General features: G+C 30.9%; 1 protein-coding gene across 1 annotated transcript; it reads right to left on the bottom strand.

Annotated features, from left to right (window-relative positions):
* Nucleotides 1-29,553: 29,553 nt before the first annotated feature.
* LOC130895276 (growth/differentiation factor 8) lies at nt 29,554-102,466 on the bottom strand. The gene is made up of 3 exons (XM_057802499.1): nt 101,624-102,466; nt 48,016-48,383; nt 29,554-41,868 (listed from the first exon to the last, which is right to left on the bottom strand). Exons 1-3 carry the CDS (start codon nt 102,075-102,077, stop codon nt 41,491-41,493), a joined length of 1,200 nt encoding a protein of 399 aa, XP_057658482.1. The 5' UTR covers nt 102,078-102,466; the 3' UTR covers nt 29,554-41,490.
* Between the last annotated feature and the right edge of the window lie 3,590 nt (nt 102,467-106,056).

Genomic DNA, 106,056 nt, shown 5'->3' with positions numbered 1-106,056 from the left:
GTTCATCTGGTTCATTGGTTTGTCACGGTGTTCTAACTTTATCAGCTCTATTATTCTCAAGTGATCTGTTAGATTTCCTGGCTTTAGCTCAATCGCCTGGGCGTCGGTAAATGCCTCTTCCTACACTTTAAGGTGAAGAAGAGGCAGTAGCGCCTCCAAGGCTACACAAACTAGCCTTTCAATCTGAGTAGGTGTTTGTTTAGTTTTCGACCACAAAACAATCGCTGCGCATATGTTCATGGGTTTTGGTATATCCAGAATACCATTTTTGGTTTTAGTCCTCATGTCTTGCCAATAAGCCGCAGAAGCTTTTGCAATTACCTTGTCGAAATGATTTTTTTCAAGTAAGTGTTTTATCCTAGATTTGTTGCTTCATTGGAAACCGTTCATTTAGTTCCATTGATGATAGGTGCGCTTATATTTGCCTTCCTTCCCTTCGTTAAGGGACTATTAATATTTTACTGAGGTTGATCAAGAGTTGCTCTGCATCACCTCAGTTTTTGATTGAGTTTAGAGCCGTTTGTATCCAGGCAAAGATTATATCCTCATGTTTGACCCTTACTAGCACTACTAGATCATCCGCGTAGCGTAGAACTGTAAATTCGGCGCTGCTAAGTCTAGTGACGACTTTGTTTACTACCAATGATCATAGTGGGAATTTGACTTGCGGAAAGTGTTTCCGGTTATTTCTGCTATTACTATACGATTTTGTAGGTCCATTTTCAAATTGGAATTTCCACTTCCCATTCTTCTTACGCCCTTTCAATGGACTTGATAAGCGAATTATTGGATGTGAAGTGGGTTTCTTGCGAGTAACGTACTTCTGAGGGATTGTTCTACGGCTTTTTTCATAGTGCTTAAGAAGTGGAAATATATGCATTCAAAATTAAATATTATTCACTGCGTTAATCACGTTATTTAATAACCACACCTCGTATGCTACATTATTTAGCTATTTCTAAATGTTCATTAATTTTCTTTTCGAAAGAGTTCAACATTTTAAATTGCTTCGAACAGAATTCAATTAGGAGTACTTCATTACCTTTATACCGTCCAAATATTTCTTCTAATCACTGGGTATCAGATTACTCTGAGAAAGAACGTTTATAGGTGCACAATCAGTTAGGGTAATTAATCCTTTTAACATTTTCTCACGCACCGCCAGTGCTATTTATATTCAAGAATCATGTAGTGATGCTAAAAATGGAAATAGTACTTTAGAGTCATATCAGTTTTTTTATTTGTAAAATGGATATTGTTCTGTTATAGGATTAGGTGCAGTTGACCATGGAAGTGTCATAACGGGAACTCGATTGGCACTTGTTCCACTTTACTGGTAAAAAAGTACATCAGATGAAACTATTTTTAATTAGTCGCTTATCGTACCACTTATATTAGCTTCATTTTTCTCTTTACAATTCTTTTTATATATTGATTAGAGGCAAAAAGAAAACTGAACCATTAGTAACTTTTTGGTTTTGATTTGAATAAAAAGTTTGAGTAAAATTAGGACTTCTCATGTGACTTTTCTTGTATTATTTTCGACACTAATATCCCTCAACACTGAAGATCAATAAAGTCATGAAATAAAAAGACATGATGGACAGAAAAATGAAAGGTAAAGTAAACCTCTTTCTCTCATTTACTGATTTTTTGTATTTCAACAAAAAAACGGAGCAATTTGTTTATAAAAATTAGATAAGACTAAATTCAAAACCACGTGAACCATCCGGAGGGGAATGAAAAAATCTATTGTTTCATGATACCACTTGTAACAAAATTAAGCACGAAGGGAGTGTAACCATTAACTGGTAGCTGCGAATTCATTAGTAGGATTTATACAGAAATAGAAAAATTGATTGTTTTCCATTAGGACGATGGATACTGGTAGGCAATGGAAGTGAAATCCAACCAGTTCACGATTGTACCTTTATCCTCATTCAATACGATCTCGCTTTAAAAAGAAACAAGCATGATAAGATTCTGCGTAAATCTCGCATCACACCTTATAACTTCAACGTATGTGATCATTACATAAGAACATTAACAAAAAAAGAAGATCTTATTCAGGGGTTGATTACATGACACATCCGAAAACCATGCCAGAAATTCTTAACGACAAAGTAGTAGAACTACCATCATGTCATAAAAGACGAATAACTGATTGTTCAATAAGTTTTGTAGTTCAATATTTTTAGCATTTAAAATACTTGCTGAAGTTTATGGAGGCGTTCATTGGTTTGTTTTCCACCTATAGATTGTTTGAGATCGTCTTACACTTGTGTAAATGAGGGAGATGAACCCTGAAACTACAAGGGCACTATTGATATCAGGATTCTAGAGGTATATAATTGGGAGGAGTAAATATATGTTTGCATAAGATTGGTAATGACTTACACGATTGAAAATAGAGTTGAGATCACAATCAAAACAGAAACGCGAACACTTAAATCAGTTCTATGACATACTTAATATGAATAAAAAAGAAGAGAAATAAATTTGGAACACAGGACAGTGAGGTGAGTTAGATACAAGAGGGATTACGTAGACAGATTAACAAATGAGCGGTGAGTGAAAATTGTTTAAGAGAAATGACTAAAAGTTCTTCAACCACCTAAAAGAGAAGAACAAGCCAACAACAGTAATAAGCACACCAAAGACCAGATAATTTGAAATTAATAAAAAAGTCAGACTCAAAGTTTCTCATCGCCAACGGAGAAAGACAAGAGTGGTAGAAAAGCCTGAAGGTCTACCAAGACCAATCTTACATAAAAACTTGGGTCATTTGCACAAGATACAAGTAGACATTACCAGAAACAGAGTTCCTGATATACAGATGAACCAGAAGTTGAAGAGATTCCAGCACAAGAACGTTCACCAGCTGTTTCTAATTCACTCTCGTCACCAAACACTTCTAATCATTTGTAGAACTCAACTTGGCTCGGCCAGCGATAGCACTGGGATCATCAATATTTGTTATAACAATTAAACCAATGCAATTAATCTTTAACAATAAATTAGTAATTACAATACAATTCATAAGTTATGCTGTACAATTTATGATTATGATTGTAGGTATAATTAGTTAACCATTAACGTCGATCGTATGTTTTGCAGGAAAAAAATATATAATTTAATATTATGTTCATGGTAATTAGAAATTAGTATGATGATTCAAAATGTACATTTAGAAAATAATGTTTTTAGTATACAAATAAAAGAACATTACAACATTACAATATGTTTTCTTCTCAATAATTCACAAGAGATAATATGATTGTATGAAATCACTTAATAAATTTTTTTTTAGAATTATTATATTTTATTACTAGAGATGTTTGTCGATACTATAGGAGAAAGATGAGAGATGAGATCGAGACTAAAATGAGATAAGACCGAGATGGGGTTTTTGAAACTCATGCATGTTTCATGTTGTGTGAAGCTCAGAAAATAATTGCAATTACCCAATTATGTTGTATATGTTTTATGTTATATTTTTAGTTGTGTTAGTTCATATAAACATTTCCACATAAATCTTCAACACCAGAAGAGAGTAACGTGTATTCTATTTTTTATTGAAATTTAAAGGTACATGGTTGGAATTTAGTTTCAACTCAATGTAATAATTCTAGAGAGCATGGATAAAGATAGTAATTATGTATTGTCTTCAACAATAATATGATATTCGGATATATTCGTAGTATATTAATTTAACTGTTGTCTCCTTCTTTTACAGTGTGGGAAAGTATTTAATGAACTTTCTTGCGCCCTGGTGCAAGCAAGGAGTGCATTTTATTATCCAATTGCGTATATGTAATTATTCAATTCGAAATATAGGTCATACGTCTGGAGTCCAAATAAAAAATTCAGTTATGAAATTAACACTCCCAAATTTTCATTACACCACTCTAAAGCGGTTCACTTCCAATTAGATCATATTAATATAGTCATAACGGTATAATCTTGAACATAGTAATCACATCTGCGTGTTGGGTTAATTCCTACTCATAAAATGTAAAAAAATTAATATTTTTGCTATACTTTAATACTGCTGAAAATCACATGCAGTAACTTCGTTAGTTCATTTGGTTTAGTATACGATCATATTATCCCTTTTAAAGATAAGAGCAAATCATTATTCCTCTTAAAATAGTTAAGTGATAATAATTTCTAAAATTTGGCGGAGTCTAGGCACGTTTGATATACTTTTTATAAACAGCGTAATCTGTTTGAGGTTTGTTTTTATATATGTTTTTATCATAGCAGCCGGTTTGTTTACATAGTGTTTTTACAACTAATTTCTAGGAAGGTTTTATTATTTATTTATATTTGTTTGTTTACTTCCTAGAATTCTAGAAATGTCGTTTCTGCTATATATATCGAGCAAGTAACCGAAGAATTTAAATAAATTATATTAGTTAATTAAGTATTAGTGCTCACTTAGGTTAGTTATTATATAAGTTAGTTGTAGTGTAGTGTTGTCTTTAAATATATTAAATGAGGAAGCGACAGTGTTTATAAATTCATCCCACCCGAGATAAAAAGTATAAATAAATCAGAAAATCATTACGCTAATATCAGGCGAGGGGTATTGTACATAAATAGTGACACAAACATTGCTAAAAGAAATGATCTGAAAGTGATGGAACTGAAAGCTGAACTGGATAATCGCGAGCTGGAAATATCTGGTAAAAAAAGTGATTTAGTAAGAAGATTCAAAGTGGCACTGGTAAGTGACGTATTTGATCCAGAAACTCATCTATTCAAAGACAAGTCTTCCATCTCCATCTCCTCAATTTCTACTTTAATAGACGAGAAGATTTAGACCTTGAAAAACGATATTTGTGTCAATATATATGACAAGATTTCTACCATGAAAGACGATATTGATGATCATGAACAACGGTATGTTGAATATCAGAAACGATATTTCTGCCGATATGTTGTCATTGAAAACTGACATAGCCGTTGACATGGAAAATAGAATTTCATCCCTTAAATCTGACATCGAGAACAAGATGACAACGTTGAATGAGAAAATATAATCTGCAGAATAAAATGATAACGAAGACAATGGCAGTTTCACACGACTCAAGAAATTCTGTAACCGCTTTATAAGAGGCACTTCCTTTTCATCCAACAGTAATGGAAAATAAGTAACAAAAACTCTTAGAAGAAAATAGTATTTATGAAAAGATCAACAATTAGTTACATCAACTGTGGCGTAATATGTTTTTTGAAAATGATGTTGAGTCTATGTGATCTCATTTTAAAAATATTGCTTGATATCACTCTAAAGTCATAGTTTCCAATGAGACCCTTCTACCTTATTTATGTTTCAATATATCCCATTTTAATTAATTCTTCATTCACTTTTGATATTTTTGTACCGATAGAAACTTATATATAATTTATTAAATTTTTATTAAAATTTATTAAATATTAAAAAATCATTTTCTAAGAGTTTTTTATATTATACTTGAGTTATTTTTGAAACCAGAACAATCAAGTATAAGATGAAATTTGGATCAATATTTTTTATTTCCAATATACTTTGTTTCATCGAATTTGATCAAGATAGGTGCATTTAAACTGCACATTTGAGTAAAATCTGTGTTATTAATTTGCCGCAGCCTGTTTGGTTCCTTTGAAATTTGAATGCCATTTCTCAAATAGTTTGAGTTTGTCAGCTGTTTCTTAACGGTGCCAAAAAAATTTCGCTTATGTTACTGCAGTAACATAAAAAAATTGAGAAAATGGTGCTCGAAAACTGTCGGCATCTGAGAGACTAGCAGCATCTTCTATGAATCGATATTTTAAATAATATTGTGGGTATGGAGTATGTCAATCTGAATCTTTTGTGAAAACAATGTCAAGTAGAAGTCTCAAAAAAGATACTCAACTACGTAGCTGAGGATATTCAGCAAATGCATCATTACTGGTGAGGAGGTACACTGCCGGTCAAAATTTCTTTCATATTGTCAAGCGAAATGGTGTCTAATAAACCAACAATAATAGTGTTCGTTATTTGTTTACTTTATACGAATACATGCTATATTTTTTAGGTGAGTGCAACAAACTAAAACTTGCAAGTACCGGCTGATTCGTTTATTATTTTCTAAGTGTTAATTATAAGAGCGAAAACTATCGATTGAAACTCGTGCTTCAATCGCCAGTCTTCATAGACAAGATAAAATTAACCATACCATTGCCGCCGAAATAAAAATTCTTCAATGTTCCACCAGGAACTTAGGCGATAGAAAACGTTCAGAGTGGCATCGAAAAACCACTATCGCTGAAGATGAACGTATTATATTGATCAGTTAAAGTTTTTCGACGACTCATGGGCCCAGAGATAGCGTTTCAGATAAGAAAAGTCTCTGAGTACTTCTACAGTGAAAAGGAGATTCAGAGAAGCTGGTCTTCAGAGAAGCTGGTGTTGAATCAGAGTTTGAGGTTTTTGGCTTTAAGTAAAGAAGGTTTGTGTGCAGAACATGTGTTAGATTCATGTGTAATCCCGAGTATATAACAAGGCGGAGGCTCGGTGATGTTTTGGGGAAGGGCGACTAGTCAGCTGGTGAAAATTGAAGGGATTTCGCGTAAAAAAGGCTTCAAAAAATATTAAAGAAAAATGTAGTACGTTGTGAACAGCACCTGATGGCAGAAAATTTATCTTATAGCATGGTTCCATGGTAATAAGCATTTACTCCTTTCCATTTGACATCTTTAGAATATCCTGAAAAAATAAAGGAACCAAATAAACGACGATTATTCGTCCAAATTGTTGGAACGAATGTTTTCTTCGATAAACATAATGTTGTTTACCGTGATCCCATTCCAGAAGGTCAAACGGTCGATGCGAAATAATACTTGACCGTTTTGAGATATATATGTCAAGCAATTAAAAGGATCGGATTTGTGGGTATAATGAATTTTTCTCTACGATAATGTGTTACTGATTGGCCAAACATGAATTAAAGTCATTACTCATCCACCATAGGTGCCATAATTGGTTCTCTGTGACTTCTTCCTCTTCCAAAAATGCACAAATTCGCTACGGGGACGTGAAACTGCAGCTATAAAAAAGTAATTTGAGCAAGGTAGTGAAGGCCATCCTAGCCGATATTAAGAGTTGGCATGCTCGTACCTATTGGTTTAAAATTAAACTCTCATGAAGGCGATAATACAGATTTATATTAAAATACGTGAAAATGTTTTTTTTTGTTAATCCCGATGAAATTTGATCATATTGTATTGAACTCTGTAGTTCATTTTTATAGGGTACTGGAACACGTTGAGTTTTGTTCTAATGAAGACCCATTTCTACGATACATGAATTGATACTAAACTATCAACATCTAGAACTATTTTCCCCAAAAAATAATATAATCTAATATTTTTAGAGGTAAGTCATCACAAACTGCAGCAATGAATATTTTTATTTATAATCACCATAAACTGCGATTCCAATTAACATGCGACTTATATGTGTATAAAACTGATACGAGAAGTTAAACTCTAATATTTTGATAACCTATATGTAAAATGTCCTCCTCAAAGTATTGTCTTTTTTAAATATTTTGTTTACAGTAGATGATAAAAAATGATATAATAATTTCAAAGACCTTGACATTGCTACCATGACCGTCTTAACAATACCCAAATAAAAAAAAATATAATGACAATCGAGCTGGGAATGCCTTTAATGCATTGTTCCAGCGTTAAAAATGAATAAAGTCCAATTCAACGATAGTTTCATTTCATTTTCATATCATTTACTGATGTTGATAAAACATGAAAAGTTCGATTTAAATACAGTAATATTTATTTATTAATATTGTACATATATTGTGCTTCAGAGATGTGCTCCCAGCATTTTTCAAAAATAGGAACTTTAAAATTTTCCATTCTCCATATACATATAAAAATTGATTCCCGAACAAAAAATGATCATACAAGAATATCAACACATTATTAATCGATCTGCTATAGATTAATAAAATAATGGATTTATATTTTTGATCGGACCATAACACTTTTTCAATGATCTGTTTAAAATATTTTCTCATTTATCATAAATCGGACTTTTTATCAATAAATAACCAAATACCTCGTGTTTTTCTCATATTATCATAATAAAGCTTAGAATTCCTTTTTGTATAAAATTTTATATAAGCTTAAAACTGAACCGTCAATCTTATATTATACTAGTTCTATTTGCATAACTTTATTTTTCTATGATTTGAAAAATTTTATTTTCCTGTGCAGATGTTTTTTAATAGTATTTATTCTATATGGCAAATGGATATGTCTGAGGTGTTGCCTTTCATCGAATATACTTTACGAGGATTGCTACTTAAGTTTTGAGAGGCAAATAATGACAAATATTTATAATTGGAAATGGTTTTATTATTTTTTAAAATATTCACTATTAAAATAAATATACTTTTGCATGCATTTGAACCAATTGTCGAAGCATTTTTCCCATTCCGATTGAGGTATCTCCAAAACATGTGATTTGAACGCATAAACATCTTCTTCAGGTGTAGAAAAACATTGACCTCGCAATTTATTTCTGATCTGCAGAGATGAGAAGAAATTATTGGGTGCCAAACAAGAACTGTACGGTGGATGACCATATTTTGACCGCTTAAAACGTTTTTGTTTGAATTGCAGTGTGAGAGCTCGCACTTTCGTGGTGGAGAATAATTCGTCTTCTGCGATTGGTTTCCCTGTTTTTCAACATTCCTAGCAAGAAAATGTTACAATTCAGAGTTGACCGTTCTCCGTTGCTTTAATGGAACGGTAGCGATATGTCCAGTTATTCCGAAAAGACTATTTGTTTCGAAGTGCTTCGTGCGCGAACAACTTTTGTTGGTTTTGGCTCATCTTGAAAGACCCGTATAGACGATTGTTTGTAGTTTCGGATTCATATGCATAGATCCATGATTAGTCGCCTGTAGCACCGGGATCGAATTTTTTCACCATTATGTACAGGTATGCCTCAATCTCACGGTATGTCACATGATAATTTTACAATATAAGTTTATGCGAAATCTGTAACGAAGTGCGACCACTTGAATAAATTTGGGAAATCAGCGAAGCACCGTGGTCCGGATGGTACTTTATCACCAAAAGTCGAAGCGAGTTGGTCGACACATTGCTGTTAGCTTAATCAACGGCGAAAACCATTGCACAAAATTTTGGCAATCAAATTTCATTAGTTGATCAAGATGAATGTTCAAGTATCTGTAAACAAAATACTCTCGTATTAAAATGCGTTCTGAGATCGTTACCATTAAATATATCAAACATTGCGATGGAAATGTAAGATTTGATATGTTGAGTGTTGCCATATTTCAAAACTTCGGTAGCATCACACGTATTATGAGAAATCATACAGAGCTATTTGCTATTTAATTTTTCAATATGGTAAAATTTTCCCATTAACAGTTTCAATACACAGAAAAAATCAATTAGAATATTTTTTACGTCAATCAATCAATCTCTTAATAACTAGATGGTGTGGTAATCCTATCTTTTATTTATGTAATATTCCTGCGCTATCTCTTGTAAATGACACTAGTTTAATGGATTCACATTAGTTTATATCGTAGGCAGTACGATAAACTCACAGATTACAGTTCATCTTCTGAAAAACACCGCAGTCGAATTGTTTCTCACCTTTCGCTTTTAATAAGAACTAATTGAACCAAATCAGATATTAAGCTGTTTCAAATACATTTAAGACCATTAAGACCACACATAAAAAGCAGCTTGTATGCATAATAAGGGGATCAAGTATGAACACTACTTTAATATGTGAACATCTATCAGAAATTATTAGTTTTCTGTATAAATGGAGGCTGATTAGATTTTCATGAAACCATCTTCCGTTACGAAGCGTTCGAGATATTGACACCAATGGGAAAATTTTCTACAAAACGCCATTCTTTCGTCGGTCAAAGTTTCTTCTGATAGAAAAGTTATGCTGTTAATACCTCTTCTAGGAACTGAAGAAATCGGGCAAGCTCTATTTTTTATTAAATCGTAAATGATAAACTACTCCACAATTTCTGTCAATTATTGTAATAACGCCATTTTTAATATAGTAACGGCAGTTGAAAAACGTCAAACGACTACAAGACGACTATTACGGATCTGAAAGGTTCTATCATAGAATTACTTTATTGTAAGGCCAACAAATGTTGGTACATTATTTGTTTACTTATTATAGGAGGACATGCTATATTTTTCGGTTAGTACAACAAGTTAAAACTTGAAAGTACCGGCTGATTTGTTTGTTATTATTTAACTGTTAATTGTTTCTTCGGTATTTGTGATTGAGCGTAGTCCCAGTTAGAATGTACCGTGATTAATACTAATTGGACCAAAACATCTTTTTGGGTAGTTCGTATACGAATTTTTTTAAAATGAGTAAAGCCAAGGAACTATCGATTGAAACTCGTGCTTTAATCGAAAGATTTCATAGACTTCAGGAACTTTTTTTACAGTAAAAATGAGATTCAGAGGTCTTTTTGGCAGGGTCGCAGGAAAGAAACCTTTTCTAAAACGTCAAAATAAAATTGAGAGGTTGCAGTGGGTTGAGGAGCATAGATATTGGACACATGAAGGGTGGGAGAGAGTTTTATGGAGGGATGAGTCGGAGTTTCAGGCCATTTTTAATATAGTAGCAGCAGCAGAAAAATGTTTGTTGGTTCTCCTTAAAACCTTGTTGATGTCGTTATATGATAGTGTAGGTTTTTTTCTTTCTCCTATTTCGCATGTGTTCAAAATCAGACATAGTTTTTATGTATTATTATTTTTTTCTTGTGAATCGAAATGTTATGGGGAATTGTTCGCAAAATATTTTATAGATAACGTTTTGAGATTTCATTGTGAGTATTCAATAATTCCATATTTTTTCAATTATTCTTTGGTACGTTATATTCAAGCCCCAAATAGTTGTGCCAATTGTTAATTTCAAAATAGTTTATTCCATTTTCATTTTCTCAAAAAATCAGAAAAGATATATTACATTTTATTGAAAAGTGTCTTATATTATTATTAAACAACTTAAGGCTTCTCAACGCTGTACATAATGCAATTGTACATAATATATACTAAGGAGTGTCAGGTCAGTAGCTTAAGATACGAGCCAAATGTGCCTTCTTTTTGCACAGGACTACTCCTCTTTTCCATTGTTACATAAAATTTGCAAATTTTCTCAATCCACCTTATACACAAGAGAAACTTTAACCTCAATACAATTATTCCAGCTAGTTATTCAGGATCTCCAGTTACAATTTTCGAATATAGACAAATCCTTGTTTATTAACACCTTTATTTAATAACGAGCCCTCAAGGAAAATATTATCCGTAACTCACAATTTTACGAGGTATTATATACAGACGCCTTTAAAAACTGTAACCACACGTCACACTGTCTCATTATCCTACAACATTGACATTGAGAGGAGCTATGTGCTATAATTCACGGTTGAGAAATCTTCCCAGAAGATTATAAAAAAATTACAAATAGAGTCCTAAATCAAAGCATTTATAGTGTTTAACTTTTAGTAAAATCAACAAACAACTGATTTTTGCAACTTTCATCTGTAAGAGTAAGGCCCTCTACACACCGGTCGAATCATTTGGAATTTGAGTTTGCAGCTTGACTGCGCAACGCGCAATCGGAATCGTGCAATCGGAGATGTGCAACCTGATTGCAACTGGTGTCCGCACACAGTTGAGCCATGTAAGCAACTTCAGTCCGCGACTCTCTGCTGATAGTCGGTTTCAGTTGGCAACAGAGTTCGAACGAGTGAAATTATATTTCTATAATTCTACTTTATGTAGTGCTAGTTTTTGAAAATGCATTTCAGAAGTAGGGAGTCTGAGGAAGAAATGATAGATTACTATCAGTACAGACGGTATTGTAGAGGAACAAGAAGGAAATATTGGTGTCATCCCTATATTAAAAAAAATTTAAGCTGCAGGTTGTTTGTTGCTGCCGAAGAACTGAAAGAAACAAATGCAAAGTTTGTAGCATTCTATAAGATTACAAAAGAAAACTTTGAAGAATTGGTGAGATTGGTTGCTCCCACAATACAGAGGCAGAATACCATTATGAGGGAATCTGTACTATCACATCTTTTTTTGAATAACCAGGAAGGTGGTAGTTGTACAACACTTCATGCTTCTCCACCTCTTCAACAAAAGAAATATTGATTGATTGAGATTGATCACTCATTTTAAATAATATAAGGCCCTCCGCACCCGGGGTCTTCTATTGTACGGCACACAACTACGCTACTGAGATTGCTGGCGACCGGGAGTCAGCGTTGCGTGCAACTCATGCGATTCACGTTGCCAACTGGATTTGAGTTGACGACTGGCAGTTGGCCCGTGTGAGGACAAGATTTTGCATTACTCCCGTTGACAACTCGAATTGCAAATGAGTCGACCCGTGTGCGTGGGGCCTAATCGTACCTTTGCACTAGCTTCCATTACCTATTGCCATTAGTATTAACAAATTAGATTTCATTAGATTTCATTTGGTTTCAGTTATAAAATATAATATCAGCAATTGGAAACTTTGGATAAAAACGAACTATATAATACTCACGTGGTTTGTAAGGAACATTCTTATGCCCAACGTTAAAAATTATGTACATCGATGATACACAATCTGCTAATGTGTATATAAGTTATAGTACATACCCATTTTAAGGAAGAAGTTTTATAACCATAATTTATTAAAGAAATTGTGTTTCTAATCTAACAATCTTTTTATTTTTGTGTCGATAAAAGATAATTTCAACAGATGTGCTTTCCTATTTATGATAGGAACTTCTAGCTCTTGATATTTAGTGTTTCTGTATAAAACTAACGTATATTAAAAGAATATTTCAATTTGATATACGACCATTTCGTTTTTTATCATATAATATTCACATCGTCAAAAATGGTATACTAATTAGATTGAATTATATCCATAAGATATTTCTAATTTCATAAGTTTCGCCTATAATCAGACAGATGTCACCAAAATCGAAAAAATTTTAATATTTTAAGGAATATTTATCTCCGTTTTTAAAGGTTATCTATGGGTCCGATATACTGCCGTATCTATAAATTTGTTACGATATCGCGTCCGTGGTAGCAGCAGTTCCAAGTTGGTGTAGGTAATCCTTAACCCTTGATAATTAATACACGCTAAACAAATATAACATTCATTTATCAGAAATGGTTCATTAGCTAGATATTTAACTGAATTTTCAATATCTCTTTTGTGTTCAAATGGGTAAAATTTTCATTCGCGTTGTCAAAAGTTTTAAGTAATATGTTTAATCAAGAGAGAGGAATCTAATTGTATATAATAGAATTACAAATTACAAGCCACTATTAAGATCAACAATAACTTATGAAGTTAATGTGATGAGCTTAATACAGAAAGATGAAGAGTAGAAAGAAAGAAAAAGAGTCTTAGGACCAAGAAAATGAATATTGGATACTTACGAACCACGAAAAATAGAATCAGATGGAGAAAGACGACATACTGAAGAACACACAATAAGATGGTGCAGACTCTCTGTTGAAAAGTATTATAAAGTGGAGACCAATCGAAAATATAATAATATCAAATGGGGAGACTAAATATACGAAGACTTTAGAGTACTGGGGCCATGAATTGGAACGAAATAATAAGAGTGGAGAAAGATTTTATACAAAGTAAAAAACCAAGTAAACATAATAAACATAAATAAAAAAAATGGATTGATTCAAGATCCTAAGGAGCTTACAGCTATATAAATATCTTCTATTAATTGGCTATTTGGAAGAATTTGTTAACGAATATAATTCTCTTCTCAGATTATTATTTGCCAAACCAACTTTCCCCGTACTTCATAATAAATGTAGAAACGGTTATGGTTGCATAATAACTATTCCATCTCTGGAGTTTAGAATAAATAAATATTAGACCACTTATCTATTTTGGTTGTTTGAACCGCGAATAGACTTAATCATACATAGGATAGGCCATGGTTAGTTAAAAAAGCTCACATCCTGGATGAAATTGGAACAGGTTATTTTTGCTTTCATGGTTTGCTATTAACGTAAATGGTACTAATTTATCGGTATTATGCCCTGACCTAACACAAACAAAATTTTAATCGAACTATTTTTTTATATCCGAAGATGGATTGTTATGATTGTTATTAAAAAAACAGCAATGAAGTTGATTTTATAATACTTCGTAAACATTCAGAATAAATTTGCTTGCTTAAATTTTTCGCCAATGTTCGGCATATTTGTTTGTTAATAGATCTATATTATTAAGGCATTTTTAATAAATGAAATGAAAAATGAAATATTGATGAAAGTATATTTTATAACAAAGTATGAGTAGATACTTACGAAAACTTCACTGAAAAGACATGAATGAAGGCAAGGCTGACGGAAATATTTTTCAAAATTGCTGATTAGTACAGGAAGCAAGGGCAAAAATAGCCAGAAGTGTGAGAAGCGTAACATAATTGATATACACATTTAGTTATTTTACAAACTCTACCATAAAACTGGTTACGTATTAGTTTGAACAAGGAGTGAGAGACCAAGAATTAGGTCCGAAAGAATTGCATTCATCTTGTGTTCCATTATCTTTTGAGATAATCCTCACAAGACAAACAAAAAAATGCATGTACTTTGGAATAATGTTTGGTTAATTTAAAAGAAACGCCTCGGATTAAGGGATTAAGAAAATTTTTAATTACGTAACAAAAACTTATTTTTGGAGATATAAACACTCAGCTTTCAAACCATATTTTGATTATCTTGCCAATCTAAAGTCACCGTCGGTACTGTTAAGTCTATATTTTGAGGGACAAATTGCAAATTTGGATATTGTTTATATATATATATATATATATATATATATATATATATATATATATATATTTCAATAATAGCAGCTATAGAAATGGTTGGTTGACATATCATTGGCATTACAAACACATACTTTTCATTCTTTTCATCCACTGGGCTAATGACACGCTACAACGTAGCACATAATTTTTCTTAATCTTTGATTACACCAAAATAAATGATATACGCCATTTTCAGAAAAGGTCCAGATAAATTCTCCATAAATATAACTCATCAGGACAAATTTTGAAAATGTTATGCGTATGATTTATCATTTTTGTCGTTAAAAATTTTCAAGTACACAGAATCATTCACTTTGAAACTGAATCGTGAACAAAATACGAGAATAAATAATCCATTTTATGAAATACTTCTGATAATAAATAAAGGCAAACTTTCATATTATTTATTACTGTGGAACAAATTTTTTTACAATTATGCTTTGTGTATATTATGTTTTTTTTTATTTTGTGGATATTATCATATAATTGTTTTCTGGTTGAAATTGAAAGTTTTAATGTCTTTATCAATCCCGTTATGGAATATCAGTTTATTAATATGTTTCGAAAACATGTTCAAGAATGTAGTAGAAAGTATCTTATAGTATATGATCCAATGTCCTTTGAACTGATTAAGCAACTGAATATATCATTTTCAATTATTTATTTAAATTCTTTTGGAGGTAATTGGATATTTCCAAATAATTTCTAAAAAATATCAACAACATACCTCAAAATAAATGATGTTTACTTACTGATTGTTGCATCGAGTTATTTACAATTCGAGATAATTTATTGCATTCGATAAGTTGATGAAGATAATTTGTTCTACAAAAATGTGGGGTCACTTCGAAAATAGAATAAGTATTCACATAACAATGTATATCTTTGAGTCAAGTTTAAGTTTGTTTTTTCTCAAATAGTTTTTCACCAATTCCGATTTAAATCTAGATCTATTAAAAAATACAGCAAAGACCTTGTATCTATTCCGACTTCAGACTTCGCAGCTTTACACTGTTCACTTTTCCAACAAATTGTGCACAATCTATTTTGCAAAGCTAAAATACATTCAAACTGCCAAAATATGCAATGAGCATTTTGATTACATTTCGTATTGTTTAAAGTGAAAGATGTAATGAATATTATCGAATAGAGATTTCAACAATAATGTAGAAAGTAGAAATTTGTATGAAGCAATCATGAATATCGTGATTGGAAGTAATCTTCACTGCAACTATAGATTTCACTCGAATTTCACCCGTGAGCAGAAATATTTCTGTATATTTGAGAAAAAATGTGACCACTGAGAAAAATGATGCATATTCACAATTGGACATTGTTTGGAGTGAATTGAGAATCATCTTAGAAATATTCAGGAGGTAAAAGTTGAAGAAACTAATAGACAAAGAAAACAAATTTGAATGTCGGAAGATATACTTCCTCTTAGGAGAGATGAGAGAAGAAAAGTAACAGGTACTAAGATAGTATACCGAACAATTCAGAGAATAGGAAGACAAATAAGGGACGCCAGAGCAGCGTGGCATTTACAAGAGAGTATAGAAGAGAGTACTTATTCAATAAGCTTTAATAAGCTTGTTGCTGGTTCGGATGAACCACGAACACCAAATGAAGATAAAAACGGGCATAAAATATACTATCCCGCAAAGGGACATTGGCAAAAATATACTGGTCCCAGTATCATCAGAGACAAAATATCCAGAGTACATAAACTGCGAAACAAACGTAATTGTAGAAGTACTTACGATGTTGTTCAATAATATTCAAGAAAATGGTATTATTCCACCAGAGTGGTTGAACTACAGTTATGTGGTCATTACGAAAAGAGCATAAGGAAACAAAAACCGTTATTTTGGAACTATAAGCCTCAATAACCACGCACTTGTAATAATTTGTAATTGGTAATAATAATATATGACAAAGTAAATGATAAACTTGTAAAAAGAATTAATAACACCAAATTTGGTTTCAAAAATGGATTGGATAAGCTTAAAGCATTGTTTACAACTTTTCAAGTGCTGGTTCAAAGATGTAGGGATAAGAACCGCGTCGTGCTGTCGATTTTGAAAAAGTTAGAGATGATAAGATGCTACAAATTTTAGAAGCATAAAGATATAAACCTTATATAACACAGTTCAATAATATAATAAAGTCAAAATAGTGGGTAGGAGAAGCATAGGTCAGCTTTTCCCTGCATTAATAAATAAAGCAATTATAGTAAATATGGGAGCCAACGATAGATAGCGGTAAAGGCGAGTGAAGAAGAAGGTTTATATCATAAAAATTATCAGTGATCAAGAGGCCAATATTCTCCCAGAAGAATAAAGGTGATAACATAGTATTCATTTGTTTATATTTATTTGAAAAATTTGCTGCAATTTATTAGTGTATGTAGGCGTACACAACTTTCTTAAATTAGTGTTTCGTTTCAGTTGGAGGAATATTGCTCAAAACCCAATTATTGATCAAAATCAGAATACATAAATTTTGTTTGTATATATTTGTACAATTGTTTATTTGACTTGTTTTTATAATGTTCTTCTATATTTAAAATTGTGTGATAATCATTACAAGGTAAAAAGTAAACAAACAAATATTGTTTTTTACTCAAAATTGAATAAAACAAAAAATCTTAAACCAATTTACAATAAAAAAAAGTTCCGATTAAATGTGATGTGAATGTTTGAGTCGATGTTTACATATTTTGTACATTTTATTGGGTATAATTCAGAAGTATGCTTTATTTGAAGACCCAGCTAACAGCTTATAGTTGTTTTGACATTTAATTATGGATAGACGCCTGCAAATTGTTCAATTTTTGTATGAAAATAATCGTCATTCAGAATGGCCAGTTCGAATAACAATGGATCCTTTTCGAGTCACTTTTATTTTTATTGATAATGTCCATTCAATAAGACTTCGAATAGTGAGCACTTATGAAGCTATAACTAATGTACATGGAAGCATGAAGCAATGCATTCGTCACCGTTCTCAGCAGCCAGTCGACAAATAAACTGAAGTATCACAAAATTCTAATCAAAATTTTGTTCTACGATGGAGACCATTTTGGTTTGAATGGGTACGTGATTACACAGAATTGTCGCATTTGGAGTTTTGTCTAAACACCATCACATTTACAGAAAATTAGTTTTTAATGTGCAGATGGAGTTACTGGTCCATATATCATTAAAAACAAAGATGATCAGAATGTTAATTTCGATGGTGAATGGTGTATAAGAACATGATTATAAATGTAAATGTGCTCGTACTTCAATTGCTAACATGTGGTTCCCACAGGATGAAGCGTACAGTAACACACTATTGATTAATTCAAAGAGATTCTGAATGATAGTATAATTTCACGCTATACCCCAATTAACTGGCCACCAAGATTCAGCCCCAGTCTTTATGGTATTCTTTTCGATAAATTATACATATTGAACAACTACGTATAAATGTATGAGAGTTATTGAAAACATAGGGCCATTTACGCCGTAAAATGTTTGTGAAACGCTATCCTTGATGGCTAATTGGGCGAAATTATATTCAAACATTGATGTTATGAAATTTTTTATACTATGAAGCCCGTTTTATTGATATTAATTTGTTTTATTGTAATACCAATTTGTGTAGCTGTAAAAAACACCTACAGTACTACTTTCCTCACTACTATAACTAGGAATGTATGTGGATTCCATTTATTATATGTGAATTTCTAGAAGACATATGACAGTGTACCTCTTAGCGAATTATGGACAACATCAAACATCACAAACTGGTTAATAAAAGCAGTCCAACGAACATACAAAAATAGAATAACAAAAAATACGCCAACCGGAAATATCTGATGAGTTTACAGCCATGAAAGTTTTCAAACAAGGGTAATGCCAACGATATTCAAGATCTACTTGGAGCAAGCACTAAATATGTGAAAGCGAGAATATATGATGATGGGAAGACCTTTCAGTAATAAGAGTACATTACACACGCTTTGCTTCGCATATGATCAAATATTAATAGCGCAGCATCATGACTATTTAAGCTACATGAGTCTAAAATTCATGGAAAACTACTGGAAATGGATTCTCGAAGTAAATGTGTAAAAACTGAATTTATGTGGATCGGACCAACAGTACAAGACATTAATCAGAACAGAAATTTAACTTTGCAATGAATACAAATACTTCTTCTTCTTCCTTCTTGTTTAGTAGGTTTAAAACCTGTTTCTCCTTCTGTTTCAGCCTTCTGGATCCAGATTTTCACACCATCTCTTTCTCGGTCGATCAATACTTCTTCTGCCTATTGGCGATTTATCCCTTGCCATACGCACTAGTCTTTCGCTTGTCGTTCTACTAATGTTACTATTACATTCTTGTTTTCTATTTAGTACCCAGTTAATTACATTTTCTACCTTGCACGTATTTTTCATTTTTTCACTTCTTTTTCTGTCTAAAAGTGTTTTCCCTGTTATTTTTCTAAGTAATTTCATTTCTGTTGTCTCTAATAGTCTTTTTGTCTTAGTTGTATCGGGTCTTGTCTCTGCTGTGTATGTAATTGTAGGTCTAATTGTTGTTATATATTCTGCTTTTTGTTTCTTTTATAAGATGTTTATTTTTCCAAATAGTGCTGTTGAGGCATCCTGCTACTTTATTTGTTTTGACGACCTGCTATCGCACCTCATTCTCGAAATCTCCATAGGTCGTTATGTATATTACTAAATATCTAAATTTAGTACCTGTTTTATTACATGACCATCAATTTCTATTTTGCAGCGTATAAGTTCATTAGACTTTGTGATGCATTTTGTTTTCGCAACTGAAATTATCATATTGTACTGTTTACCTACTGTGTTGAAGATGTGTACTAATCTCTGGAGATAGTCTTCGGATTCAGCGGACAGTACGGCATCATCCGCGTAGCAAAATATTTTAAGTTGTTTGTTACCCATCTGGTACCCTTTGCCCTGTCGTACTTTTATTATAACTTCGTCCATTATTATATTGAATAAAAGGCGGCTTAATAAGTCGCCAAGTCTGATGCCGCTGTGTACAGGTATAGCATTTGTCAACTTGGTATTAATTCTGGCTTAGACTTGGTTATGGGAATAGATGCACTCGATGGTCTGAACTATATTTATCGGGATGTCTCTATTATTTAGCAGATGTATAACATCTTTGAATGCAGTCAAACGCTTTCTGAAGGTCTATGAAAGACAGATATGAAGGTTTGTTATATTCTATGGATTTTTCAACTACTTGTTTCAATATGAATACAGCGTGCACGCATGACCTTCTGGATCTAAAGCCTTGTTGGTCTTCCGACAAAGATGTAATACTTAGGAATGAAAATAACACAATATGGTACATTCGATACAGCAATGAACGAGATAAAGCAATATTTATGACGAATGAAATATTATGAGACAAAACATAATTAAAAGCCAACAAGCAACGAATATTAACACGATCCTTAAAAGAAGTACAGCACATGGCAGCCTAGCGTGGCAGATAAAACAATAAACGAAAAAATACTAATTATGACTGAAATAGACTTCTGGAGAAAAGTAGTGAAATCATTACAGTATAAGGAATAATAGGGGAGGTAATGGAATTCAGAGACACATTAATTGATAACCTCAAAACCAAACAAATGATCATGTATCTACAAAAAAATATTAGAGTAGAGAATGCCTGAACAGGATCTAAAGTGGATATAAGGAAAAAGAGAAGATGAAGACTACGAAGTAGTTGGAGAGAGAGCATTGATAAGGAAATGCTGAAGAGAGAACTAACAGAAGACCTCTGGGAGAATAGAGACATATCACGGTTAGAGATCGGAAGAAGTTGGAGAACGTTCTAACCGATATGGTAGGTTAGGTAAGAGTTATAGAAGCCCCATTAAAAATTATTTTAATTCAGTATTATTGGACATAAGTAGCAGGTAGTTAGCTTCATAAATATGTTAAAGTTTCACAATTTCTTACACATTTCCTAATACATTTAGGCGCACTCAATCAGGTGACCAATATTCTAACAATGTGGGTGTAAATTTCCCCATTTTTTACCAGTTATATTCCATGCATCTTTAAATTATAATACCGGGAATCGTGGAGGTCAAAGAGGAGAGAGAGAGAAATGCTTTATTGTCAAAAAATTGTTACAAAGTGTAGTGTAGTATTTTTTCGTTTGTAAAAACTAAAAAACAAACATAAAAATAACTAAATAAAGATACAAACATAGAGAAGAAAACCACAAAGAGTAACAAAATTATTATAATAGGTAATAATTAGGGGTCTATCCTTATCTTGTTGAACAGATAGTTTTGGAAGTGTTCTGAGCTGAGAAACTATATTTCTTGGATATATCTTCTCTAGTTACTGTTGGAATTATTCAGAGAGTGAGATGTATGTTTGAAAGTGATTTAAGATACACTTATTCGGGTAACTTTTGTTATTGGATGCGCAAAATTAAATTTACATATTCATCTTATTATGAAAATAAAAATGCTTTTCGTTGAGTACCGCAGGATCTGTATTAAAGTTATATATGCAGTTTTCTTTCATAGTAGAGTAAAGTCCCAAGATCAACTTATAGTTACAGCAAAAATCGTCTTCGATTCTTCAATCTTTGTTATTGAACATTCATCTTATTTTGAAGACACGTCGTAGTGTTTGACCATTCACTATGAATAAGATAGATGAAGCGTTTATCAATTTTTTAACCATTCCGAAAGATAACTTGAAGCGTCTTTCTGTCACAAAAGTATGTTGATCTAAGTGTTGATTATTTCGAACACAAATAAAATCACTTTTCCGAAAAGCCTTCTTACAAATATATAGCGTTCCCCATGTAACTTCTTGCATAAAGTATTAACATTTTTATGGATTCAATTATAGATTAAATTTACGGTATGCTTGGAAGATCTTTTTGAGATTATCTAATTGATGATTTTCTAAGATTCCGCTGACTACTATAGCATCTATGTATATAATTGCCTTATTTGGTAGAGAAACCTGGTAGAGCTGATATTTATCCAAAGGGTATTTTGAAATGAGGAAAATTTTTCTCAGTATCAAATGAAATATATTTTCTAGACTTATAGTATGAAAAAATGAAAATTTGGTATATTCAATGTACCTACTCAACAAAAAGTTCAGGTTCGGTTCCTTTTTTATCATCAATCGACCGACATGAGTATTTACGCAGAACTGGTAATCACTGGAGATGACTATTTTTGATTCCTAACGTTAGTCGTAATTAGTACAAGTGATGTAGATTTCTTCTATATCGCATGACGGTAGTATGAAAAAAATTCACATTTCCTCAGCCGTCTAGGATTCTTTCATGCTCTCCAAACTACTGAATTGCTAGTGCCGTTATCAAGGAGAAAGAATATCTTAGAAATAATAAGCTAAGGCTGCTCCGATACCTCGTCTTGTACCAGTATGTTAGTCTTCTTGATGACATAGGTCAGGGGTATCCAAACTTTCCAGTCTTAGGGCGATACTGATTAATCCAGTAAGTTCCGAGGGCTAAAACCACTTTAACATTGTTGCCGGTGGTGAAAAGTGAAATAGTCCACTAATGAAAAAAAAAGTCCGAAAAAGTACGCAACGTTTAATAAAGGCTGCAATTGGACTAAAGTTCGCAAAACGGCAACACTGCATATCATTAATTTTCCTGTCAGTATCTGTAATTTCTAGATTAGTCGTACAGTACGAGCCATGAGGAGTAACGTGACACGACATCTGGCGGACACAAGCGGAAATAGGTAGTACCTTCTATCGCTAACAGATGGCGCTAATAGCAGGTACAGAATAATCTCGTTGGTACGAGAAAGTTCTGGTGTCTTCCACTCACTTCTAGACGGCAGTAATTGGAATATATAAGGAGGTTAGTGGCGCAACCACAAGTCAGTTCCTATGACACTGTTGCGAAATAAAATAGTGCGTAGCTCCTTAAAACGTGTTTGTGCGTATTTAAGTTCAAGACATCTTTGTAACAGTATTTTGATTTGAATTGTTGCTTTTGTGTGTGATTTAGTAGTGTGGAAAAGAAGCGAAAAATTGATAGTGAATGCAGAAAATTCAAAGATCAGTGGACCATTCAGTATTTCGTAATTGAGTCCAATAACAAGGCGCTATGTTTGATTTGCAATGAAAGCATAGCTGTTCTCAAAGAATATAACATTAAACGTGATTATGAAATAAAACATTTTCAAAATTACTCAAAATATAAAGGAATTTTACGGACAGAAAAATTCGAAGCTATGAAGAGTAGATAAAAGCTATGAAGTGCATGAAGAATTTCTTGATATGTATAGTATTCATGGCACAACTACCGGTACAGATATTTTTGAAGGAGTTAAAATGGTCATTAATCAAAGGAACCTCGATGGAAAAACTTGAAATGTATTACAACTGATGAAGCATTAGTGGGAAAGATAAAGGAGTAGTCGCTCTTGTGTCAAAGGCTGTAGAAAATGACGGTGGTTCAAAACCATTAGTCTTACTTTGTATCATTCATCAACAGTCTTTGTGCGGAAAATGTTTGGATATGTCTGAAGTTCTGAAACCAGTCATATCAACTGTTAATTTTATCAGATTTTTTGGGCTGAAACACCGACAATTCCGACAATTTATTGAAGAGAATGGAGAAAATGACTTACTTTATCATGCTGCCGTACGTTGGCTTAGTTGTGGAAAAATCCTTCAGCGCTTTCTTGAACTTCGAGCAGTGATCGAAATTTTTTTGAATAAAAAGCATCGCCCTCTTATTGAATTACAAAACAACGCATTCTATGTTGATTTTAAAAAATATGTAAACGAACTGAATTTGAGATTGCAAGGAGGAAACCAGCATCTTCCTGATTTATACACTAATATCAAATCATTCCGGAAGAAATTGATCTATTTCAATCACAACTACGAAGTAAATGTTTTTCACATTTTAAAACACGTGAAATATTCAGTCACACTACTGAGACTGAGTTTCCTATCGATTTTGCAATCGAAACTTTGAGTGCTTTGAAAATAAATTTTGATACTCGTTTCTCGGACTTTGATGCCATTGCGAATCAAATTAAGATTTTTTAGAATCCTTTTGATACTGACATTGAAACCCTAGCCCCGGAACTTCAAATGGAAATGATTGATCTACAGTGCAGTGATATAATTAAGAACAAATATTAAAACTCATCTTTATTGGAATTTTATAAGAGTCTTCCACTGACACAATCTGATAATTTGCATAAATTTGCTCGTGGGCTGTTCTCAGTTTTTGGTACTACTTATTTGTGTGAGAAGACCTTCTCCAAAAAATGTTTTAATAATTGGTGAAATTAGTCCACAACTACAAACTATTATCAGTGGAAAATCTCAATTACATAAATCTCATTAGTATTTCATATGTCATTATGCTTGTTAAGATATGTTTTTATTTAAAATGTATAAAATGTTGGTTGGATTCATTTCAATAATTTGTTTGTTATTATATACTGAAGTTAAATTTTCTGCATATTATACATATATTTATTCATTACAATTCTGTATTTCTTTATCCAACTTATCACAAAAACAATAACAATAAGCCTACAATAATGTTATGAGTAGTTAGCCCATGACCATATCAATGTAGATGTCATATTAATAATTATTCAACATAAAATTAGAATACTTCAGTAAACTAAATTTAATTTGCTATAAAAAATATGTTTTCTAAAAGGAGTTTCCAAGTATGCTAGCTATCCGCGGACCGGACATCTGTCCGCGGGCCGGATGTGGCCCTCGGGCCGTAGTTTGGAGACCCCTGACATAACTAATAATCTCTCACTGCAGTATATACACTCCTGTGTATTGTATCAGCAATGTTTCAGAATAGAAGCAAAGATCAATAATTCGACTTCTTTTCCACTCAGTTGGTTGCTGATATATTTTCTCATTCAGTGTACAATAGATAATTATGAATTCTTGTGATGACACTACTGAAATTCAATAATTTCTGGAACCCTAGGTGAAATTCATAGTGAACAAACACATGGTTTACTTTACCACTAAACCACACTCATAATTACACTGACTGACTGACGCTTGTTTCGATAAACAAGTTATTGTCTTCAGAGACTGATGGAGAACATTATACTTCAGTTTTTATTATACTGTAGACTCACGTTTCGATTACCAAGTTATCGTCTTCAAAATCTAAAGAAATTGACCTTCAGTCAAACAGTTTAATTATGCGCGCTGGTGTAGTGGTGATGTAAATAATGTGTTCATTGCTGTACTATTTTTTGATATCGGAAGGAGTAAATATATTTGGTAGAACCAGCAATAACATAATCAGAAAAGTTCAACTGATAGCGCTCAAATTCTTATCTGGTGTTAAGAATGTTGCCTGAAGTTAAAAATATTTGGTGCAATATTTAAATTCAATTTACTGTACTTTTTCAAACCTATAAATATCATGTTTTGTAGAAGGACATTGTTTCTTTTTTCAATAAAACTGTGAACCGACTTTTTGTTTCCAGTATTATTTCTAAGTCAACACGTTCTATTTTCTTTGTTTATGCCTGATTGAACGATAAGACATGTTCCTAAGATTAAGTTGTTCTTAGTTAATGATGAAGAAATAAACATTCAAAAGGTTAGAATAGTTTTGAAGTAATGATTCCAAACTATTTGATACAAATAGTTAAGAATTTTTAGTGAAATTGATTCTAGTTTGTTATCTACATAGTATTTAAATAGCTAGTAGTGTTGAATTGTACATGATACAGAGTGAATTTTATGTATCGATCGCCTCAATTATCTCAGAAACAGCTGGTACGATTTTTAAAAATTTTTATAAATCTTTCACTGAAACTTTTTTATTAATTTACTGACAGTAGATTTCGATTGGGGTATGAATTATTAAAGATATTACACGTTTCTTGTTGACTTCTACGTCTATCACCAAATCCTAATGTCATTAAAATATCAATTCCTTCTTTTCCAGATAAACGATTCATTGTGACTTTCACTAAACTCAGACAATAATAATTTATTAAAACGTCAAATTTGTAATTTTAACAGTCATGACCACCTAAATGTAAGTATTATTTTAACTTTGTCGGACATGACGCAAAGGTATAGATGAGCTATAACTCGGATTTCGGAAAGCGAAAAATACACAGGGTTATTCATTTGAAATAATGAAGTTTATTATATTTCTGTAAAAAGGAAAGGTCTTACAACAAGTTAATACCATCAGAATACCGGCCGTAATACAAGACCCTTGTGCACAGAAATTTATAAAAATTGGACAAATCGTTTTCGAGATAATTGAGGCATACATAAATTTCACTCTGTATAATAGATCTCAAACTATTTTGAGGTGATATAATTGCACAAGATATCAATATCATTGAATAAATAAGGACAGAAATACAATGATCCAGGATAAGATGGGGGAATGGGGATCACTTAAGCATTTATTTTAGGGACTTACGGCATAGGTAATCATTTATTTACAAAGCCTATACAGTGGACTGAAGATACACAAGCACATTATCCATCTATCACGGTTTCATATTTTTCAATCATTTTGTAAAACTATTCATCCACCGCTCTTACCCTATGGTTTGGGAAAAGGCGGTCTACGGTTGGAGTATTACCGGTGATTCAAAAATAAGACAGGTTTGCTTTTAACATGTACTAGAAGAAAATAAAACGACGTTTAATTTAAATCATATTTATTTTTTATAATGCAATCATAATTATCCAAAATTTTTTTTCATTTTCACCAGAATGAACTCTTTTGTTAAAAGCATTAACTAGAAGATGTCAGTTATAATATATGATTGGGAAAAATCGGGTTACAATTTTTTTCTCATTCGTTGATTTAAATAGCCTCATTAATTCTGTGGCAAAAACAATCAAATCAACATATAAACTGCTGTCGAGATATTTATATTTTACTATTTCATGTTTGGCCCTCAATTGGAAATAATATTAACATGAAATAATATAAAAATTGAGTAATGAACCACATGTATACTTATACAATACTATAGATCGTTTAATAAAAAGAAAAACATTAGCGCAGACTTAAACTAGAAACATTTTCCAACTAATATTTACGTAAAATACTAAATAGCAGTGAATTTTGGCTAGTTTTGAACACAATCTAAGTACGATTTTTCAATTTAACAAAGGCATATCTCCAAGGGAGATGAGGTTAATTGAAACTTGAGTTCACTCACTTGTATTTTTATTACCAATGATTACTTACTAATTTGCACACCAATTAAGAGCTTATAGGAAGTAAATATTTATTTACGTATTAAGAGCCGAAATTGATACTAGTTTGAGAGTCACAGTTACCTCATAGCACGGTAATTATTTGTCACTTTTTCTTTGCAATATGAACGTCATTTTTCTCTATTCTCTATATCTTCACTCTAAATATTTTAAACAAACCGTAAGTAGGAATTCAAGTTGTGATATGAATCTTTGATATTCAAATATGTGGAATGTGTTATGTATGATCTTTGAGTTTGGCGCCTTATTATAAAATGGAGCTTAATTTAATTCGTTAACTTTATTATAACTATTTGATAAATATCTATTATATAAATAACAATATACTTTGTCATTTGGAAATTTAAAATGCACTGTGTATAGAAGGAATATATTTTTTTTATTTCAGTTTAACTGCGCTGATAATTAGAACACAAAACAATGGGACCTAGATGACTGTTCAAAATCTTTTAAAAAATATAAACTGTATGGACCAAAACTTTTTCGATTTCTTTGAGATGAGTGACCCCTCAAGATAGGTTTTAGATTAGTTGATGGCTTGCGGTAGAGTATTGTCTGTAGTCGGTGAGGATATGCGTGATGAACATAGGAACTTTGGCAGACAGGATGACTCTCTAATATATTACTGAACTAGAATTTCTGAAGGGTTGTTGGAAGTTTCTTTGGCATGGTGAACTGCAGATTTGTTTCCAATGATGATTTGTTTCCAGTATGCGATTGGATCCAGATGAGGAAGACTGTTATGTTTTGAGCAATGAGAGTTTGGTATATGTTTTGGAGTATTGATTGGTCGGTGAATAAGGTTTTAATTGAGTGTGTGGACGAAAGAGGTTCATTTCATATAGAGATATGTTTGGAAGCTTGAAGGACGCTTTGTAGTTCGCTAGTTAAGTGACTGATACCACCAAGATGCTATCGTTAACTAAGGCGAATGAGAGTCATTGTTATGGATGATGAGAAATACTTGCCAATTCGAAAATAAAATGAAACAATGGTTTTCCAACGGACAATATAAAATAGTGCCACAAGAACGTGAAACATCAAGTCAAAGCAAAAGTCGAGTGGTCGAGTGAGTACCAAAACAAGTTAACCCACAATTAATTCCAGGATTGTCCAATTGAAGGTTTTGGGGTACTTTAATCTCGCAAAATCATTGATGGAGGGCGGCAAGCCGGAAATGCTGAACAATAAAGGCTTTGCGTTTTTAGTAAAATAAGCGACATAGATGTTCAAGTCCTGATATGAAATGCTCGCAAAAAATTCGCCTGGATGAGAAGCAGAGGCCCCTAACTTCGTTAGCTACTAAGCCGACAATTGTGGCAAATAAGAAAAGTACGATTGAAGATATTTATTACAAAAATGTATGGTGAAATATTGTTTGCCAAAACTATTGAGACATACGTTGGAGGAACTATTGTTTGAATCTCAAGCAACTCTGATTTTTTAAATATCCAAATTTGATTGTATTGTTTGAAATCACTGGTCTGAAGTTGCGCATTGATCAAATTTAAATGTGCTAGAGTAATGAAATGACGGTACTCAATAAACTTGAGAAACCTTGAGAAGATTTTTTATAAGAGAAAGATATGCCTGAAGATTGGGGGTAGAGAAAGCGAAGCACGTTTTCAATTGTAGATTGAAGAATGTGGCACGATTATTCCGTATTAAGTTGGTATATGTAATTCTATTCCCTAGCATTAGTTAACTCACGTATTGGTTTAATATAAACTATTGATTTCATAAAGCTAGACACAAGAACATCAAACGAATTAAGTTGAGACTAAGAAGTGTCCATTGAAATTTACTGTTACCTATAATCCAATGGCACCGCACACATTGTTGGTGTAGTAGATTTCTCATTTGAGTATGTGATATTGTTTGAAAGAATTTCAAAATGAGGTATGATTGAAACACGTTATTCTTCACTTAGTTTTATGGCCTCTACCTCGACGTGCTAGCTTTGGTTTTCGCTTTGCATTTACCATTACCAAGTTTATTCGTATTAACTTTTTTACTCTTACTTAACTCTTTCAAGGGTAACGGCTAAGCATTTCATTCACCCAAAAACTCAAGGAAAACTGAAAAATATTATAAAATTTATTCAAATCCAGGAAATTTTAATGAACATTATGAGTAGCTTAATTTCGATAAATTTTTTTGGCTTTTCATGCATTTACAAGGGTTAATTTTAATGTAGTTGAAAAACTACAAAAATAAGTGTGACTTAGTATCGCATATTCTTGATTTGATCTTTAATGTCGAAATATGATACGTTTTCAAATCTACACCTTATAGATAAAATAAAACTCTAGATACCTTGAAGAATTTTATTTAGCAAAATCTAATTCAGATACAAAAAGCAAAACACATAGAAAAATTGACAATATTCTCCAGGAGGAAACAATTATAAATGGAACTAAATATTAGTTAAATCAATTTCATGATCATTGCCATTTGTATTTACAACAGCTAACTGTACAGATATTGGAAACTACACAACTTACAAAGTACTACTTCTATTCTAAGAAACCAGTCGACATTACAACAATTAAACCAGTGGAAGTAACGATAACATAAATAATTTCATTATTGATAACTGTAATCGTTGTTTCATTATTTAAACACGTGTACCCAGCATTTATATTATTATTCAAGAAAACTTCAGCAATAAATTAAGCGTTTGGTATATTATAGATATTTATAAATATTAGTGAAATATTCATGGTCCTCCCCAGAAAAGAAAATGACACCACCGTAAATAATTTGATTTCATGCATAATAAAAGAAACATATTCATGATTTGTATGAGTGTTTTCTTTAGGTCCCATGCCCCACGTCTCTTGGATCAAGAATTAGCTCTTACTCGAATATCAAATTTTTCCAATATATGAATATAGAATAGGGAAAGAGATAATATATAACATACTTTCATAAAACCAGAACAATGATAAAAAAGCTGATGATGACAGTAAAAGAAGATAGCAGAGAAAAAAAAAGTAAAAAGGAAAAAACCGCATTCATATAAATACAGAAAAAAAAATATACCGAAAGTTACTGAAAAGTACAAGTATGAAGGATCTTCTGACTATGATATCATTAAAGAATTATTTCCGAAAACTCTCGACCGAAGATACAACAGCTGTAAAAAAAATTATGAGCGAACGATGTATATAGATTTTCTTAAAAGGATATAGAAATGATATTATACGGGAGTAGATACCTGCTAAGTTGCTTCAAATCTGTGTCAGTAAACAGAAAATACCCAAGGATTGGAAAAGTTACCTAAACGTTATCTTCAGTACAATTCATAAAGATCTATGTGATAAATATCATGTACTACATATTATAAATTTGAAAAATGCAAAAAAGAGTATACAAGTGAATAAATTATAACGTGATATCACTGAAAAATCGATAAAGTGAACTATGGGTTTACCGCTCGACTCTGAGCTTTGCTGACGATCAAGAAGTAATATCGAAATATTATGAAAATATGAATTATATGACCCGGGTACTCATATAAAAATATAAAAAATAGTGCTGGATGTTAATGGGAATAAAACCATGTACATGTATACTAGAAGAAAAGAAAGAAGCATTTTGCTGATCGGTGGGCAAATGATCATATAGAGTGGTAGTGATAAATATCTAGGTATAAGACTATCAAACAATAAATCGTTGAGAGAAGCGACACTTTGAGATAATAACATGTAAAAGGACAATTAAAAAAAGAATTTTTGACACAATTTTGAAAAATTTTATATCATACAGTTCATACGTGTGACTTTGGAAAGTTAGAATAGAGAAAATAATGGGGTTTACGAATGTTTGGCAGAGAGTAGCGGAAATATCTGGGATCGAGATTATCACAAATGAGAGGAACATCAGAAATAGATTCATAAATACATTTATCAGTATAAACAACTTCAGGTTAAGAGAGAATTTTTTATAAACATTGAAATTTCATCTAATCAATCTTATTGAAGAAAATATAATGCATTCTCTATTTCATTCGAGGATAATAAATAATCCAATTCCTCATGAGCTACAGTAGTGATGAGTCCAAAAATATTTTTACCGTGATTGGAGCTCCAATTAACATGAATAGTCTGAAAACCAAATAATGTAACAAGTAAGTCGTGTTTTGAGCGCTTACAAAGGAAATGGGATCCGGATCTGGGTGAGGAAAGTCGGAGCTTTTTCAGTGGTGGCACATCCAAACTTGCTAAATGAATACACAACATATTATTAACGCAACTTAGATCACTAGCGCATAAATAATTATTGTTTCGCAGACACATGTGTGCCAGCTCTTATCGAATGAATGACATATAATCGACTAGATCATTTAGACCATTGAGAATTGAATACACGCTAGAAAACTTTCCAGAATGGAGAAATCTCTGAATGAAAAATTTCGACAAATTTGTTTATTAGTTACATTCATCAGATTCAGTTCATTATTTGTTTTCAAAGTAAGTCAGAAAAATTGAATCTCAAGGGTTCAAAGTTCAAAGTCTTTTATTATCGAATACTCACTTTGTAAAGCACTTTAAACTAGTTATGTCTTTTACATCAGTCATGTAAGATTGTGAAGTTTATTTTGAATTGAACAAAAAAATTCCCAAATAGCACGATATATTCCAGCCTGCTCAGATCATTTAATAAAATGTTGAAAAAAATGGCGTATTGATTATTTTGTCAAATAAACGATATCAGGCATAAAAAAGTAATTTTAAAATATATGTGTGACGAAATCGGAACTTGTTCAACTTATCTCTAAAAACAAATACGGTTTTCAATCGAATCATATGAGGAATTTAAAATTTCATGATTCAAAAAAAAAAACTTAAGGAGCTAATCTACGTACCGGATTTACTATATTTCCTTATATTTTTTTGCTTCACGATCAGATTCCTATCATATTCATTGCCTCTGAGTAGAATTAATAAGAATTATTAAAAATAATGAAATGAAAGGCACCAAATGAAGTGAGAGTATAATGTCAAAAATATTAAAGTGGTAGCAATCAAGGTCATGTGATCTTAATCAAATAGTTGATGAATCCTATCGAACCTCTACACTGCCATGTAGATAAGATCTTCAGCAAAGTACGCTATGTGCGATAGAACCATAGTTTTATTACAGAACAAAAGGCTCGAAAAGTGGAAACGTAATTTCAATACGATATCGAAATTGATTGATTGATTACTCGTCTACATATTATATTTATGAAAATAGATTCACCACAAAAAGATCAGTGCTAGACCGCACTATGTCCAATAGCCTTATGTATGAGATGAGGATTGAAATAACAATATAAACAAAAGGTGTCACCTTTCTCAGTTTTTTTCCATTCAAAAAAGTTCAAGATCCGGGGCTGTTAAAGCCTGATAAGGAAATGGAGTTTACTCAATACTTAATCACATTATACATTTCAAATAGACACTTAATAATAAGAAACGTGAATAAATTATTACAGTATATAAACTTTCAAAATTTTAAATACAGTTCTTTATATTGTCTTGACTGGTTTTTTAGATATATAAAAATAGTACTATAATGGTTACGTGAATTCGGAAATTTTTGTACAGTTTTTTAACAATATTTACTATTGAAAAGTGAATGATATTAGTAAATTTCATTCAAATATGTAGTTCTTCACTGACATCGAGAAAACAGAACAGAAACGAGATGTTACCAGGTTAAATAATGTGAGTAAACAATGGTATGTATATCTTCTTATTGATTTTACTATTATGTTTAGAAAACTTTTAGAAAACGAAGGAAACATTCGTAACAAGAAGAAGAAGCCTTTATGCCCATAAAAACCCTAATAGAACTAAAAAACCAGTTTATCGTCCGCTTCTCCTCCATGCACCTGACGAGGATGACTTCGATCGTATATTGGAATTTTGCGAAAAGTACCTCGGATACAATCAGGATGATTCGTAGCATTCCATTTTTGGTGGTTGGAAGAAGCAACATTCCAGCTGGACGGTACGGTCAATAGGCATAACTGCGTGTAATGGTACGGCCATAATTTTCACGTCTTCATTGAAGAAGGAGAATTAAATCTGCCTGAGATGTATGTGTGGGCAGGAATACATGCGGGAGTTCTTGTGCCTCGTATTTTCTTTAGGGTTACGGGACGGGCCAAAGTTATCTGGAAATGCTTGAAGATTTACGTGAGCAAATGGACAACGAAACAACACACGAGTACATCCGTCTTTTCGTGAAGGATGGAGCTTCGCCACACAACGCGTTTTGTGTGCAGGAGTACGTTCAAGCTCATTTTGGAGTATGGGTAAGCCGACGAGGATTCGTTGAGTGGCCCGCATGGTCATGTAAACTGACTTGTGATTTTTCCCCACCTCCGAACTGCAATTGAAGTAAGTATAATAGCTGTTGTTTCCTACTTTCAATAACTTTTTTTTTCATTGATCCAAACACTTATACTCATTTTCTAACACGCTTATATTAGATTCACCTGTATGTGGATTTGTTTATTATTATTTAACTCTCCTTTGGACTAAGAGCAAGTGGATAATTTGATAAAAATTTCGTTCAACAGAGGATTCGAACCTCCAACTTCCCTATTGGGACATTAAGCGCTTCGACAACAGAAATATAACACCGTACAGATATACCCTAAACATATTTAGGGAACTAATGGCAATAAACTGATCATCAGAAATTCTTCTTATAAAATACCCTTATTTCTACACAAATTTAAAGCTCCAGCCATCCCTTATAAAACTACTTTTCCTGAATTGCCTGAAAAACTAGGTCATGATACATTTCTCAAAAGACGAGAGCATGTTAGATTTTTGGGGAACAAACTCAAACGCCAAACTATATGGTGCTAACGATATCTAAAATTATATTAGGAGGACTATTTCCTTTTTTGGTTCCAATGATTTTCATACGTCCTGTCGTGAAACAGATTTGATGGAATATTAGAAAATTGTCGGAATGATGGTCATTTTATTAAAGCCGACTTTACTTGCTTTGACTTTATTTTGTCTTCATTTCTAAAAACTCATAAGTCATATAAACAACTAGACATCGATTAAACAAAGAGCCATAAAGCCGATTCTAATGATGTTATTGCCGTCCTTTATTAAAAGATGGCACATATGGCGTCTTATGCGCGTCAGATATGTCACAAATAAAGTCGATTTTATTAAACTTGGTGTTCCGAAAATTCGTTATTGAATATTCGAATTTTAACTGTAAACTTTATTTTATTCTCGAAAAAATTATTCCAAATTCACGTATTCAATTATGCTAACGAGATCTATATTTTTTAATATTTAAAACATTTACACAGTCTATATACACATCTACTATTTAAAAAGTGATCATTTGAAAAATATTTAACTATCCGATTTTTAACAAATCATCCAAAAATATTTTTAAGGCAGTTTATCACAAAGAAGCAATTCGTTTTTGTAGAAATAATTTACGAATTTGTGCAAAATTTTCCTAAAATATATTTTTTACTAGTTTTTTTTTTTATTCAACTTACTAGAAAAATAAATATAAGGCTTTCTAAAACTAAACATATCACATATATTTATACAAGATATTCACAATAAGTCATAAAAAGTTATTAAGACTTTCAAAATGACCGTAAAAATAAATTACGAAATAATTTTTCAAAATTTCCTCTCCATTTTTTGGATCTACGGATCACAATCCGCATCTTAAAAATAAATTTTTTGTGTATAAACATGGTGTTTTAATTTACGAAAATATATACACATTTTCAGTTGCCAGAGTTTGTATATATTCGACAAAAAAATCATTCTGTTATGTAATATTCATTGGAATTTAGTTTTTCAATGTATCACTTTTCATTCATTTTTGATAATTAGATCTCATACTTGCATCTTCCGAGAGCTTTTTGTAAATGTGATTCTATGAAGCGGGCTATATACTTCAATAAGCACAACTAACTATGGATAGATTTTCCAACAATAATTTCTTTTCTATAATCCAATTATTTTACATATGTAGCATAGCGTCCTTTTTTACACCTTTATTTATTTCACCGTTGCTACCTTACTAAAAATGTGCACAAAGACAATTTTAAACACCAATGTATGTACAAATCAATCCATAACAGTCTCAGCTGCCAGAACTTATTTTAGAAAAACGTATAGTCGATTCAGACGGGGGAAAACTTGTTGAAACCAATTTACGAACTACGAAATCATTAAGAGCTTGTCTACAGTGGGTACAGGCACACAGAGATAGGATTTTATCTCAATTATCTCAATGTTACCTTAGTAACTTCTGTTAATTTTTATTTTTTAAATAATAAGAGACTAATCAAAGGATAATTTTGTTTTTTATTTCAAACAAAAAAAAGTATGAAAATAAAACAAATTACGATATACGTCCGTGAAGTTATTCGTTACTCGTTTAGATATTCTTGACTCGGCTCCTTAGTCGCCTCGTCCATAAACAACTATCTCGTACCGTACTAAATCACTTCCCTACTTCAATATTAAAATTATACCATTTTATTTGATTGTGTTAAACTATTAAAATAAATTGACTATGCTCCTTAAATTATAATTACAAAAGGATTTTGCTTTCTCTTCTATGTTTATGGAGCTCTAATAAAAATTTAGTCTATAGTTAAGTATAGATATTCAACTTTTCTAAAAAATACAAGCTATAGTACAACTTGTTTTCCTCCATCGTCTTCTGCTTATTGACAGTCTAACATTCTAATAAGTCAAGCTCAGACAGGGCAAAGCAATCAATTTAATTCCGAAAACTGACAATATTTTGTACCAGATTCGTACTATCTTTGCACTTTCTTCGGCAAAACTCCTAAGCAATATTTTCTGCAATTGTAAGAAAGTAGGGTTGTCCTGGCCATACTAATTGCCATAGCACGACTCGCTTGAATGTTCAGACAAATCTTATAAAGGAAGATTCGTGTGATAACAATGAAGAGATTTTTCTAGTAAGGGGAAAGGGAAACAGAAGACATCTAAGAAGAAATGGTTGATAAAGTTGAGTTTGAAGGATTTGAATCATATCAAGATATTAACATATATTAAAACTCTATCATAACAAAACGTGGGTGACGATATTTTGAAATTGATGATTCTTGAGAAAAAAATATGAGAAATAGTTAGTAGATAGTTCTCTTTCAACAATTTTGGTCCAGTATAGATTTATAATAAAAGTAATCGTTTTCGAAACTAGAAAATGTTGTCTTTATTTTTTTTGACCCACATGGGATCAATGGGGTTTTTTGGAACTATATTTCTATGAGAATTATTATGATTCGAAATTTTAATCGGACTAATATAAATGCAAGAATTAACTGTTTTTCGGTTTTCTTCATAAAACAACAGTTATTTGTATTTGCCAAGAAGATCATTTGAGAAGAATGAGAACGATAACAGAAAGTATAAAAGAGTTTAGGTTTAATGAATCTTCCAAAAATGAGCTTGACATTACAAAAAATTGATAATTTGTTATAAGCTATATATATAAATTCCAATAATTCATCTAATAATAAACCGTTTTCAATAATACTGTGAAAAGTTCATCTGCAAACTCTGACATCTGACATCAATTATAATTACAAAATTTTAATAATAAAATTTTGCTGAATCTATTTACATTCTTTTAACAATTTTCACTAAAAGCTGAAATTATACACGCAATTATTGTAATTCCTATGCCCATGATATGAAAATAAATTACTGATCAATCTTTTTGCATGAAAGGGCGGATGGCACAACAGTTTTCATGAAAAATGTACATGTTTTCTTCATAAATATTTTTTTGTCAATATAATACAAAAAAGCTGATTCCTTGTCAAAAAGGTATCGAAATAGTATTAATAATACCTTACCAATATTACATTAGTTAAGAAATATTAGTACTGATTCCACTTTATTTTACCAATATACAAAGTATATCAAAAAAATATTTCAATTTGTTAAGGTAACTCCTAGAATGCATTGGATTGAGAAAACGCGAGATGTATACCAACAGCAGAGTTGTCATTTGAGCAATATTTTTAGTAACTAAATTGTAAAAAAATGTAAGAGATCCGTAACCGTAACATGACAGATGAATAATCAATAATTATTCTGCAACCCGGTCGCTATTCATGAAAGAAATTAAAAATGAAATACTTTTTTTCAGTAGAAATATCCATGTTCATATCACTACATGATAAAAAGAACTAGTAGATAAGATAACGAAAAAAATACGTTTCAAACTAACAAAAATGGGAAAACCGTAGCAGACTCGTTATTAACGTAACAAAGCGGTAATGCTGACTAGTAGCATGGCTCTTGTGAATTTAGTTGTTATAGATCATTTCTCTAAAGCACATTACGGTTTGGAAATTAGAGAGTGAGTAGTTTTTGGTTTTCGACACTTGGATAATATACCCCTCGTAAAATTAAGGCAGCCGAGAACAGATAAATTTTTGAGAGTACTGTATAGTAAAGACCCCTAGCTCCGAAAGTGCGTGTGAATCAAAAGCCTAAGAAGTTTTCGGGTAAAGCTCCTTCACACCTCAACAATACGTACGTAAGCGAAACTGTTGCTATTGGGGTGTAACGTCTTCATAACACACGCATGTGATATCACATCATTCACTGAAAATGAAGTGTTGCGATGTTGCTGGTGGATAAATTTTGTGGCTATAATCAATAAAACATTCAAAAGAAGCGAAAGCGAGATAAGTTATACAGTCTTGTCTGATGAGTTATCATAAATATAAAGCTTACATAAAGATTACAATTCACGAAGGTGACAGTTTACATTTGGATGATATTATTTTCAAGATACTTTGGTAATTACTAAATTAAAATTTTCATAGGGAAAAACCCTACTGGACAGGGAAAGACGTGAGAACATAATAACATAACAAAATATTGTGCAAAATAGATGACGTCAACGAATGGGTTCTATCAAGAAAGGGAGAATGGAATGAGCACATAAGTCGTGGATATGGATAACAACAGACTGGCCAAGATACCGCGCGATGAATCCCCATTGGTCCGAAGGAGTATCGGCCGACCCAGAAAAAGATGGAGCGGTAACCTTGAAGCAGGATAGGAAGCAAGGATGTCGAAGTTAAAACAGGCGACTACGCCTAATACACGGAAGAGAAAGAAGAAAACATTTCATGGATTCACAAATTAGAAATTTTCAAGAATCATAAAAAATCAAATGGGATTTGATTGGATGGGATCAAGTTGAACAAGCTTTATACAAGATCAAGCAAAATTTTGATCATTGATGCAATCTACGAAAGTAATCTAGAACTATACATCATGTTTAGAGGTTCAAAATAGGTTTATGATAAAACACAATTTATAATACTTTGAACTCCTAAATATATGATTTGCTGTCCGACATATAAAATCATTACCAAAAAAGAAATTTTTATGAAATTTTTACGCACATATAAACTAACATTTTGTTGAATGTCTCACTTTGCATACCGTGATTGGATCATTTGTCTTATTTGGAAATATGTTGATTGAAATCGATACGTAAGACTCTGTACATTGAAACGTACATTGCAAAAATTGAAGCGAAATATTGTATCATTTTAAATATTAGATAGCAATTCATTATTTCCAAATGAACGAACAATTTCATACTAAGTATACATAATTAAATTCAATAATCCATCTAGCGCCAATTCGAAATCTACAAGGTTATTGAAAACTCGTGACAGATTCTGTTGAAAAGAATGCATCATTTGAATTTTGTGTCGTCACACCAATGTTACAAATCTAATTTATTCCAAGGAAAAAAATGTCATGTCCATTCCATTAAAATTTCCATTTGATATTGAAATATTCATGATAACTAAGGGTCATTTGTCAACAATTAGCAAATATGTTGCAGTAGCATTTTCTGTATTAAGTTGTATTTAAGTAATTTATTGTTAATTTCTCGATATTTAAATTAGAATTACTGGGAATTCGGTATACTACCATCTCAAATGTGGAATTGATTTAATTCTATTATAGTTTTGGTAGAAAAATTTTTAATTTGGAACTACGATATTAGATCGAATAATCAATGCCTATTTTAGCAAATGTTGCGTGGTTGCCATATTTTTAAATTAAAACAAGCCATATAGAGTGGTCTAGAAAAGCGCAGTAAGTGCAATGGTGGATTTTTTAAATGTATTACAATTTGAAACCTCATAATCAAAATACTGATAATCATATACAAGATATGAAAGTGTAAATCTTTTACGATTTGACGAAGTCTTTAAAACAAAATTGTTCAATTGAATCAGAATAACGAATATTTGATGCCAAACACTTCGGAAAATGGCAGATCCCAGCGATATACAATGCATTTTGTCACTGGCTCGAAGAACGTAAGTAATAATTATTGACAACGTATCAAATGTCCTTGACGACGGGTTGTAAGTCAATTTAACGAAGGGTTGTAAGTCAACGTAAGGCAACTTAAGGTCGCTTAACATGATACAAAACACCGTGCAATGCAATGCAAGGCGCAATATTTCTTGATAAAAAGCATGCGTAGATGAAGTTCAGCTAATTGTTTCGTGAAATATCTCGCACTTGCAACTTCATCGGTTTGGTGCTAATTTGCGTGCAAGCTGCAATTCTAATTACTTTTCGCTTTACAACAAACCTGTCCATCAGGCTTCAAAACCAAGGCAGTAGTAGATATAATTGTTGACAGTGATCCATTGAACACTTTTTCACTTCGTTACTTAGATTTGTTATCATTATTTTTAAATCGTTTACAAAATACTGATGCAAATTTTAGAGACTTGCATAATGTCAAGCGACGTGCAATATTCGTCTATGCAATATTTTAACCTCACAAGAAAGTGAATGTAATTTCTTGTACCATGTCAAGCGGCCTTTAGATGGTAATAGTTTACGCCATAAAAAACGTGTATCTCATTTACTCACACTATATTAATAGAAATTACAATGTTTCATTCTTTTTATCTATAAAATACTCGTTTAGGATTTTTGAATATATCTATGTTTTTCTCTATGAGAATGAATGGAATATTCATAGTTTAATACAGTGGATTTTTATTGAAAGTACACTAAAAGCACGGTCTTTGAAATTACTCTAGCAGTCTTTGACACTGTTTTTTGAAGTAGAGATACGTTGCTTCATATGTCTTCCTCGATTTTTCTGATAAAATCGACAGACAACTAATATTTGGTAATTCTTCTATCCATTTGGCTGTTATAGAAAGTCAATACTACTTACATACCTCGTAATATGAATAACTATTTCGAGGCTTTTATTAATAGACCAACAGTTTTTCGAGAGCTGTTAAGAGATGTAGAGAGAATGAAAATGTTGAAGGCTAATTCAAGTTGAGTAAAAAATGAGATCTACAATGTAGAATTTCAAGAACTCAAAACGAAGATGTAGAGACCCACGTAGAGTTCGCAGAAAATAAAAAAATGATTAGGGATTATTAATAGTTGAATAATGTTTTCTCATAGAAGGTAATTTGAATGGTGAGAGATATTCAATATTATGCCAGCAATATTATTCACAAACGAATAACAACCCCATGTTATTTTTTAATGACTTGGTATTAACAAGATGTTTTTTCTCTTACATAAAGTATTCGCACATATGTGGAGAGCAATGTGATAAGCAATAGAATGGTTTGATTCAGTTTTTTTAGAGCTACATAGAAATGGTCTAATAGATTTAGAAACTATAGAGGATCGTATTTTACTAAAAATGAAGTTGTTATCTCCAACATATCTGAGTCCATTATATTAAACAATTTTGGAAAATATTTTGTATCACTGTCGAAAGAATATAACAAAATTTGGCTGAAAAACCTGTTCAATGTTCACGAGACCAACAGCTCATAGATGGAAGTTTTCTTTCGAAATCAAAACATAATTATGTGAAGTTTTGACTAAACGAATAACTCACAGCAAAAGGATGGAATTTATGAGCTTTTTCTATCAGACTGAACCATATATTTTTCTATTATTTGCAATCACTTTCCGATTTAATAGATACGAAAACAAAAAGTTCTATGAACATAAATATCGGAAATAAGTAAAATTATATAAATTTTCCACGAACTGTAATATTTAGATATATTTATTATATTTCATAGCTTAACTGAAATTTTCTTTGAATCATCCAAATTGTAATACCTTTCTGGTTTAAAGGAATCAGCTTTTTCGATAATGACCGTAATATTTCACAGCACAATTACATACACCCACACCTTTCCACTACCATGCCGGGTAATGATCCGTACATCACGTTTAAATGTTGGTCGAAGTACAACATGGAGATACTTCCTAATTTTCGAGGGGTGCAACAAGGAGGCGTACTCACTGGTTTCGTTATTTGCTTCAAGTGGGTATGAGGAAACTTCTGTAAGGTAACATACGGACACTCTCCGGAACACATATAAGCGTCATAGCGTTTCGGTGCTATAATAAAGTCCAAGCCGATGGCCTCGAAGTCAACCATAAGTGGGTAACGGCAGCATATGGTTTCGTTGGAGTCATCGTCGCAATTTAGACCCATACTTCGACGAACTCTATGTTTTGCTTCTACAGTAGAGATTTCTATAAATGGAACCTGCAACAAAAGAGAGTGATCTCACTAAAGTATTAATTATTATTATAAAAATCAATGTTCCATCCAACTACGAAAACGCTCTTATATATTTATAATTTTACAGAAAATGTAATCAATTTAATTGAAAATAGTTTTATGTAGTAACAATAATGTAAAATAGAATATTATGTTTTGAATAGAAATCAAATAAATTAAATCAGTCTATATCATTAAAGATTTCACCAATTTTTCATTGAATCATATATTGTTTAATTCAATATTTAATCGGATCCGACAAATAAACAAACTAACTGACAGAATAAATTCAATAAAATGTGGCAACATAAAAATACTGTGACAGAGATGATTGATTTGTCAGCAATTTATCATTCAAAGAACATTCTTGAAAAAATTGTTGAAAATATTTGTTACTATGTCAACTGTCCTCTACTCGCTTACTCTCGCGGAGTTTGATAATCTTGCGTTTAGTTTCTTCACAGTGTTAACTTTTGGTATATTCTGCTTGTGTTCGGATGTTATCTGTTTAGTTCGTTTACATTGCTCCCTTTTTAATCCGTTATATTAAATTCATTTTCCAATTTAGTTTTTTAAGTGTCCATTAATAGAACTGTCCTAAGTGAATAAACGCCCAGTAATACTAATTCCAAGAATATCAGCTCTAATGTTTACTTTCTCTTCGTCTCTTGCGTCTTTTGATTTTTAATATGCCAAGGTGAAACGTATCCTCATTAGTGAAGTAAATGTCATACAGAATATTTTGGTCTTCATTTACAAGAGTCGTCATAAAAAATTGATTTATACTGTAGAAAAGCTATTGAAGAAATTGTATTTGATACTACATTCAAAGTAGATTCTTTACTGTTACGTGTGATATTCCAATAAGGAAAGTACTTGAAACTTCTATTTGTGTTTTCTCATCCAAAACATGTTCATTTTTTTATGTTGGTAATGAAAACTTGAACAACCTGAATTTAGTTGGAAAACCAGCTCACATACTAACTCAAAAATAATTGTGATTACTTATTTTACAATAGGGATGTATGTTGCCAAATTGGCACCTTGTATAATGTTTAAATAATTGTTTGAATAAATGATATTGATTATGATATAATCAATTCATTCCAATAATATTGATAAATGTAAATCAAGCGTTTTGTGTAGAAAATTTTTAGATTTACAAGGAATCAAAAACAAATCTAAACGACTTATATTGAAAAGAATTTTTTTTAACCATTATAATCTGTAACTATGCAGGGTAGATGTAAGCAAGAGCATCTCATAATAATATGGAAGAAAATTTGAAAAGGTGTGCAGCTGTGTGTAAATAACAATTCAAAAACCTTCCAGAATGGGGCTGGTGTATATAAATGGCAAGGTATGAATGTAACAATTGTAGATAAATTGAAGTGTGCCGCATTAAAAAATTTAATATCATAGTGAAATCGGTGTCCAATCTCTGTGGAGATATATTCAAGTATACAGTAGCCTTGTAAAGCGAAGTAGTGTGGACTGAAGCATTATAATGAAACTAATTTTGCCGTGCCAAACTATTGTAACCATAACTTTTCTGGTGTTTTTCGTGGTCTTGGCTATTTTGGCACCGGTTTTCCTTCCCGATAACACTCCATGGATGTCGGATCATAGTGAATAATCATAATTTCATCACTCCTTACAATTGTACGATACATTTTCTTGGTTTTCTCGAAAAAGCTCTAAAAATCGCTCAAAACATTCAACTAAACTCTGCTTTTGCATTGCGATTAAAATTCGAGGCACCCACTTTGCTCTAAATTTGGTAAAATTCAAATGTAGGATCCTTAGAACGCTTCCCAGCTCCCAGACTGGGTAACCCGACCTCGGCCATCCTATAGTCAGCCAGACTTGAGAGAACTCTGGGTTTCCCGACCTCATCCATCTTATAGTCAGCCAGGCTTGGCAGAACTCTGAATAACTATATAAAGTGTTGTTCTAATATCTTATCCATAATAGATGTCTTAGCATTAATAGTGATAATTTTTTATTAATAGAATTTTTTATGCATAAAAGACAATAAAAAATAAAATGGTAAAAAATAATATCATTTCTTTATATGTGTAAATATCTAACCAATATTTTTATGTACATTGATTAGTAGAATGCATTAATAGAAATTTGTCATAAAACTATAATTTTATTAACAATATATTAAAAATCCTTGTTATAAGCAACCAGCCTGACCCTGAATTGCAGAGAAGTCTTGGGTTCATCTAGGCAAACAGGCCTGGTCCAGGCTTGCAAACCAAACGAGGGACATTGTTATCATTCCAGAGTTCCACCAAGTCTGGGCCAATAATAGCTTCCAAGCTAGGGCCAGAGCTGTAGATACTTGGCCCAAGCCTGGGCTTATACTGGGCCCATCGTAAAATCCTATAAGGGTTGTTTTGGAAATGCCGTTCTGTTTTACATTTTTTTTGTGTTTTCAGGCATCGGCATTTTTTCCACGAGTTCAATATTTACTCGAGTAGTTATGGTCACAGATGTTCCCGCACGTAATCTTTAATGATTTTCATCTCCGGCGAAAAAATTTTTTAAAATATTTATAAATTGACCATAATGGACACAAGTTACCGTAAACAGTCTTCATTATTTTTTTATTTGTGTTGGTGTTAATTCTCCTTTGGTCGGAAATTTTATAGCTCACTGAAACTAGATTTAAGACATTTTCCAAAAAACTTTACTTGAGGTAGTTCGAAGTCTACTATAATAAAGCTTGGTCAGATTTTTCACTACGTACATTGGTAAGTAAAGAGTAGTTTTACTGGAAGAATATTTGATTCATATAATTTTTCAGTTGAGAATAACATTGTGTCGTTTCTAGTATTATTGATGCTTGTATTAAATGGTCCTCGCTATATCATTATACATTTTAAGCATTAGTAGATATTTTTGTGAAAAAATATCCTTGAGAACGTAAAACTTAGAGCTAATATATATTGAGAGATTTTTAGACATATCAAGGTACATTTTTAAATTTTATAAGAAGGAAATAAAATTCACAAACAAAAGAGGTATGCTAATTATGGCCAGTTGTGTATACTACGGAGTGAAGTTGTGCGAAGACGTGTTTTAAATATCACATGTTAAGAAACTTAAATTTGGATTTTAGTAGTTGACACAATACAATTTTTTTCAAATATCGTTTTTCTCTAGGTTAAAGAAAAATCTTCATTGATCTCAATGTAATAGAAAAATACCATGAGGATTCGGAACAATGGATTAAAATACATAGCAGTCCGACAATCAGTTCGTGAATCAAATAAGTCATAAAAATTAAACCATTCTTAACATAGTTTTTTACTCACGATGCAAGAAATGCTGATTTCGGGGGGTATTTATTATTAATATTTATGATCATACGTCAGTATCAAAATGATTTGAGGACAACAATATTCCATTAGTAAAATTGGTATTAAGCAGCTCTGACTCATCGCTAAGACTATGGCATAAAATGAAAAAGAATGTTGCCCGCAATTCCTGCTAAAGCAATGGAAGAGTTGAAAGGCGCGCATCGACAAGTACGGTATGGATTCATGGTACACTACTGCCAAAAACTGTTAAATATAATTTCCAAAAGAATCGTTGCCGTTCTCAAAGCTAAAAGTAATGGTGAAGTTTCGTTAATACTATGTAAGGCTGTTTATTTCTATTATATTTTATTGATATTGTTTTTTTTTTAATAAGTTGTGAACTCTTTTGTAATATATAATATAATAATAGCAAAAATCTTGATCAAAAATAAAAAAAATTATGAGCACAATTACTTCTCCTAAAACTTCAGTATCTGCATTTTGAAATGAGTAATTTGACCAAGATATAGCTAGTATTCGTCGATGTCAAGGAGCAGACAAACTATTTTTTAAGCTACAAAATGAATGAATAGTTGGAGAAAATGGTGACCTCTATTAGTCAAACACGCGCTGTCAAAACTTGTGTATAACTTCCTACTATACCATTCACTGTTCTTTTAATGCAATTATTGATTAATTCAATTAATGATATTACTTAGTTTGCACTTTGGAAAAGTAACCTTAAATTGGTGAATATTTATGCAGATCTAAGTGTATGGTGAAGATCTGATTTTTTCCATGATATTTGCACAATAATACGAATTAATGTGAGGTATTAGTTATCTAAATATATTTGTCAAGTTATAAATAAATACACGATCTAAAATTACCTTCAGTCTCTGAAGACGATAACTTGTTAATTGAAACACGAGTCAAAGAGTGTAATTGTGAGTGTTGCTGTAGTGGTAGTGTAAACAGTGTGTTCAGTATAAATATCACTAAAGGTTCCAGAAATTCAAATTCAAATAGACGACCTATATATTCTCGAGACCATTGAATGGATTAAATATAGAAGGTGTCATACAGTTTTCTTACCTGATCAACTTAAAACTTTTAATCACAATAACTATTATTCTAAGAATAGTATACATATCTGTGACACACGTGCTTCACTACCATTGTTATTACTCGATTGGATGCATTTAATTTGCAAATAATAACCGATATAGGAACAATTAAAAAATGCAAAATACGTGTTTCTATGATTCTTTTTATTCAAGCATACATTTATCAACCAGTAAGTAACATGAACCAAATCAATTATAAAATTAACAATCTTTGAAATAAGTAGATTCCAAATTTTGATACGCATTAAAAGACAATACTACATTCCTACAATTGAATGAATCCTCACATGGTCTATGAGATGTCATGATACCATTTATGTATCCTCCAATCAAAACAATATAAAAAAAAGTTGGAAAATATGTAATTCTGGAAAGTTATTCAAGACCTTTTTAATCCACAAAATAAATCCTTGATTTATCAGAATCCAAAATTTCTACGGATCTTTATTTTAGTGAACTCAAGAAGTTTTGTGCTTACTTTCCACAGACTCTTTGTATTTTCAAATGCGTCCAACAATAGTTTTCATTTTCACTTCATACAAAACATTTAAGTTTGTTTATTTTGCTTCAGGGAACATGTAGTAGGTATGTGTAAAGATATTTTATAGATACATCGAGTACAGTTAATATTTTCATTATACTTACATCGTAATAACTGGAACCAATCCATTTATCAGAATTTGTTTCTGCTGACGATGTTGTACTGCTTAGCAGAGTTTGAAACAAAATCTTCGACAATGGAATAACGAATTGATTAAAAAGAAAAAAATTGATAAGAAAACTAGTGAAAAGAATAAGGCTGTTAACTTTATTCTGAATGGAGATGCAACAATTTAACAACTCGAAATACTAACGGGAGTCTTGTCTGGGAAGTGTCGCCTCAATGGGCATTTGAAGGCGCTAGATTTATCAGATTCTGTTGCTCAGAGAAAACTCCATCCGCATAGAATCTGACAGCTAGCACTTTTTAGAAGGATTAATAGATTAGCTGTGAACACTGAGAATCCCCAGTGTCACAGGTTGTGGTGTATATGGCACATTAATACATACATACATACATACAACTCCAAATATTTGAAAGTAGAAATAGATTGATAGAAGAAATGAACAAGTAGACATGAATGGTAGATTACAGTGAAATATCAAATTATTCAAAATATATTTTTAACTAAGAGCTAAAGATAGGTATATAATATTGCATGAATGCAACGATCCTTACTTTTAGCAACGAGCTAGATACTTACCAGGAAGGTTCAAAATAAAAAAGTATAGGGGATGAAGTACCTAAGAAATCTTCTGGAATGGAGAAATAGACAAAATATGAAGTGAATATAAGGAAGAGACTAAACGCCAATATTTAAAAAAATTGAAATTACAAAACTGAATTGGTAGCGGTGACCCTGGTAATGGATAAAAGAGCATGGGGAAACTAATCCACGTCTTAAATTCAAAACTTAATATGTATCAATATATTCTTAATATGTCTTTTCATTTGAGCTGATTGTTTTTAGAGTTTAGGAATTGAATTTAAGATAATTGGTAGTGCTAAATGATTCGGTAACCGTAGACATAACGTAATTTTTTTCTTCTTATAATATTATATAGGGAAATGAGGATATTTGCAGTATAGTTTACACAGTTGCATTTAAGATTTGTGTTTGACGCAGTATATAGCATTATGATTTGATACTCACTTTTTTTCCTTTATCCACGTTAACATCAGTAACGACCACTTTTTTCCCATTAACAGTCGCGTTCACTACGAAACCATAATTTTCACTAGGATTTTTAAACCATTCCGATACAGTTTCTGTGAAATCGATGTTTATCCATTCTCCTTTTCCGGGGGGTTGACGAAACTTCTTGCCATAGACCATATCGAAGGCCGCGGGGTCAGAATGATCAGTTATTTTGAACACTTCCAAAATAACATCTTGTGGTAGCCGCCTTTCACTGCCTTTGATAAAAACGGAGAGAGTAGAATTGCTGACTTGATATTTGGTAATACTGTCGCTAAATGAGAAATGTAGAATATCACGGCCTTTATGCCTCAGTCTTGGATCTGAAACAAGAAAAAATTTCATAGAAGAAAGTTACCATACAATTTGAGTCTGTATCTTTCCTATTTTTTTTTGAAAAAATCATTGGACTCGTGAAATAGTATTTTTAATCGTGATTTTTTACATACAATGATAATGTATACTGTGTTCCCAATTGATATAATGAAAACCATCGTTAATTTGTTTAACTGGCAACACTCATTTTGATGGCTATTTTTACATTTTTGCTTTGTTGTTATTCACATAAAATGGAAGTCTATTTGTTCTGTCTAACCTATTTTGATTAATAAAGCTCACTTTAGTGGCAATAATTAAAATAAGCACTATAATTTTCACGTGAAAACTAATATATATTATATTTGACTTGACTTTCCTTTTTCATCAAACTTCATTTCATTTTCTTTTCACTGCGAGAACAAAACAAATCAGACTGATAATTTTAATGTAGAATGCATATGTCAGTCATATGTAATTGTATACTTATTACTTGATATTTCAATTCAATTTGTGCAACTGATGTATTTAACAGAAAGCATGTTTAAAAAATCCACATAATTTCAGCTTTGATTCCCTACCAATTACAAGAAAAGTCAAATTGGATCATGTCAAGTCATTTTATAAATATAAATATCTTAAAGATAGTACAAATTCAAAATATGGTACCTGTCATTCTATCGCAAAGTAATACCACTGAAATAACTAAAATAGAAAATCAATTCAGTGATATAAAGCTTGTAATAAAATCAAGTACTCATTATCTAATTGCCCTTATTGAAGATATCAAAATTAATGTGATACTATCTGTTCAAGACAATCTTATTATCTGTAATAGGCAGATATAGAATTTAAAATAATGCTCAAAACACATAGATTTGCAAGCCCACAATCCTTTGGAGAATACTGGAAAATGATAATGATTGAATATTGCAGTTTTGTGAACAATTATGATAATGATGATGATGATGATGATGAAGCAACAATTTAAGTCAAGAACTTTCTGCTGGTAGATTTATGTTGAGTGAGGGGAGACTATCATAAACACGCCAGAAAAAATGTCAGAGGAGTAGGGTTTTTTGCATTCTTTAGAAAAATAATTGATGCTGCAATTGGCTTATCAGCATACTTTCTTCTGGAGATAGACAAAGACAAAGAATCTTGTAGGTCAAACTTCCTTACGTAAGGTTCAGGGAGCCATGATTACTGAAGGGTTGTTAGCAGATAGCAAGAAATATTTGGTTTCATTATTTCCCAAGACATGTTTATGCGTATCTAAATGCAAACGGATAGGTAGAATGGGACATATTAAATGACTCACGGTACCTCCAGGTACAATCCTTTGTGCTTCATATTAGAGGAATAATTGGAAACTGAACGTTTCAACAAAAAACAAAAATACTGAGGAACTAAGAGCAAGAATGAGAAATTAGTGTAGATTCGTTTCGCTCAAAGCAATTACAAATGTTCAAATTTAATTTCTATCGCATTCAAGATATAGTCGAATAGTTAATAGACTACATTAAAAGTATTTGTCACATTTTATTATTCTTTACTTTTTTAGTAATAAAATTTTTATATTTGATAGCCCTATACAACTTTACACACATCCATTAACACATGTAAAAAATAGTTATTGGAAATATTAGTCAATGGGTTTGCGTATTTCCAAAACAAAAAAAAAGAACCATTCAAGTGATTTGAAATGATCTCTTTATATCTTTCTCCACTTTCAATTATTGAATCATTTTATTCATATTTTATTCAATGACTTCATTTTTCAGATCTCATTCGATAGATTACTTGTTCTTCGTGTTCTTATAAGTACAATACGTACTTGGACCATTCAAACAATTCAGCGACTCTTTTATATTTTGGGTTTTTGCTTATTATGCTTATTTCGAAAGCAAGGGATCACAATTTCAAGTATAGTTAACAACATGATCAAAGACTTATTATGTTTTGGCAAATATTCAGATAAAATATCTTCAATACATATCGAATAACATTTTATTTGTTTTTCAGTTGAATTACACACCAATCGAATAATGGAAAAATAAATTTTTCGAGTGATTATTACATACTATGATATCGTAATTAGATGCTCAACACTTGTTAATTTCAATAAAGTATTAAATTGGGAAATAATTATAAAAATAACGGAAAATACAATTATTCAAAGAATGTGAAGTCTAGACAAACATTTCCATTATCAAAATGTGCGTACAATTCTATAAATCTACTCGTTACTAAATGCAATTGAAATGTTTGTAACGCAAAACTTAGTCATAATGTACAACTACTTCCTGTAACCTATTTTATTTAAATACACAACTACCACATCAACTGCTACAAGATATTAAATATGAATTTTATATTTAATATTTTGCCTTCGACTCCAAATGAAATTTATTGGAGTTGAAAATAGGAAACCCAGAAAACTAACAATATAATTTTTCAAAAATGATACAATGTAATATAGAGGAAACTAAAATCCGAAGAAATATCGTTATCGGGAAAGAGAAGGGGTGGCGGTGAGTGAAGAAGGACATTGAATGTTTTTTCACCTAGTGTTGACATGGACAGTAAGTGTGATAGGAAAAAAGCATGTAGCACTGTATTAGAAAGGCATTTCCTTTCGTTTTTATTCGAAAAAAAGCTGTGCGGAACATAAAAAATAACATACCAAAATAATATGTCATGATTAATTAGAAGATCTCAAGACAGGAAATTTGGTTTCCAGGCTACCATACTTGAGGATGGGCAAGCTATGATTCTTCTCCTCTCCTCCAAATAACAGCGACGATATTTGGTCAATAAAATAATCATATTTAGACAGAACATAGATAAACTTAATTTAATTTTTGGAGCAAACTTGACAAACGACCAGAAGAAGTCTGTAAAAGAGAATCAAAACGCACGGACAAAGATAGTGAACTCCAAGCTGCGCTTTCGTCATGATGTCAATGGTCAAGTCAATCTTCACTTCACTTTGTTTTTAAATTTGTACTTAACATGTGAAGGAGCGGGACGTGCGAGTACACTTATTCTTAAATATCATTCGATTATATTCATTTAGCCTCACAAGTTGAAAAACGGTGTCGTTAATAGGTGAACCTCAGCAGAAATGTGGGGTTAATTAAATAATTAATAAATTATCTTTTAAAATCCTTTAATCATTGGAGATATATTCATTGTTCTTTAGTGCTTTAATTCCCAAATATGAGTAAGTAATTACAATTTCCATTGTCAATCGTTATGCTTATCAATTACCAAGAACTTGGAAACCCTTCGAGGGAATCAGTGAACAGAATAATGTCATCAGCGTAATATATTGTAATGTTTTTCTTTATCGGACCAATTATTCACTCTAGCGGCTGCCTCAAATTGCTTAGCGTAATTGGTCCAAGACATCTTACCGTCAAACGTTGGAGCCTTGATACGAGTTAAACTGCCGATGTCTTTTGTTTTGAGTAGTGCTTGTATATTGCATGGTTTTATATGTTCGATCTTCTTCCCTTTTATTGGGATGTCTTTTGTTCTTAAATCTGGCATATTTTTCTCTAACTCCTCGATTTTCTCATCAATCTGATTTTTCATCATTGTCAATTCATTCTCGATATCTGATTTTATAGAGACATTTCGTTTTCAACTTCAGCGGCAATGTCGGTTTTCAATGATAAAACTTGTCGTTCTTCATGATCGATATTAGTTGTTATATCGTTCTTTATAGTCGAAATATCGTCCTTCATGTTCGATATATTGAGAGAAATATCGTTTTTCAGAGTCGAAATTTTCTCGTCCATTTTAGTAGAAATATCGTTCTTGTATTCAGAAAATGACGAGATTAGGACGGAAGACTTGTCTTTGAATAGATAAGTTTCCGGATCAAACCCGTCACACACCAGTGCCCATTTGAGTCTTTCTACTAATTCGTTCTTCTTACCGGCCATTTCAAGCGATTCTTTACTTCGGCTTACAGTCCCGCCACTTTCAGGTCACTTATTCTCTTCGCCATATTTATATCCCTTCTTATTCACAATACTCTACACCTGACACAAATGTAATGTTTTTCTTATTTATTTATACGATCTCTATTCGTGGAGTGAATTATTATACCTACACAGTCTCTTACGTTCAAAATTTATTTAAACACTCCACTTAACTAACTTATTATAATTCACACTTAACACACTCAACTAACTGAAATAATTTATTTAAATTCTTCAATTACTTTCTATATCGGTCTTTTATATATTTCAAAAGAATTTTAAGTTTTAGAAACAAAACAAATAAATAAATAAACCTTCCTAGAAATTATTCAAAAGAAACAATGTAAATAAACCACCTGCTATAATAAAAAGTTTTATGAAAAAATGAACATAAATTTTAGAATTTAACTTAATTCATACAGAACCGGCTCCAGGGCGGAAACGCGTATGTAACATTTTATTGTTGAACCTCTATCCATTAACTAATACTCCGTCTTCGTAATATATATATATATATATATATATATATATATATATATATATATATATATATATATATAAGCCACTGGATCTTTTCAATAGAAAACAGAAAAATATCATGCAAAACAAGGCGGTTCTGGGATGAATGACGATATCGGACAAATACGAGAGTTGTTATGTACTCAAGTTTTGAGGTAGACACAAAAAAACAAATATTTGGATATGGCTATTGTTTTTCAAAATATCCTCCATCAAGATCAATATACTTGTGCATGCGTTTGAATCAATTGTCGAAGCATTTTTTCCATTCCATTTAATGTACCTCCAAAACGTTGACCTCGCATTTTATTGTTGAACCGCAGGAATTAGAAATCATTGGGTGCCAATCAAAGACTATATGATGACCCATCAATTCCGATGCTTTGACTGTTCAAAAATGTTTTTGTTGGAACTAGTGTGTGAGAGCTTCGTCTTCTGCGATTGGTTTACCTGATATTTCAAATACTTCTTGTAAACAAATGCTGGTGTACCATTTAGAATTGACCATTCTACCATGACCAGTTATTCAGAAAAAAACTGGCTACCATTGCTTCGTAGTGCTTCGTGTGTGAACAACTTTTGTTGGATTTGGTTTGTCTTGACGATTGCTGTTTATTTTCGGCTTCTTATGCATAGATCCATGTTTCGTCGCCTATCTTATGAAGCACCACATTTCTTGTCACACGACACGGGCTTATTGAGTGATTGATCTTTCCGAAAGTCAAATGTTCATGCAATATTGAGATTGTATGCAAGTGGAACTTATGGCCAAGTATGCCTCAATCTCACGATATGTCACATGACGATCTTGCAATATCAGTTTACGTACGATGTTTTCTGGCACAAAAGCCGATTTTGGACGAAATTCATCCGGTAGCAAAATGCGACCACGATTTAATTTGAAAAACCAGCGATACACTCTCTCACCCTAGAGAGTGCTTCATTACTAAAAGTCGAAGAGAGTTGATCGGCACTACTATTGGTTTAATCCACATCTAAACTCATAGAAAATTATCGCCTGAATCTATTTTTTGACATTCTAAGTACATTTACCATTAAATATGTTACACTTTATGATGGAAATGTTAGATTTAACATAATCACATCAGTGTTGCGATATCTCCAAACTTGAGTAGCAGCCCTCGTATAAAGTGAAACGCGAACATATGAGGGAACTGGCAAATATGCACTCTCTGTTTCTGTTTCCCTATAACTGTTTGATATTGAAATAAGTACTGAACGTATTTTGTGCGCACATCTTGTTTCCTCTACGGCAATTAAATGAAAGTTCCTCTAATAGTTTTGACATGTCTATTCTCATCCCCGGTATTTATATTTCTACATAATTGGTGGTAATATGTCAACGAAAACAACCAAAACATATTTTCCGATTCTTACAGCAGATGGTGTTAATGGCGATATATCAAGAGCTATATTTGGATGCATGTCTCACAGTTATTATTTAAGGTAATCCCTATTTTATCTTTTTCCACTATAAAAAAGAATATTACTCATCATACAGAGAAATTTGTGCTGTTTTCATTAAAGATGTTTATATTGTATAACTTTTCTGTGTTGGAAATTTGGCTGTGAAAGATTTGTCTTGCTTCGGCACTCTTCTAACTGAAAAAGCTGATGACATTCCACAACTAATCAAGAGAGACTGGCTATGCAATCATGATACTACCCAAAAATAGCTTGAGATCGAAGATGATAATGGCACTCATGTACTCGATTAATATCGATTTTATGTGAGAATCGTAAATACTATTTATATGATCTAATACTTTTTAATTCCACAATCTTGCTCATACACTTTTTGTTCATTTTCATAATAAATTACATTAAATCAATCGATAAATTCATATTAACTTCAGAAATTTGTTGGTTTTCCAAGTTTAATGACAATAAGTCCACATCAAAATTTTTAAAATCTTCAGTTTTGAGTTTTTCGTCGTGATAGATAACAGCATCGATGTTTTTTAATTCCTCTTAGTTCCAACATATGTCTGTAGACATACAATTGTACGATACTTAGATATCAAATTTAAAACAATACACTCATCTATATGAGCATAATTCAAACATATATCGCTCAAAAATAATACGCATTTCTACTCCGCCGTTGTCCAAACCAAATAATATCCTTTGCTGCCAATAGGTTGTTCACGAGAGGCTTACTTATACCTTAATGAAGATTTCTAAGGCGAGCCTGTCTTAGAAGTATTGAGACCAAAAAAAATGAAGATTATTTCAACCATGTCCTGGTCTTCGCTGCCACCTCGTCATTCAAGCGATGCTTTCTTCCACGGTCACCGGTCGTTGACTAATAAACCGAACAGAGACAACTATTTCTATTTTCCTCTGCTTGATGACACAACTAATTAAGATTTGTGAGAATGGACGACTATAAGACTGTTAATTATATTGTTGTTTAATTATCAAGGTAAAGAAAGGATACTCAGGCTACTAATACAAGGACGATGCAAAAGAAAAGACATTTTACCGATATTTAAAAGTCGAAAATTAGAAAGACTTTATCAGTGATTTCATGATTAACCCCTACACTCATGATGGAGCCAATAGCTTCAACAGATAAGTTCACTATCTCTAGACATTTATGTGTTTATTTTTAGTAATTTTTATGTACCAAGGCTTCAGTGAAACTCTTATCCAAAAAAACTGACAATTTTTATTTCTCTTTGACATTCAACAACCTACTGTTTTCTCAATAAGAGAACACATACTTTACTTCAATAATGCTCACTAAGTCTGAGCCCACATATGCACAGTCCTAATTCAAATACAAAATTAATTTCATACTCCATCTCAATTTCACATTGTTAATAAAATAAAATAGTAAACATAGTTTAAAATATATACATCCAAATTTTTAGTGAGCGTTCAACTTTTTTGTAATATCGTCTCCCTATCCCTTCTTTATACCCTCTTCATAGTTTTTCGGGTCATTCTCTGCGAAAAGACAGTAAGTAGAATATACGTGAAAATCATTAAAATAGTTCGGTACCTCTCGTTTTTTTGTATATATGTATGCCTTCCTTCCCTATCCGTTGAAGAAACTTTGATCAATTCTTCTATCTGAATCTTATCTTCCAAAGCTGATTCTTCTTTACCGTCACGACTCATCAAAATTTAATCTCGCGAAATATTGATTTTATTTATTCTCTGGGTCCCAATCCAGCTCCAGCGTATCCTACCTCCTACCTTCTCTTCATCTCGGTTCCAATTTATTCCTTTTAGGTGATCGCACATGCAATACTTCAGATCCAGAAACTCTTTAACTGCTACAAATAATTCTAGCTATAGTATATCTCAGTAGTGGTTGTATCATTTAATGCAACTATTGAAGACCGGTTTTTAGGCTACAGTACGAATCGTCTCTCCCATAAATATATAGGCAAATTACTATCGACAAACATTGTTCTGAGCTTATTCAATAAAATGAGGTTTAGCCTCTCCTAGCCCCACACTGTTCAGATGTATAGCTTACGGTAAATATCACACAAGTTTGAAAAATTCTTTAGCTTGTTAGATCTCAAAGTCTCCACCTCTATCTGACCTTATTCTTGATAGATACAATCTTTCGTTTCTTATTATTTTAAAAAACTCCATCAGCACATCAGCCTCTGATTTCTCTCTTAGCAAATAGATTATGATAAAATGCGAAAAACCGTCCAAAATTGACAAATATTATCAATCGACATCTAATGCCTTCTCATTAACAGGTCCTCAAATGTCAGTATAAATTAACTCACCCATTCGTGAAGATCTGGGATAGCAGTCTCTGAAGACAATAACTTGGTTATCGAAACGCGCATCAGACAGTGTAATCGTGAATGGTGATGTAAATAGTGTATTCAGTATCTATTTTGGAGTAATATTCGTTTCTTAAAGCTTTCTACGCTTTTAAATTGCCTTAATTTTTTTTGTTTGATCTACTAATTATGATGAATAGGGATGAGAATAAGAATATTAAGAAAGGGTATCGAGGATATTCTGTGTTTGTCACACAGTTGAGTAATCCAACTCCACACAGACAAAAGAATGTATACTAAAAAAACTTCACATCAACATGTTTTTTTTTAAAAAAGTGCATGATTCTGTCTCGAAGAGATAGCACAAATTTGTCATTATTGCCTTAGAGAATATGTTTTCAAATGTAGCGACGTATTAAGAAAAAAGTGTATCAGTCATAATTAATATGTCAGAGGTCAAATTTTAATCAACTATAAATACAGTTTAATCACTTATAACAATTACATGTGATATTATTAAAGCATTTTAATAATTAAAATAGATATGGAGGTCATAACGTATTATTTATGTTACGGTTACTAACATTGTATTTATTTATTAGTAACAAAATGAATGTCAACAATATTATTTTCCACTTACGAAGGATTTAAACGCAAAAAATTAGCAGTCATTTCTATAAAAATAACTGGTTTTCAAAGAATACATTGATATCTTCTGGAAATAAAACTTTATCAAAAATTTGTCTGTCTTGTGTTATAAACAAGTAAAAGTCGAAAATATCAAACGGTATATGCGATAGTTGCGAATGTTTGCATGAAAGAAATGTATAATCAAACGCTTCAATTTGAGACTAAAAATAATTTTGTGTGAACAAGTGTTGATGTTTTTATTAAATTATTCGTATTACATATAGAATGGAAAATTATATTAAATTATAAAAATTAAAAAAATTAGAACTTGAATTTGAAACTGGAACTCGATATTTTAGGTCGTAATCAGACGAAAAAAATATATAAACATGTTTGCTTTTGAATACCGATTGGACGATATTTTTCAAAATTTTTGATTGAATATCAAACCCTTCAAATAACCATATTTTTACTGTCAAAGTAACTTCCAAAAAGTTATTTTATATTAATATAAACCTCAATAGACCTCATGTTGTGTTTAAATATATCAATATGGATAATTCAGCATTTGTACTTTCAATGGCATTTTGCAGCACATGATCTTGAAAATGTTTAGTACATTCTAAACTAAATTTTCGTAGTTTTCACGTGTGTTATGTCGAAACTACTGTCTTAAAACTAATTCGACTCGACATCGTTGGAAATTTTTTATCGGCGAAAATGTGTCTAATTTTCGGAACAATAAAAACTTCCTGAGTGCCATCTATGTAAACATATAAATTCTACTCTGATCGCAGGGGATTTTTGAATGTATTTTACAAAACCAAATTCTATACCGTCAAAAAATAATTCATTTTCGCTTCTGTGCATAAGTTTCGGGTTATTATTTGTATTCTATTCTCAAATAAACAAATATATATTTTTTTCTTCGATAGCAATGAACTGAAGTCATTTGAGACCAATCTACTATCTCTGGCTCTATTACTGATTTCAAAAAACAGAAAAAATTTTGATTTGATTTTCTATCTCTACTGATCTACTCTCATCTCATTGCAAGAATCTATTTTTATTCTAAAACCGGAATTGAGACATTACTGACGAGTCCATTTATTCACGTTTGAATCGACAATCTACTTTATTGTCAACTAGAGAGATAGGCCTTTAAATCGTACGTTAGAATTTAAGTTATTTCCTTCCATATCTGGATTAGTATGGTGTGGAAAATCTTTTTATTATAATAATAATTCACATAATTTTTCATTAGCTCTAGACGAGACTGAGAAGTCTTTTACAAAATAAATGCAAACCATTTGAAAAGAGAAGATAAAATATTGAGAATTTCTTTATAATTCAATACTTTGTTGAATGGCTCAATTATTTTTATTTAAATTAAACGAGGTGCGAGTCAAGGTTTTGTATATATATATATATATATATATATATATATATATATATATATATATATATATATATATAACGTTGTAGCATTTCTAATTTCTTACTTTTCAAAAGTTATCTGTTCATTAGAAGAATTGTCAATTTGAGTTATATTTTCACAAAGAAATCGTACAAACCATTTTCTCATAATTCATAGTTGACCATGTAAATTGCGTATTTTAAAATATACAGCCATCATCGCATACGCATGTAATCTCATGTTTAACATGCATGTTGGTAACATGCAAACCCACTTATTAACTAGTTTATCTGATGATGTTAATTCAGTTAGAGACCTATCGACTTCCTAGCGGAAATTTTGTTGTTTCATTGTTTCGCGTGGTTTGTCATCTTTACTTTTTTCTTGAGGTCGTCTTTGTCGTGGGTTGTAACAGTCGATAATTATAAGGGTTGTAATGTGTTATTTATAGAGTTAGGAAGGGTTGAATGCAACTTTACGGTAACACAAATATATTCATGTATTTTCTACTACCGATAAAATAGAAATGAAACCGTTGAAGGATATATGAAAAGGGTTAAAAATATTATGAAAGTAGGTGAAAAAAATATGAAGTGAGAGAAGAAACGGCATTAGCAAATACATCAATGATTAATAAGTGAAAACATCTGTTTTTTCAGTTCTTTGTGCATACAGGGTGAGTCCTGAGGAATTTTATCGTTAATAGATTTTCTATGATTTCAGTGTTTTTTATATCATAGTATATAGTTTGATTTGCACATTATATATCGCCTTTTTTCGATTTCAAGAAACACCGAAAAAAGTTTATTTCTAGATGAGATGTGATTTTTGAAAAAGAATAGAAATTTTGTAAAGAATTGATGAATATTGATGATGAATCATTACACATCAATGTTTTTTAGCCAAATTTGGATTCATCCGGGGTACAGCATTAACACCGACAGTGAAGGTTGTTTAGAAGAAGAATAAAGATAATGAGTGGTCAAAAATATATAACAACTCCAAACAAAAGAATGATTGCTCTATAAAATACATTCTCCACAATAAAGTACTGGTTATTACTATAATTACTAGTTAGAGCTCTTTGCAACAATTTTGGGAGTTCCTCTCATCTTTCTTTATTCATAGCAACAACTTTCAAATGAGTGAGTTTGGTTAAAATCAAATCATTCTCTCAAAATACTCTCTCAAAGTTTTTCTTATTTATTGTTTTTGATATTTTACTTGAAGGTGTCTTCTCGAACACTCAGAAAAAAGCATTAATAGGTCCTATTCCAAAGACTGGCAATTCTCTCTCACTTGGTGGAAATTTCCAACTCATTTCTTAACTCCACACCGTCAATATTTCATTGAGGAAGATCAGTGATACTAATTTGTTTAAATATGTTGAGTATATTCTAGCATATTTGGATTTTTATGTTTTATGTGTTTTATTACCCATCATAAAATAAATAAAATAAACAATCTCAATACTAATTACTTGCTATGAAATTATTTTTGTGTTGTAATTTTTCTCCATCTCGGAAAACATTTTGTTGTTGTGATTGATCTATTGTCAAGAAACTAGGTGCCTATTTGGGAAGAGGATTCTTTATTCTTAGACCCGCATGTCAAATAATGAGATATCTACTACCACTCGGTGCTGGTACGACCACTTTGGCTGTTGGACCAGGAGAAGAATAATCATAATACTTTTAATGGCAAGCCTTTGTTTCCGAACAATGATCAATCAGTATAAAAAACTTCTCATAAACGAAATGAATGAATGAAACTATCATTTGTGAGGATCTATACCAATGAGACTGGGAACTTATTGATTGATAACTTATGAGAGAAATATATTATATACCTTTCCTTAATAAACAAAAAATTGGTTCAATATTTTTTCTTAGTTCTATCTTTAAAGTATACTTTGTAATTAATTTCATTTTGGCTAGCTTTTCAAAAGAACAAAATATTGAGATACTTTACTTTACTAGAAAGTTTCTTTTCATAACAGTCGTTGAACTTTTGAATGAATTTTTGAGTGAAGCTTTGAGAATAATAAATATTTGTTTCAGTGTATATTAACCATTTATAATATGTCCGTGAACCTGCACCGTTCAATAAAAATTATAACCGCAAAAATAAACTCATTGTGTTGTGTTTTTCTAAACAGTACAAAACAACACTTAAAGAGCCATAAGGTCGGTGCAATGTGCTCCAACGAGACTTCGAATGTCTTATACAATGGGTGCATTACCCAAAATCCATTCACATCCTGCTGAAAGTATGTCCTTTTGTAATTGCATAATAGTTTTATTTTTTTCGAATGGCGTTATGACCTTTTTGCAATTGAATGTGATATTGTATGAAACGGATGTAGCTCTTATTTGATTATTTTCATCAGGAAGAAATACTGTTACATCGTAGTATTTTCAAGAAAAGGAAGTGTGTAAGAAATGCTTCTATTTTGTAGGTCAGTCAGGCAGTCAATGAATATTATTACAATGGATAATTATCTATTTGAAAGATAAAAAATTGATTTCTATTTGTGGTATTGAGCGAAAATTAAATAATTTAATGAATTCTGGAATTAATATTCCATCCTGTTCAGTTAAGCTCATTTGTTTCTTCAATAAATTCTTTAAAATCGAATTTATTCCAACTTCCCTCCACGTCCGTCTCATACACTAGATTTAACTCCATACTACATCGAGCTTTCACGAAAGAATAATATATGATAGAAGAGAAGCCTGTTAACATAATTTTTGACGTTTATAAGGCTTACCTCAAAGTGCCTTACTAATCAAAGAGATTAATTCAATCATTCGTTTCTTTTACCATGTCTTCGTACGCATTAGAGATGTTTTTTTTGTCAGTAAAATGTAACACTAAAGCCATCTTTTACGAAATTTCGCGTGAAACTTGGACAAACTTCAGCTGAAACTTTCAATTTATTGGAAGAAGTATTTAGCTACGAATGTTAATTCAGTATACGCATTTTGAATGATTTAAGCGATCTCAAGGTTGCCGAGTTATAAGAATGGGTTTACAATATTGGAAAAATCAGTAACTTCATTCGATCTGACTGTCGGTTAAGTATTCGTGCTGTTTCTAAAACTGTTGAAACTCATAAAGAATAGTACGGCAGAATGTGCATAATAACTTTAACGTTAGTTTTCAGAATCAAAATTAGCTCGTGCAATATGATTCAATTAACTTAATGCAAAAGATGTAAATTTTACAGATGATTGGACATGGAGATAAGACAAGAACGAAAAAAGAAGTTAAACATTTAATCAGAGAAAAGCACCAGCCATGTCGCCAAGTACTGTAAGTAAAATAGGAAGACAATTTAGGAAAAACATTCACTCATCTTTAAACTGCCATCAGTGAAGTTGAAACAATTAGTGTATTCTATATATCAACGCCTAATAGAGTACGATATTTGCAATTTGTCCAAGAAAAACTAGTGCCGTAAATGTGTTATTTGTTTCACAAACCTAAGCATGCTAATTCCCGGAAAGTGACATCTTGTTGCAGAATGGTAGTGCTCCTTCTCTTTTCGTATGACATACTGATTGGTTTTTCGATATATTTTCAGGTAGATATAGCTTACTGAATCCCACATCGGTCTGCGGGTCTCCCTCTTTCGAACTTTTTTTATGGGAATACTTGAAAATTATTGAGACCAAAGTGGTAATAGATCGGAATTTGAACATTAAATTAATTGTTCAATACTTGTTTTTCCACGAATTGTGACGAGACGTGAAGAATAAAAATTAGATTGTTGACCACCACAGAACCCCTAAAATATTTAATTTTGCTACAGTTTTCTGATGTATTCGAATTCTACACATAATTGTTTGTTTTTTATCGTTGATATATTAGTAAACAATTCACTCTTCGAATACCACAGATTATCCAAACCTATGAGCCTAGTCGGCATATTAGTACATGGATGGTCCTAGAAGTACCTGGCCCAACATGGCAAACACAAAAATTTTGTAAAAAATATTTTTATTCTTCATCTCCTTTTACCCCATATACTTTTCCCAGTTATGTTCAATAAGATACCTTTTTCATAATAAGAATCGTCAAGCTCTTCAAAATAGCCATTAACTGCTATTATTAACTATTAACTGTTGGTAAATCTTTGACCACCGAGTCATTTTTTTTGTGCATGAGGTAGCAATTCAAAGTTTAATTCATTGAATTTGACCATTGCGATAACGGTTGTGTGAGCTGATGCATTGTCTTAATAAAACTCCATGTATAGTTTCTTCTTTTTCAAGTTAGTCTTTCCCTGCAGATGGAACGGTCTTAGCCTACTTTGGAGCCGGTTCTCCCTTTTCAGTCTATTGTTTTGATTGTTGTTTTGTTTCGGGTTTGAAGTGATGGACCCATGTTTTATCCATGTTTATAGAACGGCGCAAAAATTCGGCATTATTCTTATGACACATTGCCGAACACTCGATGTCCAAAATTTCAGATAATATGCGATGTACCCCATTTTCTGAAATGCCAACTATGTTTGCTAGCTCGCTTATTTTCAGTGAACGATCATCCAGTATCGCTTCGTGGATTTTCTTCATTTTTGGAGTCGTCACCTGATTCATTCGACGTGTAGGATACTGATCTTCGCAGGTCGTACAGCCTGGTTTAAACTCTGCTATCCAATATTTTACTTTTAATAATGTACTATAAGGAAATGAGCAGTCTCACCCAGAGTAGAATCTAGTTCACTTTCAATATTTGGTTGGGCTAATGTCTTTCAAACAAAAGTATTGTATCACTTAACGATGACCAACTTTTTCCGTGTTTACAAATTCATTGAAAACGTTCACTATCGATGGATACGAAACAAATACTAAAGAAAATGGCGTCTTCAAACTTGAAATATGTGCTTTATGGATTATGCACTTTTTAATACAGAGGTATTTTTAAAGCAAGTATCTCCAGGTCATGCCAGATCTGGGATCGTTGATAAGAATAGTTTGTATTTATATTAACCATTGAAAATTAGCCAACTTGAAAAAGTATATAAGATGAAGCTTAAAACTCTGAAAGAAAAAGCGGACTACCAAACAATGGTATGTTCACTTAGAGCTTTATGAGAATAGAACAGTATATATTGAATATGAAGAAGTAAGAATGTATGTATTAAAAATAAAACATTTAATAGTATTAGTCCTGTCACACCTCGTACATTTATTAGCATTTCCAATTTTTCCAACCAATTTCGTAAGTAATGTTATTTTTATTGGTAATTTCGGTGCAGAATTGCAAATGTTATCGAATTAATTGGACAAACAGACAAACCAAATTTCGTAAATACTCATCATTTATCATTATTGGAATTTTCGGATAGATAATAATTATATTGTAATAGTGTTGTTAATGTTAATAAAATAGTGGCAGTGGAACAAAATTGTTCCGACACGGCCGCCACCATCATCGACGGTATTCAGTGTGTCCATGTCCATCACAGATTCAAGTGCAATTGTTTGCAATTGCATGGTGGGGTCAGTGTTTGGGTCAGTACAGGGCGTCATCAAGGTCACTGGTTTTCATATCGACGCCAGACAGTGTCGCAACTACGAAACGGTAAAATGGTCGTAATATGAATTAGTGAATTCTATTTAATAATCAGAAAAAAGTATGGAGGGCTTATTCTCACCCTTAGTTTTTTAAATTTCTCATAGTACCAAATAATGACATAATATATAGAGTGTTCCGGGACTTGATATAAAAAATTCGAGTGTGGGTAGATGACATGACAATAATGTTGTGACCAAAAAATTTTTCATCAAAACTTATATTTAAGTATATTTTCTAAATTATACATTCGAATATTATCAATTTTTCATAAATAATTACGTATGTTCATGTAGTGTATTTGACGGATTAAATAATTCTACACTACTAACTGAAAGCCAGGGGCGGCTCATGCCCAATGGTTAACAATTAACTTTTACAGTTCCAATGAATAAATAAATAAACATTGGTACTACATACTATCGAAGATCATATTACTAGCATAAGGGAAAACTTGAAAGAGATTTTTCATTTTTCATCTAGTAGGCTAGTATTTAATAAGCTACTACGTAATACGCAATTAAACATTGCTAGTTGCTAGTGACTTAATTTGTTAATGTCAGTTTGCTGTTAATCTTTTCAAAACCTGTCATCATTAATTATTACATCGGATTCAAGGTTTCAGAATGGTAGAATTTACCTTTAGTTAATATGCTTCTGGTAAATCGTCAGAAGCTAGTAGGTTGTACATATACTGAACGCTTTCCGGAAAGAACTGTACAACTTTTGTTAGGGTTGACCGCAGCTAACGGGAAACAGGTTTTTTCACATAAATTTAGTGAACTAATTCCCATTATTTTTTATAAAATTATATTTTAGGAAGTAGCCTGCAAAAAAGGTGGCGAAGGTCGAAGACACATGTGGTTCATGTATGATAGAGCTCCTCCACACTTCCTAAATGATGTAAAAAATAATCTTAATATCATAATATCATGTTTCCTTATGAAGATTGTGCGGGGAGGTCCAGTGCCTACTTCAAATATTTATTATAGTTTTTTTGTTTCTCTACATTTCAATTTTTTCGTTATGTAAGCAGCATGTTTGATATTATGCACTTCAATTAGAAATGTTTGATTGTGTTTTAATACCTCCTATAAATATTTCTGTTTCCTTGGCATTTTCAATGATCTAAAAGTCTACATATCTCATAACGATAAATTTCGAACAAAGTGTACCTTTTCGTTAAAAAATCGGTCGCAAAATTCATTTTTGCTGTTTAGATTGTACAGCTTGTCCCTGTAAAAGTTACGGATTATTAGCCATGAGCCGCCTCTGACTTTCAGATAATAATGTAGAATTATTTATTCCTTCCAACACGCCACATGGACATACGCAATCATTCATTAAAAACTCATAATGTTCGAATGTATAATTTAGAAAATATATTTAAATATAAGTTCTGATTTCGAAACTTTAAGCGCCTATAACTTTGAAACGAGGGGTCGTATGAGAAAATTTCTTCATGTTACAGCATTAATTTCACCTACTCACTCCTGAATTTTTTGTATCAACTGCCAGAGCACTCTGCAGAATTAAATGTTATTTGTGGAACATTTTAGTACACACCGTAATAGAATGTTGCAGAAACTAATTTTGATTATTTCATATAGGTTCATGAAATAATGAAAGTGTACATTAAGTTTAGCTCAACAAAATTGACTGAAATGAAGTTGTCTCATTGTGTCAATGGGCATTGACACGGTCACAATAGTATAAATATTCACAAACTTATTACATTTATATATTATAATGTAGGTTAACATTAAGATGAAAAGAATCAACCAAATCTATTTTGAATGATAAACAATTAATTTCTTTTACTTATACTTAAACTACATCGTAATATAAAATTAATTTGTAGAAATGAATAAAAAATATTGTTGATACGCCATTGATGTACCTATAAGACACACATACACACAACTCTTTTTATTTTGAAATTGTTTTATTACTCGTTTGTCGTTTATTACTCGCTCCATGAATTTTGTTACCGTCTTTGAGAGTTGCCGATGGTGTTAAAATTAAACGAAATGGCAAAAAATGAATGTTTCTAATGAACTGACTCCGCTCTCACGGTAATTTTAGGAACGCAAAGGAAAAAGAAACTCATTTTTCTCAACTTTTTGTCGGTAATTTCTTTTTACTTCTAAATTTAACAAAAAAGTAGTGATTAAACATTATTAGAAAATTGTTTGTTACAATCAGAACTATAAAAAATAATAATACAATAAATAATCATTAGATCATGATCCTCATCTATTCCTACACCCTCAATGTGAATTTTTCATTGGTAAAACAGTGCTAAAATCATCTTCTATCAAATCCCTCAGAAAGGGTACTATATTATCTTCCATAGCTTCAACAGAGTCAAATTTAGATTCTTGAATTGAGATTCTGTCAACAAATCGTAAAGCACAATATCCGGCAAATGAGGTCTATTGTCTAACATTGAGGTGTTAAGCTAAAACATTCAAGTTTTTAGTAATTTCTTGACCTTGAAGCACCGTACTATGAGCAAAGAATCAAATTTGATTTACTTGGTTCATGAAGTCGAAACAAAAACTCAATGGAATCGACCACTGTCTCAGCTCGAGAGACAGAGAGAGCATCGCTGGAAGAGTCGTGAGCAATACCAAAAAGTGCGTAAAAGAAGTGAATTTAGAGAAATACTAGCTATGTGTTTTATTCCAAAGATTACTTTGAAGAAGGCAAAATAGATATTGATGAGAAATAAAAATAATCTAATTATGAATACGTGAATATAATTTGGACTAAAAGAATTAGTTTCAAAAAATTGTAAAATGCTAATAATATCAAATAAATTTGCCATAATTTCTACTTATTTGTGGTATGAAATGCATAGGCCACTTGATATGGAGCAAATGAACGTGCAATAGAATAGCTTGATCAAAATCATGCGAAAATCAAGCTCAGTTTTTTGGTTTATGCAAGATCTCGCATTTTCAATTTCATTGGTTTGATAATAATTTAAGTTATTCTTTCAGGGATAAATCCAGTTACTTTTGGATAAACAACCAGCCAAATGTTGATCAGGTCAGCTAATAGATTGAACCATTTTTGTTGAACTAACTTTTCCTTTTATGTAGTTTCGCTTTCTGTTTTTATTTTTATTAACTCTAATTTTATTTTTGTATTGAAAATGTTTAACAGCGTTCAATATTCACGAAAAATTATAAGAAATCGCATGTAATTTCTTGCACGTTCTCTTTCTCCAAGCGAGCGACTTATTTCTAAGTTTCAGGGACTTGCTGAGTTTGTTTGCAGTTTGTCTTTGAAATTGCGTATCGGATACAAAACTAAGACAAACTTACGGAAAGAAAGCTGGCAAATGTCGAAAGTGGCACGAGTGGTGAAACCATCAAAGATATCACCACTTGCCATACAATGCTTACACAATCTGCCTTCTTAAGGAGACAAAATCAAAAATATAAATTTGTCCAACAACAAATAGCACTAAAATGTAGATATTATGTGGTCACTGCTTTATACTACAAGATCAACCCATAACCAATCATGGAAAATCATGAGATGATTTACTGCGAGCTGTGGATGTTTATAAGACAGATATCATTAGATTCAAAAAGAGAGGGATGGGTATTGTGATCGTCACTGCCGTACACATAAAAACAGAAATATCTAGATAGGAAAGTGTACAAAACATAAATACGTGTAAAGAAGTTACATCGAATATAAAATGGATTATTATTTCTTTCTGTATCTTATTGCTTTTTAAAATCACGTGTACATCAAATTTTTCAATATAAAGAGTATTGAAAAAAGTGTTCAATACTTTTACTGAAATACTGAATTTCAATTAAATTCGCGGTTTTTACGTGATTGAGTATGAAAATTCCTTTTTCTACATCCGTTATAATATTCACATTTTTTTTTTCATTCATTTGCATTCATAAAGAATGTAATTTATGAATTGGCCAAAAAGCGTGAAAAAAATTACCATAGTGGTTCATTTTTTCACGCTATTCCGTTAAAAAAAGTGAGATAACGTGTCATTTTTTTATGTAATTATAAAATAGTGGGCTGTGAACGCTTTCTTTCTCATGTCAATTCGTTTCTCCGATAAACTGTCACAATTTTGTTTTTTGATATTCGTTCAAGAAAACCCGTTTTGTGTCTAATTAAAAGGAGTATTATTATTAGCCATAGAGAGTAATAGTAAGGAAAGTTTAAACGGCACACCAGAAGATGTTGATGAATCGGCAACTGTAGCGACTATGAATTTTCTCCCTGAGAAATCCAAGGAACAGTATTTAAAGGAATATAATTCTTTAATGGAGTGGCGTACTATAAAAGGCATAAACAGCTTCACAGAAAGAGTGTTACTAGCTTAGTTTGAAACTAAATCCAAAATGTGAAAGTTTTCAACAGTTTCGTCGACTTAGTCAAACTGAAAGGTACCCTAATGGTAAATAAGGAAATTAATTGTATATTTGAAAAATAAATCAGTTGGCTATAGACTTCAAAAAATCTAAAATTTGCCCGCGAAGAAATTAATAAGTTTCCGCTGCAAGCTACCTACGATCATTATCTCATGCATAAGGTATGATAGATATTATTTGTAACATCTTTCAGGTTGCGTTAATATTCGGAAGTGTAATATTATTAATAATACTGGAAATATTTTAATTAACACAGTACCTGATACAAAAACTCATATTCAACGTCGATTTACTGTTATTGATGAAATATATGACAATAGATTAAAGTTGGTAAAAATTTAAAAAAGATATAAAAACCAACGAACCACAAACGTCAGAACAGATCATTTCTTTTTGCAGTATAGAAATGGAAAATGCAAAACCCAAGTTGTAGGTATCAATACCTGTTCTAAAATTCCCTCGCTTACCGCAACATATTTGAATTTACCTAATCTAAAAAACTATACTGAGAATACATGGTGGGTGGAAATCCAACACAGTTGCAGAGGGTTACGTAGACGACTCAATAAAAAACAAAATGGATTCCGCTGTGAACATTTTAACAGGAGCAACTAGTTCGATTTCAAGCAACATTGTAAATGTTCACGATAATACAATTATAGACAATGTTATTTTTTTGAAGCCGTTATATGTTGCCAATCCAAGTACCTATAGTATATATATAGTATATACCGTCCTATTCATGAAAAAAGTAACTTTTTCCCATTCATGATATTAGTAAAGCGAAAAAAAATATTTTCGTGAGAAAATATTAATACTAAATAATAAATTTTGTCTACTAATGGAAGGAATTCAATAATTTCGATCTAATAATAGCAAGCAAAGTGATAATATGCTATGTTGAAGCACTTAATAGATTCATGTAAACTCTAATTGATATCATCCTACATACACTACATAGAATTGTATTTGATTGTCTCTTGCGAATTAATGTCTCATTATTGTACTTTTAACCTGAACCTACAAAAATAATTTCAAGTGATTCACTTAATTATGTTTATATGCATTGGTAACATAAATGAATGATGCAGTTTTACCACGAATTGTGAATATAGTGAAAAACAAAGTTGGGGCATATCATGGATGAGAAATTTTAACGTCGTGTTTTCTTTAACTAGAGAACATTCCAATTTTGAGACTGTTTATGATCATTGAAGTGAAGTGTCACTATTTCAACTTATACTATTATTGATCTTATGCAAAAACATTTGTCTAATGTCAAAAGTGAGGCTTTTTCCAGATTTTTTCTGAAATGATGAAAATCGCGATTTTGAAATTTGAAAAATGAGTGAGTATTTCAAAGTATAAGGCCATAGGTCAGTGTCTAGTTTCTTGCTTCGTAAATATTGATTAATATCATCTAGTTAGGACGTTCCTCGATTGTGATGGTCACACACTTGCCTATTTTTGAAGAAAGTGTAGGAAACAATTAACTATTAGTTCTGACCGTTTTTTGCAGAGAAATTATTGGTAAAGTTAGTAAAATATTCATTCGACTTGCTTCAGTTGAAGACAGAAAAGGTAGTAAATGTGTCAGCAAAGGCGGCATACGATGTGTCAATATATATTTCCTTCTTCTAAATTATCATTAAAGATTATACCTTAGGAATCCAAAAACTATTGGTAGCACTTTCCTCTGATAAAGTCAAGTGCTATTTGAAAGTTTCTTCGGTGTACCTACTGTTCTTGTTTTATTATGTATATATAGAAATTGTTTGGAGCATATTGAAACTGAATATAATAGTTTACTACTTTAGATGTGGTTTTTGAAAATATACGTTATCAAACATAAGAATCATGCATTTAATTCTTTATTTTCTTCGAGATAAGTTGTTGACAGCAAAAAAAAACATTCAGAATTAAAATTCTATAACAAAACAAATTGTGGACATTTTTTTTAACTATGCAAAGTTATTTTTGAAAAGCTTCAATAATGTACGTAGAATTCTATTATGAAATATTATAACATAATGTTACAGCTATTGCATATTATAATTTAATTATTTTAAAAATAGGACGCAGCTGAAGATCTCAGAATATTTTGTTATTTTTTAAATTCGCCGTATGAATTTTGTTTTTTCTTCTTATGAGAATAAAACGACTATAACAATTTTGGAATGAATGAATTGAATATTTCATTTATTTGATTTTTTTTATTCGCGGAATGAAAAATATTTGAACATATATATATATATATATATATATATATATATATATATATATATATATATATATATATATATACAATGAAATTTATTGGTTGTGTACGATTTCATTCTAAGCTTGCCAATTTTCATTCTAATTTTAGTTGAACGCTACTGAATTCCGATAAAAAGGCGCCAGGTACGTAAAGTTAAGGGAATTGTAACCAACTGTTGAATATTAATCAAACTGATACGAATAAGTGATTCGTTAAGCAGAGGAAAACAAATTAATTGTTGTTAAGCACCTGCGGCCAAAATGTAAATTAAGAAGATGCAGTAAATAGTAAAACAAAATGCGTTTGTGAATTATAAATTACTTTACATTCTAATAACCAATTTAGTTTTTGAGATTAGGTAATTATTTTTGAAAATTGTGAAGATATAAATTAAATGGTGATATTGAATGGGTTTTTTGTTAAAAATCTGTGTTTCGTGTTTAATATTCTTTCTCACGGTGATCTATTTTTTTATTAATTCCATGTAAATTTATAATTATTTCTCATTTCATCTATTCTTCTCAATAATTTTGTACGTTTCGCTTTCTAAAATTTTTAAGCATCAATTCAATTTTCTGATATGAGACTCTCTTAGACTCAATAAATTGAGGCATTAATATTAATTGGAGTGGATGGTAAAACTAGTATTCTAAACGTTACATTTCCAAGTCTACTACGAAAAGACTAATATAAATTCCAATAATTTTTTTTGGAGTTACGACCCGGCATAATACCTGAGGTTCAATTTTCGTGCCATCTTCTCGATGGTCTGCTGTAAGGTCATGATTTGACTCTCTATAGGATCTTCCCAAATTTTCCTTTTGAAGTGTTTTTTTCCAGTAATATCGAGAAATGTGACTTGTTTTTGTATGATATCTGGGTCAAGTAGGCGTTTTAAACTACCACGTTAGCTCTTGTTTTATACGTCATGTCAATTGATATATTTGGATGTCTTCAAAAGATATTATTCCATGTTATAGTAAGTTTTGTCACATGGCTCTTTACTTCTTCTAGATTCGACTGGCATATCAATTTTTAGATTGATTTGCTTTTTACCAGGTCAAATTTGTAGATAACTGTTGGTCGTCCTCATTTTGAGGTATAACAGTAAAGTCGTCGACATAGTATATTATTTTCACGACCTTGTGCCCTATACATCAACTAAGATTGTTCGCCTATATCATCTGCTCATAGTTTTTTCTCGAAATTTGATTACCTGTTTTTATTATTGTCGGTGCTGATATCTTCAAATATACTCGCTTAGTTTTAGTACCCACATTCAAAATCTTGCAAAATGTTACTGAAGGTATTTTTGAGTGCTCTAGTATTAAATGTTGCATGAAATCCACAAAAAGTATTAGTTGTTTATAAAAATCTATGAAAAACATGTGAATTTATGTTTGCGTATTCTTCTATTCTATGAGGCAACATATAAGCAAAATTGTTGGCATTGGTGTAAGCACTGAATGAGGAAAAGTCATACTTAGTATTGGTAGTATACTGGAGTAAATATTGGGGCTTGCAAAAACATTAACAGAAGCGAATTTCTTTAGTTTCAAATTAGTTATTATACAAGTTTTAAAAGACACTATTTTGACATTGTGTGCGACAAAATTGGCTTATGAAAGAATGGTAATACAATTTTTTTCTATTTTGACCCTATTTTCTAGTTTAAATTAAAAAAATGTTTGAATATTATACCAGAAAAATTGAGGTATTTATAAATGGGTAACACTGATAAACAAACTAGATAAACTATTGAAAGTTTTAAATTTTCATTCGTTGACTCGTCATACACTATAGTGGATGAAGTTTCCATGAATTTTGAGATTATTCGACTTCTTTGACGAGATCATCAAAAAATATTTTTTTTTGTTTGAGACTTAACAGTAACAGTACTGGTGCTCAGTACGACACCCAAAATAGAGAAAACATATTAAATCAACATCATGATCAAGACAATTGAATTCCTTGATAATGTTATTCTTGTTGATATTATTAAGAAAATGTGGACGTGAAAATTAAATAGCCATCGAGTTTGACCTGACTGTACTAGATTATTTGTTGTGAGACTATTTACAATGAATAACCTGAAAAAATTTAAAAAAAAACATAGAAGATCATCGAGTTTTAATATTAATTTATTTTATTCTATTTCATCTTTTACCCGTTTGAGTATTTTCGATTTGCAGTTATCTGACACTTTCGGATAATATTCTTTCACTACGTCATGTTGTAGTATACAAATATTGATAGGTACTCATTCGGATTTTCCTTAATTTTGTTTGGTTAATTGTTTACTAATTTTTTTACTAATAACTAACAGAATGTACTTGAAATTATACAACAATTACTGGTCTAGAGCACAAACAGTTTCCGGGAAGAATTATTTGATAGATTATATTTAGACTAAAACAATCCCTAAACTAAAAACTAAAATAAAATACTTCTAGACAATATTTCAATATTATCATTCATATTCTCAACTATAAAAGGTTGGGTCTGTTCCTAAAACAATTATTATGATTTAAATATGAAATAATCACTATTTGTTACTTCCTTTAAATTATTTTCATATATGTTTTTATATAAAACGCTATGTAACTCGTTTTAACATCCATTGCCAGGTTGATACGCTGCTGTGTTTATATCTTAAATCTCCATCGCTGCGTAACTGCTTATTAATGCCAACAGCTGTTAACGTCAACTTTTGATACATCCTCATCCTTCCTCATGTCAAGAATACCTAAAGTATGCTTTTATTACCTCTAATAAAAAAAAACAGCTGAGAAGTGAGGCGCCACTAAAGGGTTAGCCCTTAAAACTCAGCATCTGCTTTATTTAGGGACATATCAAAAATGGTTTAAAAATAATTTTCCGATAAAGATAAGTGATTCTATGTCATTGTTTATGATATATTTAAATCTTAAAGCAGATGTGGGAATAGGAAGTGTTTTCGAAAGGAAAGTGATTTGTAGAGGTACTTGATTTTATTAGCGGTTATGACCCTACAAGCGCAAAGTATAAATTTACCTCTCAATCGTCTTCTACCAAATATTATAAAAACTACTCTATCTGATTCATAGGAGCATATGATGAATATCGACGTCAATACGGACTTAAGTTATACAACAGTTAAATTATGATGTGGTTACACAATACGTTTTTTTGTTAATTAGTCATTATGGAAGTAGTTCATTGGATTTCATTACTGCTGGAGATTTACCAAGCTAGAAATAAGGGTAGTTTACTTGGAAACCTAAAGTATTCTTAAGATTCAATTTATTAGTTTATACTTGCTTAATTTGGACATAATCATTTTTAAGGAAGTGATTTACAATTAAGGGCGAAACATTACATTAATAAGTTTCTACAGGTCGAGAAATATTTTCTCTATATAATCTACAAGAAAGTATCTGAACCTTGTGGAGGTTTATTTTTGGTGTGAAAAGTCAAATTAATGAAATTAAGAAAAATTATCTACTACTATAGCAGCAGTCTGCCCCATAAGCATTGCGTCCATGTAGAGAAAGTTGATGTATTCAAAGAGTGCAAGATTTGATGATGAACGTTTAAGAAAAAACCAAATCAGAGCTGTCCTACGATAAAACTGATTATGTTTATTTAGGTTGCCTACCAGTATAGTAAAAACCTCAGTAATATGCAATTCGGTTTTTTAGAGCATTAGCTTCTTTTTATTCAAATTTATTTTACATACTCGTTCTTTATTTAGTAATTTCCATCTGTGTTCCCGTTCCTTTCCTTATTTCATTTACTTTTCGCAGTTATAGAGCTGTCATGTTGGAGTTTGACAGCACAAAGGTCCCAACTAGTACACCACTATCAACACACCAAATTCAAGTCCAATAACTTGGAATTCAGCAACCATCTCGGTTTTCCATAGATAAGTTCCAGTTCTTATCTCTAATCTTCTACTTTTTGATAAATTTATTATTTGCTGAAACCTATTTTATTGTTCTCAGCAATAAATATTAATTTGGATAATCGTGTCCTAGGGTAGTTTATTTAGTATCATTAATTCATTTCATAAGTTGTTTTCCACCTTATGAAGCTGATGGTGTCCTATTTAATATAATTTTTCACACCATCTGAGTACTAGTTATTTACATACTTTAACTGACGCCGATTACCACTTCCTACGAAAGAGTCTTCAGATTATAAGTTTTTGAATTAGTCTATGTGGTATTTGGACGGAATGGATAATATCTTGTCACTGGTTTTAAAAAATAAAAGTAAGAAGAGTATGGTACGTAATATTTTTTTCCCAAAAAACACTCCCCCACTTGAAGCATAAATGTACTAGTCTGATGTACTGAATATGTATCTACAAGTTACTTCATATTTATTTTCGGTTTATTATAGACCCTACACTATCTCAAAAGATTAAGATCATAGACTGGAAATGTTGTCAGCTTAAAAAACGAAATTATGTTCAATAGAAACTAAAATAAAAATCATATCACACCTCCTCTATCAATAAATACATGAAATACAATTAGATACTTTTTTTTTCAGTTGAGGCAGTCTACTTAGTGGTAGTGAAAATTAATCCTAACATTTATTATTATGCATAATTTGTATTTCTGACTGTAAAATAATCTACATCAATAATAAATAAATAGATTTCGTTAGTTTGAATTATTTTTTTATTGTTTTCGGTTATTTTTAATGATTGCCAATTTTTTTTTGTCGGTGCACACTTCAGACTATTTCAAAAAATGGGGGAATAAAAAAATATATATTCAGAAGATGTTTAGCCACCTATAATACACTGTTAACATAGGAGATGAAAATAATTTTCAATGTTATATAAAATAATGTATTATGTAACAAAAATTAAAGAGTTTAGTTTCAGTGAATATATAATAAGAATATTTTTGATAAGTAATTTGAGAGCAATGCATTTTTGCTCTATAAGAAAAAAATTTGAATTCAACTTGCAATTCCTATTCGGTGACCGAAAAAAACATGAAGAGAGGGAGAAGAAATTCTTAGCAAAACTAAAAACCAAAAACGAAAGTGTCTAATTCCATTTATGACCTAACAAAAGAGAAATAAATATTCGAAATTGGCTAAATTGTCCATCCAAATCTTCTATTATTAATAAACTTTTCAACTTCCACTGTAGTCGCTCCAAAATATACAATTTGAACAAGTCCATTCTAAATAAGGGCCAAGAAAAAAAGTCAGAGCTGTGTGGGGGCCTATTATGATGAAATATGATTCGCCTCTTCAGTGACCTTTCCAATTTATCCACATCTGGTGAACAAATTGGTGAACATACAGTGTTTCACTATTCAGAGTTGACTATCCTATGTTGTTTCCACATGACTGGATCTTCCATAGAAACATTTACCTAGTTTGCCAAAAACTTTTGATGAATTCTCAACGTTTTAAAAGTTAATTACAACGAGAACAATTCAATCTACTCATTAAGTATTTTATTGATGTTGAACATCTTCTTCTTCTTTTAATGCTTATCCATTAATGGATGTTCGCGACCGACCACATTTTTCATGGCTTCTCTATCTCTAGCGGTATGGATCAATGTCTGAATATCTTGTATACCCGTCCATTGCCTCACGTTCCGTAACCATGACATCCTCTTCCGTCCCAATCCTCTCTTACCTTCAATCTTGCCCTCGACTATCAGCTGAAGGAATTGATATTTATGGCCTCGCATTATATGGCCAAGATATGCAATCTTTCGTTTCTTCACGATGTTAAAGAGTTCACGGTCTTTATTGATACGCCAGAAAATATCCTCATTCCTCACTTTGGCAGTCCATGGTATCTTCAGGATTCTACGATATACCCACATTTCGAATGCCTCTAATTTGTTGATGTTTTTTACTTTAAGGGTCCAACCCTCCATCCCGTAAAGAAGCACTGACCAAACGTAGCACCGCACAAGTCTCAGTCTAAGATCAAGATGTTGAACATACTGATACCAAATATGTCTCAATTTCACTCAACGATTATTATATTATTTCAACTACAGCATAGATATTTTCAGGCCTTCAGGCTTTAAGAATTTTACTCCTTTTATCCTGGAGTGACTAAAGCCAAATTTGAAATCATTATGCAAATTTTTGGTATTGTAGAATGATGATCCATCATCAGATATTGTCTCAAGTTTATTCATGCACTTTTGTGTTCCATTCTATTTTTTGTGTAATTTCCATTGAACATGCAATTAACATCAATTGCACTCAAAGTAAAGTATTAATGGATATTTCATCGGTGGCAAAGAGAGCAATGTAAAGCGCAACCTCCTATGCCTATCCTAAGAATTGAAACAATTCAATTTCTATATGTTTCTTAGTACGATACGTATTTTTAAGGAAATTCATAGCAATATTTTTAAAACCAGCACGCTGATCATTAACACGCAGTATACTTACTCGTATTTTATTTTAATCGTAAATTTATAGTTATCTGGTTAATAATTTGACTGCAATAAACGTTCAGGTATGATATTAAATTCTTACGAGATTGCATATTGAAACAATAAAGATCACTATCATCAAGTTGATCAATTTACTTTAATGATACCTTTTATATGTTATAAATTGTTACTTCGGCCCTCCCCTTGAATTTACACTAAAAATTAAGAAATAATTAATAATGAAAATACAAAGTAATTCTTTCTTATTGATCTCAGAAATATGAATCTCTTTTAAAATAATTCTACTCAAAATAATACATTACTCAACTAGAGTACACCAAAATATCAGAAGAAGTTAATTGATGCGATAATTTGATGAAAATTTTGTAGTTTATCTCAGTTTCTCAATGAAAAATAATTTTCTATGATTTCTCATTTATATACTCCATATTTATAAGTTCAATGCAGTATTGTTTTATATTTCATATACATAAGATTTTCAAACAACTACAGAAAAAAGCAATATGTTGTATTAATTAATCCAATAAATACTGTCTTCATACTGAAGTATGTACCTAGCCTTTGGAAAATTACGTTATAATGACACCCAAGTCAGAGAAACCACCACACAAAGTATCATCATACAGACCGATATCATTACTGCCTTTTGTGTCGAAACTATTTAAGGGACTACTACTTAAAAGACTGAAACCGCTTATAGAAGAAAGAGAAATTATCCCCAATCATCAATTTGGATTTAGAAATTAACACTGACGATTGACCAAGTTCATAGAATAACCAACATTATAGAGAAATCGTTAGAAGAGAAAAACATTTGTTCTACTATATTTGATGTAGCACGAGCTTTTAATGAGGTTAGGCATAAAGGCATGAAACAATAGCTCAAAACAATATCCAAGATCCTCCATTCATTATATCCCGATATAAGGCTGTATTATTACAAGGAAGTTTTCTAGGAACCGTACTTACTGTACACATGTGATTCCAAAGTTAGAAAACGATACTATAGCCTTAGCCGATTTTACTGTTATTATAGCAGTATGAAATATCAATAAAGAAACAACCAAAAAGCTATAAAAAGCTATCCACCATATCTATGACTGGTTGAAGACATAGAAAATTAAACTAAATCAGTTCATATTAAATCTACACACAAAAAAAGAAATCATATTCTTGTCATAATAAATAATACTCTGATTCTACGTCAACCTCAGCTTTAGATGCTAAATTTTAATGGAAAGTTTATGTTAACAAGAAAAGAGGAAAATTTAGACTGAAATATAGAAGAATAGATGATTGGGAGAAACTCCACTCTATTTCTACATAATAATGTAATGTTTTTCTTATTTCCTCGTCGCTATTTATAAAAAACATACATCAAAAGGGTTGACAAACGATTCGGCGTATTCACCAAATTTTAGAGCTCCATTATAACCAGACAGGACCGGCTTCACGTTCCATGTCGTGGAAGAATTCGTAACAATAAGCTTATGTCTTATGAGAAGATACTTAAGCCTGAATGGACGTACGGGGATGCATCAAACCAAGCACTTGAGCAATTACCCAAATCTTCCAAAACAAAGTAATGAACATGGTAGATATCTCTTTGTACATCCACAATAATGACCTCTATAGGGACTTGGAAATTGCCACTGTTGACCAAAACAACAAGAAAATAGCCAAGAGTCATGAAGAAAGACTAAATAATCATTTCAATGTAGAGGCTATCCAGCTCTTTAACAATTCTAGGTTAGAACGAAGACTTAAAAGGATCAAGATCTTTATTTAGTATTTTTAGTGCAAAAACAGAGCTTGTGTGTGCACGTTAAACTTCAGCTAAATCCATGCTACAGTGCCCTAGGAACTCTGGAATGAGTATACCTCAGTTTTATGTTTCTACTCTATTAGATTAATTTGAAATTAAATTGCTCATTGTTAGTCACAATGAAAACAAGAAAATGATTTGATATTGTTGGAATCAATCAAAAAACAAAAACAAAAAAATAAATTAACCAAGAGATTTGGAACATCTTACGATAAATTCACCTGCCGGAGTACAAAAAGGGCTTAGTAGTTAGTAAACTTTGGCAAATACAGGAATAAATAAATAAAGTAGCCACATCGGTCAATGCGCGTTACTAGATGATGGTAGTAGGGATTAGTACGGTCCCTCAAGTAGGTATACTTGACTACTATTGTCAGTTCTATTATGTCTGTTAGATAGTGAAGAGCACTGCATGGGTACCTACTTCGATTGTTTTTACTGGGTACCGAGATAGAATATACATTTTATTCTGGGGTACAAAATTTAGTACTTTGATTATTTACCGTACTAATTCACCAAGTGCACACAACCCTCTTTGTCATCCGAATACTTTCTCATTTTAACTTCGTGCCTCTCGTGCCTTGACATTCACTCCTGTATTTGCTAAACTGTACTTGTAGGAATAAATTTCGTTTCCCGTGTTTCCTTATCTATATTTAATTGCATTAGAGGATTGTATTAGATAGATATTGTGAATTTTGATAATAAAGTTGTCCAATATTTAAATTCTCTAATAAAATTAATAACTATCGTCTATGCGGCTCATTATTAAAATTTCACAATATTTTTTATTTAGTTTTGAAGATAAAAGTTGGAAATTTAGATCTCTATAACTAAATTTATTTGAAAAAATATTTCAACCTCCTCTACTCTTCACAAAATTTTATCATCACCGTAACCTGTACAAATATTATTTATTTTAAACCTTGAAATTTCAAATTCGTTTCCAAAACTTTGGCATTAACCTCCTGGACGTATATAACGAGACTAATAAATTAAATCTCAGCCATGATTTAATAGATTAAATCTTTCTGCTGATCCGAATAATTTGCAATAAGTTATTTTAAAAAAAGTACTCACGGGTCAATACCGATTAGTAGGGTCAACAAAAAGTGAACTGACTAGCCGATATATAAATGGCACGTCAGACAACTACTAGACGAGTACTTTATTAGTTCGGCCTCAAATTATTCATAAACGCACTTGTTCAAGAATATTTAGGGATTTTAAAAAGCCTCATTACGTTTGTGAAGGAAATATAAAGCATAAATAGCAAAAACTGAATTGTATCGTTAACCACCAAACCAATTATTACTATTTCATTAAATTGTATTCTGCTCATCGATTGCAATCCGAATAAATGATTTGTGAAAATAAAAAAAGAATATGTGACTGTGACAATAAAAGTCAAGTTCATGTCGTGCTTCTGCACAATTTTTTTCCATTGAATATAATTTTATTTCTTCAATCAATTAAAGCTTAACTTTATTTATTCAATGCATCATCCTTTTATCTTTATGATAGCAGGTTACGCAATTGTTTCATTCTATTCTATAACATGTATGAGTACTAATTGGAGAACTATAAAACTCCCGAATACACATGTACCCTGAATAGAAATAGTTAAGTACAGAAGCTACTAACTTGGTTCCAAAATTAAATTGATAATTCAAGATTTAAATTGGTTATAGATCTTGATTGATAATTTTCAAGCTGCAGTAAAAGAACAAAACAAATATTTTTCTCGAGGATTAATTATATTTTAGATATTATGCTAACTGATTCATACAAGAGTGGGCCAAAAGGTCATTTCCTGCTATTTTCCTCTCCTAGAATTGTTAAAAAAATGAGGGAAAAGATTTCAAGTGTTTAAAATATCTATGTACGCCTATTCAATCATATGTTAGCGACTAATAAAGCGATTTCAATACAATATTACCGTGACGAAACAAACATGTGCTTTAAAACATCACAACGTCTTAAAATATTAAATATTCATTTTAAAATTATTGACAATTGACGAGAAAAGTTATTGTCCATTATTTTTGTACAGTATAAGAATTGGTGACGTATTTTATTTATTTATTGTTGCTTGAATATAATATATTCCACTTAAGATTATTCTTTTCAATCTTGAAAACACAGTGCAAACAAAACTCTTAGTTCTCATCACAATCCTCTTATTCAAACAATTCAAAGTGTATGATTTTCATCGTCGAAAGACGAGTTAGTTTCTAATTCGTATAAAGTGGTTATTGGGAGAACGTATAAGTCTCAGTTTTTCAAAAATATTTCGCCTAGGTTCGGCAAAACCTGTAACAATTTATTGCGTAGGAATTTCCATCATTAGCTTGTTATGACAGTTTTTCGTTACAAACTTCTTTAAGAGCGTATTATCTAAAAAAATATATACATCGACTTCAGAAAGTAAATTATGTTTTCGTATAACGCGGCTATATCAAATGTATTTTATTGTCTTCATACTCAGCATCCTCATTGGCGTTAAGCCAGCTTATAGCGACGTCAAATCATGACTTGAAACAAGACTTGCGTAAATATTCCTATCAGAACAGCGTTTTGAGGATGAAGAGGAAGGAATACCTTGTTTTCCACTTTATTCTTGCATTTCTGAAACGAGCGAAACTTATTTTCTAATAGCCCTCGTATCCTATACTTAGACTCTATTATAATTATATAAAAAGAATGCACAAGATATAATCAAGTATATTTTCAATTGTTATTACGATAGAAACAAAAAGGATAATGCAGGATTCAATTAACTTCAAGAATTAGTATAGAGTATAGAGTATAAATAATCAATTATCTTTGTATTAGGTCTGCTGCATTTTTTTCATTGATAAAATTGAGTCTGATTTCAATTGTCACGTTATCTTATTTATTTTTTATTGTTTAGCAGAAGTACATCAATTATAAATGCATTTGAGAATCCTCAAAAAATTGGAAACTGAATTAACTGGCCATGCAAAAATCTGGACGCAGGAATGTATAATCATTTTAATTGACAATGATCAAATGGCGACTGCGATTGTTAATAATAATGGCTTTTAGGCATACATTACTGAAAAAACAGTAGACATGACAGTTTAAGCCTGTGCGGAGGAAGGAAGGAGGAGGAATTTTTATATGAAGGATCTATTAATATATTTGACTTAAGGATTATCACGAAAAAATTTTTTCTGTCACGTACAGAGAAAACGGATTCAGTAAATACCATAAATAAAATAGCTGAAGCTTTGAGATTAGCGCACATTTTTTTAGTTGTTATCTTTGTACTTTAAAGAATCTAATATGGATCTCATATCTTATGTTACTTTGAAAACAGTCGAATATACCGTGATGTCATGACGCATATTTATTACCATTATGCAATTATTAATCTTTCTAGAAATTGTCAACAAATATTGAGAAAATATTCACAACATTTTACGGAAGAGATAACACTTTCGTTAGTGTGATGCTATGTTTCTGGTGTCATCCGTCAAATGTTTACTTAACTCTGAGTGGTAGAGTAGTTTTAATAATTATATTAAAAAAATGAGAAAAGAAGATAATGTCAAGAGTTAATTTAACATTATTTTTCACATGGAAAAACGATTAAGGATACCGAATAAAAATCCACGTGAATATCATTCTGAAAGTTCCATATCTCAGCCAATGATTTGTAAGCAGTCGTTGATCATCTGGAACCATCATTCACTGCAATTGCTCCAAGAATGGTTAATAATACATGTCCGTGCAATGGTTGCATGAATATACAGCGACAGGCTGAAGAAGTGAATTTTCCAATCGATAAATCAAATATTCTAACTATTGTTTGGATATTCTCCAATGTAATTCATATGTCTTTTTATGATATGTCATAGTAGGTGATTATACACGATTATACCTCAGAAACAATTGTTTGTTATTTTTTATCTATGATTCCTTTACGTAACGAATTGAACGTTACGCGATGTTCTTTTAAGTTCAATTTTTTTTTTGTTTAAATATCTGTTAACAAACAAAACAGTCATTGAAGTTACGTTTGAATATTCGCGATAGAAAGTTGAGCAAATTCATTTAATATCTAACACATATTCTCCTTGTTTGTTTAATAAGTCTATTTTTAGTAATGAATATCAAAAATAGGCTTAGCGCCGTCTAATATTATGTATTATAGTATTATGTTAGTTGTAATTAGATATATTTATGGTAAATTGTGGTTTATACACCTATCAAATGATTTTATTTTATTCAATTCATTAAATACTGATTTTTAATATATCAACAAAGTTCAATATCAGAAAAATACAACAAAATTATCAAATGTGGAGATTCGGAAAATTTTGATCATTTTAATGTACAATTTAATATATCCAATCGGGAAGATGGCTTTGTGTGATACGCTATTTAATTTCAAGAGGCTCATATAAACCTATACACTAAATCGCCATCTTCTTTCATATCCGTCCAACCAGGGACTATTGTGATATTAATTAGGAGCCGTTTACTTCTGTCGTGTTATATCTGAACTCCTTCTGTATATCCTCTTTGGGTAATTAGTCTTAACATCAATAAATTGAATTGTTTTCAATTCAAACTTCGACGACAAGTTAAACTGGAACAAAACGATCCGCTTGATGTTCAATAGATTGTCAGATACATTCTTTTGTTGAGGGTTAAGTTTCGTTTGATGCAATTTTCAAGACGTACTATAACGAAGCCACAGGTTCGGATATCCAGGTTTATTTCAACAGTGTCGAAACGTTATTTCAGAATTTCGTTACGATTAGTACAAAATGTAGAGGAGCACTATGATACGCGTTCTTATTATAGGAGGTAAATCTTCGGAAAGAGCTGGAATATTATGTATACTTGGACAACCAGCAAGAGAAATGGTTTCAATAAACAATCGCTAATAGTGCCAAGTCATACGTTGACCGAAAATGTTTGTTGGGGTCGTATTATACTTGAGGCATACGGTTTTACATAACATCTTATGCAATTGTGACTGCTATTTCATTGGCAATCTGCAGACGCAGCGGATCAACAGTTGATAGAAAATACAATAAATGGAACGTGATACGGATAAATCTTATTTTCGAATATTCCAAATAGTTTTATTACCTACACACATCATTACAACTTGATAAATTTTCAATGTCGCCAACTCTGATCTTATATAATGGTTCTAAGTACATATCAACTATTTTCGTTTATAGATAATAAAAATAGTTTATCCGGTTGGTATGTGCAAGTCTTCGTGTCTAGGACATTAATAATAATCAATAACCTTTTTTAACCTAGGTGATAAGGTGTTTTGTTTTCTGCTATATTTTTCGATGTCTCGCTTTCTCTTAAGATTTCCTGACATAGTATCATCTCAATGTTTATTTGAACTTCCTCTATTTTATTTTTATACTAATTTCACTTAAATTATCGTTTTTGTCTCATGCTTAGTGAACAAATTCACCTCAATTGTTGTTTTACTGAAGTTGTCATTATTATTTCTATTTCTAGCTTTTCTCTTATTACTTTCTTATTTTGCTCTTGTAACCGCTCTAACGCCTCTTAGATACTTCTCTAAATCTTGATTTTGCTTTTTTGAGAGTGTCCAGTAATCATACCCAAATTTTAATATGTATTTGAATATTTATTTATAAGCTGTTAGTTTCATTTTCTTTGATATTTCTCTCATAAGAGTATGGTTATTGTTTTGCCAATGTAAATTTTTTACTTGGTACTAATTTCCGTCAGTTCTTCTCCATATATCACATGTATCATTAGTTAGCATGAGTTGTATGAACAGACTTCATATCCCTATATCCTATCACTAACATCTGCTATTATGTTGAATATGTTGAATCTAACACTCAGTCTTTTCTTAGTTGTTCCTTGGTTATGTACTATCATGATTTAAGTTCTAATATAGTTCCACGTACATTTATTAACATTTGTAATTTCATGCTTCTCCATAATATTTTACTCAGTATACTAGCAAATACATTCTCCAAATTTTATGTAAATGCTCTTGTAATTATTTTTACATCATCTTTATAAATAAAATAATATAAATTTCGGCCTAATAAAATGAAGAAGCAATAAAATGCGTTTAAACTTACGATCCATCGTTTTCATTGGTTGATCCCAATAGATTATGCGTTTGACGCACCTCAAGCAAGTACACATGGTAACTATCGCTTCCTTTAAATGTATATATCGGTACTAGACATTAATTTTTGTTCTGTTACTTTGCATTGACGAAAAAATAAAAAAAATGAATTGATGTATTTTCATAAACTACTTTTGGATTCTCCAAGAAATCAATCAGTAATTAACACTAGTTTTACCATCCACAGTGTGATATGAGGTAGAAGTTTTATACTATTGTTAATAGTCAAGTTTTATAGCTTTCGAATGTAGAAATTACAATTACTGGAGAATAATAATAAAATTTTAAATTAAAGTTTTTTGGAATATTCATTAAATGTTTTGTTCATATAATGATAATGTCGATAATGAAAATCTTGCCTTCATTAAATATATACATGAAGAGATTAAATGTTAACCTATATTGGCGAAATTCTATGTACACTTCTGGTATTTGATAAAATGTTTATTTAATAAAGATAAGTTGAAGCACGTGTAACAAGATAAATTTATAACGCTGTTTAAACGGTTAAATTCTCATAGTAATAAATTGAGAATTTTCGAATATTTATATATTAAAGACAAGTGCATCATTGATAAATGAATAATCAATTGTGGTAAACGTCAATTTAAAAACTTAATCTTCAATCTCAATACTTTACTTCTAATTAATAACATTAGAAATCAAAAAGGTATATCGATTTTATTATCAAATAATAGAATTTAATTGAGGGTTTATAATATTCGTATTGTATTCTCCTAAGAAGGGTAGATATTACCCTTAAAATTTAAAATGGAAAGAACGGAGTATCTCGTATTCTACTTATAGAAAGCTCCTTATAACTTTGGTTAAACCATGTTTTGGCTTAGATTCATGAAAATTGGATTCCCCACTTAAAAATTTCAGCATGGGTCTGAATAAATAATAATCTGATGGTGCAAGCTCTGGAATAAATGCTGGATACGGTAGATGTTCAATATCATCAAGTTCTTCGATCCGCGTAACATGTGGTTTAGCATTATCTTGTTGTAAGAGAACCCACTTTTAGTTAACTAAACCTATATATTTCTCCAATAAAACCCCATACATTCGCATCAACTTTCCAGTATATACCTTGGTATTGCCATCTCGACCATCTGTAATTTTTTCAAAGTAAACTAAATTGTGATAATTCCACCTAACTGACAAGACTTTCCGATCGAATCGACCTCTCTTTGCGATGGACTCTGGTAATTGTCCTTAGTCTAATCATTGATTCTCTACGTTCGAGGTATCTAGATAAATCCATTTTTCATCGCAAGTAATAATATGTCTAAGAAAACGTTCATCTCTCAGCAAGTCAAGAAGCTGTTCACTTTCCTCCACTCGACATATCGCTCGAATCTGGGTTAATTCGTGTGATACTATTCAACTACATCTCTTTGTCGGTTACACAGTTATCTGTTGTGGCTCCCCACTTCTGTTGAATATTATCATCTTTTTGTTCTGACTTCATCGATATTTTGGCCAAATCGCTCTGTATATTCAACAATTACTTTAATTTGACCATATATCCTGATTCTTGGTTCTGATTCAATGTATAGAAGCACCGCAGCTCTCTCTTTGGTATCCTGTCCTTCACCCCACGTCTTCCAAGCCTGTCTACTTTGAAGTTCGTGTTTGTAGATAATCTGATTATTCTTGATATTCAACCTTCAATTCAGGAGTTGTGTCAACTGGTGTCATTCGCAGGGCTTTTTTCATAAGATGTTAAACGCACTCGATAGGAGATACATAGAATAGTTTGCAAATTTCACATTATGGTTATCTATAGAAATATAAATCCCCCACCAGGAAGCTGAATTTCATTGATTGAAGGCCATAACTTTTCTAGTAAAATCTTGATCACTATAAATAGAGATTGTCAGTGTCAAGTCATATAAAACTAATTTTAAATCAGAAGAGACCTGAAATCAAGATGATTTGAAAACATAAACATATTAAAAGATCTAAGAAATAAGAAAATAGAGTATAATCTCACTTGGTATAATCAGTGAAAACGATAAGTTCAAATTTTGAGGAACTTAACCTTTCTTTTGATCCAATACTTATGATACTTTTCCATTGGCATTCTAATAATTCGTGTATTGATTACATTCATTGCTCCGAATAACTTCTCTGTTTCTACGCGAAAAGTGGTTTCCTTTTTACCAAAATAGAGATAATGCTCGAATATTTGAGATAAGTGTTGCCATATCTATTTTTTTGATTTTTCTTGACCAGTGTTTTGAAATTTTTGTAGCAATTGCATTTTACAATAAATTTTCTAGAAAAAGCTTGATGATTTCCATGTTTGTAATTGTGGAATAGTATTTTTCACAGAAATACTTAAATTTCGAGCAGTTTCTTGTTGAGAAAGTCCTTTGTTATGGGTTGCAAGTAAATTTCGTAAATTGTTAGACAAGCATTCTAGGCGACCTATTTTGCCACACGTGTACGTGTACCTAAATTGAACTAACGTCATAAATTATTTTGTCATTCCCTAATTGATAATATATTAAAAAAACAATTGAATAAGAGATTTTATTGGATTGATAAATATTTATCATTATGATTAAGTGTTGAGATGGTCCAATTAATTTGCGTCAGTCATTACTTCTACATTTGTTTATATAGTAATTATTTTAGATGATATAATTATTAGTTATTATTGATCGATTAATGAATTGATGCATTAATTTTCGCCTAGAATGGTGTGCTGTTCAAAATTGTACCTCATGATATTTATACAATGCCCTTATTTCACTTAATACATAGATGTATAACTAAAAACCAGCTATTATTATACGTATTTGAATTTAAATTCAACAAATATGACGTTTAAACAGCCATTTTAAGAAGTTACAAATAAAGAATAGAAATAATTGGAAGCGTTATTGAACATCATGGTATGTGTTAGTCAGACACAATTCTTGCACCTATGTGATAATTGCCATGATATCGGGATGTATTTCTGAAATATCAATTTGCATAATCTAATAAAATTATTACCCATTACCCAATAATTTATTTAATATCATAATTGATCGTATATTTTGTATTTTTTGTAATAGCCTTTTCTCTTAACGTACTGCTGAATAAGCATGTATTATTTTCAATTTTCTTTTTCGCAGAAAGCATCAATCTTACAAGAGCGGATTCAATTGCACCCAATCTGATGAAAGTTCATTTTGATATCGTGAATTGGTTGTTAACGAGAAAGAATTTACAGAGGGTATACAGTAACAATTATTTTTATCTATAATATAGTTAGATAGCGACCAGTTCAAATGGTAATAATGGAGAAAACATTGGTTTGAGACAGCGTCATTTGGGTGGTATATTCAACGCTGACTTCTAGCTGTAGCTACCTAAAGAACAATCTGTTTTATCTCAAGAAATTTTGAAGAAAATTTCAAGAAGAAATAGGAAAGAAGGTTATTTGAAATATAAATGAATGTGTAAAAAATTGAAACGAGAAATAGTTGGTTTGAAAATTCAATAGGAATTAAAAAAGAATTTTATTACATTTTTTTTGAAGAACCTGAGAAAGTAATGGGAAATTAGAAGAAATATAATATCGTAAAATGAGAAAATATGTGGGAAATTTGAAGCGAATTATTGCTACCCGTAAAAAAGAAAAAGAAAGTATTGATTATTTATCTTCCCTGAAATGCTTAATCAAAGATTATATAGGAATAAAAATCCATATTTTTCCACATATTTTGAGAAAACTATGTATATATCTAGGAGAGAGTTTGAAAAATGTGAAAGTGTGAAGGGAATATGAAACTAAGCATTACTACCCACAGATACGAAAAGGGAAAAAAGAATTATTGATTTTTTATCCCAATTAGAAATTCAATGAAATAAAAATTCAATTTCATCTCATATTTGCAGAGACTATGCAGAAGAAATTGGAAAGAAGAAAAAATATATAGCAAAGGAGAGGATTCCAAAAATCTCAGAAGACGTAAAAAAGGATAAGGATCCATTGATTATCTACCCTGAAAGGTTTTATCCAAAGATCTAATAGGAAAAATATCCAATTGCAATATATTCTGTGAATAGTCTGAAAAGGCAATAGGAAAGAAGAAGAAAGATAATAGCGAAGTAGAAGATACGAAAAATGAATAAATGTGCATGAATTTCAAAACTAAATATTGTTACCTGCAGAAAAAAAGAGAAAAAAATCGATGTCAATATATATTTTGTGAACAAGCAGCGACAATAAGAAAGAAGAAGAAAGATAATAGCAAAGTAGAACAATCGAAAAATGATTTAATGTTTAGTATTATTGATCATCTTCCCTGAAACGCTTGTTTAGAGATTAAAAAAATAGAGTTATGTGATGTATATTCTGAAGAATCCTCATTTCTTATTTATTTTTTTTATAGAAAAAAAAAACGAAATGGAATTAACCAATTATTTATGGAACTAATTCGTTTATATTTTTAAAAAAATTTTGAAAGGGGTACCCTTTTCTTTTAGGTAAAAAAGTTAATTGCATAAAGAACTTCGGCATAGGTTACTCATCTTATGTGAAGATTTAGGGAAGCAAGGATAGTTCAATAGATTTTTGATCTTTGAACAATAACTATCAAGTTTGTATAATTCTTAATCTACGAGGTGCGGCTATTAAATCACGATACTGGTGAAAATATTTTATTTTGATATTATGCATATTTCTTTATTAAAACATTCAATATATACCCCTCCTCTATCCCTAAATGGCTTCTTGCGAATTCGATGCAAAGCAAGAAGTCTTTTTCTGCCAGTTACTTCAGGATGTGCGCCTCTACTACTTCAATAGCTTCAACAGATTCAAATCTTGTTACTTTTAATACAGACCTTAGGAAAAGAAGTAGAAGTAGCACGGTGCAAAATCCGAATATGGTGGATGGTCTAGCACTGGAATGTTGTACTTGACTAGAAAACTCTTGACGGGCATTTTTGCACACACTTTTCGCATGTCGAAATTTACTTGTGAAATTTGTCGATCACATTTTTTGTCAATTTGTATAGAATCAGCACTCGAAGTCAGATAGGACAAGCGATATTTTCATCCTTTTTGACGTGGAAACGCTTAAACCACTCAAGAACACGTAAGCAAACATTCATTAGCATATATTTGTTACATAAATGTTAGTTACAGTTTTTCCAAATTTCACGTGAAATTTCACAACAATCCGTTGCTCTATTTTTAATTGGATCATTTTTACGGCAAAACAAAAAAAAACAGCCCCTATACAAACCAAGACCACGGCTACACTGCTAAGCCTGCAGGCACGCTTTATCAAGTCGTTGTTACAGAAGCGGCGGTAAAATAAAGACAGTTAACATTTTTACTGATCATTTTTTTTTGTTTATTCAGAGCTCTAAAACAACTTAAATACTAACTCAAACGTTGTAAATCCTCATCATTTTCTCATTATTGAAGATTCATCGTTATTGTCCGATACTATTGAACTAAGGCATTGAACGTGTACATGAAACTGCTGCTAGAAACGATCTATTTGAACTGGATATCGTTCTACCAAAAATTGATGCAAAACATTGTGTCGATATGTACGACAGCCAGTTACAAAGAGCCTTTTGCAGATTTTACCTTAATATTAGAGACATATTGACCAAAGCTACTTCAAAAAGCTTATTAGTAAGTATATAGAGACGTTCTTTCAGCAATAATTGATGTTACAGAAAAGCAATAACTTAAATTTCATATAAAATTACAATTGTACAAAACAGTAAATTATTTTTATGAAATTGCAATTCTATTGTGACACACGATTAGTTTTATAAAACGCTAAGAATATTAAATTGCCAAAATGGTAAATTATTTAGAAGGTTATAAGAGCTTATGAATTTGCTTAACTTTTGTTGAGCAGTTTATATTGCAAATTATTTAAATAAAAAAAGTAGTTCAATTTAGTTTGATGACAAACATAATATATAGTTTAAAAATGGATTAATCGTTATATATTGATTTATATCTAGGTATATATAAATTATTTCTTTATATCATTCACTCTGAAACCCTATATATTAGTTACTATTTGAGAGATTGTATAGAATATTCAATCACTATGCAATGAAATTATGAATTTTTACATATCAATGATATTCATTATTTCGTCGATTTCGTAATACTAATCAAAAATACTTTTTATCGGAAATATAAATATAAATATCTACGTATTCATTAATTAAAATATATTTTTGAGAGTTATTTAACTTTAAAATTTAAATCAATTTGGAAGCCATCACTGTAAGATCCACTAATTCATTTTTGTACAAAGATTAATCATATATAAATTTCCAAAATTAGTTGACCGGAGAGTTACCTAAAGTAACTTAATATACCTAGTTGGTATTTGTAGGTTACTAGGTATCTAGAACACTAATATTTTCATCTAAATATTTCGATACGATTATCTGAGTTTAAATTTCTGGAACTTTTAGTGGTATTGACACTGTGTACACTACAACTACACCAATATTCACCTATTATCTAACGCGTGTTTCGATAACAAAGTTATCGTCTTCAGAGAATCAAGTTAACCTATCTAAGTTCAACATTCTGCTTCGCTATTGTTCAACTCTGTTCGAGGAAATTCCAATAAAAAATTCAGAATCATTTTCATATGGAAATATAGTTTCCACGTAAATGAGGTTGAAACTATGTATGCCAAATATCTCCAAATGAAGTTAAAATCTAAATTAAATCTAAATGAAGTTAACTTTAGGATATCGCTGAATATTTCGGATCTTATTAAAAGTTATCGATTATTAGAGTTATTTGAACAAAACACTGAATTAACGTTGTCAACAAATTGCCAACATGAAGACTTTCACAGATCACAACTAGAAATAATTTGAGTTCTGGGGGAATATTTGAGAGCTAATCAATTGCGCAGGGTTAGTTACGGGTATAAAAGTAACTAACCAATATAATCTGAATAATATGAATGGGCAGATGCGGAATGTAGTTGAAAAAAAATATCATTCTATTTAATTCAGTTGGGATTGTAAGTATTTTAAATATAAATAATATTATAGGTAGATTAAAGCTGCAAAATTTTTCAGGTACTAGCTACGTGCAATAAAAATAAAAAAGTTAATACAACACCAGAATTCTGTATATCCTGTGGCTTGCACCTTTTCTAATGGTGTTAAAAGTTATTTGTAAATCAATTACGTAGAAACTATCCATGCCTGATGTTTTTAAACTATCTACAAAGGACGAATAAAAGATAAAAAATATCAGGTACCCAGCTGGGATGGTCTTTTGTTCAGGTAACTGACGCTTTTGGTTGTTGAACCCGAAAGGGTTGAACATTTTTTGTTCCAATAATTACGATATGGTAATCAACCAGTAGCTTCATAACAGTCAGCATTTTCTCTACCATAAGTATGAAGGTACAAGATGAATAAATTTAAAATAGTTTCTGTAGTTGATTCACTCTTAAAAAACAAAATGTGAGTGAGATAAATCGACATATTTCAATAAAGAGTCATCTGCGATTAAAATAAGAAGAAAACAATTAATGACAACTATAATAAAACTAGAAACACACTTATAGCTTAGGTTAAACAATAAAATATCCATACAGTAGTTTATAATTATAAATTGTAACTATAGGGGTTATGTGTATATTGACAAATATTCACACTGTTTCATAATAACTCTACCACTTTATTATATTTCTTACATTAACTCAAGAGTTTTAAATGATATATCAAACAAAACAGTATTGTTATTGTTATTAGTATAAATGAGTTTCCGTCGCCATCTGCTACAAAGCTCTAGTAGCGAATATAAGCAAAGAGAACATTGATAAAAATTTTGTTCGGTTTTTGCCGCTTCAATGAATATTTGAGGAGATCATGTTTAACAGTTGATGCAAAGTGTAGATTCTACTTCATAAAGGATGGAATTTATTCCAAAATATTTCAGTATGAGAGACTAAAAAAGTCCATAGCAATACACCTGGTAGCGTATAAATTGAAGATCTTTGGCAGCTATTACATTATGAACTATTTTTACTATTTGAAATGGATGGGATTATTAGAAAAGGAAATTCAATACATCCTTTGGTTTGCAGTGTATATAAACCCTGATTTATACATACTTACAAACATAAATATGGAGCTTTCTGTGGAACACAGTGTATATAGACGAAATTTATAGTTTCTCTACAACGTGCTTTCCATATTGTGGAATTGTGATACATTAATAACAATCGTAGATGATATCATCATTATGAATATACTAGTAATAACGTTGAACGACTGCGAGGGTTGTTCGCGCGAAGCCCAAGCAATCTATTTAGAAAGCTAGTCTTGAATTAGCGTCTGTAACAAATAGTTGGATAATTTTACGAAGATGCTTTCAATTACATCCTTATCGTTTCTAATTGTTACGTAATGTAAAGCCAACAGATCTTAGTATACGAGTCAACTTAGCTAACGAGATGTTATTCCACCCATTATATGCTGACATGTTCACCCATGTTAATCTACATGTGATGATACAAATGTTACACGACTACTCTAATTTTTTGTGATATCTGGTTTTGGTTCATGTTCCAACGGTATGAAAAGAATTTCTCTGCAAGATGGTACGTCGCCTCAGTACCTGCCTTTGGTAATTAATTGATGATTATCTGTATATGTTTTCGCTACAAGCTAACTTCAATAAACAAGATTACAATTATACGAAAAATGTCGAAGATGTCGTATGTCGTCTTGACGCGTGCTGTGTGCTTAATATAGATTACATTCAAAATTTGCACACTTTCAATTTTTTTGTAATTTGTAGTTGTGAGTCTAATGTAATAACTATTATAAAAATTAATAACAGTCAGTAGATCACGAAATCAATTTTTTAAATATGGAGTAACTATTTGTGTCTAAAACTTTCTATATATTAATTGCAAAAAATTTTTCTACAGGAATTATTGTGAGGTAGAGTTTGTTACATATTTTAAATATTCTTTACAAGGTTGTGTGTAGTTTTCACTGGATCTGTTTTTGGTTTTTTATATAATTGTCTTAAATCTTCAGCCTCTGCCTTCAGCAGATATGCCTTAACCTACTTTTTTCTTTTTAATCTGTTTATTGGCCTTCTTCTTCATAGTTAAAATACGGGAACATCGCTGGAGTAATATTTTTATGGCGTTATAGGGAATGATTAAGAACCGGTTTCTCATAAGAAAGGTATGTGCAAACCATACATATATTTTCCTAATTTTCGACAACATAAAGCCTTAAAAAACGTCAATGAGTATACATTGTTTTAATTACTGAGTAAAGGCCGACTAACAGAATCAAAACTCATTTCAAAAGGCTTTATTGGCCTCAAATACCTTATCAGGGGTCATAATTTTTGAGTGATAGTGTAGTTCACATGACTGATCGGAGCCCAAATGGTGAAATATTATATAATTATCAGTAGTTAAAATGATAATAAAAACACCTCCTAGCGTAGTTTCGTTGCTACCACTACCATTAATGATACAGTGTATATATTTTGTATTTTATTCGTTCCTTATAATCTTAGTTGGATAGGAAATTCGAATTTCTTCAAACTGTACCATAACCATATGATGATATTCAGAATATTAGCATTAATGTGATATATTAAGAGTATTGCAAGATGTTAGTTGTCAAAATTAAATAAAATTCAAGTTTTAAGATATTAATTTCTCAAACCTTGTTGGAATATCTAATCAATTTTATATCTGAGATACATTCTAAATTGTACAAATAAGCAGAATAGTATTTCAATTTACCTGACAATTGCTACATTAAATCTGTACATCTGTCTACTCTCAAAACTAACTTGATTAAATTGAAATTGGGAGCTAAAAAATCAAATAAATATCAACAAAGGTGATAGTATAGATATAATAGATAAAAGAATAAGATCCAATATCTGTGGCACGATTATCCTTGAATAAATACTCTTTTTCTTCTCAATTTAGATTATTAGTTAAGAGTTTTTAAGAAAATAAAAATGAAAATGGAACAAATGAAAAGATACAAGAGGAGAGTAAGAAACTACAAAATGAAATATTACAAATTTAAACACAAAGAAATTAATAAAAAACATTAAGATGCTTAAAGCGAAAAGCTGAAAAAACAAAAAAAGAAAAAATTAAGAAGCTTCAAAAGCAGGAAGACTAAGTGGTAGTCGAAGAGAATGAAAAGTGCTTTGGATGAAAAAATATAAATTATTTTTCGCTAAAACATATGAGACGAGGTAAGAGAGAAATGACATTCAAAAAAAAATATCAATGAAACGTTTATAAATAACGAAGATAAAATCCTCTGAAGAAGAAAGGACTATTACGAATTTTTTTTGAAGGGTTAGACAAAGAAATACAGTGTTTTAATAAAGTATTGTTACATGTTAGTGATTCGATTTTTATTGTCAGTTTTCGAAATATTAGTTATAATGCATTCTCTTCGTGTCGTTTTTCATACGAATGCATTATGGCTATTGTATAAAAGTTGTATACAGTTCTTTTCCAGAATAAATTTTACTTTTTTACATAAAATGATTTGTGAAGATAAAGGGACTACTAAGAAAACGCTTTGAAATGATAGATGAAGATGGAAATACTTAAAGTGGACAAAATGATCAAAGAGAAAGTCAATAAAACTTTAAAAAAACACGAAGACATAATACTTAAGAAATGGGGATAATTTATATGAATTAATTTCACTCTATAGGAGGAAATAATTGAGAATGGCACAATAAAAGTACTAATGCAGTGTCAATACGTACGTCACTGCTATTTATAGACCTGATGAAAGCCTTTGACTAGCAAAAAACAGAAAATATGCAGAGCTCTAAGATATTGCCATCTTCTAAACATAAAAATAATCGTGTAAGACTTGAGGAACCAGAGCAAATTGTTACCACATTAGGAGCAAAACAAAGCAATTGAAGAAGAAATAAAAAAGGTAAGCAATATAAAATAGGATACTGGGCAAATTCTTTTATGTGTTTCAATGGTTGTGATAAAAACCTGCTGAGAAAATCTGGAAGTATACACAAAAGCGTCACAAAATATTAATAAAAGGATAAACAAACAATAAAGCAAAGGTTATGCTAGTAGAGAAGAAACGAAAAACGCATAAAATATACATAGAAAATATGAAACAAGTGCAAAAGTTACTATTTGAGCTTAATTATAACAAAATCTTATAAATTTGAGAAATATCTAGGGGGATACTTCTGAAAAAGAGAGTTACCCAATGAAATTGAAATAAAGACATGAATCAGGGATACAAGACTTGGAGGAATTTTCTAATACCCATACCTGTAAAGGTAGAGAGTATAAGGATTAAGTAAGTGAAAAAGTTTAGAGGAAATAATGATTTAAAATATGGACAAACCACTCAAAATATCTTCTGCTAATGATTAGAACTACCAAACTAACTTTTATTAGGATATATAGTCATTGCTGATTCGATTATTATCAAAAATCGTTCTCTCCCACTATTATAAAAATATATATCCGTTCAGTCATCGTCGTGAAAAACTTTTTTAAGTAACGAATCATGCAATACAATCTAGTGTATTACTAATTGTTAGTATAGGAGAAAACTGATCACAGGAAAGTTGAGCAGTCAAATTTGTTCTTCACATTGAAGGTATTTTTATGATCTATTCGTTACTTTCTCATTTGAGTTTCTAATCCTATTTCACTCTAATCTATTTCTTCATCAGATGTTTACGAATTTCCATGTATATTCAGACATGTAAAAAATATAAAAAAAATTGTGATTGACGGGTATACTAGTTGAGAGTGGAAATCTAACAATATTTTATTGTTTTTCAAAGTGTATCTATCTAATATTTCAAAAAAAACGTAGACTAACCGATTCTCGACTATTACCAATAAACACATTTTCGATAAATTATTCGTATTCGTATTTTATTCGTATTTTATGACCTTCTGTTTATTTTGATAAAAGAATGGTTATTTTTATATCTTTTACACAGAATAAGTCGCAGTCGAGTGGAGATTACCAAAGAAACCAAAGTAAATCCTCAAAAAATGTATATTATATCACTTAAAATTGTTTAAAGTGAGTAATTTCTCAGTTTTCCAAATTAAGAAGTGTCCAATATTAAACGGTTATTTTGTATATATTTTAGTACCAAAGTTGAAAACATGGATCATGAAATGCGTTATACAAGTGGGAGATATTTCAGATTATACAGTAAAATGAAAAAGCATTACGGCATTATTTGAAAAATGCTCCACGGGATTAGCCAAATATTCTACCAAATTCAGTCATAGTTATATATAACGCACCTTTAATTCCCGAATACAAAATTCCCAATACCAGTTCCAAAGAAAATAAGATATAAACATTGATGAAAGTTAAGAAAATAAATATTCTTACAAAAAGTTTCACAAAAAAGTTATAATTTGAGAAACGATTATATTGGTTATTTAGTGGCAAGAATCTTGAATGTCTGTCTCCTTGTTATTGTGTGTTAAATCCTATAGAAGTGGTTAGGCTGCAAATGAGAATTAAAACCATCAATAGTTTATACTCTGGGTGCGGTGGTGATTGAAAACATATTTCGAAAGAAAGAAAATGTATAATTGGTTAAGTCCTCTTTGTGCTAAATCTAATTTTGTGAATCCTTGTTCTAAATCCAATGTTGTGAAATAAGTGTATCTTCCTAGATTGTCTACGGAGTGGTCGTTCAATTTGCCGGCAATCTAAAACTTATCTGATTTTTTTTTATCTGATGCATCTGCTTTTTTATTATCCTCACAGGTGCTGAATAAGGAGATATGGTGAGTTTTATTATTTTATTATTTATAAGTTTTTGAATTTGTTTCTGAATTTGGACTATGCAAAAATATTTTGTTTTTATTGGTTTGTCACTGGTTGTTTGTATTTTATGTTTTGCGTTAGAAATAACTGTTAAAGCACATGATACATAATGTCTTTGAATTGGTGTTAAATATTTTTTATTTTTGATATTTCCATACTGCCAGTAACAAAGAATTGTTGACGATTGTAGTTACGAAGAGTCTTACTTTTCAAATTTAATAAATTAATATGTTGATAAGTTTTTTAATATCTAGTGGAAAATTATATAATAAATTATATTGTAAAGAAGAAATATTGAAAGAACGCCTACGAAGTTGAATTAAAGGAATGAAGTAATAATCTACACATGCATTATTTATTGGATGTAATGCGTCTTATAAAATTTGAAAGCGGATAATTCTATGTTTTCTATATAACAAAAGTTATTGATGAGAAGAAAGAATTGAATTCATATTCGAAGTATCTATCGAATAACAACTATAAATTTTTTGAATATCTTAGTCTAATTTAGCTATTCTTACAGCGGGTCGCTGCTAAAGACTGCGGAATCTTGTTTTTTTCAATTCTATTGTAATTATCGCTCCTTCAAATAAGTAAAGAACCACTATCTCCATCGTCATCATCATACCGTTTAATATCTTGGATTATGGCTGGCGCTTGAGGCGCCTACATATTTCTTTATTGGGGTGGATTACTACCCTTATTCTTTTTTTATAGTTTTTTGTTGGTGCTAGCTTAGTTTCTAGGCTGTCTCCATTCTTATCTCTTTTGCATTTGGCTTTCTAGTCTACTATTTCTAGGATTCTGGTATCTTCTTCCGTTTGGTTTCTCCAGGTATTTCCTTGGTCCTCCTCTTGGCCATAGAGGCATCCATTGTGTTATCCTCCTAACCATTTCTGTAGGTTTCCTTCTCATGTGTCCTGTCCAATTTAATCTTTGTGCTTTCACATACCTTATCTATTTTCTCTTTCCAGTTCTTCTTCTATTTCTTTATTTTTCTTCAGTCTTCTCTCCCAATCTCCTGTTCTTCTTCCTTTTATTTATGACAGTTGTTTCCATGACGTGCACAATCACTGGTCATATTAATGTTTTTTATATTTTTTTATATAGAACCACTATACTTCCCCAAAATTAAAATGTGTCTGAGAGAGAATTACAATTCTAACATTGAACAGGCCAGAACATACTAGAAAGAAGATATTCTGATTGCTTTTTCTTGAAATTTGTTCAACGTTGGTTTAAGTGTATTGCAAGCAACAGGCAGTACTTTGAAGAAGATTAATTTATATGGTATGTAACCTTTTTGTATTTTTTGATATAACTCATCCCGTAGATTCCGAAAAATATTCAGTATGTTGTTAAAGTATCATCTAACATGTTAATTTCTCTTGTTAGTTTTTCAAATATTGAAGTTCATAATGTATTGTCTTCGTGTCTTATTTCATACGAGTACATTATAGTTATTGTATAAAAGTTGCATACAGTTCTTTCTATTTAAATTAAAGTATACTAATGGAATATTTTCCGGGATATATTTTGCCATTTTCCATAAAATGTTTGTAACAATATTAAGTGATGTAACCTACTCATTTTGCGTTTTGGAAAAATTAATTTACGTAATTTGCTATTTCAAAACTATTTCATTTTTCAATAAATCGAAATCATTTGATCTGTTCTTGGAAAAAAATTCAATCTAAATCGCCACCCTATGTGTATGCAATCCGGTCTCGATTTTTGTCGCATGAATTTAGAAATACCCTTTAGGTGTACTGAAGCAAAATGAAGTGGCAATCTTTGATTATGTCCAAAATATTTGTTTAGGATTGTTCAAATAATGAAATTTCGATATCAAATAAAATTTTAGAGTAAGAAATTTCAGGAACAGTTGCTGTCACCTCTATGGTAGTTACCTCAAAGTAAACAATGGATAACTTTAAAACATCACTAGCTTTGAACAAGTTTGGATTATCTTGTATATGTGTATAGTGGTACCTACACATTGTAAATAATTGTTGTAGACGGTGCCGTAGTAAAATGGAAAAAAAGTTTATTTTCCTTATTGTTATCAATGCACAAGCGTTTATTTTCCCGTCTGAATAAACAATATTTCAATTTATTATTTAATTACAGCGAAACTTCATACATTTGTGATTTATATTTTTTTAAATATTCATCATATTTATGTTTTCATACTAATATAAGCAAAGTTAGTCCCACTTAATGAGTACATTAGAATAAAATTAAAGTACATAGTAACAATTTTATACGATTTGAAAAATCTAGTTCATTGCTTTTAAGTTATAAACACAAATAAAGTTCAAGGCAAAATCCCATGATTCTTAAACTAACAAAAATATTGTTGCAATTTTAAGTCAGTTAAACCAGGTTTTCAGTATAGCATTAATTGTATTTTCAACATGAATAGTATGAATTTAAAAATAATCCATCCATTTAAATAGGAGCCGTAAACGCATCTATTGAATTAAGTCATTTTGTGATTACGTTGTGAATCATCACAATCAATTATTGTAGTAAAAAATTTTAAACTGATGATTAAATCAATTGAAACAGGAGAATTATATATATCAAAGTTATAATTTTATGAGTACGCGAAAATGTTCCGATTTTTTTTTATCTACAAAGAGAAAAAAAAATGAATTATTAATATATTAATTATTAATATCAATCTTGTTGAATATTAGCTTATAGAATAAATATTCCTGTACGATTGAACTAAAGTCACTAAATATTGGATCTTTAAATTTCGATCTAAAGATAATAACAAAATAACGAAATACTACATAAAAATTTGATATTTTTAAGGAACAATTATCATAATCATTTAACTTGAAGGGTCAGGTTAAGTAGGTTATCAATACTCAAGGAATGTACATAAAGTTTTCATGGCTATTCTTAGCTAAAGTAACAGTAGTTTTGTGCTTATTTTTATCATTATACGTGGATGTTGTGGCCTATATGTTTTATTTTATCATATAGATTGTATTGAATATAATAATTTCTGGATGTGTTTGTAGAAAATCAACAATTATAATCACTTCATTTCAGTTTTATGCCTAAGTAATCTATTCACAAGAAAGATTGTAAAATATGCGATGTTAGTTATTTGATTTTCATATGGAGCATTTTAAAGATAACATAATTGTTTGTTAGGTGAATAACTATATTGCTATCCACGAGAATCATACCGTTCAGCTAACTTAATATGGATAAATAAAGCCTTCTTTACCTCAAATGAGATGAAATTCATGCTATATTTAAATAACTTGAAACACATCACGAATGTAGGTATGAAATTTATTTTTTTTATAGTGGCAATGTAGGATAAGTATATTTGAAAAACTTACATGGTTGTGCAAAACCTAAAATTTTTTCTGTTTTCACATGATAGTCGTCCTCCTCCTCGGTAACAGTGTAACCGCTTTGAAATTGAGGCTGATCGCTTTGCATACCTCCGTTTTCTTCTTCAAACTTCATCAAGAATTCAGAAGGGACTGAAGGAAGAGACTTTCCTGTTATATTTGGAGCTTCTTCAAAGCCCATCCGCCTTAGAATTTCGTCTTTAATTATCATTAAGTTTCTTTGTTTAATTTCTTCTCTCATTCGACAACTATGACAGCCTCCGGTATGTCTGGCCTCATCAGGCCGTTTTTGTACATTGTTCGACCTATTATGTTTGTCTGTTACCGTAAATGGTATAAGTAACACTAGAATGAAATACGTCAAAAAAGTTCTTGTGTTGAACATTTTTTTTATATTTACTAGTATGTTTGAGTTGAAATTGAATGTGTTTCCTATCATTTTTTCCTTTAAATTATAGTCAGTCTGGTAATATCACAAATAAGTCGAAATTTATCACAAAAGTCCGGATTCAAAAATTTGATCACAATACGAAAAAAAAATAATGTTCAAAAACCAAAACGCGTTATCACATTTTTCATTTTCACTTTTCTATCACTTAACATCGTTTCGCAAAACAATACTGAAAATTTTATTTACTTTTGATAGATCACATTCGACTCTTCGATTTCTTTTAGATCACAAAGGCATCACAATCTCGTTAAATTTGTCACTCTATGTTTTCTTCAGTCATGGGGTTTTCGAAATTTGTATTTCGCCGGTAGATGAATGTATAACTGGCCCGCGCACCTTCTCTAGGCTTTGTAAGATGTGTGTTTAACATGCACTACAGTTTGAAAGCGTAAGACGGCCCTATATATGTGTGCCTCAGTGCGTGAGGATCTTTTTATTGGCGGTCTACCAGTTCGATAATGTAGTGGCGATGCCAGATTCTCATAATACAGGGTGTTTGCATTGGTTACGCGCGCTGATATTTTTAACGCGAAGCTAATAAATACATTTTTGATTCATAACAATAGAAAGTATTTTTATTTAAACTGAAAATTGCATTTTTAATTATACGAGTTATGATCGAATTTAATTTTATATCAACAGTCGCACGTTCAAAAACTTGAGCTTTCAAGTGAATAATTATTATGATTATTCGATTATATATAATAAATACAACATAGATATATTTATATATAATAAATAAATAAATAAATATATATATATATATATATATATATATATATATATATTTCTTTAAATTCTTAATTCTTAGAGCTTTTGTTATATTAATGCATCTAAATGTTTTTGATTTTAGGTATTTTCTATTTTAAAATTAGTTTTTTTGATAATTTTTAAAAGAAATATAAATTTTGACGTTTCGACTTTTCTTTAAGTCTTAATCAAATATAATATTGCTTATTTATATTGATTCATAGATCACCTTCATCATAAATATTAAAATAAGAATAAAATCAACTTTGTTCTAATAAGAAAAATTAATTTTTCCTTGGTCCCACATATCAAATATATAGCAGTAATCAATTAAATTATTTGTAGTTTTATTAGAATTTACAAAATAGAACTATAAAGTTTACTCAATTTAGATAAATTTTAATTTATTTAGATCTTTTTAATCATTTATAGCTTTTTAATTCATATGAATGTAAACCATTTCTAAAAATTCCCTTTTTCTTGTATTAGATTCCGTTTCAAGAATTTTTGAATCTTTATATTTGAATTTATGTTTTTTTTTTAATATTTCATGGATCGTTGAAGCATTTCTATTTATTTTATCGTATTGATGATCTCTTAGTCTATTTTCTAAATACTGAGATGTTTGCCATATGTAGACAGCGTCACAATTAGTAGAATAAAACTACACATAATTTAATTCATTACTACTATACATTCGGGATGTAGGGACTAAAGAAAAATTGATTTTTCTTATTAAAATCTGAGTTGATTTTATCCTTATTTTGATATTCATGATGGAGGTGATCTATAGATCAATATAAATAAGCAAATTATCAGTGTCAATATCATATTTTGATAAAGAAAAGTGGAAACGTCAAAATTTATCTTTCTTTTAAAAATTATCAGAAAAAACAGAAGAGACCTAAAGAACATTTAGATGCATATGTATATATATATATATATATATATATATATATATATATATATATATATAGCGTTTGATTGAAATAATCAAACTTCGATGAAATATCACATTTTTATGTTAGAAATGTATAACTTAAAGTTTCGCCTCTTCCTTGGGAGCATTTTCAAAAAAAAAATAATTGATTTATAATGATTAAAATATTTGTAGAATAGATAAAAATATATTGGTAGATATTTTAAGAACGTAATTAGAATCATAGTATTAGAATAAATGTATTTACCTCGAAATTTCAATAGAACGATATTATACAACGTAGATTGAACTAATTGATCAATTTATGGTAAATTTGGCTGAGGTTTTTTATATCTTGTTTAACATGCACAATACACTTATCTTGTTTTATGTATATCATTACTTTGATTAATAATTTTTGGTGGTACGTGTGTTGAGCTAAGATTTTTGTTTTTTTATTTAATTAAATTCATGATGTTCATTTTTTTCATGTTTGTGAAGAGCAGTCGATGCATTTTTGGTGTATTTGTGACCATTTATTCTGTTCTCCAAGTATTGTGTAATATATAATTTTGTAAATATAGTTCATATTATCGCAGTCTTGTAGATTGATTGCTCGGCTTATTCTATTGCTCTGCATTATAATTTTGTACTTATTATTTTTGTGCCATTTTTGTTGCTTATCATTTTTCTCAGGAGCTTAAAAGTATCGACTACTCCGAAGATGAGGTCACTTATCTTTATAGTTTCTTGTTTGTGAACTCCCTTCATTTTTTAATTTCCATATAATTTGTTTTTCTCTGATTCATTCCCAATCCTTATTTTCCTGCCTCTCTCACAATTTTTTCTATTGTACTCTTAAAACTTTTTTGGTCCTTTGCTATTACAGTTAAATCATCAGCATATGTTTTGATTTATTAATCACACAGTCCCTTCAACTGCAGTGCTAAACAACACCGCTGAGAGTTCATCACCCTACCCCAGCATTCATTTCAAATTCCTCAGATGGTCCGTTTTTTGTTATTACCCCTGCCGTAGAATTTAGCATAGTCAGTTTTACCAATCGTAATAGCTTTTGAGGTACTATCATTTTTTCCATGACATTTATTATTGTCCTCCTTTTCAAATTGTCGAGTGCTTTGACGTCGATGAATATCATTTGCATACTAATGTTGTACTCATAGTTTTTTTCGATCACTTGTTTTATAGTATGTATGGCATCTACTCTTGATTTTCCTTGTTTGAAACCTTTCCGATACTCCCCTGTTTCTGATTCCACTACCTTTTTCAGTCTTCCAGTTATTGTTGTTGTCAATATTTTGTTCATTATGTCATTACATTCCACTTCCGTCGGGTTTTCTTCATTTTCTAGTATTATCATTTATATTATTAATATAACTGGTAAATGTTTGTGTACTTTGAGATCTACTTTGACAACAATATATTCATATGATTATATGTTACATTGAATTCACTAGCATTTCTGATCTTATGACTTAGGGAGATGACAATCCACATATTTCAAGGAAATATTTTTTCAGTCATTACAACAATTTTCATTTTATTGATTAGCGGATTTTTCAGGTAATTATTAAAAAGTTATTAAGCAAAGAGTAAATTTACATAATAATACCATTAAGTCTGAAATTTTAGACTATTCTTCGCGAGCTCACTGTATACATAACACATACTTTTTTCAATGGGTCTTTAACAATGATATAAGTAAAAGAATCTGATATTGATAAGTTTAAATTATTCTGTAAACATATAGTTACAGAAATGTGAACGAAATTCAGTTATATCCCTTTATGATATTTAGTTGAAAAATCCGCTATTGAATAAAGTTAAAATTCATGTACAATGTGATGAAGGTAAAGTTGTTAAAAAACTGTTACAATGCCTGAAAAAATCTTTAAAAACTCAAGACTGTATAAACATAGTAATACTTGCAATATTTTAAATTTTATCCTATTCTTAGCGAGTTCACTGTATATATCAAATAATTTTTAAACTTTGTTATCATCAGTATTTATCATTTAAATTATTTTTAAAGACCGTTTGTATTTTTTAATGCGTTTTACGTAAAGTATGATTTTGAAGAAAAAACTTTCTATCCGTTTTAGTTTTGTGAGCAGGAAATATTCATAATTTTCTTTCAACGTTTTTACTCACGTTCCTAATAAGATTACATTTATCCACCATAAAATTTAAGCCGCTTTCATGAACCATTGAGCAATCGAATCTATTTTACAATTGAAACTTTGTACGGGAGAGGCTATAAAAAATCATTTTGAGTAT

Source organism: Diorhabda carinulata, chromosome 6 (assembly GCF_026250575.1).
Source record: "Diorhabda carinulata isolate Delta chromosome 6, icDioCari1.1, whole genome shotgun sequence".
Lineage (NCBI taxonomy): Eukaryota > Metazoa > Arthropoda > Insecta > Coleoptera > Chrysomelidae > Diorhabda > Diorhabda carinulata.
This window is presented reverse-complemented; position numbering and strand designations above follow the sequence as displayed.

What these genes read in the sequence shown, in the direction of transcription:
- LOC130895276 (XM_057802499.1), bottom strand. Translation starts at nt 102,077, where the DNA reads ATGATAGGAAACACATTCAATTTCAACTCAAACATACTAGTAAATATA. An exon ending in TTTAGGTTTTGCACAACCAT is followed by an intron (nt 48,384 to 101,623) that starts GTAAGTTTTTCA and finishes TTCTTGTTTCAG; the next exon opens with ATCCAAGACTGAGGCATAAA. An exon ending in ACGTGGATAAAGGAAAAAAA is followed by an intron (nt 41,869 to 48,015) that starts GTGAGTATCAAA and finishes CTTTTGTTGCAG; the next exon opens with GTTCCATTTATAGAAATCTC.